At 36.9% G+C, this 144,179-nt stretch overlaps 1 protein-coding gene and 1 long non-coding RNA gene across 6 annotated transcripts; both read right to left on the bottom strand.

Moving 5' to 3' along the window:
• Positions 1 to 28,134: 28,134 nt before the first annotated feature.
• On the bottom strand, positions 28,135 to 118,269 carry LOC120420908 (protein suppressor 2 of zeste). 5 transcript variants are annotated; one of them, XR_005605917.2, is made up of 7 exons: positions 73,399 to 73,968; positions 72,082 to 72,484; positions 42,379 to 42,475; positions 41,817 to 42,008; positions 41,493 to 41,736; positions 32,134 to 36,163; positions 28,135 to 30,917 (listed from the first exon to the last, which is right to left on the bottom strand). XR_005605917.2 is itself a non-coding variant. In XM_039584031.2 (6 exons), exons 2-6 carry the CDS (start codon positions 72,281 to 72,283, stop codon positions 32,444 to 32,446), a joined length of 4,455 nt encoding a protein of 1,484 aa, XP_039439965.1. In that variant the 5' UTR covers positions 72,284 to 72,484; positions 117,967 to 118,269; the 3' UTR covers positions 28,135 to 32,443. The 5 variants fall into 5 exon arrangements, 4 of the variants coding, with proteins under 4 accessions (XP_039439965.1, XP_052566547.1, XP_039439964.1 ...); XM_039584031.2 differs by lacking the exon at positions 73,399 to 73,968 and adding an exon at positions 117,967 to 118,269 and having other exon boundaries at positions 28,135 to 36,163; XM_052710587.1 differs by having other exon boundaries at positions 28,135 to 36,163.
• Positions 118,270 to 138,915: 20,646 nt separating this feature from the next.
• Positions 138,916 to 139,831, bottom strand: LOC120420905 (uncharacterized). Its single transcript, XR_005605915.1, has 3 exons — positions 139,739 to 139,831; positions 139,524 to 139,658; positions 138,916 to 139,423 (listed from the first exon to the last, which is right to left on the bottom strand). It is a non-coding gene; the product is annotated as an uncharacterized LOC120420905 (long non-coding RNA).
• Between the last annotated feature and the right edge of the window lie 4,348 nt (positions 139,832 to 144,179).

Below are 144,179 nucleotides of genomic sequence, written 5' to 3'. Positions count from 1 at the left end.
GGAAATTCAGATTTGGTTGTGGCAAAATAGATGAACAGTTGAATACCTCATAATTGATGATAATTATAAAGCATTATAATTTATATTCGGCAGATATCAGCATTCATCAGCTATTTAGCCATTTTATGCACGATGTTTTGAAAGATTTTGGTTTAAACAGGAACAAAACAAAACATTTCAACAGAACACCGATTTCCAAATTTATTACTTTAAAATCTTCTTACATATTATGACTGTATTCCTGTTTTATTTTAGTTGGTAGTAACTTAAAGATAATTTGTAAAATATGTTTTTTTTGCAAAAGTTTTTTTGTGAAAGTTTGTTTGTTTGTTTGTTTATATTTATTCCGAACTTAAGACATACATCTTATCTGTTCACGTCGTGACGTAGAATGAAATGCGCTGGGAAACAATTGGTAAACAACGAAAGAAAGAACTAGACGATCAAACTGAATTAATCTAAAAACTAACCATTATTAAAAAAAAATCCTATACTCGAATCTAACAAAAAAAAAAAAATTTCATAAAATTATTTTTATTAGGTCCTTTTTGGTACTGGGACCTGGTTAGGACCGAGTCGGCTTTTGTAATTACATTTGAATTAATAATAACAGAGGATCTTGTGTGTAAATGTTAGTGGGAGGGAGCCGATTACCCGCGGCCTACTCGGGGTTAGTAGGGAAGGGATTGATGTTAAAGACAAGGCGTGGGAAGGGAAGGGGGATTGTGTAGGGGTCTTGGTTGGCTCTGCTGGCCTTTGCTTTTGTCCGAATTTAACAATTGTAGATTAGGCGGCAGTTGATTCCATTCTGCAATACCTCTGACAAAAAAGAATTGGCATAGTGAGATGATCTGAATCTTGGCAAGATGAATTTTCTTCCTCTTCGGCTTCTCATAGGAGTTATTTTTGAGGTGATGTATGGAGGGAACTGATTGACAATAAATTTATGTAAGAGTAGAACTGATCTAAGCATACCAAAACGAGAAAACGGACAACCAATTAGGATATTCTGTCTGTGAGTCACGCTTGCAAAACGATTAGTTAATTTTTTCAGAACTAGTATCAATAAGTAAATTTTGTATTTTTTAATTTTTTTATTTGAGCGGTGAATTTTTTTAACACATAATTGTTTGCAAAAATTCTATTCAAATGGCGTTTATTCGGGATTGCAAAAAATGTTGTTAAACTTGTATTTTTTTTCAGCACTTGTCGTATTTCTTGATTTCTTTTTCAAAACAACCAATGCGCCAAGAGTTTCCTATGTACATAGGACATTTTGAAAAAGTAATCGATATCTATACGATTAATGTACGAGTCATGCTCTTTTTGCATAAACTTTTATTATATAAAATATGGAATTCAAAACTAAACTAAAATTATACATTGACTGGTGTCATTTTGTTTGTTGTCGCCTCTTGTTTTTTTAAGATATTTTCAAAGAAATCTGTCATGCTTTTCTGGTCATGTCTTATAAAAAAGATATATTTATATAAGCCTTACTTAATTTGAATCACATTACAGTGTATTTGAAATCCAAAGCACAGCAAAGAACAAAATAAACTTATTTTAATTACATTTAAGCTATTTAAAAACTGTCGTTCTTGTTTAGATTGCATTGTAGATTATCACCAATTAATAAGATCTTATCTTTTTTTTGGGACATGCTAGCAACATACTCTCTTGGAGAAAGTTGAAGAGCACCTTCCAGAGCATTTGAATATGAATCCGGTTTTAGTTCACCGTGAAACGTGAATTTTATAAAAATAAAAATTCAAAAAATGGGGTTTTCCATACAAATTCCCATAGAAAATTAAATCGATTTGCGCAAAGTGAGGACCAAACCAATCGTTCCTAAACTTTGGGGAGTTGTTTAGGACCCCACAAGGAACTGAAAAAATGCTGTTCTGGAAAATTGATTATGATATTACACCCTAATGGGTCAATAGTAATTTAAAAATTACAAATGTGATTTAACGCTTTTAAAACAAAAATAATTAACAAACAGTCTTTTCATATTTGATTCCTTATTATGATACGTGCTTTATGTGTGAGTCGTTTTGTTTTTTTTTGCCTTTTTTGTTTTTCTTTCTTGAATTCAAATTAAATAGTTTGCTTTAATTTACAAAAACTTTTACTGAAAGTTTTATCAAGAGCAAGCTAGACTATACTGCCCATTTTCGCATAAGTGTCCTATGTGTAAAAGCAACAAGCTGATATGGTAACGTATTTTGTGAAAAGCACACTTTTTTTCGAGTTCTAATTTTAAAAGTAGCTCTAACCGGGTTTTTCTACCACCTCCATTTCAGCTGGCCGCGCAAAAATGGTCAATTTTGGGCGTTATTAACTACGCGGGAAAAAATCCTACAAATATGGTGCGTTCGGGATTTTTTTTCCAAATTTAATGAAGGTTCTACATCTGAGAAATGGTAAGCATTGGATAAATATTCCGCCCTTCACAGGTAAAAAAGTAAAACAATAGCTGTTTCCATACATTTTGACGATTTTTCCCATACAAACTTCAAGCGATTTGGAATTTAGCATAATATTAGTTCAATCTTTGATTTCAGGAGCCCGGATTTGGATCAACCTAGTGTGAATAAAAAAACAATTTATTCGCTCTACAAAATAGCCTTGACGTTCTCGATTGCTAGATTCCGACTAGCAGTCCGAAGGCTTAATTGTTGAGGCAATTGCAAACCTCTTTTTACACCTTAGCTTCCATCCACCCCGGGATTCGAACTGACGACCTTTGGATTGTGAGTCCAACTGCCTACCAGCGACTTCACCGAGGCAGGACCCGGGGAGTTGAACTGGAGTAAACAAACATTTACTTCCCCATCCGACGGAAGGCGTGGTCAGACAAATCTCGTCTCGAAAAATGCCACCGGAACCGTCTGGGATCGAACCCACTCCAACTGGCCTCTCACCAACCACGCGTACGCTTAGTGTGCATCCTTTGGATGCTTTCAAGTGATCTTGTATAACTTTCCTTTTCCAGAGGTCAATTCAGATTCTTCGGTAGTTTGGTATAATAAAATCAAGCATAAATAAAAAAATAAAATAAATAAATTATCGCGGCTACGCCAAGATTCAAAACTGTATTAAGGAAAAGCTATTTGCCAATGAATCCAAAATTTAAGATTGAATCAAAACACACATGGTTGCCAAACTGGCAAAATATTTGCCCCATTTGTACGGAAACTAGCGCCAAACAAATGAATAATTTAAATATAATCACCCGATTTATATTTCACCCTCGGAAAACTTTCCATCCCTTTGTTTGGATTTCATCTCAACCCAAGTGGAAAGGCTCTGCCCGAAAAGCTCTCAACTTTTCCGCCTAGCCTCTCTCTCTTCCCCTCTCCATCATCCAAACACCGTCCGTCCAGACTCTTTCTGGGATCTCAAGTTTCCCCCCCCCCGAAAAAGAGAAGCCTATATTCAGGTCGAAAAACAACACACAAAAAAAAGCTGAATGCGAAAAACTTGCGAACCGAAAATCCTTGGGATTTTCCATTTTCCTCCCCCGGACCGGGTGAGGGCAAAACTTTTGCCTAGAATTTCCCACTTCCTCTGAGAGTGGGTGTGCGTTTTATGGCTGTATTTGTGTCGGGCCCTCGTAACTGTCAGCCTGGATGTTGGGGGTCGTTTCGGGGCGAAAACAAACGACCGAACGACGCTCCTGCCTCTGGCCCTGGTCCCTGCCACTCCAGCACGGAAGGGAAGGTAATATCATTAGTCTTGTCATAAACAGAAATTTTTGAGGGAATGGGTTTCCGGTTGGGTGGCGCTTTAGCGGAGGTTTGAGAGCTCAGTGGGATGACCACGCAGGGGTTGCCAGTTTTTAGGAGTTTATTTTGAAAATATATTTTTTAATCATTTTTATTAGAAAACCCTATCTTTTTGATAAATGGTTAAAAATATTGAAATTTACAATTCATCTTTCTACTTATCCTAAGAACTAAATTTTAAATTTATGGAAAAAACCAGGAAAAAATAGCAAATTACTTTAAATTTCTTCTCAAATCGCTCAAGGGCCTTCTTACTTAAAATTTCTTCTCAAATCGCTCAAGGGCCTTCTTAAACCCATATCTCTCAATTAAGACAGTCTTGTTCGCAACTCGTCACAACTGGCGACGCTGCTCCTGGCGTCCGATTTCCTCTCAGAACCCCACCCTGGACCCATTCCCGGGGATTTCCACCCCATCCAACAGATTTCCAGCAACAACAACAACAACAACGACGGTAGCAACACTCCCCGGGGCACATTTGCGTGGGTGGGCAAAGTTGATTGCAAACGGGTTTCCTCCGAGCGTTCTTTCTTTATTCGTTTGGGCCAGCAACAGTCCGGCCAGCTCGGGTGAGCTCATTTGAGGGAGCAAGAATGAGACAGCTGTACATAGTATTGCTGTCTCACTCTGGCACGCTCCCCATGTGCATCCAAGTTGACTGGGAAACTGAAGCCAGTCAGTTATTTTGTCTTTTGTTGTTGCTCATATTGCTTTGATTGCGACGAGAAAGGGGAAGGGAAAACACTGCACTGTTACGGTGTGGACATTCCATGCAGGGCTGATTGCAAAGCCTGCGTGTGTGGACAATCTTGATTAGAACTTTTGCTTTACTCGATTTTCAGAAGTTCGATTACCCGAAGGTTTGTATTGGACTTCAGATAATCGAATCATCAACAAAAATATGCTTTTTCGTTTTTTTTTTTATTTTCTTGCTTTTAACATCGGATTCGAGCTTTTCTTTCATCACACTATTTTGCCCTCCATTTTTCAAGATTTCATAATCCGTTTAAGTTTAAGGGATCATACTTAAACTCGACAAATTTAATATTAGAGAAGAAAAAAAGAATGTTTTTCGTGATTCGATTATCTGAACCCGAAGTGATTTTTTCCTAGACCTTCCGATAATCGAGTTTGGACTGTAGGGTATTATAACCAATAGTGGACACCATAATAGAGCCGATGAGCATTTTACACAAGTTATCACTTTTTAATGCACCATTTCGTAGCTGTCGTGCTAACTTGTCGTACGTGCATTTTGGGCCAAATTGAGTTTAAAACGTCATTTTGTGCAGCTCACAATGCCTCACTTTTTGACCTTCACAGATCCCCAAAATACAATTTAAATCCTGAGATATTCAATTAAAACCAAAAGAGCTCCGTGCATTTTTGTCACTTTCCATATGAAGGAAGTTTCGATCTTGTCGTGCTATCTTGAAACAGCCTGACAATTAATGTAAGTGTGACAATTGGTCAAAAGGATATCAAATCAGAACGCGTTTGACACATGAACGAGCTCAACTACCGTAAACATTTTCAATTATAACTTGTGACTACAGCAACCATATTCAACCAAACTTCGGGACAATGCACAAAAATGATCGACCAAGCAAAACGTGTTTGTAATTGTTTACATTGCGTGCTCTCGTTTTTGATTATTCAAGGTCAAACATTAAAACGCGTTTTTCTCGAAACGGCGTCGATTTCATAGCTCATTTTATAGAGCAATGAAATTTGAACACTTTTGAACAATACTTACATTTTTTACATCAATTAATAACTTTATGCAGGAAAATTTCCAAAAATATAGGGTTATTTTTATATCAAATTTAACTGACATTTGAAGTTTTGATGCATAGTGTGGTAGCGCGGTTCACGGAGATATGAAAATGACAAAGGTATTCAATTTCTTTTGCATCATCCGGGATTTCAAAGTATTTGAGCCCAAAAGCTAGATTGAAATTTTGAGCTTATTAGGTTAAGGTTTAGTTGCTCCAGTTTTGATCTGAAGTTAGTATGTGTAGGGTCCTATGCGACACAAGTCAAACTTGCATGCGTATATCGCGCTTGCATCACACCTTGTATGCAACCCATGCATTATTGTGGATTATGACAGAAGAGCGCGTGGTGGATGATTGTTAGTAAGCCACCGGCCAGAGCGGAGAGAATAATTCTAGATTACTTTTTCAAAACAACCAATGAGCCATGGGTTTACTATGTACATAGGACCTTTTGAAAAAGTAAGCGAGAATTGTGAGTCGTTCGGATAGACGCGATGAATCGATGGCTAGCGGGCGGACGGGTGGAAGGCCATCGCAGAACAATAGTAGTGCTCACGGAGCGAGACACAGAATAATTAGGACTCTACAGTATGGACTATTAATCAATTTACTATATAGAATTGTAAATTTTTACATCTTCTTACAGAAAATTTCCCAAAACCCTGTCAAATTTCCATATTCTTATAGGTTTTGATCCGGGGAACAACTTTGTAGAACATCGCAAAGTGGTATGAAATGATCCTGAAATAATACAGGATGTTTTTTGGAATTTACTTTTTCCGGCAAAATTTCAAAACATGCTCAAAAAGTTAACCTGTACCTGAAACGATGTTCTACAAAGGTTTTCCCCGGATCAAAACGTATAAGAAATCTCTAAGATGAGTAAATTTTATCGTTTTGAGTAAAACTTTCTAGAAGAAGTGTAGACGGCGAGTGCTATAAAATTCTTTGTGTAACTTGTGGTTGGCACTAGCAATAGTGGCCGACAGTCAAATTCGTTGCATGATGCAAATCGTTTCATTAAGTTAAATAATTTGCCAATACAAAACAATAGATTTGTTGCTTATAAAAACATGTAATTTGATATCCAAAAATGTTCAGTTTGTGTTATATTATAAGAAAATATCATTTAAAACATCAGTTATGGTGTTTGAGTTAAGTATAAAAAAAAGCAATAACTAGTTCTTACGATTTCAAAAACTTTGCTACATTTAACACAAAACAGTTATATCCATATGCATGATTTAACAAATATGCATTTTAGTTGATTTAAACAAGCTTTTACTGTATGTTAAACCCTCTACAACCCAACCCCGCCTCTAGACAACTTTTCAACCAATTTTTGATATTTCAAAAGTATTGGAAAGAAGTAATTTAAAAAAAAGGTTGGAAGTTTAATTTGTTTTATGTGACTTTGCCAATTTTTAAAAGCAATAATTTTTTAGAGGTCATATAACAAACATATCCTATATTTCAAGTAAAAATAAGTATGCAGTAAATTTGTAGTGTCCCAGACTATGCCTCTACGCATTTTTTAACAATTTAAATGATAATGGTGCCATTCTAAAGAAAAAAAAGGAGAAAAACAGTCAAAAAATTTAAAAAAGTGACTGTCAAACAAGAAAAAAATAGAAACTCAAAATTTAATGATAGGAGGTATTTGAATAGACCAAATCAAATACAAGATAATGCAATTAAAATACTGAAAATAAATAGAAATAGAAACACATAAAACAAGAGAAGTCTAGTTTTTCGTAGAATAAAAAATCGAAATAAAAATTGCCCAAATGCACAGTTTTTTTCATTTTTGTTAGTTAAATTAACAGGGGTTAACTTTTGGAAAAGATAGTTTTTTCGTTCTCCTATATTGGACCCCTTTAATTTTGCTCGAAATCGCAAAATCGATTTTAAGCAAAATCGAGTGTCCGAAATTCGAAGCAAAAGTGTCCTGATTTTGAATCAGCTTTTATCAGTGTCCGGGATTCAAAGCACAACAAGTCATTTTAATTTTCAAATTCTGATGAAAAATTGTTAGAAGAGACATATTTTGCATGGATTCTCTTAAAACTGACTGTTTATACTACATCCTGATGATATTTCTACACTTCCAACTTATTACATGATTTTTTGCTAGCCACTAAATGTAATAAGCTTGTTCAATGTCGTTTGGCTCTATTCTGTATGAAATTATGGGAATGTTAAACTCCAAAATAACGTGTAAAACTCTTTTTACGTGTAAATCTCGACAACCTGATTTGATAAAAAAAACTATCAACATTTTATGCTAATTTAGATAAATTGGCTTATTTTTTGTTAAAGTAACATGAGTTAAATTCAAAAAAAAAATAAGATTACCCGTTATAAACAAAACAACCAAATTTTGATAAAATTGTACTGAAGTTCTTGTTCATGCTGACCGGGAATAAAAAATTTCTATAACGTTGAATTCAATCCCATTCCTTCTTCCTTTGTTCATTTTGTGCGTGGGAGTGGACCCAAGTTGGGTGGCTTCCCCCCTTCTCAAGTACTCCCATCTGCTGCTGATGTTGTTGTTGTTGGTTGCTGGTTATTGTCGAATGCGGTTTTGTGCAGGGGTTGAGTTTTGTTTTTCCCAGCTTCAACGGGAGCTCCCCTCCCTTTGTGAATGGTTGGGGTTCTCCCACACACAGAGCGAGGAAACCCCAGACAGATGAGCACAACAAAAGTGGGAAACGCAAAAAAAAAACATGATCAGCAACAACAATACCACAGTGGGATGGAATATGACTGGGGAATGGGCCGGGAATTCGAAACCAAAGGGAGACAAAATTGCTCGAACGAGGGTTGGCGTTTATTCATTCACTGCAAACAAAGCAAAGTAAAAAAAAGTCTGAGGAAAAAACAGGAGGATAAGTTAATGTTGCCAATATAAATGCGCATACATTTTTTGTGTGTCTGTAATCCAATTGGGATTTTATGCGCTTACTGGGAAGGAAAGTGGATTTTTTTAAAATCACTGTGTTGTGGTTTTGCTGGCTTGGCCATAGTTTATCTATATTATTGCTGGTCATATTATTGAACTGGGGACTCCTTGTGGAAATTATCTAGCGTTTATCAATTGGAAAGGAGGTGGAACATTGTCGTGGACTTACGAAAAAAAGAATACTTGACATTAATGCATTTGAAGCAGATCTGAAACCAACATTTGTAAAGGATTTTTAATGGTCACACATTTTTTTTGGTTCGATTTGAAAATCACCCAGAAAAGGAACATTGTAAATTTTGTTTATAGGACCATTTAAAAATTAAAGATTTCTGCGAAATAATAAATCTAGCAAAAGTATTTAGTTCTACAGCCAGTTTCCCTAAAATCGAAGATCCGGGAAACATAAATGACTAAAAGTGGGCTATCATCAATAAAATCGTTTGATCGTTATACTCTAATTATAAAACACTTTTAAAAGTGTGTTTACAACCGCAATTTTGCTAATGTTGATCTGGTTTTGTCAAGTTTAAGGCCATATTTTGAGATTTTTCTGAGATCAAAAGGTTCTGTTTTGTATAATTTATCCACTCAACATAAAAACCTGGAAATGTCAAATTAGTCATTTACGTATTTTTTTAGTAAATTATTGATCATGTCTTAAGCACTTCGTGATACTTTTTACTTATGGTAAATCGGAATGACCTCAATCGACTCGAGCGTTTAAGCAATTTTACAAATAAACATCGAAGATTTTTTTTATTTTCTTGCTTTTAACATCAAATTTGAGTTCTGTGTAGGAGCGGCCGTGGCTGACTGGTTACGGTGTTCGCTTTGTAAGCGAATGGTTCTGGGTTCGATGCCCATCTGCTCCCAACGAGAAAGTTAAGAACACACACGGAGAAAAAAGAGTTCCCAAAATCGTGAACAAGCGTTCATGAAAATGGGAACCTCGAACAAAGTATTCAAATCCCATGGGTACGCTTTTGAAAAACTCTTTTTTCTCCGTGCAGAAATTTGAAATAATGAATATGAACGAAAAACCAAAGTCACCTTCAAGTTCGGGGGTTCGATCCCCCGTCCTGTGGATTGGTAAGAAAATATGCTAACCACTAGGCCATGACGACTTGGTAAGCTTGGACTGGAAGTAGAAATACTGTTAACAGAGAGCGAGTTGTGGCGCTATAACCACGGCAAATAGAGTCCAGGGCATTCGTAGAAATACAATGTCCCATCCCCGAGGGTCCCGGAATATCAAACTGTGATATCCTGAAGCTTAAAAGTAAAACACAATGTTGCGGTTTGCAATGCACCACTTTATTCCACCATCTTCGTACACTGACTGCCTCTCTCGAGCGCTCACACGCTTAATCATGTTTACCTAAACTCAACACTAATTCAGCCATCACACGGCTAATCTAGAATACCACATCCTCCCCTTCGATAATTTATGAATGAATGATAACTTAAAAACTATCACTTGTATTTTAACTCTTAAATCTAAGTCTCCGCTGAATTGTATCGTAGAAATGAGAACACAGCGTTCGGTCCCTTCGGTAGTAATCATTAGTCTGTTGAATTCCAAATGGTTGCTCCTTCTGTTCTTCAACGAGAAAAAAAACAGAGAAAAACCACCTACACCAAATACATAATATTAACCGAACCGTGGTCTTAATAAGGTCTTTTAAGCGTGTTTTCACCGTTGTACATAAACATTTACATTGTGCTTTAGGACCCTATTAACAGTACCATTGAAACGTAAGGCAAAATAAATAGCTCACATGATAGGGAGATGGTTACACGTGCTTTCAACATTTTCGGAAAAAGGCGAGACGTGGTACCCGAGTTTGGCTCTATTGTGAATTGGTTGTGGATTAAAAATGGCGAAAGAAGTTTTGCAGCAAAGACCCTATGAATTTTTTTCGATTTTTTTTACAGTCAGCAATTTTATATAACTTATGCCGGATTCGGATGAGAAAAAATATTTCCAACAGTTTGATGCACAACTTTCCAATATTTGTATGATTTTTCTATGAGAAAACTGTAAATTTAGAAAAAAGATAATAATTTGAAGTATTATTACTTCTTAGCATGGTGCTCCCAACGAATACAACCAAATCAAGGAGCGTATGGTGGTGTGTCCCACGCCTCTTCCTCCCCTGTCGATTCAAAATTGTGTTGTTGTTCGAACATTCTGCGCTCAAACTCAACCCTATTCAAACGAATCATGTCTCTGCGATACGACTTAACGCAGTAGGCCTGGCCGCTTTAACGCTTGTAATGTTTCAATGCATTCCGATGCAATGGCGCACTACAGATGTTAATAAATGACAAGAAGAGTGCTAGGCGTAATCTAACCTAAAGGAGCGTTCTTTTATTACGTAAGACAAAAAATCGGATTTTTAGACCCCCTCGTGACAAAATTTCCATAAAAATTTAAAAAAAATGTATGAAGCGTAACACGGCCTCTTTTTTGGTGCCAAAGGTGTCATTTTGCATCATTAGTTTGTCCATATAATTTTCCATGCAAATATGGCAGCTGTCCATACAAAAATGATATACAGCCCCAAGTAGCACCCTTTGTTTACCAAAAGATTTCCGAACTTGTTGTTGAACTCATTTACCGTAAACTGGGGTCAATCGGGACACATGGGGCGAATTGGGACAGCAGTTTTAACCATGTTGGAGCACAATATTTTGATTTTTCTGGTTGGTTTCGGTTAGAACAGACTCAGGCCATCAAAATGTGTACATCCATTTGCAAATTTAAAAGCTTGAAGTGCTCTAGAAACTGCTGTCCCTATTCAGACTGAAGTCCCGATTCACCCCAGATTACGGTACTATGTTTTCCCAACGTCCCTGAGAACTCTTGAACGCTGGAAAAAGCGCACGTTTTTCTGTTGTTGAACATCTTTTAACCTGTTAGAAATGTGCGTGGTTTAATTAAGTTTTACCAGCGCACGTCCTTCTTGCATAGAGAACGTTTGTTGAACATGTCATAAGAACTCTTGACTATAAGATTCTGAACCGGGTTGGATAACGTCGTTAGAACCGTTTAACAACAATCTGCCTTTAAGATTCAGGAGGGAGTTAGGAAAACGTTTTTATAACCATCCAAGAACATTTCGTGGCAGACAAGAATGTTAAACAGGCTTTTCATAAAATATGTTCAAGGTGTTCGCTCAAAGGTTTTTTTTTATTAATTTAATCCTTTATTTGTGTGTAATGTCACTTTACGATACTTTAACTACTAGTTTTTGTAATTTATTATATAATATAATATGAATGATGGATGATAAAAAATATCAACCATAAAAATTATTCAATTTCCTAATTATGCCTTTGAGGATTTTTTTTCTTTTGTGTATGCGTGCTGATTAACATCGCTTGCAAATACTACTCTACTACTGCTGCTGGTTCCCGGTGCTGCCTTTCAGTTTTCCTTTTTGATGAAGAATGCTCAGGGCAAGTATCGAACCCAAGATCACTCCAAGGGTCAAGTCCGGGCGCGCGTCTGCTTCTTTCCACGAGGGGTTATGTTGGATGAGCAGACCTAAACGTAAATAAGAAGTCTGCGGTCATCTAGGTTTTACCAAGTCCACTAACAGTTTGCGAAAACTTCTTTTGAACATAAGCTGTTTCTATTTTTAGAACTATCCTTGCTTGTTTCGTCAAGATGTTCTTGCTCGATTTTTAAAACACGAACGCGAACTACACATAAACAACTTGTTTACGTGAAATCCCATCCAAAGCCAGAGGTCAATTCTACTGTGTTATCATGTTTAGCAAACTGAAATGAAACATCATGTCTGCAAATGTCATTTTGATTTTCGAGTTCTACAAGCATGTTCCATTTGAGTCAAAATAAACTTCGAAATGAACTATTCGTAATCTGTTGCTAGATTTGGCATTTGTGTTACACAACCATGTTGAGCAATGGTTTTCTGATCAAAATGAGAACAATTGACCAAATTTTATGACACTTGTTCAATAATTAACGTATAAAAACGCTTGAGCAGCAATTGTTCAACAAAAAAATAAAAAGCGATTTTTTACTTGCTACTTGGGAGTCCAGACTCGATTATCCGAAGTTTGATTATCCGAAGGTTTGTATGGGACTTCGCATAATCGAATCATGAACATTTTTTTTTTTTCGTTTTTATTTCTTTTTCTTGTTTTAAACATCAAATTCTATTGCTGCGACCCCGTTTAAGTCAAATTTAAATAGTTAATTGCCTATTAGATAATTGAATGCACTTTTCAATATTTCGTCGCAGCCATATTGGCCGCCATAAGGAAACAATAAATTCTAAATCACTTTAACGTAGTTGAGGGGTCATACTTAAGCTCGACAATCAAAAATTAGACAACTAATTTTTTTTTTCATGATTCGATTATCCGAAGTGAAATTTTTCCAAGGCCTTCGGATAATCGAGTCTGGACTGTATGAAAATTCAAAAATCTCTATCTTTTGAAGGATTTTTTTGATCGATTTGGTGTCTTGTGCAAAGTTGTTGGATACGGAGTTCACTGAAAAAAAAATGATACACGGTAAATTTTTATAGTGATTTTTAATTTCACTTTTTGGCACTAAGAAATGATTTGAAAAAATCACTATTTTTAAGTTTTTTTCATTTTCTGATATGTTTTAAAAGACATAAAGTGCCAACAATTCAAAAGGGCGTAATATTGAATGTTCGGCCTTTTTGAAATGTTAGTCTTGTTTAAAAAATTTTGGTGTTGACAGCTGCCAAATTTTTATGGAAAATTATACAGAAAAACTAATGACGCAAAATGGCTTCTTTGGGCATACCGAAGGCACCAAAAAAGTTTCAGCAAGGTTAAAAAATGTAATAAAATCAAATGACCGAAATCTCAGAGAATTGCTCAGGTGCTCATAGAATGCAAACTTATTTAAAAACTAAAAATATTCTAAATCATTGAGTAGTTTGAAATAAAAAAACGAGTAGTTCAGATTTTCAAACCTATACTTTTTGTTTAAAAGCTGGAATCAGTAAAACTTGTTTTAGATAAATTATTTGTTATGAAATGTATAATTTCCACACAGTTTGATACAAAAATAGCTTTTTCTCATCCAAATAATACCTAAGATCATTTTTTAATTTACCACACGTACATATTTATGTTAAACACATTAAAATTAGAAAAATCGTATATTTTCTTGAAGATTTTTACATGCTGCTTTTTATTGATTCTCACACTTTATAAAAACATTGAAGTCGCTTTTTTTGAAAAATATTAACAGAAGAATTTTTCAAAAATCAAAAAAATCCCGGGATTTTCCAAAATAAACATCGAAATTTTCACGTTTCCCGGGATTTTTGTAACCCCGGGAAAATAGACGCTCTAATCTGAAGTCTCCTTCGTATAATCGAGTCTATACTGGATTGATATTTTTTATATTGAGTAATGCTTTAGAGCTAGAATATTATTATGCTACAAAGCTACAACCTATTAGTTGAACCTGTTGAGTTTTTTGTTTAATTGAATTTGTTACTATTATGTTTGATAACATAATATTGTTCTACTTAAAATAACACAAATTTTACTCACAAAAACATAAGTGTCAACAATGTTGCAACAAATCTGTTTGTCAAGCTGCATTGCACACAGTTGTGGAAAGACTTTCACCATCACTTTCTTTTGCCTACAACCACACACCAGCTTGCCGTCGTCCAAGTGTCTCTGGCATGGCATGGCATATGTATAATTGGCGCTAATGAATAATTAATATGACAATTGTACGTTTTACACAACATCCCATAAAGCTGTCTCGCTGGCCTGAATGACGATCGTTATTTATTCGGAAAACCACCGAACCACATCGGGTGTGGAACACACACACACACACAAGCAATATCCAAAAAGAGCCGCAGAGGGATGATTGGTACCGTTTGGCCCTGTTGTTGAGTCCTGCGAAGCCGTCGTCGGGTAGGGAACAGGTTCGTGGCCACAGGGATGACGGTCGGTGGGTATGTGTGTCTATGTTTGCACAGATGGGAATCCCAAGTGATGTTCAAAGGCAGTGGATTTCAAAGCTTCAAATTGAACTTTTTTTTAAAGAAATATTTAAAAGTAATCATGGAAAATCAAATCAAATTTAAACATCATAAATATTATAATATGTTTGTTCGATTCGAAAAAAAGGTGAGTTTAATGTTTAAGTTTCAATCAGGCCTGTGAAATGTACCGTCGAGTGACATTTTTTCTGTGACATTCATGCTGTGCAGCACCTACCGTCACAGTAACCATTTGTGACGAGACCGTCGATGATGCGTTGCGCGAAAGTCGTCGCAAATACAAGCCAAAACCGTCACGCTACCATCGCTACACTACGTTCGTCGCACGACGGTAGTCTTTGACGGTCAACGGTGATATTCATGCCGAATGTTGTCGTTCCTGTGTTCCTATACGGGAGTGTTGTTGTTGACAAAAGCTTCAGTTAATAAAAGTTTGAGTGCACTGAGATAAGGGACCATCCATAAACCACGTGGACACTTTTTTTAAATCTCAGACCCCCCCCCCCTCCCCCCACGTGGACAACTTCCATACAAAACAAATATTTTTTGTATGGAGCTTGGACAATCGCTAAACGCCCCCCCCAATAAACCACGTGGACACCTACCACATGGTAGGTGTATACGTGGTTTATGGATTGTCGAGAAACCAAGTAATAATTTTGAAAAGTGGGTGGATTTAAGGGGGGGTGGTTGTTGGCATCGCGTAAACTTTCCAAGTTTACCAAAAAAAAAAACATTAACAGCAAATGAAGAAATTGCTATTGTTACGTCGACCACGTGGTCTGAGAACAAACCTGGGTGTTGGTGTTGAACATTAGATCAATGTGTTCTTAGATGTTCTGGGTCATCCGAGAACTTCTTGGAGTTAAGACCAGTGAGTCCACCGCCGTAACAAGCAAGAGGTCGGCAATGTTTGACCACGGATCATACCTGCATAGCATCAGTGAGTATGGTAGACTGCTCTGCTGTTATGTTGGGTTGTTCTGGGTCATCCGAAAATTCCCTGGAGTTATGATCAGTGGGTCTACCACCGTAACAAGCAAGAGGTCGGAGATTTTGGACCAAGGATCATACCCGAAGTTGACTTTATAGCTGTCGGCCACTATTGCTAGCATCAACCACTACAAGAACTTCGCCACCCTGAGTTCCTAAGTGTACAAAGGTATGGCATGGAGCGAAGGCGTCGAATACCCCACCGCGGGATTTTAACCGGCGACCTCTTGATTTTTAGTCCAGTGCGCGGTCCGGCATCCACATGGGTGGGACCAATGCGGTATTATCCGTGTAAAAAAATAACCGACCACCTTATTGTTACGACGGTAGACCCACAGATCATAACTCCAGGGATTTCTAGGAAGACAGAACATCCCAGCATAACAGCAGAGTAGTCTACTATACTCACTGATGCTATGCGGGTATGACCCATGGTCCAACATTGCCAACTTCTTGCTTGTTACGGCGGTAGACCTACAGATCATAACTTCAGGGAGTTCTTGGATGACCCAGAACATCCTAACAAAACAGCAGAGTTGTCTACCGTACTCACTGATGCTATGCGGATATGATATTATTTTGGATATGTTATTATGGCAGTAGACCTACAGATCATAACTCCAAAGAGTCCTTGGAATACCCAGAACATCCCAACATAACAGCAAAGTAGTCTACCATACTCACTGATGCTATGCGGGTATGATCCGTGGTCAAGCATTGCCGACCTCTTCCTTGTTACGGCGGTAGACCCTCAGATCATAACTCCAGGGAGTTCTGGAATGACCCAGAACATCCTAACAAAACAGCAGAGTATTCTACCATACTCACTGATGCTATGCGGGTATGATCCATGGTCCAACATTGCCAACTTCTTGCTTGTTACGGCGGTAGACCTACAGATCATAACTTCAGGGAGTTCTTGGATGACCCAGAACATCCTAACAAAACAGCAAAGTAGTCTACCATACTTACTGATGCTATGCGGGTATGATCCATGGTCCAAAATCTCCGACCTCTTACTTATTACGGCAGTAGACCTACAGATCATAACTCCAGGGAGTCCTTGGAATACCCCGAACATCCCAACATAACAGCAGAGTATTCTACCATACTCACTGATGCTATGCGGGTATGATTCGTGGTCAAGCATTGTCGACCTCTTTCTTGTTACGGCGGTATAACCTCAGATCTTAACTCCAGGGAGTTCTTGAATGACCCAGAACATCCTAACAAAACAGCTGAGTAGTCTACCGTACTTACTGATGCTATGCGGGTATGTTTCGTGGTCAAAAATCACCATCTTGTATACCCGTACTGTTCGATGATGGTCGCGCACGATGGTCATTCCTATGAACTTCACAGAGGGTAGCTGTGATCGTCGCGCGACGTTCATGCGAAGCATGTAGTCGAGACCGTAGCGGTGACGTGCGAAGCGAAGATGTTGCATGACGGTTGTCGCGACATTCTCTTTGTCCGTGTTGCGTCGACGGTCTGCTTGCATGTGACGGTAGTTTTTTTGGTCGACATTTTACAAGCCTGAGTTTCAATTACCCTTTTTTCAAAAATTGAAAACCACTGCCAGCCAATTTCACCAGGCAGTATATTTGTGTGCAAACCACAAGATCATATGGCTAGACCCAAAATAGGTGCCATGGCGAGGGTGGGGGCTTGAAGGGCTGTCTGTCTCCGCGCCCAGAGCCCGCTTGTCTGGCTGTGTGTGAATGATTGCAGAGTAAACTTTGCTCACGTTGGTGCAGCCCGAACCCCGGGACACGGACGACGACACTGACTGCTGGCATCGACTTAATTGTCTGTCATAATGTTGTTGCTGCTGTTGCTGTTTGATGATGTTGCGGTTGCGGAGCTCGACGAGTCGATGTTGACTCTATTAATATTTGTACAAAAGCCAATTGTATAATAATCCATCAATTGGGCCTTTACGTGCAATTGTATCGGTTATTTGACGGGGTGTATTGTGGTGAGGACTTCACAATTGAAAAGGGCTTCGCTAGATTTCAACGTACTCGATTGATAACGATTCTACATTGTAATCTTCCATTTTTAATTGCCAGAAAATGATTTAAATACAGTTTTTGTAATTTATAATTTTTAATGAAAAGTGTAAGAAAATATCAAAAAATTAATTTAACTAACATTTTGGATATTTAAAAAAATATCATCTGAACCGAGTTTCAACATTGTACAAATATTTTTGCTCAAAAATATAATGATCATTATATAAATAGCACTACATATTAGAAATTAAGAAATTAAGAGTTTTATTGGTGAATAATCAAGATACAATGAGTTATTTTGAAGTGCATAACAGAGTTTTGGAGTTCCTTTCAGCTGTGTGTTGCATCAAAATCCATTTTGGAACAATTATTTCTTTAACTAAAGCACTACATATCCGAAGAATTATCCGGATTGTTCAAATAGACGATACCGACTAACACCAACATTAACATTAACCAACATGAATGAAAATGTGTTTATCAGAAAGGAACAAAAACAAAGATTCGAAAAGTGCATTTAATTTCCCACAAAATGACATGTGCTAAAAATTTGCAACATTCAAAATGAAAGATGAAGCATTTCATTTAGTTAATATCTAAAAAGAGTTTTTGGTATTTTAGTGAAAAACTAGCGTAATTTTTAAAACTCAAATAAAAAGGATTTTCATCCAGATATCAACTCAATTTGACTTGGAGCTTGAATTTTTTTAGTGTAGATTTTTGCTCGGGAGATGCCTTCCCAAGTAACATTTTTAAACCAACTAGCCATAACCTAGTTTTATTAAGGTTTTATGGTAGCATCTTGATTGCTCAATAATTTTATTTGGGCATTCACCGCAACCAATAAGCAAGAGCTAATTAATAGGTTCTAACAGAGGTTTATGCCTCGTTTTAAAACCTTGAGACAATAACAGCTAAATGGCTTTCAATAAGGTTTTATGAAAGTTTTAATAAAGTCTTGAAAACCCAATGACAATGTCATGCCAATAGGTTTTGTCGCATGCTTCTTTAAAACCAAGGATGTTTTAGCTGTCAAGTGCCATGAGGCATGCAAAAAGCTTAATTAACACCACAAGCTCCTGAGAGAGCTTTTAACACGGCCAATAAGCAGTGCATAAATATGGCGCTAAACGCGTGTTCTGATTGCATGTGATTGACCACCATCTTGGTTGAGAAATTTGATTTAAATTTGACGAAAACACTCATTTCTGCTGAATTTCTGATAATAAATATATAGCGATAGATGTTTATAAATAATTTGATTTATTTTTCAAAAAATTGCATTAAAATATTTTTATCAATAAAAAGAATGATTACAAATAATGAGTTTTTATGAAGCGAGTTGATTATTTTGACTTTATCTCCCCTACATTTATCAATCAAATTTCAACCGCAGCTGAATTTGAGCCACCAATTGCGAGAAATAAGCTTTTAAATTATTTTGATTACCTCCAATATCTATAATTTATCATCGCCATTTTTGCAAACCATCTCCATTTCCATATCATTTGGCAAAACAAAGACTTATTTTTTGCCAAAATAAAACCTATTTTGGCATAAGACGTTTGAAGACGTATGAAATGGCATTTTTCATTAACTCCTGAATAGGTTTTAACAAAGGTTTTATCAAGGCTTTGGATGTTGTTAGGATTCAGTTGTAATGCCTTGATCTCTTATGTAGGTTTTATAAATAGGCCGTGACAACCTTTTGCGGAGGTCCTTTTGGGTTTCAACAGAAGTTTATCGGGGTTCTGGGGAGGCAGTTACGACTTAGTGGTTTTAATGTTGGTTTTGGCTGATAGGTTTTATAGCCGTTGTGGCAGATGCCATTTTACAGTGATGATTTCATCAAATTCGTGTGTGTGAGTCAATTTCACATTAGAAAAAAATGAATATTTTCATCAGTTTATACCCTTTACAAAATGAAAGTTAAAAAATCTTCGATTTTCATTTTTAAGGCCGTTGCAAATATTATTTGAAGTTTATGCCCCTCGACTCTATCCAAAGTCGTGGGGAATGCGGAAATTGGATTATTAGTTGCTGAGGAAAATTTTTCCATCAGAAAACGTGGACATTTTTGGATGAGACTAAACAAACTTCATTTGTCTTGTTTTTTTTTCTTTCATTCGCTTTATTTAGCAACCAGAATTTCTATCTTCAATTACTCATTATCTCATTGGCTCTTTTCCAAAAAAAAATCGGGAATGGATTTTGGAAAATCATAAAACTAGATTTTTCAGTAAAAATTACTCTTTATCAAAAAAATTTGAGTACATTTCTTATGCAAGTTTGATTAAACATTCAAAACAAAAGCCAAAAATTTGATTTTCTAAAAATTCTTTGTATAGAAAAAAAACAAATTTCGCAAAAAAAAATGATTGAAAAATCGGCAAAAAAAATTCGTGAACCTATTTTTTCTCAATAGTTATTATTAATAACAACAACGTTGCCATATACACCAAATCGATCCAAAAGTTTCTTTAAAAAATATAGCTTTTACAATTCTTACGTACCATTAATCAATAATGGTGTATGGAAGGACAGCTGAAAAAAATAAAAAATTATGGAGCCTTGTATGGGTTAGCCAAAATTGCACAGAGTTCTATAGGGATAAACTTATCATGCATAATGACTTCCTTGTGACTTAGGAAAATACTAACAAAGTTTCCGTCAAATCAGAAATGCAAACCTAAACTTTGTCCGAAGAATTGCTAAGACGATAATTTGAATGTCTTTTGCACTATGCTAGTGATTTTTTTTAAATTTAATTCTTTGCTGGGGCTATCAGGAGCAAATAAATCAGTGTACCGAACGTGACTGAAAATGTTTTGACAAAGAGATGTTCTTCCAACTATAGTTTATGAAGCTGCTTTATAAAGTATTCCAAACAATTAAAAATAAATTTTAATGTTCATGAACGCAGTCATCTTAATCGTGAACAATATTGCACGCTTCCATGACAAAAAGTGCCATCACACTGCAAGGGTTAATAGCCCAATTCATACGACTTTATTATTTTGTCACGAATTCACTTGGGCTGTCAGTGTCAGCACCAGTGCTGCAGCTTCAACTTTGTCTCTCAATGCGTGTTCCTTTCAGAGCCGACGCAGGCTGGCATGCTGTCCCAACTCATTAACGGCCGACGAGTATCAATTATAATTTTACCCATCATTAGACTGCCATAATCGTAATTTATGTTTTAATGAACACGAACCCGCACCTCGGTGCGTTACTACACACAGACTGTGGACTTGATTCGAGCGTGGGTTGAAGTGGGGTAAAGTTTTTTTTTCTGAATTTTGTTATGTTTTTACTATAAAAGCTTCAAAAGTCTGTTTATAATTTTAATTGTTTCACTGATTCAAATAAGTAGCTAAAACAGGTTGGATTAACCCTCAAAGTCCTTTTTACCACCTTCAGCGACAAACTTGTCAACTTTTTCCCAAGTTAAACAGCTAAATGTGGATGTGTGTTTTGTACGTGTGCGAAAATCGACGATCAATGCGACGACTAGTGCCACTTGGCAGCCTGCAGTGAGAGAGGAGCACCGTGACGACGCGTGATGCATTCTTCAACGGCGAGTGGCACGAGCCAAAAGTGGTCCTGGGCACGGCCACACCGGCGGCGCCGCCGTCTGGGGACCGGTTGGAAACGGGTGGCACACACTGTCACCCAGCCGTGGGTTATTATCGTTAGCAGTTGCGACTGCGGTCTAGTCAGCTCTTTTTAAGACGACGTCACTTTTCAAGAGTCGCCGCTCGTGCGTGACAATTTGCGTATTTTAGCGCGCAGGTTCGGGCAAATGGTTAATTTAGTTTACGAAAGGCGACCAGTTGCCAGGGTCTTAATAACTTTGTTTGGTTTGTGCCAGTGGCGCCAAGCGGATTTAAAATTTCAATTAGCTGTTTGAATTTAAAGTCTTTTATGAACTTTACTATGCATATTTTAGATTTAGTTAAAACGAAACTATTGGCACTACGCCCCCCGGAGCATGGCCTTCCTCTAACGTGGGATTTCTGCTCCAGCGCCTCTGACGAGACAGGAGAAACAGTTAACAGGAGATTTAGTTAACATTCCTAAATATACTATTCCTTCAAGCCGTGTTAAAATATTTATTTAACCTTAGACACCTTATAAGACCGTTGAATCCATATAATTAAGGTTAGTGAATTTTCACGATTTCGCGGACAGCGTGAAATTCGTGTAATTTGAAGAGATCAGTGAAATTTATTAATTTCTCAAACCAATTCTTTAAAATAATAACATAATCAATATTTCATTCACAAAATACTTTTTAGGTAAATTTTTCGATTGGAAAATGTGAACCATTTGAAAATGTTTAAGCAAAACCTACACTGCCCCTGATCGCAAAGATGTCCCAAATACATTTTCATCAATTTCGAGTTTTTGATGCAGTCTGGTTCAAAATCATGTGCTCTTTCAAAAGAGTCTATAACATCAAGTACTTTGTTCTAGAAATCAAGATGAAATCCAGTTTTTTCGCGAAAACTTAACACGTAGCCTTATGTATGGGACAAATTTCAAATGCATTTTTCTCAGCTTGCTGTTTTTTGCATATGGGACATTTGTGCGAACATGGGCAGTATATTAACATGAAATTGATAGAACATTTACTAAGAAGTGAATGCTGCGAAAACTTAAATGATGTTAACAATAATCAGTAAAATAAAAATACTCTTTAATTTTTTTATAAACTCTGTCTATTTCAACCGAAACTTGTTAAATTTGATTGAACAAGCATATTGTGATTTTTTTATAAGATTAGACAGATTTTTAAAATTTTATTGCTTTTTTTTTTAGAAATTAATTCAAAGCAAATATTCTTGTAAAAGTAAAATTCAGTGAAAAAAGTCGTCGGAACGAAGGGCGCAAAAACAAACCTTGAAAAATTGAAATTCATTGCTATTTACTTGATACTCTAAAAAATATTTTATTAAATTTACATAGGAAACTAACTGAATTTAGCAATATTTTCACTAGCCGTAATAACAATTTAATCATTATTTAATTTGATATTTGAAACATATAATTTTAAAAAAATTAAAAGATTCATGCTTGGTTTATTCAACATTAAATTAATATTTATTGGTCAGTTTTTTTTCTGTTTAGTTTTTCCTATATTTAAAGACACCTTTTAGGCGTCATCCATAAAGTATGTCACGCTAAAATCGGCCAAAATTAACCCCCCCCCCCTCCCCCCTATGTCACACTTTGTCACGCTGGTTCCGATCCCCCCTTGAAAAGTACGTCACGATTTGTTGGACCCCCCCCCCTCCCCATCATGACTTTTTCTACAATCTTTATTAAATTTTCAAAAGGTTCTTTCTGCATAGGAAGCCCATTACTCATAGGTTGTTTTGAAAATTTTATGATTTATATATGTAGAATTATTATTTAATTCGGAGTTTATTCGAGGAAGTTTATTTTTTATTTTTAAAGGTTGTGTTTGGATTTTTTTTAATTTGATTTTTAAATATGATGATTTAAGCAATTTAAATCAAAAACTCTTTTTCTTAACGTGAAGACTTCCATCATTGTCATGATTTTTCCTTCAAAGATATAAATTTTGCGTCGCTTTCAATATTTTGACAAAATTCCTTTAACAAGTTGTTTAGAAGAGTGCCCTACACATGCTGATTCCTTTTGGTAACGATTATCCCATTCCTTGTTAAGTTATGGAAATCGTCATTAATCAATGATTGCCAACTAGGACGTCAATGACTGTGCCACAAAATTATATAATTTTTGAAGTACAATTAATTTAGATCAAAAATTCCTTCAGTGGCTTCAAGAAGGCAACAACCGACACATGCTGATTCCTTTTGGTGCTGAAACTCGTTAAATTGAATTTAATATACAATATTTTATAGTGATGATTAATTTTCTACAAAAATGTTCAACGGTTTCACCTTAAAGTCTTGTATTTTGTTTCATTTATGAGTAAACTTTATCAAACATTAAACTTCTTTTTAAATATAGTTTAAGACTAAATTTTCATTATTAAAAAAAAAGTCTTGCGTGACGTCACAGTCTCACGAGCCCCCCTTCCCCCCCTTGTCACACTTTGTCACGCTTGCGACAACTCCCCCTCCCCCCCCCCCCCTAGAGCGTGACGTACTTTATGGATGACGCCTTAAGAACATTTCACCTGTTTAATTTTCACGATATTTAATTATTTGGGTGAATGGCTCTCGTGGAAATTAAAAAAAAAGTTTGTTTTCTGTTAGGATTTTGAATAAAATTTTGAAGATTTTCTTACAAATTAAATTATTGTTGTCTATTGATTTTAAATTAAGTTTTTATAAAGTGAGATGAAAACTCTAAAAATAAAATGTCGCAAAAAAAGTTATTTTAATTGTTAGATTGTTTTGTTGAATTTGGCTTTGATATGAAATTCAATAAATTGTAAAGTACAAAATGGTAGCAAATCTGCAAAAACTGTTTAGCTTTATAAGTCAAAGATAAGAAGCAGACCAAATATTTGTTTGTGAATAATGAAAAATTAATCGCTTAATGCGTGTAAGTATTTTTGATTTCTCCAAATTCCCTGAATTCAAAAATCGTTCAGAATTTAACAGGCAATCAAACATAAAATTATAAAACATAAAATTATGCGTCTTTGCAATCTTTTTGGACACAACATACAAATAACGTACATTTTATTTCAAATTTTAGTATACTCCCTTCAAAATGTTCACACAAAGTCAGGGGTAAAAAGAAACGCAGAAAAATCAACTTTTTCTAGAAAAAAGATTACAGCTAATTGTAATCATTGTATAACATTTATGATTTTTTTTTAGTTCGTAAAGAGCACTTATCAGCTTCTAACAAATTTTGAATTTTGTGACCATAATCGGGAATATTACTGACGTTGAAAAATAAAAATGACACATTCCGTCGTGACGCTGCAACGCTTTGACTTTTCTTTTTTCAGTATTTCGGCTGTAACTAAAAAAATACATTGATCAGGTACATATGTTATTACAGATTCGGAAAGTACATTAAATTTCCTATAAGAAACAATGTTGAAACATTATTTTAAGCGAATATTCTATTTTTGAGAGGGGAATATGTAGCGTGACGTTGCAACGCGTGACTTTTTCTCAATCCTGACCCAATTCATGTTTCGCCATTAACTCTGCTCTGTTAAACGGCAAATTTGGAGTTCTTCTTCCATTTTTAGTGTAAAATTGACCAACAAATCGAATGCAATCATTAGTTTTTCGAAAAAATCAAACCTCGATTTTTAAAGACCGTTTACATTTCGTGACGTTGCAACGCTCTGTTTTTGAAAACAGGGTTTTTCGTTGCGTTGCAACGTCACGAAATTTTAGTTTCAAAATAAATCATAGTTTTTGTTAGTTTGAGCAACTGTAGGTTATGATTTTATTATAAGACATTAATAGACAGTACAAGGACATGTGAATTGATTGGCCCGCCCATGTTAGACCCCCCCCCCCCCCTCCCCCTATACCGCTTTCACAGTAGCAGTAAGATATAGGAAGTTTTCCAAGCATTTTCAAAGTAAAAAAAAAATTTGTATTATTCCATTATCACGAAGGACAGACCCCCCCCCCCCACTCTCCCCTTGTCTCTCCATGTAATGGGGCATCCATGCATTACGTAACGCCGTAATATCAAGGGGGAGGAGGGCGGGGTTCGAGGATTTATACAAAAAAATGTATCAGAAATGTATTACCAGGGGGTGGAGGGGGTCTAAAAATATAAATGTTTTGTTACGTAATAGAAGAACGCTCCCTTAATATTTTAATCATTTCGGGAAATTTACAAAACAAGTGGAAGTTTTAGAAGGGAGGTATGGAGCTTCGAGTTTTCAGGAGGGCAGAAATTTATAACTAAAGTGCCCATATCGTTTGTTGATGGCCCCTAAGGGGTGATCTGCAAACAACGTAACTTATTTTGTTGACTTTTGTGCTTTTTAAATTAAATTTGAGGAAATAATAAAACTGTTTACCTGCGCAACATAACATTTTTAATTGCAAACAACTAAACGTTGCATACAACTTATTTAGGTAAGGGTTCGTCTAACAACAAAGTGACAAAAGTTTGTAAAAAAAACAATCGAATCACGTGATTATTATTGTTTGATGAATTTCACCGTAATTTTTCTGTAAATAGACTCGGAAACATTATATAAAACATATATAATATTTATTATCCTTTGATCTCCAACAATTAACTACGCATATACCTTTTTTGCCATGTGACCAATATGATTTAAAATTTCGTGACGTTGCAACGCAAACTTAAACCTGTTGTAACTTTGGATCTAGACAACCAATTTAGTCGCTCTAGGTTGCATTTGAAAGCTCTTTCCAAGTACAAAGAGCATCCGAAATATCAAAATGATTGAATGTTTAGTTTTCTGTTGACATAAACAACTGTCCCTTTTTCGTGACGTTGCAACGCAATAAAATGGTAAACTTACACTAGTTTGAAAAAATATTTAACTTAAGATAAACTGTAAATCCATGACATTTCCGTTTAGTACATCTAAAAACCTACAAAATGCAATCAAAAGAATAATTTTTGGATGTTATTTCGCTGAAAACCAGGAGTTTTTAGAAAAATGTTTCAAAACGCTGATTTTATCACGAATTGTTGCGTAACTTAACCAACTTGTACATAATGATATTCAAAAGTTTAATTAATGAAAACCATGATTTTTGAAGCTTCAAGTAGTCTAGAATCGAGGAAAAATATCCAAATAGCTCATACACGCTTTTCAAAATTTCATCCTAAGGTGTACATTGCCGGAGAATGTGTCAAATATATTCATAAATTTATTGATATTTAGTAAATTTCTGACTAGAATAATGCTGCAAAACTGTAAAACACATGTTGTGATACACAGAAAAAATGATGGTGATATTAACCAGCGAATGGTGACAGATTTTGTATACAAAAAATGTGTAATATTACATCAGAAATTAGTGAACTCTCATCAGTTTCTTAAAAGAATTTTCACCAGGTTCAAATTTTTACACATTTTTTAACCATAATTTCAACCAACCAAATTTTCAACCTTCCGAAATTCAACTTTTTTCTGTGTTCATTTCGTTTGATTTTTTTTTTAAATCAAGCTTAAAATTTAATTTGTTTCTAGATAAAAACAACACTTTTCTATCAGAGCTTTCCGATACAATTTATGATTTCGTTCACGTACCGTAAACCGGGGTGACTTTGATAGGATTTCAATTTGTTTTTGGAATATTTTCCAACAGGTAAGGTTTTTCTCAAGTATATTATTTTTAAATCATGTACAAAAGTTGGAATTTTGCCTAAAATTTGTTAGAACTAGTTTTGTTTATAAAATTATCGATTTATATTGCATTTTATACAAAATTCGAAGAACGAATCCAAAGTTTTCACATTTTACCTGAATTTTTTTCGACTGAAATTGCCTATAAATTTTGAGATTTTTTTTAACTGTGCCTAAAAAACACATATTATTTATTATTTACAAGCTTATTTAACCTTCTCCAAGTGGAAAATTGTCCGAAGAATCCGAATATACATTCCGTTTTCCGATTCAAAATCATGTTCATTGAAAAAAGCATGACACTTTATGAAGTTTTAAATAATGACTATCATCAACATTTTCTTAACTATAATTAACTAACTTTTTGAACTTTTCAAAATTTTATGAAAAGTACTTTTTGATATTTCTCACCCAGTCGGCTTGGGTTCGATCCCAGACGGTCCCGGTGGCATTTTTCGAGACGAGATTTGTCTGACCACGCCTTCCGTCGGATGGGGAAGTAAATGTTGGCCCCGGTCAAACCTAGAAGGTTAGGTCGTTAGCTCAATCCAGGTGTAGGAGTCGTCTCCCTGGGTCCTGCCTCGGTGGAGTCGCTGGTTGGCAGTTGGACTAACAATCCAAAGGTCGTCAGTTCGAATCCCGGGGTGGATGGAAGAAGCTTAGGTGTAAAAAGAGGTTTGCAATTGCCTCAACAATCAAGCCTTCGGACACCTAGTTTTGAGTAGGAATCTCGCAATCGAGAACGCCAAGGCAATGCTGTAGAGCGAATAATTTGATTTGATTTTTTGACTTTTTGATGTACTTTGAACACTTCTCTACCACGGTCAGTATGATTCCAAACAATTCCGTACGTATTTTAACTGTACTCTTCATTTTGCGGAAAAATTGCAAACATATCAAAGTCACCCCGTTTTACGGTACCATCCTTTACTTACCTTGATCTCCCGATTAAAACTGCTCATAAGAGGAAAAGGGAGGACCTTCGCAGAGTATGAGCAAAAAAATACAAGAACAAGAGAGAGAGAATGTGGTCCAACGTGCTTTCCTTGAATCAGACGGGGGCCTCACATTTATCCGCTCCATATTTTATGAGCTTCGATCACGCGATATTTTTTGTTGTCTTTCACTTGAACAACGACGAGATTCTGGTGAATCGTGCCGCAATGATTAATGTTTGCTCATATCGAACTGGCTTGATTTGCGTTTGAGGGTGAGTGTGATATTTAGTGGGGAAAAAAAGATACTCAGGATTTTAAATATTGATTATCAGTTTTTATTTGCTCTACTGTTGTCTTCATTGATTTATTGCACTAGATACGGATACATATCATTCGCTAAACAAACACTGCCAGTGTGTTATCAACTTATTGTTCAATTTTTACTTATTTCCAAAAGTGCCTAAACTAATTAAATTAAGTTATTCCTTCCGGGGTTTTCATACAATAAATATCAATTATAATTACTTAAACTGTACGAATGGTGCCGAAAGGGAAACAAACAATCAGTACGATTTCAATTTGGTAGTCAAATCTTACAGTGAGAGGTGTGTGTGTATAATACAGAAACAATCCCACTCATACAATCGAGCCTATAAGGTAATATCAGTTGTTTTTAGGACGAGGTTACTTGCGAATGTGTTAGAAGGAAAAAAAAACAAAAACTCTTTAATTGAAATTTAATTTCCCCCTCCAATCAATTAAGTGTTAGTCTCTATGTTGGCCTGTCTTCGCGTGAGAACAATCTCTTTCTATTCAAGCGCGTTCTGCATTGTACCAGATTTTCTGGTTCCGTTTTTTGTTCTCTCTCTTTCCGATTGATTTCCTTCTTTTCAATTTACGATTTATCTTCATTATATCAACTTCAATCATCATCGTGATCATCGTAATCATTGCCCATCATAATTGTCCATTCATCTTTTCTCGCGCCGAAAGGAGAGAAAAAACCTTGGCGGAGAGAATGACTTCGGGGGGAGGGGAGAGGGAGGGAGAGAGGAGACATCGCGGCAAAGAGTAATCGAAATAAAATATCATCATTTGGAGAACGATCGAATTGTGCTCATTGAGATGAGTCCGAAAGTTCTGTCGCTGAAGGTTGAAGTTCGTCTCTCCCGCTCACTCCTCACTTTATCTCTTTGCTTGTTTCTCTCGCTCTCTCGCTAGTAGTAGTAGTAAGTGTGTATGTTTGTTGGTTATATTGTATGTATGCTTGTGTGTTTGAGTTTCAGGTTACTATTGCACAACATCTATTTTTTTCTTCATTTTCTTGTAAGAGTACGGGGGAAGAGGTGATATACTCAGGTTTTATTGCTGACATTCAGCCACATGTAGGCGCTATTAGAGATAGTGTGTGTGTGTGTTTTACTGGGTACGATTATTATACACAGACACGTGTTAGGTGTAAGTTTTTGCATATGTTCACTTAAATTACATTCACAAAGACTGACTTGGGGCCTGCTAGCACTAATCCTGCCTATACAATTCTCTTTCGGAATATAAATTATTATCTTGTTTTGCTGTCATAATATCGATTTAAAAACATTATTTATAGAAATTTACAATTTCTTTAGTTAACCTAAAGCGACAAATAAATAAACTATCCTCAAGCATAGCCTTTACACTATAGAAACAACATAAATTAAAAACTGCAAACGAGCTCGCACTCTAAATTGAACAAAGGTAAAGTCATGTACGATTCGCGCACACGTGACAGAAAAATGTTGTTCGCATCTTTCACTCGGCGGTGGCGATGATTTGCGTGACTTTTGGCGAAGTGAAGTAATTACTGTGCGCTGGTGGCGTCATTTGGAGATTTTTTTTTTGCTGAGAGTGATTTCACAGGGTGTTACACTGGGAAGGGTCGTTTTGGTCTTCAGAAAGGAATTTTTAGCATAAAATTTTATTGTTTTCCCGTGTTAAGTTTATGATAAAATATGATTAATTTTATTCAATTTCGAATTGTTACAATTATTAGTAACTTTTTCAAATATTCGTCAAAGTTTTGTTCCACCAAATCTTGAAAACAACCTCCAAAGATCTCAAAAACACGTTTTTTCGTGTTTCTATTCCGTAGAAACTCGGCAAAAAATGCTCAGACAATTTTTAATATTGAGAATTTCGGTATCCCGGCAATGAAGATATTTAGTCCCTTTTTTCTAAATTGGAAACATGATCAAAGTTACAATAAATAGCAAATTGTTTCTGATAACTTTAATCAAATAATGTAATTGATTGATTAGATGAAAAAGCATTTTAATGCGTCCATTTAAAAAATTGAAAACAAAAACATAAAATAAATTAAAACTTTATGTTTAATTTAGTTTTGTTAAAGGTGAAGGTTTTCTTCATTTAAGCTGTAATTTTACTTTATTTAATAACGCAATGATTTAATAAGTCATAAAAAAGTTTGTAAATTTAGAAATATTCTGAATAATTATTGAAATTTATAACGCTTTGCATGAAGAAAACAAAATAAGAATTAATTATCTAGAAAAAATGGTACAAAAGTTGACCAAAATTGCAATGATTTTATTTTTTTTTGTTAAATCAACATCTTTTCATGCAACAATGAAAAATTCAAATGATTTCAAGTATGATAAGCGGGATTTGATAACTTCTCTGGAAATTCCTGGAATTTTCAAAATTAGTTTCCACTGTCTTGAAAAAAGTTGAGTATCCTAATAATTGCAATAAATTTTTCATTTTATATCGAAATGGATCACGCGTTGATTCTTTTAAATAATTTAACACCAGATATATTTCATTTTATTCAGAAATAAAAACACTTCTACAGGTATTTTTGCTGGACTGTTAAAGGAGTTTAGACCATTTTCAGATACCTTTGACCTTCTCCGATATCAATTGAACTTTTTAAACGTGTTATCTTAAACTCATTGCTCTCGAGAATGACATTTGAGAAGGTTTTAAGTTATTGAATTATTGTTATATCTCGTTATTTTCATGTTGCCGTACCTCAAAACCGTTGCATCGTGTTAAAAAGAGAGCAAAGCCAAATTTGTAAGAAATTCGACGAGTTTCTGAAAAGAAAAAAAAAACACTTAATGAAGAAAACGCGCTATTTTCATGCGTTTTTTCCATGCTCACAATTATTTTGTTGTAATGAAGGATGGGCAACTCTCCCAAAAAATAAATAAAATTATTTATTTACAAATAATTTTTTTTTGAGGAAGGTATAAACGCCAAAATTGTCAAAAAATAGCTCGGGAGCCGATTTTACAAAAAATACATAAAAAGTATTAATGTATTGTATTATACTATGTTTTGAAATTTTTTAGGTGGGATTTGACCCTTTTAAAATGCTAGACTTGGTTAATGTCAGCCTTATAAAATGTTTGTATCATGAAATTTCCTAAACAGTTAAGTTTTTCGAAGATCAAGGGTCGTCCGAATCATGAAAATAGGCTTTTTTTAATTTGCTCTTTATAACAATACAGGGCTAGAGCATGTAATTTCATCGAGCACCTATCGTTAGCATTACAACTTCTAAAAGACGTTTTCAACTAAATCGAGAACAAAAACAAAACAAAATCGAGTACAAAAACAAAAAGCTTAGTCTTGAGCTCAGTAGAAAGTGAGCAAACAAGTTTCATTCAAGAGTTATGGAGTTTTATTTGTTTAAAAAGTGAGAAATAGTAAATTGTACGGAAATAGGACTTAATCCTTTACCTGTTAAACATATGAAATTTTCCCCAAGGAAAATGAATTTTCTTTTGCTTTCAGTTGATTGAACTCCCAATTATATTAAGGGTTTCATGTCAATTGGAAGCGTTTTTAGTTTAGTTGTATTTTTTAAAAGAATATTTGAAAAAGTCAAATCAGTTTGAAAATATCACAATCACACTAAGTCTCCAATAAACTTCTATCCCAACTCAAAACGAACCCTTCCGTGCTTTGATACCGTTAATTCAACGAATGAATTCCACCCGTTTTTAGAACCGCTTCCATTCCCGTGAAAGTAATCACCGAGCTGCCCTTAATTGCAAGTCCTCGGTGGAAAGAGGTGCTTACCAAACACTCCGACAATGTTTCTAATTGATTCTGTCTTTTTTGCTTGTACCCTGCTGCTCAGCACAATTATTGCACAACCCTACCCCGCAACGAACATCAGAGCGACGCAGGGGTGTTAAGTGGGGCATTTGATTGAAGTCACGTGGCAGCACAAAAAAATTACGAATGAAAAAAGGCAACAAAACAAAATGGAGAATCGTTTCTTCTCGCGTCACATGACAATACCTTTTGACAGCGCTACCAATGTCGCAGTAATCACTAGCATGTGTGTTAACCTAAGAAACCAAAAGAAAACATTTCTGTTCGACGCCACTTTTTCGTGTCAGATGATTCGAGGCCGCCGCGGCGATTCGTGCTGTCACGATTCTCGCCGGGCCGCCACCTTTAATATAGCTGTCAATCAATCAGCGAGTTTGCATGTCTTGCTTGCTTCTTCTTCACTTTTTGTTGAAACATTTACTGTTGGGACATTTCCATTTCAATAGTTTGTTGTGGTTTTGTATCCTTCTTCGACCAACTCAAAGCAATCTTATCGTTAGACAACGTTTACACCGTTTTTGCCACCGCCATTGGCGGTCGTCGTCGCCGCACTATTGCCATTGCTGCTACTCACCCGGTTACCTCCCGCAAACTGATTAGCCGGCGACGTCGTCGCGGTGGCCGCTGCCGCCCGCAGTCCTGCGGCCACTTTCTCAATCGTCTTTTTGCCGCCGGTCGTCGTCGAGCTGACGCCGTCATTTTTATTGTTGTTGAGCAAATTGCTGCTGTTGTTGTTGTTGTTGAAGCTAACGTCACTGGACGGCCTACTGAGGGTGTTGACGTTCAGAACTCGCGTCGGTGACGTCACGGTGGATGGGATTGTTTGATTGCGGAAGGCGAGCGCCGATGGGTTCGGGATGCTCCTGACGGAGGGGTTGGGCTGACGGGCGGCGGCCAGTTTCGGGGTAGGTCGACTGCTGATTTCCGCCAGCTTTGGCATCGGCATCGATTTGGTCGTTGAGGTGGTGATGGTGGAAAGGTTTGGGGTGTTGGGGGAGGAGGAGGTGATGGCGAAGCCAATCATGTCCGCGGGGAGTTTCAGGCCAGGGATGCCGCCCAGTTTGGCCATCATGCTGGGGCCGGCCTTTATCATGGATGCCGCGGATGATTGTATCAGCGAGTTGATAAGCTCCAGCTGGCTGTTGTCGAGTTTGCTGGGTTGCCGGCTGGCGGGTTGTTTTGAATCGTTTCCGTTCAGTTTTGAGGTTAGGCTGTCACTGCTTTCGAGGATAATCAAATCATCGTTGGCGCGAGTGGTCAGGTCTAGTGCACCGCCGCTGGTGTCCTGCGAGGAGGCGGAGCTGGTGGTGAGGTTGGTGGACGCGGAAGTGCTGGAACTGGTCACCTGGAACACGGAGGGTGAGATCGGCGAGGTCGGGTGTTCCGGCAGGGAGGTGGACTTTTTGATTTTGATGAGTGGGATGGTTGGCGGAGGAGGTCGGGTTGTTTTGGGCTGCGGTTTGTCCGCTACCGGTGCCGTGGACGGTATCCGGACAATTTCCAGCGCGGGCCGATTGTCAATGCGGGCAGGTTGGGGCGCCACATCGGTCATCTTGGTCACACTTATCGACGAGGGAGGTAGTAGTAAACTGGGGACAGACTTTTTCGTGGCAATCTCCTTGGTGTACGTGGAACTGATTGGAGATTTGTAAGGTACATCGTTCGCCGAGGTCGGCATACTGTTGGTGGTTCCATTCTTCGCCAGACTGGCACCTTTCACAAAGTTAAACATGGGCGCGTAGCAGGGCTTCTTCTGCAGTCGATTGGCCGCCTCAAAGTGATCCACCCGGGGGGTCTTCGGCGGTAGATTGTAGGTGGAGCCACTGTCTACGCTCGACGAGCGCTTCAAGCCGACAGGAACTGAATTTCTTGGCTGGTAAATGTTTGTACTACTGATTGGCGCCGCGACGGCCACCTTCTTGGGGGTACTCTGCAGCGCAAGTGGCGGATAACTGGGGCTGTGCCGTGGGCTAAACATCTTCTGCTGAGGCTTTGGAATGCTATTCGACGCAACGATTCTACTGTTAACCGACGGAATAACCGTGGGTGGTTTCATGCTTGAAACCGTCACCACCGGCTTTGTCGCAACCAGCGGCGGCATCTTGACAGCCGTCGTAACGATTTGCACATCATTATCCTTATCAATGAACCCGGTCTTGGCCTGCACGCTCTGAATCAGGTTGTTGATAGTCGACGACGTATCCGACAGATTCTTATCAATCGGGTTCGGAATGTAAACCATCGGCTTGTGACGAATTGCTCTCATCTCATTAATCTTCGCCTTGGTCGACCCGTTGTCCGATATGGTAGCTAGCGCGGGAAGTTTTGGCAGCTCGTTAACCCTCGTAGCCGCCGCCTCAACCCCCATCTTTACCGGCTCACTGACCACCGGTGCTAAAATTGCCGGCGGAGCCGGCGTAGGCTGTTCGATTATTTTTACATCATCATCATCGTCACCCTTCGTAATGTCAATCACCTTCGGGTCGTCCGCCTTTGTTGTGACCGGTGCCGCGGACGATGACGGGCCAACTTCCGCACTCTGTTTCGCCGTCGACGACGCGACTTCCTCGCTCGGTTTGCGCTCGTGCTTCGAGGGCTTTTCGGTGAGTTTGACCTTCATTTTCAGGCTGGACAGCTCGTGCTGGGAGGAAATTTCGGCGTGTAATTTCCTCCGTTTGCCGCCGCTGCCCGCCTCTTTCGAGTGTTTGGCCTTTTTGCGCTTGCGGTGCGAGGAGGCGAATGGGTCTGGGGAGGAAGAGGTCGAGCTCTTCTTTTTCTTTTTCCACTCGCCCGGCTCGGAGCCGCTCTTGTAGACCGGTTTGAGGCCAATTGTTTTTGCGTACTCCTCGATGCCGATCGAGTTGACATCCGGCGCCGAGGGTTTGTCGTCCGCCTTCGGCGGCCATATTGGAGACTTGCCAGAGGTGGACGATGTGGAGGCGGTCGGTGAGGTCGCGGCGGAGGAGGAGGTCGAGGACGAGTGCGCCGATTTTGGGGACCGTTCGCTGTTGTCCTGTTTGGGGATGGAGATTTTCGTCTTCAGACTAGGTAGCTCTATTTTCAGTTTAGGAACTTCGAGTTTGCGATTTGCGCTGGACGCTTCCGCTGACAGGGGCGAAACGACCGTTTGTTTCTTCAGGTTCACGTAGCACTTTAACTCGGATGACTTTTCGTTCTTCTCCACTGTGGTGGTGGTGGTGGCACCGGTAGATGCCGTTATCGCCACCGCAGACCCGTTGCTTTCGCTCCGGTGCGGAGAAGATTTGGATTTTTCATGCTTGCTTTTTGCCGACTCGACCAGTGCGGCGTCGTTGGCCCCATTCCTGCTGGCAGCATTGCTGCCGTTCGTTTTGTTCCGACTATTGTCTCCGGGGAACTTTTTCCCGCTGGAATCGCCTGCACTGGTATAATCATTATTTATTTTATTATGTTTCTTCGCACTGTGTGACTCGGATTTTCTCGTCGAATCATCGCCCGGAACGGTTCCACTCTTGCTGCTGCTTGACGCAAACGACGTCGACGCCGTTTCGTAGTCACTGTATCGGATATCACTGCTGCGAAGTCGCTTAAAGTCACCGGGACTGGTCGGCGACGACGACGAGGGAGATTTACTCGATTTGGGTTCACTTTTCGAGTAGATTAACTTCGAACTGTTTTTATCACTTTTCTTCGACACCAACACCAACTTGATCGGCTCTTTTTCCTGCCTCTCACCCACACCTTTATCCACTCGAGTGCTGCTTGTTTTGGTAATTATCAATTTGCTATCGTATTTACTCTCTACTGACTTGTAACTGTTACTTCCACTAGCCTCCACCGGTTTGTTTTCACTGGGCCTCACTGACAGCAGCGGTTGCTCATCTGTCGCACTGTTTACAATACCGTTGACACTCTCCACTTCGCCTACTCTTCCACCAGAAACGTCATCGGTGGTGGCGGCTGCTGCGACTGCTGCAACACCCTTTCCCGGTGACGAAGTCGACGGAGACGTCGACGATGACGATTCTGCACTACCTTGACTTTCGTTGAGGTTAGACGGCGGCTTGCCGTTGCTCGTTGCGCTATTATTAGCGTCGCGTTCGCTGCTGCTGTTGTTGTTGCTTGCGTTGCTATTTTTATCGCTGCTGCCACCGACGCTGTGCGTGGTGGTGGTGGTGGCCGTCGGTTTTGCGGTCGGGTGGATAAATATCCGATAAAACAACCGCATCGGGGAAACCTGTTGGAACGGAGACAGAGAGAGAGTAAAGAGGGGTTGGTTAGAAAAGGGGGTGCGAAAATGTTGGGGAAATGTGTTTGTGCGTAAAACTTGTGGGTAGGAACTGCGATGCATGAGTTGTTTTGTGGTTTAGCTGAATTCCAACCACAATGTACAATGTGTACAATATTCTATATAATAAAACACTTCTTTTAAAAGCCATTCCCCGCTCAAAATCCCTCTTGTGATTATGGGATAACAACAACCCACTGAAATTCCAACTCCTACATTCCAGCACACATCATCCTTGGCAGTGCCGCGAGTAATTACCATGTTTCAGCTAACCAGAGTACAAAACCATCCAGAGTGGCGACGACGGTAAACATCGACTTAATTCCTGAGCCCGTTGTAAGCCTTTCGGTTCCCCCTTCAAGGTTGGCCACTTCTCATCCTGCCAAGGACTTATGCTCCACGGGGCAAAAATTTCGCGGGGTAAAACGTTTATCATGTTTTACCTCGAACGATGCACGCACTCACACTGTGACGGCAAAAACCTTGCCTGCACTGCACTGCTAATAACTCCCGCCCGACTGGTCGTACTTTATCACTGCAATCTTTCAACATAATTACTATTAATTATTTCTGTTCCGCCACTTTTCCGAGAGTTGCCAAGAGTGCGGCAGTGGCAGTCACTCTTCATTATCGTTGGTACTGGTGGAAGGCAGCAAGCAGCGCGATACTTACCCGAAATGACTCTCCCCAGAGAAGGGAAGTTGAGTTTTGCTAGTGCTTGTGATTTTCTAGCTATTAATTTTTATGTTAACTGGAAAATTTCTTTAGAAAAATGCCACAAAATTAGTTTTAAAATATGAATGTCTCATCTTCTGGGTTCAAACACACAAGATGAGGTATCTTTCCCATTCCAAAGGAATCCTTTATGGAACAGAGATCAGGGATGCCTGATGAAATTTTAAAATTACTGCCAAATTTATTTCAGCGTGTCTGCAAAAGTCTGCAAATCCAAATAAGTTGGTCAGATTGATCGCTGTTGCAAATAAATCTGCAAATCTGGCATCTCTGCCAGGGATATCAATTAGGTTTAAGGTGAAACGGGAAGGCACCGCCATATGGACACCACGAATCGAGTTTGAAAAGCAAGTTTAAAGAAAATAAAGTAGCAAGCAAAATATAAACATAGAAATATGTGCCTATCCTGCAAAGGCTTGTGAAATGAAGTCTAAATCTTTGTGGTCTTGGCATCATATATGCGAATTTAAAAAATAAAATAATTATCCCTTGTTTGTTTGAAATTTATAGTTTGAAATGGGCGTAAACCTGGCCCTTTTGAAATGTTAGTCTTGATTCCAAAGTTTTTATTTTATTTTGGAAAGATCATAACATTTCACAAATGTTTCATTTTTCAACATTGAAAATTGAACCATTAGTTGCTTAGTTATTGTTTGCAAATGTAGGAATGTTATTAAAAAAATATATAAAAAATCAATTTCTTGCTTATTTTGCTTTTATTCAATAGATTTCAGGACCAGAGGTTCAATCTGTAGTGTCTCTAAGGCAATTTTATTAGAAAATTTCTGATTTTTTCGAAAAAAAATACATTACCCGGGCAGACGGTAATAACAAAATAAATAATATTTCAATAACAAATCCTGTTAAAATAAAAAAAGGGTTATTATTTTATCCTGAACATCAACTTGAGCATGAGCATGAGCATGGTTGACTGCCAATGAGCTGCTACTCCGTTATTGACAGATCAGCTGAAGTTAAACAATGATTCAAAAATGATCAGTGGGAGCCAACCATCCGTTCACTGTTTAACCCCTGAAGACCCCGACTTTATTAGTCAATACCGGCGCCCTCCCAAGAAGCCTGCAGTTCAACGAAAGGGAGGAATGTTAGTCCGATAGTTGAAGTTGCAGACTCATCAAGCACATAGTTTTTCGCTATATACTTGTTGATACCGCTTGAGACCGTTGAATCCACAGCATCTCCTTCAAGCATCACGTGATTATTTTTTTTTTGGGTTAGTGGGATAAGGTATTGGCTTTTCGATGCCTCCCGAGCTACGACGCTATGGGGAGGACTTTCATAACAGACCCGTCGGCGAGCCTTCCGAGCAACGATGCTATAGGAAGGTCTTTCTGGTTAACACACAAAATCACTCACACACAGTTATTTTGCTCCACTATTAACTCAACGATCCAAATTGTCAGTGCGTCTTTCGTTCATTATATAGAATTGGCTTTTTCACCGCAAAAAAATAATACCTTTTTCGAAAAATTTAAACAAAATCCACCCGACGCCGTGCCTTTCGATCAACGATGATATAGGAAGGGCTTTAAAAATCACAATAGAAATCACTTTTCACTCCGAATATTTTGTACGAGCACGCGCTCCCTTTGCCAATTATGCACTCTGTACTCGAACAGCGACACAAAAGAGACGGAAAATAACACGAAAAAACAGGACTTCGCGTCCCACAAGCACCGCACTACTGATGCCATTATTTAATTATGATGGCCAATCACCCCATGCACTCGAACAGCGACACAAAAGAGACGGAAAATAACACGAAAAAACAGGACTGCACGTCCCCACAAGCACCGCACTACTGATGCCATTATTTAATTATGATGGCCAATCACCCCATGCACTCGAATAGCGACACAAAAGAGACGGAAAATAACACGAAAAAACAGGACTGCGCGTCCCACAAGCACCGCACTACTGATGCCATTGTTTAATTATAATGACTAATCACCCCATGCACTCGAACAGCGACACAAAAGAGACGGAAAATAACACGAAAAAACAGGACTGCGCGTCCCACAAGCACCGCACTACTGATGCCATTGTTTAATTATAATGACTAATCACCCCATGCACTCGAACAGCGACACAAAAGAGACGGAAAATAACACGAAAAAACAGGATTAAACGTCCCCACAAGCACCGCACTACTGATGCCATTATTTATTTATGATTGCCAATCACCCCATGCACTCGAACAGCGACACAAAAGAGACGGAAAATAACACGAAAAAACAGGATTAAACGTCCCCACAAGCACCGCACTACTGATGCCATTATTTATTTATGATTGCCAATCACCCCATGCACTCGAACAGCGACACAAAAGAGACGGAAAATAACACGAAAAAACAGGACTGCGCGTCCCACAAGCACGGCACTACTGATGCCATTGTTTAATTATAATGACTAATCACCCCATGCACTCGAACAGCGACACAAAAGAGACGGAAAATAACACGAAAAAACAGGATTAAACGTCCCCACAAGCACCGCACTACTGATGCCATTATTTATTTATGATTGCCAATCACCCCATGCACTCGAATAGCGACACAAAAGAGACGGAAAATAACACCAAAAAGCAGGACTGCGCGTCCCACAAGCACCGCACTACTGATGCCATTGTTTAATTATGATGGCCAATCACCCCATGCACTCGAATAGCGACACAAAAGAGACGGAAAATAACACGAAAAAACAGGACTGCACGTCCCCACAAGCACCGCACTACTGATGCCATTGTTTAATTATAATGACTAATCACCCCATGCACTCGAACAGCGACACAAAAGAGACGGAAAATAACACGAAAAAACAGGATTAAACGTCCCCACAAGCACCGCACTACTGATGCCATTATTTAATTATGATGGCCAATCACCCCATGCACTCGAATAGCGACACAAAAGAGACGGAAAATAACACGAAAAAACAGGACTGCACGTCCCCACAAGCACCGCACTACTGATGCCATTGTTTAATTATGATGGCCAATCACCCCATGCACTCGAATAGCGACACAAAAGAGACGGAAAATAACACGAAAAAACAGGACTGCACGTCCCCACAAGCACCGCACTACTGATCTTTATCCTGAACATCAACTTCAAGAAGAAAAAATAAAAACAGTTTCTGACAAAATAACAAGATTTGGTATTGAAGTGATATTATACTGAAAATCTATAATAACACGCTAATAAGAGGAAATGTTATACATTTTAAAAACTCTCCTAATAACAAGATTGGTTATTCGTTTGGTATTCTGACTTAGAGATAAAATTACCGTAAATCGCAAAAATGGAAAAGTTTTTAAGTGTCCATAACACAATCTGTTATTATTTTTTCTTTTTTTTTTAATATGTTTAGATCTTTGGTATAATTTTGACCATTTTCGTCGGGGTCATTATTTTGGCCATGAAATGGGGTCCTTAAGCCAAAATTATTCTGAAAAGTTGAAAATTAAAAAGTTGATTTTTTAAAATTATTTGATATACCCCCTAAAGGACTATGCTAGAATTTGCTAGAACTATGGGATAATTTTGACCATTTTCGTTGGGGTCATTATTTTAGCAGTGAAATGGGGTCCTTAAGCTTAAATTAATCTGATAAAATTAACTTTTGAAAGGTGTTTTTTAAAGTTTGTTTTATTCTCTAAGGGAATTGATTTATTTATTGAGAAGACGGCATCGGATTCAGCTAATTTTCAGAAACTTTTACGTGGAGTCGGAATCTGTGAAGTCGGGTATTTTTGGAGAGCTGAAGTCGGCGTTGACGTCATATCCTGCATCCAGAGTCGGAGTTGTCTTCAAAGTATGGATTCAAAGTCGCTTGAAGGAATCTGACTAGTACAGAGGAGTTATGGCAACTGCAGGTTTATTTGCAAATTGCAAATAAACCAAAACAATAACTTTTTTGTTATGGAGACATACAAGTTCAATAACAATTTTTGTAATTATGCTGCTCCACCTTTCCACACAAAATAACAAATCTTGTTATTCCTTCATGATTTCTTCTGTGTTATTGGTATGTTATTGCAACAACAACATAATAACAATTTAAGTTATTCTTCGAACAAATCTTTGTTATTGATTTATGTTATTTTAACAACTAATCCGATCATCCCAATAACATATTTCGATCTTCTCACAATATCAAAAACTGACCTTCCCAAGTTATTTTCGTCTGCTAGGGTCATATTTTAGGAAAAAGAAGCATGTAATTCCATCGTTGGTATATCAGTACGACGACATTCAAAACAGTTTCTGAAATACGTTCCACCAGATATCGAGTCAGCAAACAAGTGTCCATCAAAAGTTTTGCAAAACTAGTGAAAAAAAAACCAAATTGGACGGATGGATGTTAAACCTTCCAAACATATGAGAATTTCTCAAAAGTTAGTTTAATTAAATTAGTTCCTATAAAGAATCGTGTTTCAAGAACGTTATCTTTCAATGGCCTCTGGTAACAATTCCAAAATGTGTCCAAACTTTGCCTGCTAAGCCCCAACTAAATCACTTACCCGGCGGTAATCGAAGCAGTACGCCACGTCCATCAGCGTGAACTCGTGCGGCAGAATCTCGTCCTCGTAGATGATGTCCACCTGGATGCGGTCGCTGTCCACCTGCAGCCCGTTCTTCGTCAGGATAAACTTATACAGGTGGTGGATCGTGACGGCCGCCGGACAGTGCAGGTACGTGACCGGCAGCTGGGTCCGCTTCGGGTCGTAGTCCGCAATCGACTCGTAGTGGTACTCGAGGGAGAGGCTGCACGAGACAGGGAAGGGAAAAGGAATTTTGAGAGGGTTAGGTCGTTTCGGTTCAGAACGAAGGAAATTCTCCCTTACCTGATGAGCTCGTCCGGCGAGAAAAAGTTCTGGTCCTCGAGGAGGCCATGCTCGGGGGACAGCTTCCGGGTGCCGCCGGGCGAGCCCGGCTCCGGAAACTGGTCCGAGTAGAATCTGGTGACTCTTTGGTTTTCCGACTTGTACAGCCCCGGGACCAGCTTGTACACCAGGGACTTTAGGATGCGATCCGGCCTGTTGAGACAGTTGGAAGGAAAGAAAAGAAAAACAGGTTAACCTTAAAACCTCCTCCGGGCAACGAATCGCGAAAGAAACTGTCGAGAGAGATTGAATATTAATTTTGAACCGCTCAAGTATTTATCATTTTGACGTCGTTCTCTCTCGCCAGTTATTACACTAAGAATTGAAAGCACATAGATTTATTCCACATTGTCCACTCAAAGCTACTCTATTCCGAGCAAAGTCGATTAACTTGTAAGCTACCAAAAAATCTGAGTACTTCAAATTTAGAGTGTAGGAAAACCATCACGCAACACCGACACCATTCCACCTCCACAAACAAGCATGACATTTTTTTGTTGCTGAAGTCAAGCGCGAAAATTACCTTAAATTAGCCACCGTGATCGTTTTGTTGTTGTACGATTTGCATTTTGGACAGTATTTATTGCACTCCAAGTACCGCACGATGCATGACCGGCAAACTGCAAAGGAAGAAAAGAGAGAGAAGGACATTAGTACGAAAAGGACAAAAAATGGCATAGAATTAGCATATGGAGGAGGACGAACAGAAAAAAAAAACGTAACGAACCCCCGAACAAGCAGGATAGAGTGAAAAGTGCACACTCATCGGGAACAGAAATGGCGACAGGGAAAAAAAACGGAGCGAAAAGAAAAGGTTTCGCTCCCCCCACTCTTACGCGAAAGGTCCTGGCGAGGAACCAGGGGCGGATCGAAAGAGTGCACTGTTTTGAGTGAGATTTATTGGAAAATGTGGTTTTAGTTATTCGGAATCAACAAAACACATTTGCTGATATTTAGTTACATTAAACACGGATTAAAATATTAAAACATATTACAAAAATAATTGAATACTTAAAACAACAAATCGTAATAAAAAAACAACACTTTATGGATGGTCCCTTTTCAACGAAAAATGTTTAAAAAAATGATTTTTCGTAAAGAGCGATTCTCCATGAAAATCGGAAATGGATTTTAATTGATTTTCTTTAATAGGTTGATAATTTTTGGTGAGCTTCCATACGACCAAACAAAGCATTTTTCATCAGTGTCTTGCGAACCTTCGTGGTGAACGGACACTAGAGCTGCGGTATTTTTTACTACCTAAGCTCAGAGTTATTTCAAAACAAAATTCACAGTCTTTTTAAAGACTACCTGAGTTATTTTCCAAAATTCTAAACAGTCTTTTCAAGGCTAACACCACCTGAAATTTTGTTGTATTTTACAAACGAAGCCATCTTTTTAAGAGAACTTTGCTTGCACAATGCGTCAAAACAAAGGTAAACGCAAATCTTCTGAAGATTTGGTCGTTACGTCGGTGAAGCGTTTGAACGCTAAACCGGCTAAAGGAAACAGAAAAAGAAAACAGCCTCTTCTGAGGTCTGATTCTGATTCTGAATGTGAGGTCAATCCTCCATTTCCATTGACAAACAGTTTCGGTGTTTTATCCGAAACTGATGACAAGGAACCTTCTCCTCGTACTGAGCCTTCTGCCGTCGAGAAACGAGTAAAGGCTCCGCCAATTGTTGTGACTTCCGTCTCCGATTTGGCCAGCTTTCGAACGCAACTGAAGAATTGCAAGGAAACTTGCAATTTGAAGGTTTCGTTCCAGTTTGGTCGAAGAGGAGAATGTCGCTTGTTGACGGAATCTTTACAAGATCACCAAACTTTTGTTGGTTATTTGAAAAACCACAAACACAATTTCTACACGTATGAGACCAAGAATGCTCGGCCATTCAAGGCGGTCTTGAAAGGTCTCTCCAACGACTTGTCGGTGGATGAGATCAAAAACGAACTTAAGGTGTTGCTTGGCTTTGCCCCATCCCAAGTAATACCAATGAAGAAAAAATCAAACGGGAATATTTCTCGCTTTGGTTTGACTTCACAATTTTATCTGATTCATTTCAACAGAAATGAAATCAACAATTTGAAACTTTTGGACAAAGTTCAGTTTTTGTTCCATGTACGGGTAAAGTGGGAGCATTTTAAGAAACATGGCGGTAATGGCCAGAATCTGACCCAGTGCCGACGTTGCCAGGCATTCGGTCACGGTACTGATCATTGCGCCATGGTTCCAAAATGCATGGTTTGCGGGGATTCTTCTCACGACAAGGACAATTGTCCCGTGAAAGAAGTCACCCAATTTAAATGTGCAAATTGTGGTGGAAATCACAAATCAAATTTCTGGGATTGCCCCATCAGAAAAAAGGTTTTGGATTCTCGTGCTAAGCATCAGCCGAAATCCAAACCGAAATTTTCTCAAAGTCAGGTTGTACCTGCATCTTTAAATCAAACGTTCGTGCTGTCTCACTCGAACAATTCTAGAAATACCCCTACCGTGGAAAAGTTAGGTAACAACAATGGCATTTCTTATGCTAACGTCGTTTCGGGTTCATCCACGAATTTTAAATCCTCTACCAATCTTTCTGAAATTGGGCAGGTACCTCAAATCTCATTTGAAAATTTTTCTGCTAGCAACGCTTTGGGATCTTCTGATCTCGGCGATGTTACGTTTGAAAAAATGACTTTTTTGCAAAACTCACTGTTTGGTTTGATTCAAACAATGAGTAATGCTACATCCATGATGGAAGCTATCCAGATTGGATTAAAATTTGCGAATGATGTTGTTCTTACCCTGAAGTTTAATCATGGATCTAAGTAATTCCATCAATATTATGAATTTTAATGCTCGCTCTTTAAAAGCGAAAGAAAATGAATTTTTCAACTTTTTACGAGTTCATAACGTGCATGTTGCTGTTATAACCGAAACATTTTTAAAAACTGGCACTTATTTGAAAAGTGATCCAGATTATAAAGTTATAACTAATAACCGAATGAATCGAAATGGCGGTGGAGTTGCAATAGTTATCCACCGTAGTATGACTTATAGCACGTTACGTGACTTTAAGTTAAAAGTTATTGAAAGTTTGGGCATTGAACTTGAAACTTCTTTTGGGAAAATTATGATTGCAGCTGCATATTTGCCTTTCCAATGCACTGGGGAAAATAAAAAATATTTCAAAGGGGATTTGAATAAACTTACTTGGCATAGATCTCGATTTTTGATCATCGGTGATTTTAATGCCAAACACCAATCTTGGAATAATTCAAAAGTAAATTCCAATGGTAAAATTCTGTTCAGAGATTGCACTTCTGGTCTTTATTCGGTTTTATACCCGAATGGGCCAACTTGCTTTTCTTCTGTTAGAAATCCATCAACAATTGATTTGGTGTTGACAAATCAAAGTCAGTATTGTGGTCCTTTAGTGACTCATGCTGATTTTGATTCTGATCACCTTCCAGTAACTTTTTCACTTTCTCATGAAGCAGTTACCAGACCCAATAGTTCTGTGTTTAATTACCACAAAGCTAATTGGGACAGGTATCAGCATCATATTGAGAATAATTTAAATCATGATTTTGTTTTAGAAACCAAAGCTGATATTGATTCAGCCTTGGAATCTTTAACTAATGCAATTTTGGATGCTAGGAATATTGCTATTCCTAAAGTCCAAGTCAAATTTGATTCTCCCATTATTGATGAAGATCTTCAGCTTCTGATTCGTCTGAAAAATGTTCGCCGAAGACAGTATCAACGTTCTCGTGATCCTGCACTGAAGCGAATTCAAAAAGATTTGCAAAAGGTTATTGACCACAGATTCACTCTCCTGCGAAATGAAAAGTTCGCAAGAGATGTCGAACAAATTAAACCTTATTCCAAACCTTTTTGGAAACTTTCAAAGGTTCTTAAGAAACCTCAAAAACCCATCCCTTCTTTAAAAGATGGTGATAATATTCTATTAACTAATGGGGAAAAAGCTCAAAAACTTGCTCAGCAGTTTGAGAGTGCTCATAATTTCAACTTGAATGTTTTGAGTCCTATTGAAAATCAAATTTCAATAGAATTTCAGAATATTATTGAACAAGAATTTTCATCAGATGAAGTTTTTAATACGGATCTGAATGAAATAAAATCTATTATCAAAAAATTTAAAAATATGAAAGCCCCTGGTGAGGATGGCATTTTTTACATTTTAATTAAAAAATTACCAGAAGTAACTTTAAGTTGCTTGGTCAAAATTTTCAACAAATGTTTTGATTTGGCATATTTTCCCAGTAGTTGGAAAAATGCCAAAGTAATTCCGATTTTGAAACCGGATAAAAATCCTGCTGAAGCCTCAAGCTATCGGCCCATTAGTTTGCTTTCATCTATTAGTAAATTATTCGAAAGAATAATTCTTAATAGAATGATGACGCACATTAATGAAAATTCAATTTTCGCTGATGAGCAGTTTGGATTTCGCCTTGGGCATTCAACTACTCATCAGTTGTTGAGAGTTTCAAATTTAATTCGAAGCAACAAATCTGAGGGCTATTCTACTGGCGCTGCTCTTCTAGACATAGAAAAAGCATTTGACAGTGTTTGGCATAAAGGTTTGATTGCGAAATTGAAAAGGTTTAATTTTCCGATTTATATCGTGAAAATTATTCAAAATTATTTGACGGATCGTACTCTGCAGGTATGTTATCAGAATAGCAAATCTGATCAACTACCTGTACGTGCTGGCGTCCCTCAAGGAAGCATTTTGGGTCCAATTTTATACAATATTTTTACTTCTGACTTGCCTGATTTGCCCCCAGGATGTCAGAAATCACTTTTTGCTGATGACACAAGCATCTCCGCCAAAGGCAGAAGCCTTCGTGTCATCACAAGAAGATTACAAAAAAGCTTGGATATTTTCAATTCTTATTTGAAAGAATGGAAAATTACTCCAAATGCTGCAAAAACTCAACTTATTATTTTCCCTCACAAACCAAGGGCTGATTTTCTTAAACCAAAAAGTCATCACATTATAAAGATGAATGAGGTAAATTTAAAGTGGGAGGATCAAGTGAAGTATCTTGGACTTGGTTTTGACAAAAACCTTACTTACAAGGATCACATTGAAAGTATCCAGGTTAAATGTAACAAATATATTAAATGTTTGTATCCACTTATAAACAGGAATTCTAGACTTTGTCTCAAGAATAAACTGTTAATTTATAAACAAATTTTCAGACCTGCCATGCTTTATGCTGTGCCGATCTGGACAAGCTGTTGCTTAACCAGGAAGAAAAAACTTCAGAGGATTCAGAACAAAATTCTGAAAATGATTCTGAAACTTCCTCCCTGGTTCAGCACCAGTGAACTTCATCAATTAGCCGAAGTTGACACTTTGGATGTTATGTCCAATAAGATAATTGATGCATTTCGACAAAAATCATTGCAGTCTTCAGCTGCATTGATCCGCTCTTTATATAGTTTATAAGTTAGTTTTAAGGTATCCCTTTTCCCTTTTGTACATGTAGGACCTCCTACATTTGAAATCACTGAATAGCGAAAGCTACAATATTTCATGAATAAATGAAAGTTGCTAGTATTTAAAATTGAGGTGAAAAGTCATCGTTTGTGATTGGACACTCAATAATATTTTAACTGAATGAATGTACATGGAAAAGAAATTTGAATAAATATAAATTAAAAAAAAAAGCATTTTTCATATTTTTTGTCCATATCCATGCACTTTGGCAGTTGTCCATACAAAAATGGCATGTAAATATTTAAGAATCATATCTCGGAAATGGATTTTCTGATAGATTTGGTGTCAAAGTTGTAAGTTACGTTAAAGACAATTCAAATAAAAAAGTCACAATCTTAAAAATAATTCCACTCTTTTGATTGTTTTTCCACCAAACATTTAATGTACGAAATCTGTTTTTTTATGTTTCAGTGAACTCAGGAAACTTTTGCTATAGAATTTAAAAAAATATATATTTAAAAAATTCCTTAAAAATCCTTTGAAAAGAATATAAAAATTTGCAATCGAAAAGCGAAAAACATTTTTTCGATTAAACCTTTTAAAATAGCTGAGAAAATTCTCTACGATTTTTCCTTTTAGACTATGGAAGTTGGTTCAATTTTCAATAAAATTTCTGTGGAGTTTTATGAACATTCGAATAAAATAATATGAAATCAAGAATAACATTTCAAAATTTGTGTTAAAATGTATGTTTCAATTTTTGCTAAAATTTATGCAAGAATTCTCTTAACTCTTAACAGATCGAAAACATCGCAAAATTCATTGGTTTTTGAATCCTTTTTTTTCAAAAAAAACCTTGGCATTGAACATTTTTTTAGGAAACAATATTTTGAAAATTACATTTATAGCAAATTCTAATGATAACAGAAATATATGATAATGTGAGTTGCTTTAACATAACATTATTTTTGTTTGAAAAGTTATTCCATGTCTAGTCCTTCTCTACACAGCCAAAAAAGGTAATCCAGCTGCGTGTCAAAAGTCTGGGTGTAAAATAAACTTTTCATTATTTTATACAATTTTATGTAATATTACACCCTGAAATATGTAGCCCATTAGTACTTGAAACCTAATATCAATTTTTCATCGATCTGACGGCCAAGCGGGCAAAGGCGCCAGTCCTAACTGTTGGTGCTGGGTTTGAATCCCGTCGATTGCAACTATTTTTTGTGTATTTTTTTGCGATTCACTTTTTTATTTGGATGAAATTTGGTCCATGCATTTTCCAAAAAAAGCAATTTTGCGTACAAATCTCCATTAAAGTTTGTGGCAATGTTATAGGTTATGGTAAGTTTTTTTTTAAATTGGAACACGGAAAAAATAATTTTTTTATTTAACTTTTTATCATTAAAAGTAAAATTCCCAAAAAAAACATTTTTTTTAATTATGAAATTTTTTGATATGTTTTATGGCCAGGGGTGCCCAACCTTTTGGCCCTGCGGTCCAGATCTGATGTTTCTGAAGCAGTGGCGGGCCGGAACTAATATTTGATTAAAATTTCAAGAAGTAAACACATTTTTGTTCAATTTTTATTATCGGGTTCTTTTAAAGAAAATAAATAAAAGAGCTAGTGTTCCAAATACGATTCCTAAATCTTGATTTTAAGAATGAAAAAAAAAAATTAAAAAACATTCAAATTTCAATGGTCCTTGCAATGTTTTAAGTTTAATTTGAATGAGACATGATAAAATTTATTCAAACGAAATTTGGATTCGAATATTCCTTTAAAAAAACAAACTTTTTGCGTTACTGTGCACCTTTATTCAAATATTTTAAAAAATATTTTAAAATGATTTTAAACACAAACTAAATTTTGAAAATGTAAAAAATATGTATTAAATCATTTTCAATTCGTTATTTTCCAATTTCAAGGTTTATGAAAAAATAAATTTTTGCTCTCTTATTTCATGCCCCATTGAGACATTATTTTTATTTTATTTTTAAATTTTGGCAGCGATCTATTCTCAGTATGAATAATTTGCCTTTTTAAGCTTCATTAAACAAACTTTATCACTGAAAAGTTGTTCTGGAAAAATTCATTAGCTTTTGCTTAATTATTTAATTAAAAATATAGAAAATAGAAAAAAAAACTTCGATTTGAAGTAAACACAGTAAAAACCGAAAGAAATTTAAATTTAGTGTCTTTTTGTACATTTTTGAACAACAATTCAAGATTTTTAATAAATTTCACAATTTTACGAAATGGATCATTTTGTTTACTTGCAAAATTTTTCAGTTTGGTAATATCGATGTAGAAATTATAAGAATTAAATTCAAACATGAAGAATGTTGTTATAATATTATAAAATTTGATCTTAAGATTATTCTTTTAATTCAGACAATCAATTTATTTATTTAATATTTAATGAACAGCCTTAAGTGCCGGTCATAAAATTATTTTGAAAAGCCGTCGCGGGCCGGATAAAATGGCTTCAAGGGCCGGATCCGACCCGCGGGCCGGACGTTGGGCAGGCCTGATTTTATGGGAACAAAAATAAAATTTGAGCCATAGTGCGTGACTGTACTTAATCTGATTTAGGATATATGATTTTGTTTTGAAAAATTGTGATTTTTGGAAAATATTGAAAACTTGGACTTAAATAACTAATTTTGTTTTTTAAGGAAATCTTTAAAATATTATTAGTCAAAAGGCAAAAAAGATTTAGACAAAAATTTACATAAAATCATTGATATTTTGCTTTTTTTATAGAAGCACAACTGTAATGAATTTTAAAATACTCTTCACTTCTTTTTTTTTCATTTAAATATTGTTTTTGATCATTTAAGAAAAAATATCTAAAAGTTAGTGATCTTAGAACATCCAAAAATTTTAAAAAAAAAGTTCAATGTACTCTAAAATACTGGCAACAAAGGATTAAGTATACAAATATAAATTTAAACTCTTAAAAGTCCGCCTCTGCCAAAAACCAAAATCAAAATCGCCAACATTTGGCGCTACCAAACTCCCTAAATGGGAAGTAATTATTTAGCCAAATTTATTACCCTGAGTCGAGCCCGTTTGGAAAGTGCACACTAGTTTTTTTTTTTTGCTATCCGCCAGACGAGTCACTTCTGTTCGTCCAACAAAATTGGAAACGCTCACAGAGTCAATTTTGCTTGCTTATTTTTTCGCAATGTCCCAACCAACTGAGCTTTCAAAATTCCGTACCGAAATCCAAACTTGCGCCAAGGTCGGTCCCATTTGGGGCAGCGGAGGTGGCGGGTGTTTGCTAAATTTATTATTGACTTAATCCTGAATTTATGCAACTTTCGTCCTTCACAGAGACGAGTGTGTGGTAGCCGGACCGGTGTCCAGAAAGACCATTCTTCTTTCGAAAAAAGAAGGCTTGCGACCATTGTGGTCGGCCTTCGGGCAGAACCCACGTCATGGTGTCCTCTCTTGACAAATTTGCAATTTTTGAAAATTTGCAATTTTTCGATTTTCAATGAAATAATAAATGACAAATGTTTTTTTTTTAATTTTAAATGCGGAAAGCTATCACAAAGACACATACGACTGCATGTGAAGAAGTTTGACAACACCGTTCCCGGACCGGCCTCCCGGGCAGGGCTCCCCGAAGGAACGGACAGAGAAAAGGCCTAATGTTTATTTATGGGATAATTCGGAGGCGATTGGTGTTATTTTTCGTCATGAGAAAGATAAATAAAGAAACAAAAGTGGCGGGAATCGAAAGTCTGGAAGAGCTCGGAGAAAAGGTGCGAGTCCAGATGTAGGAGAAGGGGACTGTTTTGGTAGTAGAAATGAAAAGAAAGAGGAGCAAACAAAAAATTAGTCAATAGTGCCAGGTTGTCAGAATCGACCACAGGTGACGCAATATTGCGCCGTCTAAGGTGTATGACGGGAATCGAACTGTCAACCTCTGAATTATCATTCCAGTCCAAATAGCTCACTTCGAATTCCTTCTCCCTGATCAACCTGAGAGAATTCGCAACCCAAAATCAAAGCGAACTGAATAATGACCACGGCCAAGTTTCCAACAAATGAGCGATCGTTAGAATACAAATTGCAAAACGCCGACTTCTTTCTGCCACACCCAACCTCAAACGAGTTTTTTTTCTGTGATGCCAGGGACCAAACTGGACCCCGCGGGTGCGGCCGCGTAATTAATTAATCAAGCTACTGTATTTAGATCTAATTTATACAAATTTATGAGCATCAGGCACAAGTGGCGCGTACGCACAAAGGAGTACGAGAGCGAAGCGAAGAAGATTCCCGAAGAAGGGACCGAACGAACGCCGAGAACAAAAGAAACTGGCCGAAGATCAAGAGGTACGAATCGGGAGGACAAGAGAGAGAGAGAGCGAGAGAGATGCTTCCGAATTGAGCGCGAGCACACCCAAAATAAACAAATGATGATGAGTGGTTAGAATGTTGAGTGCTCTTACATGACTTCCTCAAAGTTTGGAAAGAGATTTTGCAAGCTCGAAGCTGAACAGGAAGTAAAACCAGTGCCAAATTTAACGAGGAAGCATCTTTATCAAGCCAAAATTACTATCCGGATCGTTTTATGATAATTTTTATGCTCGAAAAACTGACGGGGCCCGTCCCTTTTCCGCCTGCTGTTGGTGTGTTGGATTATTCCAGCCCGTCCAAGAGGAAATAAAAGGCCCCGAAACGGCGCTATAAAAACCGTAGTTTGATGCCGTCATAATTACCTCCACTAACTTTGTTTTTACGCCCGCTCGACGACCACACGTCAAAGGAGGCAACAAGTCAAAGTTGGCCGTTTTAATTAAAATTCATGCGGGAATGAATCGGCGCGGGATGGAAGCGTGAGAAATAAGAGTGCGAGCTATTTTTTAAAGGAATTTGACGATGTCTTTATGGACTGTTGCCTAGAAGAATCGAAGTGATGCAGGGCAGTCAGGTCAGTCAGGTCAGTCAGGTCAGTCAGGTCAGTCAGGTCAGTCAGGTCAGTCAGGTCAGTCAGGTCAGTCAGGTCAGTCAGGTCAGTCAGGTCAGTCAGGTCAGTCAGGTCAGTCAGGTCAGTCAGGTCAGTCAGGTCAGTCAGGTCAGTCAGGTCAGTCAGGTCAGTCAGGTCAGTCAGGTCAGTCAGGTCAGTCAGGTCAGTCAGGTCAGTCAGGTCAGTCAGGTCAGTCAGGTCAGTCAGGTCAGTCAGGTCAGTCAGGTCAGTCAGGTCAGTCAGGTCAGTCAGGTCAGTTAGGTCAGTTAGGTCAGTCAGGTCAGTCAGGTCAGTCAGGTCAGTCAGGTCAGTCAGGTCAGTCAGGTCAGTCAGGTCAGTCAGGTCAGTCAGGTCAGTCAGGTCAGTCAGGTCAGTCAGGTCAGTCAGGTCAGTCAGGTCAGTCAGGTCAGTCAGGTCAGTCAGGTCAGTCAGGTCAGTCAGGTCAGTCAGGTCAGTCAGGTCAGTCAGGTCAGTCAGGTCAGTCAGGTCAGTCAGGTCAGTCAGGTCAGTCAGGTCAGTCAGGTCAGTCAGGTCAGTCAGGTCAGTCAGGTCAGTCAGGTCAGTCAGGTCAGTCAGGTCAGTCAGGTCAGTCAGGTCAGTCAGGTCAGTCAGGTCAGTCAGGTCAGTCAGGTCAGTCAGGTCAGTCAGGCCAGTCAGGTCAGTCAGGTCAGTCAGGTCAGTCAGGTCAGAATATTACAATCATAACAGTTGTCAAACTATCAGCGTTTTACTGTATTTTCTAGTTCAACGATCAAAACATTGATCGACCAATTCGATGAATGCTTAAAAACATCCAAAGCCCAAATCACAACAACACAAAAAGGGCCGCTCCAGCGGAGCAGTTAAAGTTTCCACGTTCGTTCAGGTTGGCCGCCTTCTTCTGCTGCCACTGTCCGTACCGAATCGGTTAAGCCCTTTTCATCAGACCTTTCTGAGCGATGTTTGCGGGAGAACGAGTGAAAAGGCAGCTTCCCGTTCCAACTCACTTCCTCGTTGGTATGCTTTCTTGACATAATTATTGTTTTGAACAAGGTTTTTAACCACAGATGATAAGAGAAAAAGCCATATATGACAGTGAGCAAGAGAGCAACTCTCTCCTTGCTTGAGAGCTTCGGAGCGAATCAGAAGAAAAGGTAAACTTGAGAGTTGCTCTTTCGCTCACTGTCTTGATTTATGTGCATTCTTTTTGATTAAATTGACAAACTTTAAAATTATATTTTCTGATCAACATTATTGATTTAAAATGAAGCATTTGTGTAATAACCTTATTTGGAAGAATGCGACAAAATGTCATTTTTTTTCAAAATCTTAAAATTTTCACCTACAACAAGCGAGCACAATATTGACCAAATACCTTCGGCGGACCAGGTTTGGGAGCCAATTTTCCTCCCGGAGAGAAAGATGGAGAAGTGGAAACGGGAGAAGGAGGAGAATCGAGGCAGAGATTAACGCGCTTGATGATTATCACACTTTTCCGTTGATTAGTTTTGACAGAAGTTTCCGCCGCGCGCTTTACGGGATTTTGGTAGAACAGTGTGTTGTTCGTGGCAGAATTGTGTGTTGGTTTTGTGATACAAATGCTGTCGGATTTTGAGGAGACATGATGGAAGAAAAATTGGAAACAGATGCTGCGGCTGTTGTTGCTTTGGTTTTGTTGGGAGTTGAAAGAGTAGGTGTAGACAAAAGCAGAGGATGGATTTGTGAAAATGACTAATTAATGGGACGGAAGATTTCAATCCCAACAAAATGTTTCATGTGGCAATGGTATTTGAATTGCAAAAAAGGAAAAAAAAATCGATCCAGAGATACATGACAGTGAGCAAGTCAGCAACTCTCTCCCTTTTACTCTGAAGCATACTGGGCAAAGCAGAGAAAATGGGAAAATCGAGATTTGCTCTTTTGATCACTGTCTTGTTTTTTGAGATCGTAAGGAGAGCAAAATGTGTAAGGAATTTTTGGTGTGTTCTTCGTCCATGATCGATGGCAATTATTTATAGTTTCTCATAAATCAATAAAATACATCCCACACGTCAATCACATAACCGAAAGCCTCACTTAACTACATTTCATCGGCCATATTTTGCACCGAGCCTTCACCACCAGCTGTCAGCCAGGGATGGTATTTACTCGTTTCCTCGCCGATGGCGAGGGCTTTTAGATATCGTCCCTCGCTCAAATCATCAAATTTTGGCGTTCTCCCAAAACTGCATCAAGAGAGCGAAGCGAAAACGACGCCGATGAAATAGCGAGCAACGAACAAACCAATGCGTAAGACGGAAACAAATCTCTCACACAGCCAGTCCCCTCGCTTAAAAAAGCAAGAGAAAGAGCAATCGTGAAATTCTCTCGCCCGTAAGCCCTGTAGAAATGAGTTCATTTGTGTGCGTGAGCTCCAGTGTATGTATACAGCAATTTCGTGTGCGTGCCTCTCCGGTTGGAACGATAGTTCCATCGGAGCCAGCGAGAGGGTATTTCTCGTCGATGTGATGGGCTTTCGATATTCGCGATAGCAAGCCGACCATGACTCGGCTGCGAAAGAGAAGAGAAATTTTAAGAGACGAGGAACGCACCGAAATATGCATCAATGATAGTGCGATGGTGATGGTTTACCTACCCTGCTGTCAGCACTCCTCGTCGGAGCAATAAAAATGGTGACCCCGGTACGGCTATCGGCTATCGATACACATCCCAGGCCCGTTCTAATCAAATCCCATTCTTTATTATAACATCAACAAATCCAGGCTGTCTGAACCTGGCTGGGCGCGTGGGTTGCCCCGACCAAATCCCCAGCGAGGAATAAAAAATTATTGGCTTTGATTTAATAAAAACCTCGCCATCAACGACGCACACGTACAGTTTTTCTTCCCGAACCAAGAAAATTGGAACATCGTCGTCGGTTTGAGGAAGAGCAAAAACCACCAGCACCAGAAAGAGAGTGAGGGGGGTTCGCAACCCTATACTTTGCGTCATAGATCTATATTTTATACCGAGTATCTTGAGCGTGGCCCTTTTGCTGCTCGTGGCCCAAGTGCCTATTTTGTTCCGAGTCAGGGTTTGAGGGTACGAGCCTGCGAAATCCGGAGAGGAGGAAACGGAGAACGGAAGTGGCGGCACTGGAGAGACAACTAGCAGACAGGGTGGCCACTTTTTGTTATCTACGTGAAAATAGCCTTTTTTAAACCATTAAAAATTAAAGATCTGTCTTCAAAATCATACTTATTTTTAAGTAAAACGAAAATCTGACATTGACGGAATTTGAATTTATTTTTCAAATTAAATTTAACTGGAAAGACTTGTTTCAAGATATTTTTAAAAAATGTAGTGGAATGTTGAAGATTTTTTTTTTTTTCAAAAAATAGTGTCGTTCAAAACTGTTATTTAACTTGGAGAATTATGATTTCCAAAGTGTTTAATGAAAATTTCGAATTACAAGTGTGCACATTGAGTTGACCACGTCATGTGGATTTGAAAAATAACAATGTTGTTTGTCTTAAAAATTACCCAAAAAATCAAGGGGCATAAAAATAATTGCAAATTTATTAATTTTATTTGAAAAAAAAACTTGTTGAATCGATTGTAAATTATTCAGAAAATATTGCGTAAAGTTTGTGTGCATTTCTTATTGAATATTGACTCATCAATCAATTTGGGGCCATCCATAAACCAAGTGGACTTTTCTAAGTTCAGAGCCCACCTCCCCCTTTCCCTTGTGGACAATTGTCTTAACAAAAACAATCTTTTTTATATGGAATTTGGACAATCGCCAGTTTTCTCCCTCCCCTGAAGTGTTCACATAGTTTATGGATAGCCCCTTTACCGATTCAAAGTCCTTTTCAGTGAGATGACAATTTTGAGAGTTTTTAAATAAGTTTAAACGTTTTCGGAATTAAAAATAAATCTATTGTCTATTGACGTCGAAAAACTTCGCTGCACAAGGCAGCTTATCCGTTGTAGATGTACTTCATCATCAGCTCACTGAGAGCTTGGAATTGTTCTGTCTTGTTTCGACAGGCACGAAAGCGCGTGAGCATCTCTCCAGCAAGGGCGAAAAACTCAGGAAGCGTGAAGAGATCATCACCGGTAACATCAGCTTGTCCCGGGGGAGAACCGCCCCCAGAAGCGGCTACTCTAGCGTACGAACCTCCCCAACCGGGAGGGAACGCTGGGTTGGTCGATGGAGCCGCTCCGCCGCCAGCTGCTGCAGCGGTCGAGCTCGAAGTCTTCGGAGGTTGGCGGGACGCTGGCGCTTTCTTCTTCTTGTCCTGCTCCTCGATGTACTTTTTCCGCGCGGCACAGCCACGGAAATTCGCCGTGTGGTTTCCACCACAATTTGCGCACTTGACACGTGCTTTGTGCTGCTGGGCGTTTTCCCCCAGTTGGTCTTTCCGCGGAAGACTGCACCTTTCGGTGAAGTGGGTCTCACCGCACTTTACACACCGGGGTGGGAGATTGCAGTTTCTTGAGCCGTGTCCGAATTTCTGACAGCGGTGGCATTGGGCTGCGTCGGCCGGATTCTTCGTGTAGAATCGCCACGTCACAAAGAAGCCGTCCAGTGCTTTGATCCGCCGTAGGTCCTGGATTTTGACGGACCCGCGATCGAAGTACAGGAGGTACAAGGTGTACGTACCTGTCACCGTAGTCGATTTTGAGAGCACCTTTATCTCTCGAGGCTTAACCTTGACGCCCGTCAGGTGTTCTTCCAGGTCGGAGATCGGGCGGTCCGGATATCCCTGAAGGACGATCTTCACTGGGACCTTCTCTGCAGGATCAAATGTGAAGAATTTGAAGTTTCGCAACTTCAACTTCTTCACCACCAAGTCGAAATGCAGCTTTTTGTGGGTAATCACTTGCACAGAAGTTTTGCTAATTTTGAGACAATATTGGAGTCCCTCAAGCAACTCGTCAACATCGTCAGCCAACGTATCCAAAACAAAAATTGGAGGTGGTCGTCGTTCCTTCGGAGAGTTACCATTTTTCTGCTTTCCTTGCTTGCGCGCAAGTTCATCATCGTCATCGTCGTCGCCAGCACTGCTGCTGTCACTGTCGGTGTTGTTTTCATCTCCACTCAGCATCTCAAATTCGTTGCTGGTGGGAACGTTGGAAGTGGTTTTCGTCGTAGTGCTGGTGGACTGCTGCTGCTGCTGCTGCTGGCCGGAAGTGCTTCCGGATGCCCGGGTCGATTGTCTCGTCCGTACCGGGGACTCACGTGGACGGTATGACACGTGTAAAAATGAAGGATCGGTGACGTCACCGGGCACGCTCCCGTGCGCGATGGCGGTCGATGCGGCATTGTGTTTACCTTTCTGCACTCTGCCGGTAGATGAACTTCGCGGGTTTTTCGAGGCCGCACTCGAACTGCCTCGGCCACGGCTGGCCCTTGGCATGCTGGAGGAGAAAACTCGCGGGTAATCACGGTAAATTACGGCGAAAAAATCGAAAAGTCTGAAGAGCTCCGAACACTTGACTGTTGCTGGCTGGTGTTGCCAGTCCCGATGTGAACATAAGCATTCAAAAAATAACATTTGAACAATTTTGCTGTATAAATATTGTTTTGAATGATTTGTATTCTTGTTTTTTTTTTTCAAAAAAAATCTGATCACATTTTTTTTGGTGTTTTCCATTTTTCCAAGTCAACTGGCCACCCTGAGCCCCAAACACGCTCCTTTTCCTCTTCCCAATCGCTGCCTATATTTCATCTCAACGAGCTCGTGAAGAATGGCCGAGATTATGCCGCAGCAGCCTGTAGGTCGGCCTGGGCGATATCTGACGAGGGTTTAGATTCCCACCGAAATCAGGGGGAAACCAGAGGAGAAGGTCCACAGGTTCCAAGTCCGAGAGGCGATTTCCGAGATGGTTTCATTTCCGATAATTAGCACCTTATGGATGGGTTCCGTTCTACCCCCAGGTGAGGACGGGGACGTAATTCGAAATCAATGACTTTTGGACCTTCCCCGCGGGAATTCGACCCTGCTGGAAATGTATTTTTAGCCGCTCGACGTATTCCCACCTGTTTTGACGAGGGAGAAGATGTGCAGCAGCGGTGGAATAGCTAGTTTTATTAACGATGCGAGGAAGTCGAGCATAAAACCCCTGGAGTTGTTAGGAAATTACCATAAAAATCGGCTTGAGCGGTGTGTTCATAAATGACGTTACAAAAAAAATTAAATCCCAAAGCGAGTCAGAAAATGTTTAATCAAGTTCAGAAAATGACCCCAAAACCAAAAAAAACGTTACGTAATTTATGGATTGACCAATGTCGCTGCCACACGAAACGGAACAAGAAGGGGACGACGACCACTTTGTGCCGTAGAAAGGAAGCAGCGCACACACACACAAACACAAGAAATAGACCTTTTTGCTCTACATTTCCGCGGTCACACAGAAAGTACGGAATTGAAGGGGGCATTAGAGTGGCATTAGAGCGCAGGGACAGGGGCGTTAGTGGGGTGAAGTTGGGTGGGAATCGGGATTGGGATCGGGATTGGGATTGGAATTAGGATTGGGATTGGGATTGGGATTGGGATTGGGATTGGGATTGGGATTGGGATTGGGATTGGGATTGGGATTGGGATTGGGATTGGGATTGGGATTGGGATTGGGATTGGGATTGGGATTGGGATTGGGATTGGGATTGGGATTGGGATTGGGATTGGGATTGGGATTGGGATTGGGATTGGGATTGGGATTGGGATTGGGATTGGGATTGGGATTGGGATTGGGATTGGGATTGGGATTGGGATTGGGATTGGGATTGGGATTGGGATTGGGATTCATTTATGATTTGTGATAAATGAATTTTATGTTATGTTTTCAATATTACATTTGATTTTTAAATATTTTTTGAATTTCAATCAACATTTGAGCCCCTTAAACGCTCCTGCCCCCGAACGCAAACAGAAACGAAGAGGTTCGTTTCAATTGCTTGGCTCAACAATAATTCTCAATACACAGTCGAGCGGAGAGGGGCCCACCAAAGCCAGCAAAAAACCGTGTGGCGAGGGGTGAATATCAATGAGAAGAGAAAAAAAAATTGTCTTATTCAGGGAATTGTAAAGAAACTTTTCGTTTGCGCTCTCTCCCTCACTTTCTCACTCTCACGAGAAATTGAGTTCGGCCATCTCTCTCCAATTTCAAGCTAGCACCGAACGACCCCTCGTGCGCGATTCAACGCGAGGGGGTCCAAGAAGCGAGTTCCTTGGGTTTATGTTTACGCTTCAATTTGAAAAGTTTTCGGTAAGAATCACGTTTCTCGGTGGTTTGCACATCGAAAATAGAGTCATGTCGTGAGACTTGTCAGGGTTTTTTTTTCACGTCTCACATCTATTTGGTGGAATGGTTTAAGTACGTTGCTCTAGTTACAAATGTTTGGAGTGATTAATGATTCACGATCTCAGTTTTCACTACCATCAAAACATTACTTTAGAAAACCTTCCATTTGAAAAATGCGATAGAAAAAAAACAAAGAACTATCAAACCAATAAAATTGTAAGGTTGACGCCATATTGTTTAAACATAATTGAGAAAATTGAAAGAAACAAACCCATTTACTTAAAAAGTGTTAAATAACTAAAACTTTCTAAAATATTTAACCTTTCCAACAATCTCGCCCCTGTGATCGACTACTGTCATTGTTGTGTCACCGAGTGGACGCAACGGGTTATCTTGACAACCCCAACCGCGAGCGTAAGACTCTTTGTTTCCAGGAATGTTCCTCTCTTATCAATTGCGACGAATCGTGCATAATTGAATCGGCTCGTCAAACCGCGACGAAGAGTAGCGAACAACTCCATTGAAATGTCCAAATTTACCGATGAATAGAGGCCCTGGCGGCGGCAAGAATGAACTTTTGACAGTAACTCGTCAAGTTTACAACCGCGTGGTTCGGTGTGTTTGATGCTCTTGGCGAGAGTTGCCTTTTGCAGGGTTGTCGCAGTTGCTCCGGTTGTGCTCGTTTGGCACAAATGAATTTTTACAAAATAAAAAAATGTTTTCACTTTTGAAAGCTTAACTGGGATTTTAAGACTTATTTCATCAATTTCCTTTTTTTCAATAAAATTTAAAGCCTCATCAGAGCAAAAAGATTTTTTTAATTGAAAAATTTGATCAAAAATCAGGGCACCAAATCAATGCAGAATTTCTTTTTTTCAATCAATGAAGTAGGCAAAAAGTTCTAAATAGTAAAACATTAACGGAAAAGTCCACTTTAGTTTGGGTACTAAATAATTTCAGTATTTTAAAATAGCCAAAAGTTATATGAAAAGGTAATTTTGAGTCAAATTGATTATCTCAAGTAAGGGCACAAATTCATTGAAGTCTGTTTTAGTTTGGGCACCAAATAACTTTAATGAGAAAATAATTTAAAACAGGCAAAAACCATTAATGAAACATTTTTAAGTAGAGTTATCCAACTCAGATAAGGGCACAAAAACAATGAAGTAGGAAAATTGTTCAATATGGTAAAAAATTAGTGGAAAAAGTCCGTTTTAGTTCGTGGAAAAAGTCCGTTTTAGTTTGGGCACTAAATAATTTCAATGAAACAATAGTTTTAAAAAGTCAAACAACATAAAAAGTGCCATTTTGAGTAAAGTTGGCCAACTCAGATAACGTCACAAAATCATTAAAGATGGCAAATAGTTCAATATGGTCAAAAATTAATGGAAAAAGTCTGTTTTAGTTTGGGCACTAAATGTACACTAAATGCACTAAAATACACTAAAAGTTTGGGCACTCAAATTTTCAATTATAAAATAGCATAAAATAGTCAAAAATCATAAGAAAACGAAATTTTGAATTTGAGTTGAAAAATTCAGCTAAGGGCACAAAATCATTAGAGTCTGTTTTAGTTTGAGCTCCAAATACCTTTAATGAGAAAATAGTTCAAAATAGACAAAAAAAGGCAAAAATCATAAAAAAAAACATTTGAGTAAAGTTAACAAACTCAAGTAAGGGCACAAAATCAATGAAGTAGACAACAAGTTTAGATGGTAAAAAAATATTGGAAAATGTCCGCTTTAGTTTGTGCACTAAATAATTTCAATGGTTTAAAAATAGTAAAAAATCTCGAGTAAGGGCACAAAATCATTGAAGTCTGTTTTAGTTTGGGCACTAAAATTTTTATTGCGAAAATTCAGCTAAGTTCAAAAAATCATTGAAGTCGATTTTAGTTTGGGCACCAAATAAATTTAATGAGAAAATAGTTCAAAATAGACAAAAACCGGCAAAAATCATTCAAAATACATATTTAGTAAAGTTAGCCAACTCGAGAAAGGGCACAAATCAATGAAGTAGGCAAATAGTATTATATAAAATATATAAATCATTTCAATAGTTTAAAAATAGTATAAAATCATAAGACAATGTCATTTTGAGCAAAGTTAACCAACTCAGCTAAGGGCACAAATTCATTAAAGTCTGTTTAAGTATGGGCACTAAAATTTTCAATGAGAATATAGCATAAAAAGTCAAAAATCATAAGAAAATGTAATTTTTGTAAAGTTGATCAACTCAGGTAAGGGCACAAAATCATTAAAGTCTGTTTAAGTAAGGGCACTAAAATTTTCAATGAGAAAATAGCATAAAAATCGAAAAACCATAAGAAAGTGGGATTTGAGTAAAGTTGGCCAACTTAGGTTAGGGCAATCATTGAAGTCTGTTTTAGTTTGGGCACCAAATAACTTTAACGGGAAAATAATTTAAAATATGAAAAAACTTAATAAAGTTAACCAACTGGGGAAAGAGCACAAAATCAATGAAGTAGGCAAATAGTTTTATATGGTAAAAAAATCGTTAAAAAGTCCGTATTCATTTGGGCACTAAATCATTTCAATTGTTTAAAAATAGACAAAAATCATAAGAAAATTTAATTTTGTGTAAAGTTGACAAACTCAGCAAACGGGAACAAAGTCATTCAAGTCTGTTTAAGTTTGGGCACTAAAATTTTCAATGGAAAAATAGCATAAAAAGCCAAAAATCTTAGGAAAATGTTATTTTGAGTAAAGTTGACCAACTCAGGTAAGGGCACAAAATCGTTAAAGTCTGATTAAGTTTAGGCACCAACAATTTTCAATGAGAAAATAGTATAAAAAATCAAAAATCGTGAGAAAATGTAATTTTGAGAGAAGTTGACCAAATCAGCTAAGGGCACAAAATCATTCAAGAAGGCAAATTTATAAATATGGTAAACAAATATAGAAAAAGATTGTTTAAGTTCAAATTATCAGCCTCAGCCAAGGGCACTAAATAATTGAAAGAAGAAAATAGCCTAAAAGAGTCCAACATTACAAGAAAAAGTTATTTAGAGTCCGTTTGGTCAGCCCATACAAAGGCACTAAATGATTTACGTGAGAAAAAAGCTTTGAAGAGTCGAAATTCATAAGAAAAAGTCATTTTAAGTCCGGGTAAACAACTTAGGCAAGCACACCACGTCAATAGAGTAGGCAAACAATGTAAAATAATAAAAAAAATAAATAGAAAAAGTCGGTTGAGTTTGACAAATATACTCAGTCAAGGGCACTAAATAAATTGAAATAAAAATAGACTAAAAAAATCGAAAATCATCAGAAAAAGTAATTTTGAGTGAAGTTGACTAATTTAGGGCACAACATTGTTGAAGTAAGAAAACTGTTGAATATGGTCAAAAATTAATAGAAAAAGATTGTTTTAGTCTAAATTATTATTAAGACTAAAACAATACTGAGAAAAAAGTGAATTTGAGTTCGGTCGAACAACTCAGACAAGGGCACTAAATAATTTGGTGAGGAAATAGTTTGAAAGCGCCAAAAATTATAAGAAAAGGTAATTTTGAGTCTGTTCAATCAGTTCAGGCGATGGCACTACATAATTCAAGTAGGAAAAAAGTTCTAAAAAGTCGTAAATTTTAGGAAAAAGTCATTTTGAGTGAAGTTGACTAACTCAGGTAAGGGCACAACATTTTTGAAGCAGGGAAACTGTTTAATATGGTTAAAAAATAATAGAAAAATATAGTTTTAACCTAAATAATCAACTCAGCCAAGGGCACTTAAAAATTGAAAAAAGGAAATTGCATAAAAGCGGATAGACTACTAAGAAAAAATCATTCTGACTCCGGTCGAACAACTCAGATAAGGGCAGTAAATAATTTAGTTGGAGAAATAGTTTGAAAGTGTCGAAAATTAAAAAAAAAGGTAATTTTGAGTCCGTTTAATCAGTTAAGGTGAAGGCCTTAAATAATTGTTGTGAGAAAAAAGTTTTAAAAAGTCGGAAACTATAAAAAAAAGTCATTTTCATTGGAGTACAAAATTGTAGAAGTAGAGATTCTGTTAAATATGGTAAAAAATTAAGAGAAAAATAATGTTTTAGTCTAAATAATCAACTCAGCCAAGGGCACTAAATTAAACATAACCAGAAAGAGCCGAATGCCAAATAAGAAAAAGTCATTTTTTAGTCCGGTTGAACAACTCAGAAAAGGGCACTAAATTATTTAGTTGAGGAAATAGTTTGAAAGAGCCGAAAATAAGGACAAAAAGTTTTTTGGGCCCGTTTAATCAGCTCAAGCAAAGGCACTAAATGATTTAAGTTAGTAAAAAGTCGGAAATTATAAGAAAAATATGTTGAGGCTGTTTGAACAACTCTAGGTAGGGCACCAAATCAAAAATGTACAGTTTTTTGAGTGTTTTTGAAACTGCCTTGAGTCAGGGGAATTCATAAACACTTAAAAAGCAAAAAAGTAAATTTTTGTTAATTGGACCAAAAAACGTCAGAAATAAAAAAAAGTCATTATAAGTCCGATTGAACAACTCAAGCAAATGCACAAAATAATTTAAATTAAAAAAACGGTAAAAGAGTTGAAATTTTATAGAGAAAGTCAATCTGAGTCCAATCGTTCAACCCAGAAAAGGACACTTCAAAAATAAACTTTCTCAAGATACCAACCCGAGTAATCTGCCTCAAACGCCAAAACGCGCCAAGCCAGCACAACGACACCCATAAGGAAGCTCCACTCCGAGATCCTGTTTCGCTCGCGGTGTTTGTGTACTATCGTGAAATCACATCATGTTCGATTTTATGGACCGTAAACATCAAAAACAGTCGTAAACCAAAATTCTCGCACTTACTCCCAGGTGGTGGTGATTTCAACGTCGACGACAAAAGATGTGCTAGATTCCACACTCGCACTCTGGGGCGAGAATGATTTGTGGTCCTGGCTCGGAGAGTTCCGATGAGACAATGTTGTTAGACGAGTTAACGGAGGTCGGAGAGCTAACTTTGGATAGTTTGTTGAACCACTAATGGAAGGTGGAACGACCTGTAGTTAAGCGGGTTGTAGGACGGGTTGTTGACTAATAAATGTTTAAAGACCGTTTCTACCCGGTTCTAATTCTAGTGTATTTATGATGCTTTCAAAGATCAGTCAAATTTTAACTCATTAACTCATCCAACGACGTGCCCTCCGATTGGCAATGTTATGTGGATGACCATTTAAACCACAATCAATGTTGCAAAATATCAACCCTTGAAGATTATCACAAAAATTTGATACAACAATGTGGGCTATGCTGAATACAAACACATCAGACGACGTGCCTTCCGATCGGTAATGTTGTTAGCAGGATTGAAGATAGCCGATTTGAATGTTTTGTATTTTAATGACTTACAGCAACCAACACCTAATCTCAATCAGCCAGGCAATTAAAAAATCGCTTTCAAAACTTTCCACAATCACCGGCGATAATCTCGGCGAGTTAAGCCGCCAAGACCACTACTGCACCGCGCACCGTCGCTACTTCTAGAATTCATTACGGGAAGTCCCCACGACGATTTATCGATTTGCCCCCCAGGGAACAACCTAGCTACTACCAGCCGTTCGCCATATCGTCGTCGTTGATGCCATCAGACTGTGGGGTCTCTCCGCACTGATGGGGCCTGACACAGTTCATTCGCCATAGCAGCAGCAGTCAATCCTCGTGGCGACGACCATCCAACTAGACCAGATCGACTCGTTTTGGCTCGACGACCTGCGCAGCAGCGACAGTCTCGTCTAGGCTGACCACGCAAAGCGCGGCGACGATAATAATTGAGATTTCATGCTCCCAGATAGACGCCACCGAGCTCGACGACCAACGACGGCTACTCGTGCTGTCGTGATGTCAAGCAGATGCACGGAAAGAAATTCGTCGTTGCGAATACAGGATTATCAGTTGGTAGAAGTACAAGCCGGGCGTCAAGTGCGCCAATTGCTAGGGGAATCGTACCGCCAACTTGCGCGATTGTAACGTTAAAATTGAAGAACAATTTTCTCCGTGCAACTTGCCCGGAACACGCACTTGGCACAAAAGCACCTCAGCATAAATGAAAACATACCCATAATTATGACCATTTTCAATTTCGCTCAGCTGAGAGTAATGATAATGCGGGGAGGGAAAATATTAAAACAAAATTAAAATAACGAGAGTCCGTACATGGAGATTCGTTCGTCCCAAAGTTGACAGTCCGCAGATCTTCGGGCGACACGACACATATCACTGGACTCAAAGCAGGCGGTGGGGTCGCTCTGCCCTTCTGCCCCGACATGTGACATCCACTCCCTCGGGGCGGCGGCTTGGAAATCTAGATTGTTCTGGATGCACGGCGTGTTATATCGTGCAGCAAGGATGGAGTGTGATTGCGGCAGACAGCAGTGCAGGGATGCAATTTAAATTTATATGCCTCTGTGCGGAGCTTGTTTGGGCGCTGCAGCAGTAGCGTTCTTGTTTCGGAGAGGTGACGAACACAATGCATGATGCAGGAATGGATTGAGGTTGGGTTTTTGGGGGCATACATTTTGGATATATCAGGATAACTAGCAGCTGGCTTGAAACTAAATTCCCTTGAATCTAACCTTATTTTAGTTAAATCGAACGGATTCGAATTCCAAAAAAAAACAAAATTCGAATGACAAAAATAAAAATTTGAAGCAGCTAAAAAAATTTATTAAATTCATATGGAAATAATCTTGAGCTACCATGCCCACCCACGTTTGTCTATTGGGGGTAGCAAAAATAAGGGGATGAAATGGGTGCGCATGGTTGCTGAAGATGATTTATTAGCAATTACCGATATTTATAACTTTATATACTGGCAGGATATTCAATTAGTTTCAATCCTGCTGATTGAAGCGTGTTCAGAGAGCCCAATTCTATCGTACCTAGACCTACCTAGAGTATGTAAATCAGGGGTGACCAAAGTATGGCCCGCGGGCCAAACGTGGCCCGCGAGGTGATTTTTTGTAGCCCGCGGGCCCATTTTGAATGATCATGTAAAATGGCCCGTTGACCACTTATAAAGTGATTTTAAACTTTTTCAAAATTAAGGTTTATTTTAAACCTTTTTATGCTAATCTTTTTTTATTTTTGGTTGATAAAAAAACTTTTGATTTACCAATATTTTGATCCCACTCTAGGATACAAATAATTTCTACAAAATATTTTATGATAAAAACAATTTTACACGTTTCAATGTGGGTGAAACTGTAGCAAATATTTTACAATGCTTTCGTCGATCAAACCACCCCTCCACCATTATTAAAAAAATTGGCGTGAAAAACCATGAGCAAAAATATATTTTCAAAAAAACTTCAAATCTTCAACAAAAATGAAATTTAGGTGCAATCAGTGAAATTAATTAAGTATACATTCTTTTGCATTTAGAATCATTTGAGCATGTTTGGGTTTATTAAAAAAAAATTTGAATTTTAGTGAATTTTCGGTGAAATAAATAAATGTTTTTTCGCTAAAATGTTTTTTTTGTCGAATCTTTTTTTTTTTTGAAAATAATGATTACAGTTGAACTATACTAAAGCTTTAAACATTTTCTAACATTTTTTTTTTCAACGAAATTTTGAAATTCTAGCTCTCAACGATTTTTAATTAGCCACACTTAACTTATAAATAAAATTACGCCTTCAGATGAATGGTTTAACATGTAATATCTCCACCATTTTCGAAATATAAAAACAAAACCTTAAGTTTTTTTTTTTGAAAACACAAGTACATTCAGCTAAAAACTTTTTTTTTCAAATGCCTGAAACAACTAAATCAACAATACTGATAGAAAACCGTTATTTTGTGGTTTCTATTATCTTCAATAGACACCTTTTAAATTAAAATAACGTTTTTTTTTTTTAATTACCTTTTTTTTAAATTTGGCCCGCAAGCTCATTTGAGCTTCAAATTTGGCCCGGCCTCCAAAAACTTTGAGCACCCCTGATGAAAATTTTAAAAAAATCTCTATCTTGAACACTCTATACAAAATTTACACACTTTTATTGATTAATCAAAGCTTTATCAAAAATAATCAATTCTCACGATCAGTATTTGAACATTTTATAAACTTTTTATATGTTTTTGAGAACCAAAAAAATTATCTTTTTAGCCAAAGAAAATTATTGGCAATAAAATTTCCACCGAGTTGTGATTTTTGGAAGACTTGGAAATCCTTTAAAAAACTAATTTTATGCATAAAAGCTTTATGAAAGTTGAATCAAATGTTCGATCGAAAAGAACCCACATTTTTTTTTGAAAATGTGCCCAGTTTTTGAGTAAAAGCAATTTCGATTTTGAGAATGAATACTCATTTTATTATAAATAAAATAGTGCCGGGAATGTTTTTTTTCTTTTTTGGCAAAGTGCAGAGACAATGTCCCATAATTTCGTCTGAAAAACAGTGGATACTGATCTTTCCCAATTAAATAATAAAATTGTAATTTTAAGTTACAAATTTAATCTGTAAAATGCCTTAACATCAGAAAATGGAGTTTTCAGTGTCAAAAAATAAATCATTCGTGAAATTTTGGGATCTCTTCTGAAATATGTTTCAAAATTTGCAAATTAAGCTTAATATTTGGAAAGGGCCAGAACTTCATTGTCAATTTTCCGAGTGAATTTATAGTCTTTCCTCAGTGAGGTGAGGAAGGCAAAGAGATGTTACAAAATGTTTAAACTTGAAAAAACACAATTTCTCTTAAAAATCATAACTCTAAAAAATATAATAATAAAACATATAAAAAATATCAAAAAAAAAAAATTGAATCTGGGAATTCAATTTTAGTGATTAAAAGTTAATTAAAGATTTGGTTAATTTCATTGAAGGTGTATTTTTTTAATTCTGAAAAATCTACAACTTTTCCGAAGACAACAAATCGATCAGAAAATTCCTTCTCAAGATAGATTTTTTTTTTGAATTAGCATACCATTTTGTACGAATTGCTCATCAACTAAAACTTTGCAAAGTTTAAGAATCAATGCAATCTGCCATTTCAGCAATCAAGGTATGAAATTAAATCAATTGTTTTTTTCTTAAATTTCAAAAAGAAATTACTCGTTCTTCTGTAAATTTCAAAAAGGTTCGAAAAGAATGTTTTTTTTTACGTTTGAAGTTCTTTTTAAGCTGTTAGAAAATGCAACACAATAATTGAAATTATTACAAACGATTTTCAAAACATTTTCAAATATAAAGATCAAACGAAATAATTGTGAAAATAAGAATTTTCGTCCCTCAATAAATTTGTTAAATGGTTAGATCAAACATTAAACAAATTAAGTATGCCACTTTGCGATAGTTAGCCGTACAGTCTCATAACATATTGTATTATGTTTTTTAAAAAGAAGAAGACCTAAAAACAACTATCAGTAAAACCGATAGCAAATTAGAATATTCGAACGAACTCAAACGATTTATATAATGAACGAACACTTAGAATCGATATTGATTTTGATTATCCAATCAAATCAATGTTGAATAACATCAATCGCTGATAAAATAGAAAAATCCGATTCTCTTTCTCATACAGTTGCTTTCTTTCAAAAGTATGCAATAACTATTTTGAATTTTTAGCTTTTATTCATTTGGATAGGCATGATCTAACTTAAATTTCACACTTTTGGTCACAAACACTTTTGAAGACCAATTCTATTCACTCAGAGACTATAAATCAATTGTCAGATACTGCCGGCAAGAGTGTCGGCCACCTCGAAAAACCTTTCTCGTTCACACACTAGCAGCTTTCGATCGCCATATGCTTAACTCAACCGCTTTACGGTACGGGACTATAAAGGGGGAAAACACATTATCGAACCTCCTCAGGGCACTAAAACAATCTCTAAATGGATCTTGTTTTGAGAAGAAATCATAACCCAATCACTTTTGGGCAGTCCACTTCTGTCTTCGTTTTCTTTCTTCGCCACTAGTATTTTAAAAGAAACGCTCATTAAAACGAGCAGAGAGGCCATTCACCACTCATTCACCCATATGGCTATTTTCGAGAAGAACAACAAGAAATCTGGCCCGTGAAGAAGACAAAAATATGGGAACACAGCAAAAGGTCACACTCGACCAATTATTATGAATGGTTCTTTCATTTCTTCGCAGATGAACGCGCGTCGTCGTCCGTGTTCATAACTTAGGTTCGTTTTTTTTATTCATTCCTTCCTCATGTGTGCGTGTGTTGTGTGTCACACGTTCTGAACGAGGCGAGGTTATGCTCATTTTTCATTCACCAACGCCCGACTCCTCGTCTCACCAGGAGACCTCATTCGTTTTTTTTTTGTGGTCCAGACCCTTCTCTATAGAGAGTGCCTTTTTTTGATGCTGGCTGGACGACCAAGTCGACTCCATCATGTTCTAAAAATGTGGCTAAATGTCTTTCACTCGTGTTTTTTTTTGGACGGGTACACACAGGCACACGGTCTCTTTTGTCTCCTTTTGGGCCCGGGGTCCTCCATTGAGGCCAATCTTCGTCCATTGAGAGCTAAGCCAGTGGCGAGAGCGAGAGCTCGAGTGTGGGTGGGGTTGAGATGCTGCGTGTTTGGCTCTCGTCTGGCTTGAAGCTCTTTGTTTGGGGATTTCGGGGACGGTTTGCTGTAGCTAATTGTTGTCGGGGATTACATATTTAGTATTAACTAAGACTGGTTTAATGGTTTAAACGTTGGATTAAACTTGTGTGTTGTAAAACAGTAAGAAGTTATATCGATAAGTTATAACATTCCAATCTAAGTATCGAGAATTGAATAATCATTTCTTAATCTTTAAAGTGTAAGAATCTTCAGAAAACGATTTGAATTCTGGCCATTGATCCATTGGCGTTGGTTTCGAATGCTGGCATTGAAGTTGGAGTAGTTAAATCGGATAATTTTTTGATGCATGAAACTTGAAAAGAACAAATTTACCCATGCTTACAAAAATATTTTCGAATACAAAACATAAAAAAAAATAATCGAAACGACAGTTAAAAGAACAGCTGACTCATTCAAATAGAGACGTTCAAAACGTTATCTACCTACTCAAGTGATAATAAGTTATAAATAAAAGTTAGAACGCACGTTTACATCAAAGGTTTTGCAACATAATCTGTTTATTTACCTAGGGATCGTACATAAACAACATGGCTCAATTTTTTCGAAGTTTTATATCTTTCTCGTGTTCAGGAGGTAATTTAAAGCACCTTTTGTTCAACAAAGAAAACTTTACTTCTCTTATTATATATGCTTTTATCTTATTTAGTTTTTGTTTTTATTGGTAGTTTGAGGCCTATCCTTTAACTTCCAATTATCATTATTGTTTGATTATTTGCTATTTTTGATATTAACAAACAGATTTTAAGTTGCAACAAAGTGTGTCAAATTAAACAGATTCGCTAATTCAAATGGAACTGATTTCCAATTAGTGAATCCGAATTCGTTAATTGGAACGAATGAAAGCTGTCAAAAGTACGAAACCACAGGCTTGGCAATCGACTTCCATTTTTATTTTGACATAAAAAGTAGCAAATACTATTCAATAACACGGTTAAAGTTGACCCCACAAAAAAACTTTTTCCAAAACATTGATTTAATAAAAATTTAAAAGTTCCCCTTTCCATTTAGTTCCGCTTTGTAAGCGGTAGATCGGGAATCCCGGCTCGGACCAACACAACTGGTGATCTTTTCCCTTCTGGATTCGATTGCTTAGTAAAGGGAAGGTAGTGTATCGTCACAAACTGCACCTTATCAAGACACCTTAGGAAGACAACCTATGGAATGTTAACATTAACCTTCACGTGTTGACATTAAGTTGATTAATAAACTGTCACTGAATCCGCTTTGAAAAAGCCGGCCCCGAAACTCTTTACGGGTGTTTCCCTCCGGAACAGGGAAAGATTTACTTTACCTACTTTCCAATAATTATTTAAAATTCAAAATTGGTTTTGAAAATTTGTTTATGAAAATTTAAAGATCGAAGCCCGTTTAGCGGGCTTTTTGTTACAAAAAGTTATAAAATATTTAAAAAAAATAGTGTAGAAGAAAATTAAAGTGTTTGATAAATAAATCAGACTCACAAATTATACCAAAGAAACGAATTTCACAAATGACTGATGATTCAACAATAGCCTGAATCACGGCGGTTATCTTATTTTCGTCTACTGACGAAATGCATTCAACGTAAACGGACTTGTTTTTGTTACCAATTGAGTGCTCAAAATTTTCGAGATATCGAAGCAGTTTGCTGAATCACAACTGAATGCATATTGCGCGTTATTTGCTGCTGGGCGGGGTTGTTGGAATCTCAACGCCTATGGTGCAATGCTAAGAATATATCTTTCATTGATATCAGTGCTTTATAAATAAACAAAAGTGATTCTTATGAATACCAAATGAGTACGGAAGCAAATTGGACATTCACATCCTGCCTAGATATGAGTGTTAACGTCAATACACCACATTCCCGGTTCGTTATCGCTCTAGTTTTAATAAGAATTGTGATTCTAGACAAGTTTAAGACATTCGGTGTACTCACAAGTGTGCAGACAGTCGTTGACGGTGGTAGCCTCGATCAGGTAGCCGCTGCACAGCGTGCAGGTGATGCTGTCGTTAAAGTCCTTCACCTTGCGCCGGTTGCTCCGGGTCTGGGTGGCGGCCACCTGTGTCGTGGCCGCCACCGCAGCCGTCGTGGCCACCGCCGTATTGCTGTGCAGCGGTGCAGAAGCCGCGGTCGTCATCGCGTCACGTGTTTCTTTACCGGAACTTCAGGCGGTTGTGTGCTTTGTTTATGTTTTGTTAGACTCTCTTGGTTCACTGTTGTGTGCGCGCCGGCGCACAGATCTTCGAGTTGGGTGTTAATTTCTGTTGACTTGTTGACAGTTTCTTCTGCTCCGATTGCTAGCAGTATCCATTAGTAGTGCTAATTGCATCGTGTTGGACTGCAAAAGGGAAACGTTGAAGATATGGATTAGCGTTGGATCTTTCTTGGATACTGAGCTATAGTCTAACTGTCAAAACAAACAATAGACGGTGATTTTGCAATGCTAAACAAACCAGATGGTTGGTGTCTTTGCTAAAAAGTCTGCCGATAATCTGCTGTTTTGACAGCATGTTGCCCAAAGTTTGCTGTCTTTGAGCCTAATTAAATTAAAATTAATCGCGAAACATAAAACTTAATGAATGCCTAATAAAATCGAGAGAGCGGCACCAAGAAAACCGGGCCCGTACAGACGTGCATCGGCACTCCATAGCACTTGACAGTTTTTCTAAGGCTATGTCTTGGAAAAGGCACCAAATCAATTTGTTCTGTACATAAAGTATGTTTTTTTCATTGCACTATGAGGTGCTGAATGATGGAAACCTTTATCTTCACTTATTTGGTAGTTTTGGCGATGAAGTGCTATTTGAGTGCTAAATAGCACACTTAGCACTTGAAATTTTTGTGTTATTTAAATCACTATTAATTTGTTGGTAATCCAAATTGCATAGTCAAAAACGTTTATTATAACCATCGAACTAAAGCTTGTTTTGTTGCACAGTGAGCAAAGATTCACTCTGCCTGTTTGCGAAGGCCATCATCTCAAAATGTGGTGAAGTGCTATTAAGTGCCGATGCACGTCTGAGTCTAACTGTTAAAACAAACAATAGACGGTGTCTTTGCAATGCTAAACAAACCAGATGGTTGGTGTCTTTGCTAAAAAGTCTACCGATAATCTGCTGTTTTGACAGCATGTTGCCCAAAGTTTGCTGTCTTTGAGCCTAATTAAATTAAAATTAATCGCGAAACATAAAACTTAATGAATGCCTAATAAAATCGAGAGAGCGGCACCAAGAAAACCGGGCCCGTACACACCGTGACACACAAACACCAGGACCAGGAAGAGAGACACGGGCGTTCGCGAAATCAAAACACTCCAAACGACACGAGAGGCCTGAAAGCACACCGAGAAGCAAGAGGGGAAACCCGGAAGGAGGGAGAGAGAGCGGAGGGAGCAGCACCTTTTGAGGAAATCTTCTTTCTTTTCTTCTCTTTTTCACCACGCGCGCACTTGACTGCTTTGATTGTGTTGTTGTTGTTGTTATTATTCCTACTGTTGTGTGTTGTGACAATTATCGGAACGTGCGACCGCTTGCCGCTTGTCATATAATCCGAAAATCGCGAAATAAAACACCACTCGCACACTACGATGAAAGGAAAAGAAGCAAACGCGATAGCCTGCTTCGATGAAAACAAACCCGCGAAATCTCACACCGAGAGCTGCTGCTTGTATGGTGTGCACGGCAAGACTACCAACACACACTGTATACACCAGGTCACTTCGACGGCCGCGCGCGGCTGACCGAACGCGGAGAAAAGCCGAAGTCTCGTGGCAGCACCCAGCAGCAGGCTACGACGAACGGCCGCGACGGTTCCACAAACACTGACGCAATACAACGCGGCATCGGCGAACGAAGCTGGCCATGCGTGGTGTGGTCGTCGTCGGGTGAGAGCGCCTACTATGCGCTCGGGTGTTGCGACGAGCTCTCACGTTTTTGACGGGTTGTTGCCAGATGGATTTTTGTTAAGGAAATTTGAGATATTTGGTTGACATGCGTCAAAAAGGCCAAATTTCTACTACTTTCATTATTTAACACATACATTTCTCAACATTAGCTCTATGAACATCGAACAAATCAATCAAAGTTGATTAATTTATTGCTAAATTCAACCAAAACCAAGAAAACCAATTTCACCAACATAACCTCAAAAGACGCCCACCCAAAAGCCTGGCAACCCTGCCCATTTTGATTCAGGAACACCGGACACTTGATTCGCTTGAGGGAGCAGCAGAAGAAGAGACAAGGCAGGAGACAAGAGAAGAGAGCTGCTGCCGCCGCCGCCGTACGTAGGGGAAATCTACCCTTTCCAATCAAACACCTATCTTCGTCATATGGAGAGTTTGATGCTCGATTAAAGCTCCAAAAATACTATTTGGGCTATAAACTTACCAGCAACAGCACCGCCTCGAGTAAGCACGCAAATGTATGCCACTTACTGGTCAAAAAGATCACATTTAATGCACTTTTGATCATAATTTGTATTTTGCGAGACCACTTCTCATCATTTTGTTGGCACACACAGTGACACACACGAGAATCCCTCAAACGCTTAATGAATATCGCCAAAATTAACTTTTCACTTTCGCTTACTTTTTCACGGCGCTTAAGATATGAAATTGCTTCCAACTACCGGCAACATGTTCTTTTGATCATTAGTAAGGCACTCACTTGAAGAATAATCCCGAAAAATGTAATAAATTAGCAAGTGCCATCAAAAAAACAAACGCGCCAAGTCGTTTGACGTTTCAATTTTCACTTTGCATTCCACTCGAAGGCTGAAGAAAACCGAGCGAGAGATGAAGGCAAAAAAGAACAAAGGCTGGCCGTCAACACCACCAGCAGCACAGCCAGCGATGCCAGGAAACTTTCCCTATAAATGCCACTTTTCGTGAGTGTTCGTTTGAACTGTCAGCGCAAATGGCAACACTCGACAGAGTGTTGGAAGAAAAAAGAACTAAGCCGATATTAGAAAAATGGGCGTGGCCCAATGCATTCGCCTCGATTAGAATACCCTTGGGATTTTTTTTTTGTTAAATGCTTGGTAAAGAAATAGAACAACTTTTAGTGAAAGTGAAAATAAACAGAAATGTTCACAAAAACTTGCTCTACTCGTTGGTGTACTTGGTTTTAGTAAAATTCAAGGGAGACTCTAGATTATCCAGCATCATTCAAACACGACCGCTTATTAGGATTAAAATGGGTAGATTTCCCCTATTTAGAAAATCGATAAAAAAGAGAACGAGAATAATTTGCTGTTTTCGTTCGAGAGTGAAGCAGCGCCAACTTGGATGATTCTACAACAGGGGGAGACGGGTCGGTCGGTGTTTGCTCAGCAGAGCGCGGAAGAGAGGGAGAGAGTGAAGCACTAGAGAAAACGTGTGTGTGTGTGGGTACTTGTGTGTAGAGTGTGCACACATACATGGCGCACATACACAAGCGTCAAGTAGGAAAATTTCTCCACTTGGGTAATCGCTATGCGGAGCTGACGTGTATAATGGAAACGAGTGTGTAAGTGTGGTGACATGACTGTGTTGGATTGAAATTTTACATCGAAACAGGTGTGTGTATGTGTGTGTATTCGTGTATGTGTGTATGCTTTTTCTGAGATAAGTTCAGAAAATTCTGGAGCTTCAGTGGAAAATTTTGAATGATCCCATTTGCAGAATGACCCCTGATTACAACACTAAATAAAAATAAAACCCAAGAACAATAGAAAATAGCAGCCATCTTAGCTCGAAAACACTATTTAGCTGTATTTACACCGTACAACAAAACGGGTGAAACGAGTGAGTTGGAAGCATGGGATTTAAGAATCACCTTAAGATATTTTTGGATGGATCAATTGGAACGCGCAATGTTAGACTTAAACATCTAGCTGTCGCCGGTCTGAATCCCGAGTGAACGTTAAAATTTAAAATGTCAAATAGGTACATATTCTGCATTCGATTCCCTAGCCTTTGAGACAGCAATGGCACATGACTTGGGAGTTTGACAGTTCGTTTCATAGGAAATGCATTGTTCACTACCAACCGCGTCGGGTACTCCATTGGTTCTGACTCCTACTCTGGCTTCAGGACGACTCCGACAACTACTCAACCTCTCCAACAACTTTCGACTTTATCGACTACGACTTCAAAAATAAGTTGTTGAAAATAAGTCGACTCCGACTCAAACTCTACTTTCCGAAGATGCATGAACTCGGACTGTGGCGCTTCTGAATTTGTCCAATTTGAATCCAACTTCGACTCCGTTGTAGTGAATTCAACCATGTATTCAGTTGTGCAATAATTTCGGACTTTCGGACTATTTAAGCAAAAATCTCGCATTTTAGATTACTGGTCAAGTTGAAGCCAGGGTTGGCAGGTTGTCAGATAAATCTGGGAATAGAGCTATCTGAGCCTGCTCTCACGCACACTAGCACACCATTTGTTTTGCTGGCGGGTACAAAATTTAACCTCAATCTTTTTCGTGTACGTACACGCAATACATGCGCACTAGCCTGTCCCATTTTGAGGTCATGTCGAGGAATTTCAGGTGCTCACTTCTTAAATGATAGATTATGATGTTAGGAACAATGTTTTCTTAGACAAGAAAAAATAATAAAATACTTTCTCGCACCCCCTAGTCGATTTACTGAAAAAAGTCACTTTTTTGAACAAATTTTCTAAAATCGCTTGGAATCAATACAAAAACTGTTTCGATAAGGTGTGTATTATCTTCAAACGATAGGTTTTTGTCCATAGATTAAGATGCACTATCAATATTGGACCAAAATTTAAGTTTTTGGACTCTCCCAGGCGGATTTGTGTCGAAAAAATCGCATTTTTTCGAAACTTTTTTCAGAAATGTTCATTTAATTTAGGGTAGCCTATTTTTCCCAGTGAAACTAATAGATGCAGCTTGTAGGAAATTTCATGGCGAACATTTTTCCCTCTGAGAAAATGCAATTTCGACACTCCAGAGCCGAGATATTTGAGTTTTAGTGAGGAAAAAAGTGCCAATTTTCAAAATTTCTCAGAATTCAGAAGCAAGGCCTACTAATTACACGATATAGCAAGCATATGTCTCAAAGGTCAGGGTATGCTTTTTTATAGTAATTTTGGCCGCTGAATCCGAATCTGAAATCAAATTTCGTGTAAACAGTGATGTTTTGGAGCTACACCCTTTTGGAATGTTATTTGCGTGTTTAAGAGGCAGTTTTTGTAAATATTGCTCGGTTTGTTCTAGAGGTCGTATCGAGGTGCTCCGATTTGGATGAAACTTTCAGCGTTTGTTTGTCTATACATGACATGAACTCATGCCAAATATGAGCCCTCTACGACAAAGGGAAGTGGGGTAAAACGGGCATTGAAGTTTGAGGTCCAAAAAATATATAAAATCTAAAAATTGCTCGCATTTTAGTAAGTCTTTTGAAGAACTTCAAAATGAGCCATAGACATCCAGGATTGGCATTGAAGTTTGAATTTTCCGAGGATTTCGAATATGACAAAAGTGAGACTAAAAAGTGCCGCTATGGATGCAGGACAATAACTAACGTTGTAAAATGTTTGTTATAGAAAAATCGAAAAACTATGAGAAAAACTGCATTGGCCAAAAAGTTATTTCCGTAGGCTTATAGTCTATGAAACTACCAATCTTTTGACCTCTGGGAGTATGGGTGTTGGAGGCTGTGGCAAAAAGATATTGAGGTTTAAAAAAAAAAACATTTTTAACAGTAAATTGCAAAAGCTATGAAAAAAAGTTAAACAAATCCTGGATGTCTATGGCTCATTTTGAAGTGCTTCAAAAGACCTTTCGAATGCATTTAAGAGAGTTGGAATTGATGAAGTTTTACGGAAATGCGAGCAATTTTAAGATTTTATATATTTTTTGGACCTCAAACTTCAATGCCCGTTTTACCCCACTTCCCTTTGTCGTAGAGGGCTCATATTTGGCATGAGTTCATCTCATGTATAGACAAACAAACGCTGAAAGTTTCATCCAAATCGGAGCACCTCGATACGACCTCTAGAACAAACCGAGCAATATTTACAAAAACTGCCTCTTAAACACGCAAATAACATTCCAAAAGGGTGTAGCTCCAAAACATCACTGTTTACACGAAATTTGATTTCAGATTCGGATTCAGCGGCCAAAATTACTATAAAAAAGCATACCCTGACCTTTGAGACATATGCTTGCTATATCGTGTAATTAGTAGGCCTTGCTTCTGAATTCTGAGAAATTTTGAAAATTGGCACTTTTTTCCTCACTAAAACTCAAATATCTCGGCTCTGGAGTGTCGAAATTGCATTTTCTCAGAGGGAAAAATGTTCGCCATGAAATTTCCTACAAGCTGCATCTATTAGTTTCACTGGGAAAAATAGGCTACCCTAAATTAAATGAACATTTCTGAAAAAAGTTTCGAAAAAATGCGATTTTTTCGACACAAATCCGCCTGGGAGAGTCCAAAAACTTAAATTTTGGTCCAATATTGATAGTGCATCTTAATCTATGGACAAAAACCTATCGTTTGAAGATAATACACACCTTATCGAAACAGTTTTTGTATTGATTCCAAGCGATTTTAGAAAATTTGTTCAAAAAAGTGACTTTTTTCAGTAAATCGACTAGGGGGTGCGAGAAAGTATTTTATTATTTTTTCTTGTCTAAGAAAACATTATTCCTAACATCATAATCTATCATTTAAGAAGTGAGCACCTGAAATTCCTCGACATGACCTCAAAATGGGACAGGCTAATGCGCACGTAGATAACTCTATACCAGATTTTTGCCCGACTGAGTTAAGCTTAGGGCTGCGGAGTGGGGTCAAGCGACTCCGACTCCGGCTCCGGCATTCAGCTCCAACCGATTCCGACTTCAACTCCGGCCTACCATCTCTTGCCGTCTCCGACTTCGACTCCAGCTTTTAATAAATTGTTGGCCCTGACTCCTGCCGGGTCCGGTCCGGTCCGGTGGCGCAGTGGTTAGCGTGGTAGCCTCTCACCCCAGTATGGCCTGGGTTCAATCCCAGACGGATCCGGTGGCATTTTTCGAGACGAGATTTGCCTGATCACGCTTTCTATCGGATGGGGAAGTAAAACGTCGGTCCATTAGCGTAAAAGAGGTTTTGAGTGACTCACCACACATAACCTTCGGACGCCTAGAAATGAGCAGAAACTTGCAACAGAGACCACAAAAGACCCGGAGGTCGTTAAAATGGATAGCTTTGCTTTTTTTTTTTGCTTTTTGGCTTTGACTCCTACTCCACATATTTTTAAATATTTCAAAAGTTAACTAACTATTATTTTGAAAACATAGAAGAATATAGGATATTATATTATAGGATTATTTAAATGCTCTCTAAGTGTCAAGTTAGTTATTTAAATGCTCTCTTAATCAAGTTTTTCTCAAGGAAAAAAAGAAGTTCGAATCGCAAAGCTCCGACTCCGACTCCGGGTTATCCAAAATTTTTGGCTCCGACTCCAACTCCGACTCCAGCTCATAACATTTAGCCGACTCTGACTCCGACTCCAGCTGTTCGAGTTTTGATGACTCCGACTCCGACTCCAGGTCCCCAAAAAGACCCGACTCCACCGACTCCGGCTCCGGGTACGACTCCGACTCCACAGCCCTGGTTAAGATAAACTATGCTAGTTACAGCGTGGATTCGTAAATTCGAATTTCGCTACTTTGAATGTCCGCCAAACGTATTCGAAATTTAAAAAATCTCAAACGTCAAAACTGAGTTGTGAAATTAATCTTTACATTTCGTCCTCTTTGTTCGTCGATTGTAGAGCACGTGGTTTTGAAAGCTGTCAGTCGTTCCAGTTACCGAATTTGGATTCAGCCGATTTTAAATTAATTTTAGACCAACATGAACAAGCCAATCACAAAATTCTTCAATTTAGGTTATGTTTGAAAATGTTAATATGTTTAAAAGCAAACAAAGCCATTTAAAAATACAAGCATGGATTTAACATTTAACCTGGCAACCCTGGTTAAAACTGCCTAAATTTCGCTCAAATCCCGTTGGTTTGACATCTTTTGGTTTGTACTCCGTTGGTATGACAAAGTCAAGCTAAAAAGTTATTTTTGAACTTTAAAAATCGGACAAATTATTGCCGCTACATAGCATGGCAAAGAATTGAAATTGAGAAATTTGATTTTTAAAGAGTTTTCAATATGTCTGAATTTTTGACTGCAACTATTGGTCCGATTTTCAATGCAGAAAAATTAAATCTCTATGCAATTGTTCAACCCAGGTAGCTACACGTTTCAGGAGTTCTACAAAAACTCACAAAGAACGGGTCATGATATTTTTTTATTTAGCTTCTCTTCTAAACTCTTAAAGAAGGTTTGTAGAGAAAAAATGTAGAAATTAATGTTACTTAATTTAAAAATCAAGCCAAATTTTCCAGAGGGAGCACACTTTTATTTATTTTTAGGACAAATGCTGTCAAATAACCATGATCGTTAGGTGGTCTTTGTTCTGCTGTTTGTAAAGCTGTTTTTTACCCCTTCCTTGGAGCTGCGTAATGACACTTAAACAGTCTGATAGCTTTGTCTTGTACCTAATCTAAAATTGAAAACAGGTGGTTTAGTCTATCAAAATTAAGAGTAAGGTTTTTTTTAATAGTACAGGTCATAAGAATGGAAGAAAAAAGTTTTTTTGAAGTAAATACAATCAACAAGACATTTACTTGCGAAGACCTTCGTATCTAGCGGCTGACTACTGAGAATTCATAGAAGATTGATTCCAATTACACCAGTAACATCGCAAATCAAGTTCCATCAGCCTCGGTTCACCACCCATCCACTTCCGCATTCTTGCACAGTAATCTAAATCTATGCGTCTTTATTAAAGTTCAATTAAAACCAAACCATCCCCCTCCAACTCCCTCTTCTCAAACACCCATCCCAAAGAAGAAGAATTCCAATCAACCGTATTCATGCCGCATGTACTGGATGTACGTCGTACATTGAACACGGGGCCACAAAGATTCGATTTTAATCTTTGCCCCCGGGGGCCGGGTCCGACTTGGACTTGGCTCCACCATACCCGACCGACCTGTAACCACATCGAACCGTCTGCTACGGCCACAGAAACTGAACAGAACCGACGTCGTCGTAGATCTCTCGAAAATAGTTTCCATCTGGACTTGTGCCTCTGTAGTGCATAAATCATATCACACACGAATGTGTGCAAAATAATGGAGCAAAACTAGCAGGAAGGTACACACTCGTACGTACATTCGCACACACACAAGTGCACTCAGTTGCTTACGGAATAAACTCTCAGCGCAAGACAGCAAGCAAGGGAGTAAATCCCAGTACTTTTGACTTTCTAATTTTTCTCTTTGTTGTTTTCATTTGAGCTCTTCTCTGAGATATGCGTTTCTCTTTGAAATGAGCTAAAATAGAGAAAGAGAAAGTCAAGAGGAATGAGAGTTGCTCTCTTGCTCGCTGTCTTGTACCTTTGCTTTGTTTGGAAGGTATCTAAGTTTGAATTTCAGACATGATTGGAACTATTTTTTTTTTTCACTGCAACTGAGTGTAACTCACAGTGAAACGATGTAGAGTTATGCAGCATTCCAGCTTATCTTCTGTGTTTTGCCTCCGGTTCCACAGCACCGTCCAGAGGAAGGCTTGAGTTTGTCGGTCCTTTGGTATATTCTCGAACCCATAGTTGCTGGATAGAGCAAGGAGATGTTAGGGCAAAGTGCACTTGCAAATGCTGCTGCTGCTGCTGCATTGGAGTTGGATGCCGTCGGAACGTGGAAGGGAAAAAGGGGTTTTCATGCAGCAGGAAACTAGAGATATATGTAGCTAGATTGTGAATTCTAGAATTTTCTGGAAGGGTGCAAGAAGGATGCTGCAATATTTGAATGTCGAAATTAGTTGCGAAAGTGGACCGAAGGGATTTTCGCTTGATGGATTGGCATTTTATAAAGTTCATGTCTGTGTTTGTCTCTGTCCAAATATAGGCTTTTACTTGAAGAATAAAATTTAATGGTAGTTTTTCACTTAAATTGATTGATTGATTTCTAATCATTGTACATGCTTTTCAAGAATTTCTTTTTTAATTTTTTCTGAAGATAAAATTTTCTGAAAAATGTAACAATTATTCTGTTCCAAGATATGAATTTGGCAACAAATTTTGTAAAAAAAACAACTGAAAAGACTAAAGACTAAAGACTAAAGACTAAAGACTAAAGACTAAAGACTAAAGAATAAAGACTAAAGACTAAAGACTAAAGACTAAAGACTAAAGACTAAAGACTAAAGACTAAAGACTAAAGACTAAAGACTAAAGACTAAAGACTCAAGACTAAAGACTAAAGACTAAAGACTAAAGACTAAAGACTAAAGACTAAAGACTAAAGACTAAAGACTAAAGACTAAAGACTAAAGACTAAAGACTAAAGACTAAAGACTAAAGACTAAAGACTAAAGACTAAAGACTAAAGACTAAAGACTAAAGACTAAAGACTAAAGACTAAAGACTAAAGACTAAAGACTAAAGACTAAATACTAAAGACTAAAGACTAAAGACTAAAGACTAAAGACTAAAGACTAAAGACTAAAGACTAAAGACTAAAGACTAAAGACTAAAGACTAAAGACTAAAGACTAAAGACTAAAGACTAAAGACTAAAGACTAAAGACTAAAGACTAAAGACTAAAGACTAAATACTAAAGACTAAAGACTAAAGACTAAAGACTAAATACTAAAGACTAAAGACTAAAGACTAAAGACTAAAGACTAAAGACTAAAGACTAAAGACTAAAGACTAAAGACTAAAGACTAAAGACTAAAGACTAAAGACTAAAGACTAAAGACTAAAGACTAAAGACTAAAGACTAAAGACTAAAGACTAAAGACTAAAGACTAAAGACTAAAGACTAAAGACTAAAGACTAAAGACTAAAGACTAAAGACTAAAGACTAAAGACTAAATCTTATCGCCGATGATGAACGATAACTCATTTTTTAAATCTTTCTAAAACCGACTAAATTCATTCAAATTATGATAAAATTTCAATGCTATCACTAAGATTTTATTTGTAATTGCATGTAGTAAGTTCAAAATTGCTCACAAAATACCATATTTTTCAATAGAACTCAAATTTTCATAATTTGCAATATGGGTATCTAACGATGCGAAATTTTGTATACATTTTTACTTCATGACAGTTTTTTTGAAAAATAATAAATTTTCTAAAAAAACGTATTTTTCAAAAAAACTCAAATTTTAAAAATTTTCGAAAGCGATTTTTTTTAATGTTAAAATTTACACAAAATACTGTATTTTTCGAAAATACTAAAATTTTCCTGATTTGCTATATGAGTAACAAACGAAGCGATATTTGATATACATTTTCAGTTTATCAGAGTATTATTTCTTGAAACACTCAAATTTTCACAAAATGCAATATTTTGAGAAAATACACAAATTTTCAAAATTCACATAAGAAGCCAAATTTTGAATGCATTTCTCTTCATCACTTCAATAATTATTCAAACTTAGATTTTAAATCATTAAAAATTTCACAAAATACAGTCGTGCCTCGGTTTAGCACCGCATATGGGGGATGCAAAACCGAGGCGTGCATAACCGAGGTACAGAGCTTATGGGATTTTGGCTATATGGGAGACATTGGCTTTAATCGTACGAAAAATCATGCAAACATCAAAAAATTATAGTGTTTTGGAATCGGGATGATGTCAGCTATCCATTGAAATTATTATTTCATGAAAGTTTTCACAAAAATACGTATTTTTCCTGTATTTCGAAAATGCATATTTTTTCTCTAAAGAAACCAAAAATATATTGTTATTGCAATATGGGTATCGAATCATCAGATTTTTTTCATACATTTTAGATGTAGTAATAACATTTTTAGAAAATACTCAAAATTTTCACAAAACTACGTTTTTTCGAAAAAAAATACTCAAAATTTCAATTTTTACAATATGGGTATCAAACGATCGGGATTTTTTCAAACATTTCGAATGTAATAACAATATTTTTTGAAAATACTCAAAATTTTCACAAAACTACGTATTTTCGAAAAAAATATTCAAAATTTCAATTTTTACAATATGGGTATCAAACGATCGGGATTTTTTCATACATTTCGAATGTAATAGCAATTTTTTTTAAATGCTCCAAATTTTCACAAAATTACGTATTTTGGAAAAAAAACCCAAAATTTCAATTTTTACAATATGGGTATCAAACGATCGGGATTTTTTCATACATTTCGAATGTAATAACAACATTTTTTGAAAATACTCAAAATTTTCAAAAAACTTCGTATTTTCGAAAAAAAAATACTCATAATTTCAATAATTACAATGTGGGTATCAAACGATCGGGATTTTTTCATACATTTCGAATGTTATAAAAACATTTTTTAAAAATACTCAAAATTTTCACAAAACTACGTATTTTCGAAAAATATACTCAAAATTTCAATTTTTACAATATGGGTATCAAACGATCGGGATTTTTTCATACATTTCGAATGTAATAGCAATTTTTTTTAAATGCTCCAAATTTTCACAAAATTACGTATTTTGGAAAAAAAACCCAAAATTTCAATTTTTACAATATGGGTATCAAACGATCGGGATTTTTTCATACATTTCGAATGTAATAACAACATTTTTTGAAAATACTCAAAATTTTCAAAAAACTTCGTATTTTCGAAAAAAAAATACTCATAATTTCAATAATTACAATGTGGGAATCAAACGATCGGGATTTTTTCATACATTTCGAATGTTATAAAAACATTTTTTAAAAATACTCAAAATTTTCACAAAACTACGTATTTTCGAAAAATATACTCAAAATTTCAATTTTTACAATATGGGTATCAAACGATAATAATATAATAATATAACAATAACCGCAACAACTGATTTTTTTTAAATAAGAAGTTTTGTGAAAATTTTGAGAATTTAAAAAAAAATTGATTACATTCGAAATGTATTAAAAAATCCCGATCGTTTGATACCCACATCGTAAAAAAGGAAATTTTGAGTATTTTTTCGAAAATACGTAGTTTTGTGAAAATTTTGAGTATTTTCAAAAAAATGTTGTTATTACATTCGAAATGTATGAAAAAATCCCGATCGTTTGATACCCACATTGTAAAATCGGAATTTTTGAGTATTTTTTTTCGAAAATACGTAGTTTTGTGAAAATTTGGAGTATTTAAAAAAAATTGTTATTACATTCGAAATGTATGAAAAAATCCCGATCGTTTGATACCCATATTGTAAAAATTGAAATTTTGAGTATTTTTTTCAAAAATACGTAGTTTTGTGAAAATTTGGAGTATTTTCAAAAAAAATTGTTATTGTATTCGAAATGTATGAAAAAATCCCGATCGTTTGATACCCACATTGTAAAAACGGAAATTTTGAGTATTTTTTTCGAAAATACGTAGTTTTGTGAAAATTTTGAGTATTTTCTAAAAATGTTGTTATTACATTCGAAATGTATGAAAAAATCCCGATCGTTTGATACCCATATTGTAAAAATTGAAATTTTGAGTATTTTTTTCAAAAAAACGTAGTTTTGTGAATATTTTGAGTATTTTCTAAAAATATTGTTGTTACATCGAAAATGTATGAAAAAAACCTGATCATCTGATACCCATATTGCAATAACAATATATTTTTGGATTTTTTAGAGAAAAAAATGCATTTTCAAAATACAGGAAAAATACGTATTTTTGTGAAAAATTTCATGAAATAATAATTTTAATGGATAACTGACATCATCCCGATTCCAAAACACAATAATTTTTTGATGTTTGCATGATTATTCATAGAATTATAGCCAATGTCTCCCATATAGCCAAAATCCCATAAGCTCTGTGCTTCAGTTAAGCACTGGGCCGTGCTTAACCGAGGCAGCTGAACGGTGCAAAACCGGGGCAGTGCAAAACCGAGGCGTGCAAAACCGAGGCATGACTGTATTGTAATTTTTTTAAAAACATTACGATAACTATGGGTATCAAACGCAACAAAAATCTAAATAAAGCATACAAAATTTGAATGTATGTTTAAAGAATGCAAAATTTTGGTTCGTTCGATACCCATATTGCATAATTTGAACATTTGAGTATTTTCGAAAAATGCGGTATTTTGTGAATATTTTAATATTAACAAAAAAAACAATGTGAAAAAGCATACAAAATTTCGCTTCATTTGATACCCATATTACATATTTTAAAATTTTGAGTGTTTCCAAAAGATGCGGTATTTTGTGAAAATTTAATTTTTTTTTCCGAGAAAACCATAATCAAGTGAAAAAGCAAACAATATTTTGCTTCGTTTGATACCGATATTGCATTTTTTTTAATTTTAGTACTTTCGAAAAAACTACAGTATTTTGTTAATAATAGGGGAGTGTGGGGTAATTTGGACACCCTAAGGAAATATCTCTGCCATGGGCTGTATGGATATTTTAAAGGAATGTGGATGACACCAGAGGATAATAGAGACCATATTTGATGGAAAAATTTCATTCATTTCGATAAATTTTGAAGAAAAACCCATTTTTATCGCAAAAATTAAAAGGTGTCCAAATTACCCCCACATTTTTGTGTGGGGGTAATATGAACACCCCTATGGGGTAATTTGGACATGCCTTGTGGGGTAATTTGGACATGCCTTGTGGGGTAATATGGACATACCTTGTGGGGTAATATGGACACCTTTTGTGGGGTAATTTGGACACATGTTGAAGAATAAGTTTAACATTTGATTTTTTGAGCATGTTTTTTAACCTTCAACCTGGTTTTGCAATTGCTTTATATTTTTAAGTGTTTTTTTGCTCACAATATTTCATCAAAGGTTTAAATAATGATTTTGTGATAGAACTATAATTCAATAGGAAGATAACAAATAGTTCAGTGTAGTATACATAATTTAATCATTCATTCTGTAATGATTTAAACATTGATTCTGGATTAGGCACAAGTTTAGTTTTTAGTGATTATAGGTATCGTTTAGATTTATCTAAATCAATCTTTATTTGGAACTAATTAACCTGAAACCATTCATTTTTTAATTTTACATTCCGTAGTCCTTCAAATTTAAATATTATTGTAAACCAGCATAGAAATTAGAAATGTCAAAGAAATTAATTAAAAACAATCAACATTAGAGTCTAGTTGAACGCCAAATGTGCAGTAGTCAGATTTTCATCCATTCAAATATTGAGGGGTCCATTCAAATAATAGGGGTTTTGTGAAAGTCTCATTGCTCACATTCCTTTTTGAGTGTTTTGACATTTTAAATCCCTCTAAATTGAATTAAATCCCTTTAAAAACTCAACCGACCATGAAAGTTACTTTTTTTTGCCTGACAGGTAGACTTTCAGGTATGTCCAAATTACCCCACAAGCCATGTCCAAATTACCCCCATAGCATGTTCTATAAAAAAATGCAACTTTTGATGATAAAAAATGATAAAATGCACAATATTTATACGTACATATCTCAGGCATCGTCCAAGCAACCCCCTTAAACAAATATTGTCCACTTTTTTGCTATATAATCCCTGCAAAACCTTATTTCCCAACCCTCAAATATTAGAACTTAAGGCAGTGCCAACCAGCCTTTGGAAACTTTTACATATTATAACAAAATTACTCAACCTATTCCAACTTTTTTGGTTTGTCCATACTCCTAGGCCATTACTAGTACTAGCCTTATCACTTAAATTGCCATTTTAACTTTATATCCGAAGAAAAGGTGATTTTTAAAGGGGTGTCCAAATTACCCCCACTGTCCATATTACCCCAAACTCCCCTACTGAGAATTTATACTTTGAAACTTACCACATTTTCAAAAAAAAAGTCGATTTTAGAAAGATTTTAAAATGAGTTATCGTTCATCATCGGCGATAACATTATCGCCAATAGAACTATTGAAATAACGATAACGATAACGATCGTCGTGACGATAACGATAACGATAACCATTATTGTTACCATTACCATTATTGTTATCGTTAGACGATAATATTATCGACGATAATTGTATCGATTAACAACCTTGATGTAGATATTCGCAAATCTGTATTTTAGCTAGACATTTTTCAATCGATGTCATATCTTCGATAAAGTTGTAGGTGTTGTTATGAACAGGTAAGAATTTTCCCAGAAAAAATAGTTTAAAAGTAGCTTTTCACGAGTTAAAATTTAATTACCAAAGTCTGTGTTTAAATGTTTCCGAGTTATTTTTATTTTTTTTTTCAGTGCATCTTTTAAGCCATTGGATAGGATTGGCAACCGTGTCAATAAGGCCATTGCAAATATTTTTCAAAATTTATGTCCCTCGACTCTATCCAAAGTCAAGCAAGAGGGGCAAAAAATAAAATAAATATTTACATTAAAATTACAAGAAATAATTTCAAAATTTAAATAAAAACTGTTTCAAACCAGTCCAGTTTGTTTTGCAATCAGTAGTTTTCAAAATATCGTCAAGTACCAACGAATTGTTACATAATTTCGTATGACATTTTCATTTTCTCTCTCATTCTCACATCCACAGTCATCCCCCCTCAATAGAGCGGAGCCTAAAAAGCCGCTACAAAAAAAAAAAAAAAAAATTCGAAGCAAATTAACGGGATGCAATTCGTGATCGGTTCGCAATCCCCCTCTTGCGTTCTTTCGTCGCGGTTTTCTGAGAAAACAAAAGAATCTTCGGCGAATGTGCGTGCACGAGAAAAAGAAGAAGTGATAGAAAGAGAAAAACTTACAAGATTTAGTGACGGTTGCTAAACTTCCTGATATTTTGGTGCTGGAATCATCAAATGATAGTTTTTTTTGCATCATTCGATTTCAACACTGCTCTTGAATGATACAACCAGTTCATTTTGTTTCTAAAGTTACTATAAAATAAAAATAGGTATGTTACTCAAAACTTTTGTCAAACCATTGACTAATTGATGATGTTGCAAAATATTTCGCTGAAAAAAACGTGCACATTTCGTTGCACAACACATCACGATTGTTATTTCACCATTGCAAGCCAGAAATGGAAACCTCACTCACTATTGCATCGCACGAGAGTTGAAAAACAAGTTCACTAATCACATATCAGAAAAACTCACTAAGTGGAAACGAGGAGGGGAAAAGGGAGGAGTTTGCGATTGAAATTTCAATAAAATTTATGATGATGACACGATAAACGGATATAAACATGTACCCGAGGCGGGCGCTAATCTCGTTTCGAACGAAATAAAATTATAAATTTATGGAATGGGGAGCGATTGTTAATTATCGTTATAAAGACACCCACGCGCGCACGGCCAACCAATCCGATGGGGAGGGGTAAGTTGAGGGCAGGAAAGTGTGTGCCTTTGGCGCGTGATTTTTGCGAAGTTGCACGGTGAGAAATGTGGTTGTAAAATTACATGGAATGTAATGTATAATTTAAACGATTTTTCCAGAATTGTTAGAGAACAAAATGTAAGCATGCTCAAAGTTAAAAAAAAATGTTTTTCTACAGTGTCAATTTGGGAAAATTTTACCGGATGGTTGAGTTAATAATATAAATGGATAAGCATATTTCGCAGTCTGCGAATTTAATGCAATTCGGTTGTTAACTGATGATTAATGGCGGCCGGTGCAGTATACCATTTAAGGGGCAAGGCAACGAGTTCGCTCGATTAGGAGTGCTAGAGGTCTACCTCAACTAGCAAATTAACTGCATAAATTAAAATCGTCACCACTCGACCATTTTTCACACCAACCTGTTTGCTCCACAAGTGCCACCACAAGTGTTCTCGTAACGAGTAGAACAAAGTACCGAGTACGAAACTGCTTAACCTCGTTCAGGCCCCATCAAGCAAGTCCCGTTTTCACGTCAGCACATTTCGTTACAAAGTGTATAAATTAATTACCATATCTACCGTCCCCCATTAGTGCCTTGGCGGTACAAGTGAGTGAGAGAGAAAAAAAGTAGCACGGAGAGCAAAAACCAAACTCCCGGACAAGAAATAAAAACCGCTTTCATGGTGTTGCCAAGTACGGAAGTGATGCCAAGTAACACTCCCACAAACTGCGCGAGTGGATTAAATTTCCCAGGGCCCGAGCGAATCGTGTCCACGCGGTCCGTCACCTTAGGCAGGTTCCCCCCGGTGAAGACGGGAGTTCGCCCGGTCATGCCAAAAAAGGGGAAAATGAAAAACACGGGACCGTGGGCTCATTTGGGGTTTGGGGCGAAATTAGGAGCAGTTGGTGTATTTTTTGGTTGGAACAGATGTTAAATGCTCGGTAAACCGTGTTCAGCAAGTTATTTTGAGCAACTTTTGTTTTACGAAAAATTTAATTTTTCTTGTTCTTGTATAAATGTTATAAAAATGAATTAATAAATACATAATGTTTCAAGGGAGCGCTTTTTCATTACGTAACGCAAAACATGGATATTTGGACCCCCTCCCCCCACAGAACAAATTTCCATGCAAATTTTAAAAACTGTGTATGGAGCGTTACAAGGCTCAAACCACCTTTTCCCCCTCAATTGCGTAACGTAATAAAAGGACGCTCCCTATGTTTTACGTCTTTTCCAGAATGTGGTCCCAAAAGTTTGAATTTGTTAAAAGCCTAATTAGGTTGCATTCAATTAAAAATGCAAAAATTTAAAGTAATACGTACATACCAATTACAGTTCACAATCGCTTGTGAATGTTTTTTCCTTTAAAATATTTTTTTTAGCCCCCTGATTTTTTAGGAAAAACATAGAAGGGGAAGAAACCAAAAAATAAGTTTTTATTGAACTAATTAAACGAAAAAGGAAAAAAAATTACTTATAGAACCACAGACTTTATTCTCGCTAAACAATATTTATTTCTTTCTAATTATGAAAAATGTCTTCCAGGACGCTCTCTTCGGACTGGCTGCGCTTGTGTTTGACTAGAATAGATAGATTTGTTTGAATTAGATTAGAGTAGAGTAGAGTAGAGTAGAGTAGAGTAGAGTAGAGTAGAGTAGAGTAGAGTAGAGTAGAGTAGAGTAGAGTAGAGTAGAGTAGAGTAGAGTAGAGTAGAGTAGAGTAGAGTAGAGTAGAGTAGAGTAGAGTAGAGTAGAGTAGAGTAGAGTAGAGTAGAGTAGAGTAGAGTAGAGTAGAGTAGAGTAGAGTAGAGTAGAGTAGAGTAGAGTAGAATAGAGTAGAGTAGAGTAGAGTAGAGTAGAGTAGAGTAGAGTAGAATTAGATTAGATTAGATTAGATTAGATTAGATTAGATTAGATTAGATTAGATTAGATTAGATTAGATTAGATTAGATTAGATTAGATTAGATTAGATTAGATTAGATTAGATTAGATTAGATTAGATTAGATTAGATTAGATTAGATTAGATTAGATTAGATTAGATTAGATTAGATTAGATTAGATTAGATTAGATTAGATTAGATTAGATTAGATTAGATTAGATTAGATTAGATTAGATTAGATTAGATTAGATTAGATTAGATTAGATTAGATTAGATTAGATTAGATTAGATTAGATTAGATTAGATTAGATTAGATTAGATTAGATTAGATTAGATTAGACTTGATTTGATTTGATTTGATTTGATTAGATTAGATTAGATTAGATTAGATTAGATTAGATTATATTAGATTAGATTAGATTAAATTAGATCAAATTAGATTAGATTTGATTATATTTAAAAAAAAATGAAAAAACCTCACATCACGTTATCAAAATACGATTTCATAAATTTTCTTTTGATTTTTGTGGTCGCAGAACTCGAATTTGACCTCCAAAATTAGTTTTCTCAACAACACACAACAACAAATTACATGGTTATGTTATCCGAAGTCACTTTTGAAGTGCTTTGAATAATCTAACTTCTGATAATTTAAATTTAAATAAACATTTCAAAAGGGCCAAATATTCAATATAACGCCCTTTTAAAATGTAAGTCTTGGTTTACAAATTTTTAAAATATTTATAAAGATCGATATATTATATTTTTAAAGATCGAAAAATTTCACGAATGTTTCATATTTTAACATTGAAAATCGGACCATTAGTTAATGAGATATCGACATTAGAAAATGGTGGGTTGTTTGGGTGAGACTTGGAAAACATCAATTTTCATGTTTTTAAACCTTTGCATGGCAATATCTGAGTGGGCAACCATGTGCACTAATTTAAAAAAAATGAAAACTGCGACTATTTTCAAAAAAAAAGTCACCTAAAAATGGATTTAATTTGAAAATGGTGCACTTTATCAAAATTTCACTAAATTACTTTTTGATTGCAAATTCGATTGTACACCGAAAAATGAAGTTGAAAAGTTTTTGCGACCAATATTACGATTTTTTGAAAAAATCATTATTGATTCAAAAAATCATAACTCGGCAAAGATTTTTTGAATTTCTGAAAAGTTGGCATTTGATGTCCTCTAAAACATATAAAAAAAAAAAATCAAGATAGTGTTTTTTTGCAAATCAATTTTTAGTGACAAAAAGTTAAATAAAAAATCACCGAAACCGTGTATTAGTGTAGTGTACTTTGTCGAAGACACCAAAGCGATCAAAAAATTCCTTCAAAAGATACAGATTTTTGAATTTTCATACATCATTTTTGTATGGACAACTGCCAAATTATCTATGGAAAATTATATGGACAATCTAATGTTGCAAAATAGTTTCTTTGGGCATACCGAAGGCACCAAAAAAGTTTCAGCCGGATTAAAAAAAAAAAATAGAAATTAAAATTGAATCGATCGCTAAATTTTCACTTTTTTAGAGGAATGATTTTGAAAGCTTGATAAATATTTAACTTTAAAAGAAAAAAAATAAATCATAGTTTTTTTTATTGAAAATTGGAGCAATCGATGTCGAAAGATTTGGAATTTTGAATATGACACGTTTTTTAAATGATTTGTAGCTCGATACCTCTTTTTCTATAATCAGCTCACACAGTTGAAAAGGGGTATGCTGAATCTCAGATTGAGAAAAAAGAAATAAAAAATTAAAAACAAATTGTAAAATTCTTACGTTCAATGCAAAATGCAATACATCGACCAACCTCTCCTACAGCGCACCCCAGTCGGGACTAGCTAGTGAGTTATGAGCAGCAAAATGAATCAAAGCATGAATATTAATTAAGTTTAAAATTAGTTTTCTCTTGCTCTCTTTCTATTTTCCCACCACCCCCACCCCCTTCTGTTTCTACCTCTCCGTTAGTATTCGCAAGCCTCCCTCTCCCTCTCTCGCTCACTCGTTGTTTCAGGTACCGTTTTTCAGAACACTCTGAACGAGTGAGAATAGTTCTGGGGAGGTTGTCTTCTTCATCATTATGAGTCTCTTCTTCTTCGCGAACATCTTCAAACTTTTTGGCCCCAACCTCGGGCTGCAATTTGTTTAATGGAAATTATAAAGTTTCCCTGGGACGGTGCCAAAAGTTGGCTGTCGCGGAAAAATCTCCCTCTATTGCCGTTTTGAAGAATTTTCCGAGTTGAGTGGCCTCTTTCACGGTTTTAAGGTTCATTGCAATACCGGTGGTCTGTGCGGTACTGCAAAATGGAGGAAAGTTGTTATTTTAAAAACATGAATAACATCCAATTGGATTTAAATTTTCTTAAACAAACATAGAAAAATACAAAAAATCAATAGTAAAAAAAATCAAAATTCACACCACGGCACGGTTCACGGTTTGTGAGAAAGCAGCGAACCGAGATTCGAGGTTGGCCCGCCGTAATGAGAAGGGAAATTGCATAATAACGAGCGACAGCGCATAAATTGGTGTCCAAATTAGGCGCGCACAAAAATAATGAGCAGCGAAGCAGGTCGACCAACTTGTTGTGAGTGAGTTGTTGGAAGAATTCGTTATGGAATTTGACGGCGGGGGGTTCAGCGGTGAGTGAAATCAATTAGGCGAATTTATTGCAATTTAAATGAAGAAATTAAAAAAAAACTAATACTATTTTGCCATAAAAACCAAGAATTCAAAACATTTCATTCACATCCAAAGCTCCCCAAGGGTCAACGTCACCTTGTCAAAACAACATTTCACAAATTGCACCATCATAATAAAAAAAGTGCTGCTGGCCAAACGGTAATTGGAAACAAAACATCACATCAGGCCACTTATTTTAATTAAAACCCAAACAACAACAACAGCAACAACTTGCAAACATTACAATCGTACAAGTGCTGAACGTAACTCTCTTCCCCACCCACCTTCCCTCTCTCCACTACTACAACTGTTGAACAGAACAAACACATCACCTTCGTCATCTTTCATTATCACACCGCACTTGTCTCTCTCTCTCTTTCTCACTGTGCCTTATCTCCTTCGACATCTCCTCTGACCGTTCTGGACAACACAGTGGACAGGGGTCGTTATACACACGAGAGAGAGAGTGAGTGTTTTGCGGGGTTGTTGGACATGTCTGAGCAAGTTGTAAAAAATGTTGAAATTTTTGACAACAGATTTTTTTATAAGAGCCTTTTGCTTGAAAAAAAAATAAATATTTAAATATTTAAAAACAATCAGAAAATTTCAAAACAGAGTTTTACAACAAAAATAAACACACCTTAACATGAAGCCCACTTGTACGGACTTTAATGAAATGTCAAACTTATTATTTAAGCTTAATATTAGCCACATTTGTTAAGGTTTAGCGTTAAAGTTTGTGAGAAAATTATTTTCATACTAAAATTATCGGCGATCGCATTACACCTTTGAACAAAGTTTTTGATCTAAAGTTTTACATCAAAACTACAGTCCAGACCAGCGATGGAAGAATCATCATCAAGAGAAAATCAATTGACGCTCATAAAGAGAAAAAATCGGAAAAGAACTTGGCTCTCCTCTCTCACGCACGTAAGATCGGTAAAAGGAATCTCAAAAAATTATCATCTTGATTATTCGGTGGATCATCTATTTCACAATGTGTGTAAACAAAACGAAATAAATCATTTTAAGTGGAGCTAACAAGGAAAAATACCCAAAAATTTCAACAGTATGATTTTCTTTTGCGTGGTTCACTTCCTCTCTCTTTCGCGGGCGAAAGAAATTATTTTTTTGCTATTATTCCATCCCTGGTCCACAGTTAAATTCAATTCAATTCAATTAGTTTTTACTAGTAAATTAGCAATTCACAATTTCGTAATTCTTATAACCTAATAGAGTTTTGAAGTTCCTTTCAACTATGATTTGTACTATAGTTTATTTTGATGTTATTGGATATTTTTACAATGGATTTGCAAGAGAAGGAAACAATATTTAAAAAAAACCTTCGAAATTTTCTAAGGAAAGGAATAGAAACAGGAAAGGACATTGACAGCATCACAAAATTTCGTCCTTAACTCAATTTGACTCGATATCGCAAATTTGAGTATTTTTGTAAGACTCAATCTCACCCTCTAAACCCTATGTCACCCATGATGTCAATAGTTGAAGACTAGGATGATTCACGTTTTTGATGTTTCTTAGGGATATTTCTGGGTTTTAAGAAAAAAAAAATGCAAATTTTAGACTTGAATTCACGAACCATTTTAACGCCTTACACACCCTTTTCAAAACTCATGATTTTCTGAGTTCAATATCCCACTTTTCATACGATTTTTTGAGATTAGGTAGTACAACCATAAAAATGGTTATATGGGTTGAACTGGTTAGGGTGCACAGAGAAAAAGGAGTTCCCAAAATCGTCAACAAGCGTTCATGAAATGAACTTATTTTTCTCCATGTAACTATAAAGTCACTTCGCTTTTGAAAGATCTCGTTTAGTACTTTATACACGGATAGAAGTCCTGTAAACAAATCTATTGAAATATTTACAAAACTGTAAAAAAAACGATTTTGCTGTAAATAATTACCAAAATCGCAACTTTATTGTTCAAAATCGAAAAAATACGGTTTAAAAAACTGGAAAAAATACGCATAAAATTTCTCTATAAATAGAAAAAAATATGAACCTTAAAAAGTTTAAAAATCATTTTTAAAAACTGTTAATTAAAATGTTTTTACTTGTCCTTCTATTACTGAAAAGCTATAATGAACTATGACTTTTAACATTCTCAACCTCAAGGCAATTTGAAGTACACTCAACCCCCGGTGGTTGGTCACTTTTTCGTTTGACACTTTTTTAGTTTGTACCCCGTTGGTTGGTCAAAGTCAAACTAAAAAGTGACGAACTGTCACTTTTTACACGGCGCTCACGCACACTATCAAAACAAACGTTTGATAGTGTGTGTGAACTCCGTGTAAAAGGGGTGTCAAACTAAAACGTGACCCCGTTGGTTTGACAACAGTTGGTGTCAAACCATCGGGGTTTGAGTGTAATTGGTTTACTAATTTAAGGCGAAGCTGTAAGGCAGCACCAAATTGAAACCACTAGTTTTTGAAAGCACCTTTCAGGAAAATGCCGTAACTTTCAAAGTTTCTGGCATGTTTTATGCAGATGCAGATGGCCGTAGCAAATATTTTTTGAAGTTCATATCCCTCGACTCTGGGGGACTCTGACATAAACTTTTATTATTTTTTTTTTGCAACGGCCTAAATAGGTCGATAGCAAGACATCTGTAGAGTTCAGAAATTGTTTTAAGTTGAACAGAGGTTGTCTAAGAATTGGCATCCCGTTTTGCCTTAATAGATATCTAGATTTTTTTTTTTTTGAAAAAGTCCTTTAAGCTTTTGTCTTTCATATGTTTATAGGATCAATTAAAAAAAACTCTATATATTTTCATTATCACCACCATATTGGCCGCCATCTTGGATAGCATTGTTCCAGATCACTTAGGAGTATTTTTGGGGTCATATTCGAGCTTTTAAAAGGATTATTAACTATTTGAATACTTTGAAATCTGACTCAGACTCGATTATCCGAAGGCCTCGGAAAAAAATCACTTCGGATAATCAAAACTTCGGATAATCGAATCATGAAAAACAAATTTTTTTTCGCTGTCTTATTTTTGATTGTCGAGCTTAAGTATGACCCCTAAACTACGCTAAAGTGATTTACATTTTTTAAATCCAAGATGGCGGCCAATATGGCGGTGACGAAATATTGAAAAAATGCATTTTATTATTTAATAAGCAATCAACTATTCAAATTTGACTAAAATGGGGTCGCAGAACTCGAATTCGAAGTTTACAAGAAAGAGAAAAAAACGAAAAAAAAATTGTTCGTGATTCGATTATCCGAAGTCCCATACAAACCTTCGGATAATCGAACTTCGGATAATCGAAACTTCGGATAATCGAGGCTTCGGATAATCGAGTCTGGACTGTGTATGAAAAATTTCGCTGGTTTTGTTCGAACGCGAATCAGTTCAATACGGAACAAAGGATCGGTGCGCTTTTTACTGCATTGGGTTCGTATAAGCCCAAGGAAGGTACGCTAACTAATTGACACTTTGGCCACTCTGGCAAATTGATCACAGGAGGCTAAATAAGCAAGAAGGCTAAAACGTCAACAAACGAAGAAAGGCAGAACAAAGTTTGTCGGGTTAGGCTTGTAAATGCACAAATGAACAAATAAAAAAAAATAAAGTTTAAAAAGTTTATGGCAGTTCAATCGCAAAAAAGGGATGAAAGATTATACTCAAAAACATAAACAATTGGGAATATGTAATCTAGATTAGTATGAAATTCATTTGCTTCAATTTATAGAAGAATTAAGGGTCCAACATGTGCATATTTTAGCTTGTTCAACAGTAGGAAAAGCATATTGCATCAGAGAAAGAAATTCGTATAAACAAAAACAAGATGCCACAGCAAAGGGCATCCCAGACATCACCACAGACAGGGTGCAGTGCTACTGTCTAGTTTTACGGATATTTATTGATTCAGCTTGGCACAAATGGCACAAAAACAACGAGCAAAACACTAGACTCTGAAGAAACATTGTTCTCTGTTGTTTTGTTTTTGCGGAATAGCAACATCGAGACAATGCCGTTTTGATTGGAAAAGATCGTATCGCAGTGGTCATTTTTTTTAATGCTGCTGGAAATGTGTTTAATTAAATATCTTTATTCAATGGAAAATAAATACTGTTCGGCTTTAGTAAAAAAAATCATTGTAGAGATTTGTACAAGCTAGAATTTCTCAAATTCCCACTAGATTTTCCATGTATCTGACATGGTTTTCTTCGTAATCGCCGCAAGGCACTTCCAAATTCCCTCTTTCTATTGCGAGGGAATTATTATTATTACAATTTTCATTAAACCTCCCCCTTCTTTCTTATTGCCGAGCGAACGTTTTGCAGAGGTGTGCGAATGCTGCAGGATCCGTTTTATTAGAGGAATTATTTCAATTCAATATCGTTTGGGCGAGAATATTTCAGGGTTTGCATGCGAGCTTCCTCTGTATTGGTAGCGTACTCATACATGTGTGGAATGTGATGATTATTATGAGGATGATGGTGCTGATATTAAGGGTTTGATCGTTTCACTGCTAAGGTTAGCTATTCTGTTATTGATCTGCAAATTTAAAATTTGTGAAACTGAAAAAGTTTACCTTAAAAAAAAAACAAACATTTAAAATGCTTGAACAAAAATTGCTCATTTCACCCTATTATCATACATTTACGGCCAGGAACGATGTTGCCGAGATCGGAAGTGCGATTTCGGGAAAAGCGTAAAAATTAAATTTATATTCATAAATGCTTTAGGCAAACAAGCAGCAGTGATCTCATGGATTATGGTGTTGTGCTCTCGGTGGAGAGAACTTTTGCTGGGGAAAATAAGTGGAATGGCTGCGCAAATCCCGGTCTGTTGCCGGAAAGGAGAATTTCGTGTTGTTGAGCTGTTGTAGGAACATTTGTGGAGAGGAGATGGAACCGGATGGGGTTGATTTGATCTACTCTGGGTGTTGAAAATGTATTCCAAAACTTTTTGGCAGATGAACGAGTTTGAATTTTGAGTTTTGCAGTGAGGTGATAAATAATCAGGTTAAGGGAATCTCTCCAGACTAGCAAAAATATGATGAAGAAATGAGATATTGAATAGAGTTGTTAGGTATTAATCATATCATCTGTTGAAAAATATGTTAAAAAAATTATTATTTGCATACAAAAAAAGATTTTGAGAAAATAATCTTTTATCATCAAAAGCTCGAAAAAAGAACATACAATAAATATGAAATAATTCACACAATCACCTCTAAGTATCCAATAGAATCAATTGCTCCGAAGGGGATCGATTCTCCCCCTTTCCAACTCAGACCGAACCATATTGCAGCAATTAAAGCGTCCCTCCCCGATTCCTCCCCCTGCTGGCAATGTGGCACGAAAAGGCCATCGAATGCATATGAAAACCCTGGAAGCAGAAAAAAAATCTGCAAACCCGCACCTTTCAGGGGGGCACTCCATCAAAAGAGGGCGTGGAGGAACGCCGCCGACGACGTGCAATTAACTAATTTATCTCCGGTGGAATTAAAGTTAATTGTACCACTTCCCCCCCAGCTTGCTTGCTTGCATCGATTCCGACGGCCACCACGTGGGGGGAAATCATCGTTGTCGGGGCGAGTTACCGTCAGTCAGTCACTGGCGGTTGGGTGGGAAGAAAGGGCGAGTGAAGGGTGGGGGTAAATTAAGGGGAAGACGACATGGAGCGTTAAATCGTGTCTCACGGCAAGGTTTTCTGGTCCCCCTCTGGCGTGTGTTTATCGCTAAATTCAATCTCCCGCATTAAAATAGGCACATCGGGCGTATTGCTTGCTAGGGTGACCATTGATAAAATTTGCTAAAGAATGATGTCAACAGTTCACAAATTGTGAAATTTCATTATTGTTTCTGCAAAATTACGTAAAATAGATTCTATATTGAAAATGCAGTATTTTTTAAATCTTCAGCGTCAAACCGTGGCTGACTCGCCACGCAACTCGCAAGAATTGAGTTAACAAAAAAAAATCCAGATTTTTCAATGCCTTCTAACTCGGATCTTCTTGCACCTTTCGAAAAACTTTTCGGCTGATTTCTGAAGCGATGTTCTTTCTTATACATTTTTGTGATTTTTCCTATACATATCACCTTAACTTTAACCGAATGGACTAAAATTTTGTATTAATAATTAATAAAGGAGTGTTGCCTAAAGTTTTTTTTCCCGAAAATCCCCAATTTTCTTGTGACTTAATAATCAAATCCAATCACTTCTCACTAGAGGGTGACGATTCTCGAGATTTTCAATTTCTCGGGAATCGAGAGTTGAATTTGGCCATTTCCCGGGAGTTCCCGGGACCCGGGAGTTTTTTTTTAACTATGCCAATAGTGGCAAAATTTAAAAAGAAAAGTATTAAATTCATTATTTATTCGTTAAATTAAGTATCCTCATAATTTTGAGGAACTATATAGTTTACTAAAATTGTTTAAAATGTTTACCAATCATAATTCGCAATGAGTGACTTTTCAAATGTGGCACAAGCTTGTTCCATGAACTTCTTATTATTAATTTTTTGTGAAGTAAAAACATAGCTAATATACAATTTCCCAGTATCGAGATTTTTGCAGTATGATAAATAACGACTCAAAATAACAATTTAAACTTTTTTTCATCCTTTTTAAGGTCAACTGTAAATTTAAATTGAAGATATATTTACAGTTATCAGAAAAACGGAGTATTCACAATTGGCGAACCTTAACTTTACAAAGATTACCGCTCCAGAGTTTTTTTTTTACAAAATATAATGTAATATTGAGGTTGACGTGAAACATAAATTGACATCGCTTTGACATAAAAAACAGAAATTGCCTTGAAAATTAACTTAGGTACTTAGAATTTAAAAAAAATATGAGAATTGCTATGCTCGAGAGAAGATATGGAATTTGAACTTATCTTGAAAAAGCTTTTACCTCTTAGAAATAATAAATAAAAATAATATTTCTAGAGTTTTTTTCAAAACGTCCTATAAACATTCTGGATTTATTAAAAAAAAAACATTAAATTTCATTTCTGGGGTGTAACTGCAGAGTATGTTTTAAGGTAAATTTTGGGGTCCACATTTTTTTGGCTTCTCTAGATTATACTTATTGGAATTTTTGACAAGTTAAAAAAAAAAATATATGAATAGGGAAATTAGAGAAGCATTGGTTTTTTGAATTTGAACATCGAACATTAAACACCCAATGTTACAAAACAATTTTGAATTTTTCAAATAATTCTTGATTAGTTAATATAATTTTGCTTCAAAATTTATAAGTTTAAAATTTTCCGGGAGTCTCGACCAAATTTCCCGGGAATCGAGAAGTCCAAAAATGGTCGATTTCCCGGGAAATTTTTCCCGGGAATTCCCGCTCGTCACCCTCTACTACTCACAGTTCACAACTCAGATCAGTTTTTTATTGCAAGATTTTTAACTTTTTAAGTTTAATAAGGCCGTTGCACATATTTTTTGAAGTTTATGTCCCTCGACTCTGACCAAAGTCGAGGGAAGTGCGGGGGGGGGGGGGGGGGTCAAAAAAATAAAAAGGTATAAAAATTGAAATTACGAGCAATGGTTTCAACATTTTAATGAAAAAAGCGTTTTAAAATGCGTTATACACCTGTCCAGTTGTTTTGCCATCATTAGTTTCAAAAATATCAAAGTATTGACGAAAATTTTATTTTTTGCAAAAAATATTTTTTTTGCGATGACACATTGGAATTTCTTAAAAATTCAAAACTTTTTTAAACAAGGCCAAATATACTAAATAAGACTAAATATGATTATAAATGCAAAATAGTGCATTTTAGATTGTTTTCAGTTGATTAGACTTCTATTTTCATGAAAATTTTGAAGTTTTCCGGATTTTTTTTTTGCCCTCTTATTTTTCAGACCAGGGGGGGGGGGGGGGGCATAAACTTTGAAAAATATTTCCAACGGCCTAATTTAGTTCTAGCAACTCAATTATTTTTAGTGCTGGAAATTCAACACTAACAAAAATGCTCTACCATATAAACTAGCTGAAAACTGCAATGATTTTTGTGCTTTGATTGGAGTTCCTGTTTATAAGTTGATACAAACATTTATATGTGTTACATTCACCATTTATATTCTTAATTTTATCCTTGTGTGTTAAATGTGAGTCCAATATATTTCACATGACCATTTTAAAATAACCTCATGCATCTTCATAATGTGAGGACATATTAATTGAAAAAATAAGCCCATAGCATTTCGAGGTCAAATCAGCCCTTGAGGATAACGGCAAGTACAGGAAATTGATCAACATTTGCCGATCTGATAACATGCATGCAGAGTGCAATCCGTCAAACAATTTTGATTTATTTTCAAGATTTAAATCAAATAATTAAAACCTTTCAGTAAAGAAATCAAGACTCGATTAGGCCGATGCCTCTTAATTCAAGAACTTCGTATAAAAGAATCATGAATTACAATCAATGTTATTTATTATATTTTAACATCTAACTCGAACTTTGCGACCCCAAATCAGTGTGATTGATTGACAGCATGTTTTTTTTAGCAAAATAATTTTCCCAATAATTCTTCAATGTCATATAAACTGTTATCATGGATTCCATATCCAAAGATCATTTAAGAGTATTTTCGGTGTTATCAACAACCCAAAATAAGACAACGAAAAAAATCGTGATTCGATAATCTGAAAATCTGATTATTCGAACTGCGAGGATTTCAGATAATCGGATCTGAACTGTAGATGAAATTCTGGTTAGTTGAAAAATTTATCTAAAAATCAATAATTATGTTCATGATTATTATTGTTCATCGTAATCCGATTTCCCGTTGAATTTTCATTTTGACAGTTGGTTTACCAGTTTTTTAAATCACAAAAATAGATGTCAATTTATCTTTTGAAGGTTGAGTTTTATCGCTTTGAACATAAGTACTAGTTACTTCAATTTTAGAAATTAATGATTGGTTGTAAAATGAGTAACATTGCCAATATATGGAATTAAATTTTGAAAAAGCTTTAAATTTTTGGTTCATATAATTTATAAAACAAGCTTTCATAATACTTTGGTTTGAAAATTGAGTGCTTTAAATTTGATGGATTTTACTTTAAAATAGTCAAAAATAACCCTTACAAAATAGTTATGACCACAATTACCGGTCAAAATTAGTGAACCATAAAACATTTAAGCCTCGGACACAATGGCAACACAAAAAAATATGTAAAAAATGTGGGTTTGAAGAGTAGTTTTCGAATGTTGGGCGTCATTGATTATTTAAAAAGTCAATAAATATATGATTTTAAATAAATTTAAATTCATTGTGATTTGAAATTTTCCGCAAAATCACAATATTCAAACAATTTATATTCAAGTTATAAAAAAAACCCTCGTCACCGTAAAGAAGAATGCTTCAGCTTTCAAATGAAACAAAAAGGATATTTTCATGTTTCCCCCAAAAAATGATACAAACGCGCTTTTTATCAATGAAGTTTATATGGGGAAAATCGTAAAAAAGTTTGCAGAAAAATATCGTATCAGTATTGTTCTGGATCAACTCGAATCTTTTTGCACCCTTCGGCAAAGTTACAGGAAATTAAATTTCCTAGAAGAATCTCACACTTGGGCAATTTTGGGCGAGACCTGCGCCACCTGCTGCCAAAATCCTGAAGAAATGTTTTTCTCCATATATTTTCGCGATTTTCACCATAGAAACTTCAACGATAAAAAGCGACCCTTAAACCTTAACCGATTTTGTTCAAAATTGGCACAATAACTTATTATTGCCTAAAGAATGGAGCCAGTGGGTATCTCTTGAGATTTTCCAAAATTTTCAATTTTTCTTGTCGCCCAAATACGTACTCAAATCATAAAATATTTTGACAAAACTTTGAAAAGTGATAAAAACAAAAAAAAATAGTAAATTTTGTTCTTTTCATTAATGTGATTTTTTTAGCTGCTTATATTTATGTTTCTAAGTCTGCTTAAAACACTTTAAGTTCTTAAATGATTCAAACCATCAAATTTTACTGTAGGTCACCCTAACAGCACTCCTCGCCGATGATCCTTGGGCCGTTGGCTCATCGAGGGGGGAACAATTTTGCATGAAATCGTTAGCACGAAGAAACCGACACACACACACAAGTTGCCGCGCTAACGACTGCTGACCAATCGGCCGGCCGTTCGTTTGAGGCTCGTGTCCAAAAGCAAAATCAGCTAACAAGAGAGAAGAAGGTCCGATATTGATTTCGAATCTGGCTCCCGCTGGCTGCAGCTTCTGCAATCTCAGCTCGGAAGAAGTTTCGCGTCGTGTCGTGGGAAAACATGCACAATGCGAAAAACGGAGGATTGCGGTTTTTATGGCTCAATTGGTGTGCATCAGAAGGAGAGAGGGGCGCTGTTGTGGTCAGATTTCTGCGAGGCTCCCTGCTGGGATCAGAATGCTATTTGTCCTCGAGGAAAACGTTGCTGGAGGTGGTTTTTAGAAAGCATTAACACGACCACGGCGACTTTTGTGTTAATTAAGCACGAGTGTCGATTTCAAACCTGAAATGTATGAACAGAGATTGTAATTCTCAGTTCAGTAGTATTGAGCAAGTATTGAGTTACAGAAACCTTGTCTTAAAGAATTCTAATCTGTATCACAAAGAATGCTTCAATTAAGCTTTCCATATCAGAGTAACTTAATTGCTAGTACTAAGTAAGACTGACTGGTACAAAACGGAAACACCAGCTCCTCGCTAACGACAGTAATCAATCGACAAAACGGCAAACATCCTTTCCCGAGGACCATCAATATGTTACAAAACACAAAACCAATTACAATCGCCGTTCCTTCCTGCTCTCTAGTGTTGACAGCAAACGATTTCACTCACACCCCCCAATAAAGCCACCACCACCCTCATCAGCCCACGTGGACGAGTGTTTGCCTGCTGCAGCACAAGTGATAGCGAAGAAAAGCTGTTCTGAAAAATTCATGAGATCGAAACAGCACACTAAAGTGGTTTTTACACTGTCTAGGAAGGGGGGATTTGAGGACCAGGAGGACACAGCCCGGTTAAAAGGATATTGATAAATCGGTTCGACTTCCGCCACACATTTATCTTCAAGGACCAATGCATACAACAGGGCCCAGAACAAATACTCACAAAGCTTCCACGTCCACGTGCGATCCCACTCACACCTAGTCCCTTTCTAAGGCTTTTTTTTCCTTTCCTTCAATTCTTGCTATGTGTGCTGTTTTATGTTCTGTGAAGCTACAGCAGAGAGCTCTCTTCCTGTGCACGGATGAGTGCCAACGTGGCATGTGCCATTTCCTGTATTTGTCCGGAAGATTCCGTGGAGGTGGATCGCCTCGTAGGAACAATATTCAATGGAATTTTATGTTGAGGAAAAAAAAAATCCTAAAATTTTTTTTAATTTTTGTATGTTTTTGTTTGGTTTGGTCCGAATAGGTCATTTTGCATAATTGGTTTCTGGGTTTCTCATAGAAAATTGCTTTGAAAATATTCAAAAATACGTACATTCAAAAAGGATTTTCTTTATAGATTTGGTGTCTTCGGCAAAATTGTAAGTTATGATTAAAACTTTTCGGAAAAAATAAGTGCAAGGAAAACAAAATTTAATCAATATAACTTTTGCCTTCTATGTCCTTTTCCTGAAAATTTAAGTGGGATACATCCACGTTTACAAAAACCTCAAAACATGAGGCAATCAGGCAATTTTAATAATATTAGTTCCTGATTTTAATAATAAACGCATATTAGAAAACATTACTGATTTTTTTGCCTTCCTCACCTTACTGAGGAAAGGCTATAAAATCACTCGAAAAATGAACTTCTTTATTTTACATCCTAGACGGGTGCGGGACATTTCGCCGAATTAAAAAAACGGTTTGAGAATACTTCTGTGAGTTTTTGCATTCTTTCAAACATGAATCGTTCTTTGTTTTAGCATTTAGTAATTTTGGTATTTTTATATTTTTGTTTACCTTTAATTTTAATCTTTTTTTTCAATTCGGCGAAATTTCCATTCGGCGAAACGTACCAGATCCCGAAAATTATGCACTCGATTATCTCCGGACTGGCTGAACCGATTTGGAACGTTCTGGTCTCATTCGATCCGTTTTGGAGTCCTACATGAACCTAGTTAATATTATGAAGTTTTGTAAAGTAATTCAAAAGTTATGTTAAAAAAGCGATTTTAACAAAAGAAGATTGTAAAAAGGGTAGTTTTTGTTAGAAAACCCGTCATGTTATACATTTTTAGAAAGGTATTTAAAAAACTTTCTAACAAGTCCAACACATTGAAGATCTGAATACTCTACTAAAAGTTATAAGCACTTAAGTGTCATTTTTACACTATTTTTAAAGCTGGATCTCAAATATTTTGATAAAAACTTTGTCCGGATCTGTCATGCGACTCATTGTATTCAAAGACCTTTCCAACGCGTCTAAAAGATTGAAGATCTGACAACCCTATCAAAAGTTATGAGCACTTATGTGTTGATTTAACACTAATCAGATACCGGATCTCAGACATGTTGATGGAAATGTTTTCTGGATCCATCGTGCGATCCATTGTTGTATTGGTAATCAAAAGACCTTTCCAACGCATTCAAAACATTGAAGATCTGATAACCCTATCAAATGAAAAATTTAACTATATCGATGTGAGGAAGGCTTCAACCACCTTAGGGTGGATTAAGTAACGTTTTTTCTATATTTTCAAAACCTTTTGAAATTTTTGCCCAAGCCACGTAGCCTAGTGGTAACGTTTCCGCCTCGTAAGCGGTAGATCGGGGTTTATATCCCAGCTCGGACCAACACAACTGGTGATCGTTTCTCTTCTGGATTCGATTGCTTAGTAAAGGGAAGGTATTGTCACAAACTGGACCTTATTAAGACAACCTATGGAATGTTAACTTTTTTTTTTTCTCTCTTCAAGGGAGTTCCCCCTCAGGCACTGGGAAAGATTTACTTACTTTACTTTTGAATTTTTTTGTTGCACGACTCATTATGCACCAACTTTCTTACAACACGCTTCGATTTATCCTGAATGTTAGCAAATAATACAATTTTCACAGATTGAGCATGTTAAATGCTTTAATCTTTAGAAAATAAATGCTTAATGTAAAAAAAGTGTTGAGTGTTGAGTAGATCGTCCAATTTCCCGGAGTTTCAAAATTCCCGGGAAACGGGAAATCTTCAGCAAATCGAAATCGAAATTTATCGAACAGAGCTTCATTGGTCAAAATGAGTGTGAGAATTATGTAAAAAATCATACTACTTTAAGAAAATATCAAGGAAAATATACATTTTTTCTAATGTTGTATGGTGTCTTTCAAATCGTACCAAATCAATAAAAATTATCATTCGTATTTTTGGTTGAGAAGTATCATTTTTTAAATCATTTTGTTTGGTCAGTGAGTAAAATCCATGCTCCATAACCATAAAATTGCTTTAAATTTGTCTCTGTGAACAATTAGAAAGAAATTGTTTACAGTTTACAATTTGTTTGTTGAATAACATTGACAGATATATGTAGTTCAAATGAAAAGAAAAATCCTGCGGAAATTATGTTTTCCATGACAAACAAAAATAGATAAGTATTGTATCGAAATCATGATTTTTCACTTGAAACACAATTTCATGAAATCATAACTCAAAGTTTCAAATATTTGAAGCGAGTTTTTTGAAATATGATTTTATGGTTTCTTTCATGGTATGGCTTTTGTTCAGCCTGATAAATGACTTAGCTTAATAGAATTTTTATAGTGCAAAAAGTGGTTTAAAATAAATGATAATTAAATTAAATTCAGTCAATCAATTAAATTTTCACACAATTTGGTCACAGTCAACAAAACGTTAAGAGCGAGTCCACGAGCAAAGCATACCCATCTCGCATCGACCTCACCAATCTGCCTGAAATTTTCAGGGGTTGTTTGTGCATATAAAACTAGCATCTGGCCAAAATATGAGAACTCTAGGTCAACAGTTAGTGGGGCAAATCGGGACACAAAGTTTGAAAGTTCAAAAACGTCAAAAATCTTAAAAAAGGCTATAACTTAGGCAAAATTCAATTTATTTTCAAAATTCAAAATGCATCTGAAAGGGCTTAAAAAATGCAACAAAATGCAGGATAGAGCATCCCAATTGGTTATATCTGAAGGGAGTTATTGGCATTTTAGTGAAAAAATAGCATAATTTTCAAACTCAAATAAAAAAGTGTTCCATCCAGATATCAACTCGGTTCGACCTGCAACTTGTAGGGGACATCTGGGACTACCATCTGAGACTGAGAACGCTTTGAGTAAGGCAGTTTAACATATTGAATAGACACTTTTACTATTAGTGATTTTTTTGGTTGTAAATTTTTGCTCGGGGGACCCCTTAGATCCCATTTTCTGGTGATAATTTTATCATATTCGTGTTCCTGAGACAATTTCACAATAGAAACATGCATAAAAATGTTTATTTTGATACATTTTAACCCTTTAAAAAAAAAAGTAAAAAAAAATTAAAAAGCTGCTTTTTCTGGTGTCATCTAGTATCCTTGGAAACGAGCTTGATTTTCAATAAATGTGAATCGATGATTTTTTTTTGACTTTTATTTTTTAAAGAGTTAAAATGGATCAAAATAAACATTTTTATGCATGTTTCTATTGTGAAATTGTCTCAGGAACACGAATATGATAAAATTATCACCAGAAAATGGGATCTAAGGGGTCCCCCGAGCAAAAATTTACAACCATAAAATTCACTAAAAGTAAAAGTGTCTTTATAATATGTAAAACTGCCTTACCCAAAGTGTTCTCAGTCTCAGATGGTAGTCCCAGATGTCCCCTACAAGTTGCAGGTCGAACCGAGTTGATATCTGGATGGAACACTTTTTTATTTGAGTTTGAAAATTATGCTATTTTTTCACTAAAATGCCAATAGCTTCCTTTAGATTTAACCAATTGGGATGCTCTATCCTGCATTTTGTTGCATTTTTTAAGCCCTTTCAGATGCATTTTGAATTTTGAAAATAAATTGAATTTTGCTTAAGTAATAGCCTTTTTAAGATTTTTGACGTTTTTGAACCTTCAAATTTTGTGTCCCGATTTGCCCCACTTCCCGTTGACCTAGAGTGCTCATATTTTGGCCAGATGCTAGTTTTATATGTACAAACAACCCCTGAAAATTTCAGGCAGATTGGTGAGGTCCAAACGACGTCCCATACAAAGGGGTATGCCCTGTTCGTGGACTCGCTCTTAAAAAAAATCTCAACTTCGATATTTGCAGGAAGAAGTAATGTATTATTTTCAAATAAAATAGATTATTTTCCTTTCATGTTACCCAACAAATAAGCAAGATCTATTCCCAGTTGTGAATGCTTCAGAAATAAATAAATATTAAATATAATTATGTTCAATATGAACTGTAGATTGAAATGTAATTAGTTCTGTCATTATTTTTTTCTATAAATTTTCAAAACATTGGTGCCAAAAAGTTAGGAAAATATGAATTTCGGGAATCCCCGGAAAATTTACAAATTTCCCGAGCAACGGGAAATATTTTTTTTCGGGAAATCCCGGGATATTTTTCCCAGGACGGGAAATTCGACCGCTAGTGCAGAGCTTGCGCAATCATGTGTTTGTGACCAATTTTTTTTATGAAATCCTAGAGTGAAAAAAAAAAAAAAATTAAAGATAAATATAATCTTGAAAAGGCCACGTTCTCCAACAATGGCGGATTTTTGAATGATAAATTTCTAGTGTTACCGCTTCTCCGAATTGCAAGATTTCAAATGTATTTTTTATGGCCTGAAATGGTTATCAAATGGTAAGAGTTTAAAAGATTTTCGAATGAAATTACAAATTTCTTTTAAATTTGTATTAACTTTTGTTTGTGAGCCAAAGGTTACAAAAATTCCTTGTTGTGGTCTTAATTATGAAATGAATGGAAATATTTTTGCTCTTTTTCAGAAAATTATTTTGAGCAAGCATCTTCTTTCATTTTAAGGACGTTTGTAGGCATTAATCTTATTTAGTTTTCAGTTTTTTTCTGATACAACTAACATTTAATATTTCAAGCCTTAAGTTTTGGATTTTTCTCATTTTCTGGTCTCTTTTTAATTTTGACCTGCTTTTATAGTTTTTCTATACTGTAAATTATTCATTTGTATTTCAGTTGTAACAAATTGTAGTAAAACAAAGGCTTGTATGTTATAAAATGCATAATTTATTTCAAACAATCGAAATAACGGCCAAAGTTTACCCTTAAAGAAGAATATTTTGAATTAAATAATGGTAAAGTGAAAATGAAAATAATTCCATACAACAAGCGATGATTTTAAGCTAAAGATTGAGTGTTCTTTATAAAGCTTTTTGAACTGTAAAACATGTTTTTTTTTTAAATTTCTTTTAACCTTTCCGATTAGGTTAAAAATACCTCACGTAAACTCTAGTTTACGCACTCTTAGTAATGTGTAAGTAACGGTATAGTTTTTATGACTTGGTACCGAAAAAAATGTAGATTGATCAAGCTTTTTACAGCAAAAAATAAATTATAAATTACCGTAAATTACAACTTTTGTGAACCATTCAGATTTTGTGGTTGTTAGATGATTATTTAATTTTTGTGAAGATTATTTTATTCCGATATCAATTGTTCAATCTAGCAACATTCATTGGGTTCATTCATATTTGATTATTCTTTGGTAAACTTTGAGTTATTCTTGGAAGGATTTTATTTACCTTGCAAAAAACTTACGTCAAAATCAAATCATTTTGAATTTTCCAAAAATAATTTTGAAAAAAAAAAATCAGGGAGATAAGTCAATCAATCAATATTTAACCAAGATTTTATCAAACTTATTTTTATTTTTGCAGTATTTTGTCGTCACGTTGTATTTTAGTGCAGCAATTTCCCACGAAAATAGCTCGATTAGGCCCAAAATTGGACGGGATGGCTCATGGCCAAACAAAAAAAAAATCAGGTTTAAAATCAGGGAACAATTTTATGTCCGATCGGACACCTTTTGTTCGAATCGTGCAGTTTTCGTTAAAATCGCTGAGTGAGCAAAGAGCTCGGGCTCGCAACTCAAATTCAATCTTCTAAACTGACTCGTGTTCCGCCAAAGCGATTCAAGCCGGGAAAAAGGGTGTGAAAACTCTTCCTTTTCCCGGGCTTGAAAATCTGTCGTTGGAATCCGGAGGAGGCAGGCAGCGTGGTGACGGTGGTGGTGGAAGGCAACAAAATTGAAAAATCACTTCAAGCGAAATCGTCTGATCTGGCAGTTTCGCCTCCATCCGTGGGGAAAATTCCACGCCGGCTTTTCCCCCATCTCCAGCCGTTTTTCCGAAAGCGATTGAAAAGACTGCCTTTGCGCTCTCGGGGCTGGTCGACAATGTCGCTCGGTGTGTGTTTGTGTGTGTGTGTGTGTGTGTGTGTGTGTGTGTGTGTGTGTGTGTGTGTGTGTGTGTGTGTGTGTGTGTGTGTGTGTGTGTGTGAGTCAAGTTGGTGTACTTGATGGGAAGAACAAATAAACACACAAACAGAACCAGCAGCATTAGCAGCTCACTTCACACAACAAGAACGAGCAAACAAAAAACGAAGAGCCGAAAAGTCGAAAAGCAAAAGTCGATGGAAAGCTGATTGATCGGAACAGGTGGCAAAATTTACACACACACAACGCTTCGTTCAAGTTGGCATTAGAGAGGGGGAAAACTTTGACGAATGCGAAATTGCGTGGGATTTTCCTGGAAGGAAGGAAAAATAAATGACCCCGAGCCGTGGAATTGGTTCCGATTTATGATGGTGGTGCGGTTTTGAGATCTTGATTGCCAACGAAGAGCACGATGATTAATGATTGAACGGGGTGAAATGTAAACAACTGGCTTGGTAGCACGCCCACGCTCTTTAAAACGACTTTCGACCGTGGATTGGATGGATGAAGGAGAACGAATATTCATATTGGCATGAAATATTGCTTTTATGATCAAAGACCTATTTTTTAAAGTTTTAATCGTTATGAAATTACTATTGAGATATTTTCATAGAACATCCAAAATTAATCAAAAGATTCAAATAATCATTTAAATTATGATTAAAAATGATTCAAATGATTCAAATGATTCAAATGATTCAAATGATTCAAATGATTCAAATGATACAAATAATTCAAATGATTCAAATGATTCAAATGATTCAAATGATTCAAATGATTCAAATGATTCAAATGATTCAGATGATTCAAATGATTCAAATGATTCAAATAATTCAAATGATTCAAATGATTCAAATGATTCAAATGATTCAAATGATACAAATGATTCAAATGATTCAAATGATTCAAATGATTCAAATGATTCAAATGATTCAAATGATTCAAATGATTCAAATGATTCAAATGATTCAAATGATTCAAATGATACAAATGATTCAAATGATTCAAATGATTCAAATGATTCAAATGATTCAAATGATTCAAATGATTCAAATGATTCAAATGATTCAAATGATTCAAATGATTCAAATGATTCAAATGATTCAAATGATTCAAATGATTCAAATGATTCAAATGATTCAAATGATTCAAATGATTCAAATGATTCAAATGATACAAATGATTCAAATGATTCAAATGATTCAAATGATTCAAATGATTCAGATGATTCAAATGATTCAAATGATTCAAATGATTCAAATGATTCAAATGATTCAAATGATTCAAATGATTCAAATGATTCAAATGGTTCAAATGATTCAAATGATTCAAATGATACAAATGATTCAAATGATTCAAATGATTCAAATGATTCAGATGATTCAAATGATTCAAATGATTCAAATGATTCAAATGATTCAAATGATTCAAATGATTCAAATGATTCAAATGATTCAAATGATACAAATGATTCAAATGATTCAAATGATTCAAATGATTCAAATGATTCAAATGATTCAAATGATTCAAATGATTCAAATGATTCAAATGATTCAAATGATTCAAATGATTCAAATGATACAAATGATTCAAATGATTCAAATGATTCAAAGGATTCAAATGATTCAAATGATTCAAAAGATTAAAAAATTCAAACAATACAATTAATATTTTTTCAAAATAACTTTAAAAATCAAAACATTCATCAGACGAGCTTTTCAATCATTCCCATTCATCATCCAATTTTCATACGTCCAGTTAATCAGCTTATTCGTTTTGCGTTTATGTAATCGCTTTAATTAGTACTTCGACCCGAATCGATGACTAAACCATTCAGCGAGTGTGGCAACTACAGGCAGCTAATCCAACGCACGTTATGCTCTCGCTCTGTCTCACTCTTACTCTTTTACAGGGTTGTGTATTTGTGTGGCAGTGCGAATCACTGCTAATTAGAATCACATGAGCAGCCAGCTCGGACGCTGACTGACAGAAATGGTTATTTTTGCGCCTCTAACGAACGCTCTCATTTCGCTTGAACCCGAACCGCGAACCCTGGCTGACGTTGAATTGTGTTTCAAGTTGGTCTAAAAGCATTTGGCATAATGACTAAATGAATCATATGTCAAACGATCGTTGCAGTGAAATAGTTATTTAGATGAGCTAGATGAGTAAAGTTTCAAATGACTATTATGTCAAACGACTATGAGGTCAAACGACCATTATATGAAACGACAATTATGTGAAACGACTATTATTTGAAACGCAATAGTGTCAAATGAATATTATGTCAAACGAATATTATGTGAAACGACCATTATTTTAAACGACAATTATGTCAAACGACTACTATGTCAAACTACCATTATGTGAAACGACCGTTATTTCAAACGACAATTATGTCAAACGACTATTATGTCAAACGACCATTACGTCAAACGACAACCATGTCAAACGAGAATTATGTCAAACAACTATTATGTCAAACGATCATTATGTCAAACGACCATTATGTCAAACGACCATTATGTCATACGACTTTTATGTCAAATGACCATTTTTTCACACCACCCTGAGACGTTGTAAGAGGCGCGAAGGGCACTTTGACCAGACAGTTTTAGCAGTACTAGAAAACAAAACGAGATCAACGCGGCACTAAACTCATTTTACACGCTTGTTTTTCGCTAATGACTGAAACTATTTGTTCGATTCTGTGAAGTGAGACTCAAATTTAAAATTATGAAAAATTAAACAAATCTTCTAAATAAATTAAACAAAAAAAAATTCTTCAAATTTTAACTGACGAATACTAAAGAACCAAGTGATTTAAAAGCTAAACATAAGTCGAAATAAAATAATCACCCCTTATTGTTCATCACCGCTAAGTCTTGAGCGACCGCGCTGGCGCGCGAAAACAAACGCTAATAATTGATTTACGACGCTTTTAAAAGCGCGCGCGAATATTAATTGAAAATTCCTTTTAATACACACCTTAAGAGCGCGCTTCGACCCGCCGCCACCATTTACGATGTGGTCGTGAACGTCGTCGTACTTCATCATAAAGGCGCGAGTATTGGCGATATTTACACACCCGTTTTGTTTGCCTTACGATGTGTGAAATTGAGCTTTGAATTTCGAGGTTTTCGGTAAATTAGAGTGAGCGTGCGGATTATGGAATCTGTGAAGTGGTGAGTTTTTTGATGGATTCTTTTTAAAGTTGACAAATGATTTTGAAGGGTTTACATACATTTTAATTGGCAAAAATGTCAATGGTTGGTATGAGCACACAATAATACTCTTTAACAATGATATTAAGTATTTCATGTAATTGTTATTGATATATAAAATTTATTTTAAATAATTGGCAACATATCAATGATTTTGCTTAAAACCTAAAATAACTCGGTAATTCCCATGAAGAAGCCAAATTCTAAAATTTTATTTCAAATGAAAAAAAAAAAAAGAAAGGAAACAGGAAACCCCATACCTTATAGGAACTTTTCAACAAAAACACGAGAATTCAATTAAGATTTTCGAAAAGTTGAAAATCTCGCCTATATCAAAATGCTTATTTTCAAATTTACGACTTTTTCCCGACATTTTATCGACATTTCCCGATATTTGCAAGCCCTCAGATATACAATCAAATCATTAAAAATTGATAAAAAATATCCACTGTCAAACAACAATTTACACATGCAATTGGAAAAATATTGACATAAATACATATATACATTAATAATAAAATCTTAAAAATGGAAGCCCTCATAATTTGTGTGTACACTATGGTGCCCAGAAAAAAATGACCCCCAGCTCCACAAGCGGAAAACGGGTTTTTAATTTTTAATTTAATTTTAAGCGAAATTGGTTAAGATTATCCAATTGATACTCGTGCACTCGTGACAAAACAATGTTTTTTCATACAAAAATGACATTTTTATATCGCTAATAACTTTTCAGGTACGAGTTATACAGCATTGGCATGTTCTACAAAGTTTAGAACATTAAATTCACAATAAGAATCTCATTTTTCAGAATATTTGGATGAAAATAGCGTGCCCTGCAGACAACACCGTAAGAAAATTTGGTTTTTATACATTTTTCCATTTTTTTCCATACAAACTTCACCCTCGAGTATCAATGGGTAGCAGATGCCCAAAAAAGTGTCTACGTGGTTGATGGATGGTCCCTACGTAACGTTGTTTTCTTCTTACACAATTGTTGTGTTTACGGACCCATTTCTGATTCAATAGGGTACAACAAATTGATTGTCTTTGTTTTAAACAGTGTTGTGGTGCTCATCCACTCATGAGCGAAGATTTTTTGCTCATTCGTGAGGAGGAGCGTTACGCGTGCTGGCTCACGTTTGTTTGCTTGTATATTTTATGAGCGCAAATGCTCATCGCTCACGCTCATTTTTTTGCTCATTGAGCACAATGAGCGGTATTTTTTACCTGTAACGGGAATAAGATAATTCCTGGAATAGGCTTATGTTAAATTTTGTTTTGAAGCTCGTTTTGAAGTCAGAGTTTAGGTGTAAAATTAAGATTTTTTTTCGCTATCTAAAGAAATAATCCGATTTATAGAATTAAAGTTGTTCAAAGAGTAACACGTAAAAGTGAACTGGAGTCGAATTCCAAATAAATATATAAATTAGAAATGAGCGTTACAAGTTAAACAATGAAAGTTAAATTTATTTATAAGCTTACAAGCCTTACCCGACAAACTTCGTTCTGCCTTTTTTCGTTTGTTGACGTTTTTAACTTTTTTGCTTATTCAGCCTCCTGTGATCAAAATTTGGTTTTACGTAACTTTTCCCATACAATCTGCAGATTTTCCGGAATCGGTTCCAGAGTGGCCAAAGTTGTAACTTTTTGGCGTTAGAACCTTCCTTGGGCTTATACGAACCCAACGCAACAAAGAGAACCTCGATCCGACGCTCTGTATTGAACTGATTCGCGTTCGAACAAAACCGTCGAAATTTTTTATATATATAGATAAGCTAAAAAGAGTTTCCAGAGTTCTAAGCAAATGTGTTTTGTTGCGAATCATCCTTTTTCATCGATCGGGAAATTAATCAAAACTAGCCTAGTTAATTATCAATCATTGAAAAAATTACTAAGCTGACAACATTAGATGTGTAAATGCACCTTTTTCGTCATGAAATTATCTCAGTAAGAAAAATGAGCTTCTGGTTCGCTTGCTCATTCGCAACCCTGGTTTTAAATCAGTTTGCAGGCGATTTTACCTAGACCCTAACCAAAAATCATGATTTTCTGAGTTCAATATGCCACTTTTCATACGAATTTTTCTGTTCATGGTTGTAGTACCTGAACTCACCAATCGTATGAAAAGTGGGGTATTGAACTCAGAAAATCATGATTTTTGGTAAGGGTGTAGGATTTTTGCTGTGCAGTGCGGATTCGTTAATTTGGATTTTGCTTCTTGGAATATCCGGAATAAGCACTCAAACGTCAAAACTGATTCGTCAAACAAATGTTTACATTTCGATCCCTTTGTTCGTCGATTTTCGAGCACGTGGTTTAGTAGATTTGACAGCTGTCAAATGTTCCAATTAGCGAATTCAGATTCGCTGTTTCGAATGCAGTTTCATTCGAATTAATGAATTGAGCATGAGCATGAGCATGAGCATGAGAGACCACCCTTGGTTGCCCCTCCGTTGCTGAACAAAACCGTAATATCCTTTCAGCACTACTGATCATAGGCTTCGACGATCTAGTGGTGTTTCCCTTATCAACAGCATGTATGAATGCGCCGAAAAGATAAAACACCATGATTGCTAAAACTAGATCAGTTGCGAATAGGTAACAGTCATTGGTCACCAACGGCGCCCGCCATGTCAGTTTGTAGATCTCGATTTTAAGGGACGGGAATGTTAGTTAGCGCGGCAGTTCCATTCGAATTTATGAATTCGCTCTCAAGCAAAAGCAATAGCGTATAATAAATATACAACCAAAAGTAATATTCAATCTGCCTCAATTCCATATCCAATAACATGCTAATCTCGTTACAGAACGCTTCCCAATTCCCCAATCCGCCCGGTAATTGATTGAAATTATTCAATTCCATTATCATTGCCGACGACGACCCATTCCTCTCCGCATCAGCTCTATTCGGGTGAAATCCAAAAATTTAAAGTTCAACCCGAATGCCGCGGCGCGAGACAAAGAGAAGAGCGGAGCTGTGGTGCGCGCACGAAGCAGCAGCAGCAAAAAAAGAGATTACGCGTACGGAATAACAACTCTGCACGACGACGGCGAGGCAATATTAAAGCGAAAGTATGCCGCCACCGCGGCACTCTCTTTTCAATCCCGCATCGACAACGCAGACAGACATCGGGCCGGGCGCATCACGTGTCGGCCGTACGTGCGCACCAGCACAAACACAGCGAAAATCGGGCGAACAGCGAGACAACCAGTGACAGTCGGCAGTGTTGGAAGATTGCAAAATCTGTGAAGGGAGGAAATCTTGGGAGTTTTACAATTGACTTACCGAGAAACTTCCTCGAGATCAGTTGTGTAATCCAAAAGGTAATCCAACTAGGGTCTGGCAACACTGAATTGCCAAAATAGGGAACACGCACAAACACTCGCGCCCGCGATCTTATTTATGCCGTAATTAATAGCGTACCGTACGCACGACAGTAACCGAACTCTCACCCTATAAAAATCACTAGAGAACCTCTCGCCCGAGAGATCGCGCTCACCGCTCACTCGCTCTCTCTCACGCGATGATTTTCGGCGAAAATCCCCGGCACAAAAACATGACCACTCTCGCTGAAAACCAGTACTCGACTAAAGCGCCGCACACGATCCGCCAAGGCCTTATCATCCGCCGTACAATCCGATTCCGCCGAAGAAACTGCCAACCCCGCCTCGGGGCCTCGGCACGGGCTGACCGCGCCTCCTTTTTCGCTCGGGACCAATCTATAGCGATAGCGGACGACGAGGCGAACGAAGCCACACGAACGCTGGCCCGAAATCCATTTTGTACCGTGCCCTCTTCGGGTTTCCCTCTGCCCGTTCGGCTCGGGTCCGCCTTTCGTTCGGGGCCCGAAGCGGCCACGAAGTGTGTGCGAACGAACGGCCGAGCGTGGTGAAAGAGGTGGGGAGAAGCAAAATGTCGAAGGTTTTTGGAAATTTGCGTGTTGTTTGAGCTTGGGTTGGATCTAGTAGTCGTTGCCAAAAATCTAAATTAAATGTCATCTATAGAAAACGAGAGACGGAAAACAAAACAAGCTGGTGTTTGACATTTGCAACAGTAGGCGAAGTAAGGTGAGTTTAAAAGCCGCAGAGAATCAACAACGTCGGCAAGCCAAACAAGTGCATACCAGAGTCTGCTCGAGTGAGTTCGGACGAGTTCATGTTCCACAGATCTTGTGACAAATTTATAACAAGTGGTATTCAAACGTGCTAAAAGAAAAGTTTTATCGATTCCAAATCAAATGAAAACGAAGGGTTGCGAAATAGAATAAAATATACAATGATGTCGACCAAGTCATGTAAGGAACCAGTTGTCGTTATTCGGCCGCCGGAAGCTACTGTCCGCAAGTGTCGAGGAGCGCCGTGTTATGAAGAGAACCTCGGGACCATCCATAAACCACGTGGACACTTTAGGGGGGGGAAGGGGGGGGGTGTGGTATGGCGATTGTCCACGATCCATACAAAAAAGTTTATTTTATTTATTTTAAGTTTAATTGTCCACGAGGGGGGGGGGGGGGGGTAACAGAATCCCAAAAAAGTGTCCACGTGGTTTATGGATGGTCCCCTCCTGATTACTGTCACTGTATTTAGGTCTGAATCTTATCTAAACTTTTAAGTGCATCGTTATAAGTTACTACGAATCAAGTTTTGTTTGAAGTCCGCACTAAAAGCTAGTGTAATCACATTATTCTTTTTAGAGCTATCATCATATTTTATTGCATTCATCCAACTCGGGTGAATCTGGACTACAGTCCGAGTAGGAACAGCACGTTTTAGAACAGTTGAAAGCTTCTTGTTAAAGAGTTTTAGAACATTTAGAACCAGGGATGTGGAGTTGGAGTGGGAGCTAAACTCGGTAAATTCGGGTACTTTTGAGGAATCAGAGTCGGAGTCTGCAAATTCTGAGGAGCCGGAGTCGCATAAGAAGTCGGAGTCGCTAAATTTTCGGAAGCTCGTGTCGGTCTAGATCCATTTTCAACAACTTTGTATTAAAGAACCTAGAAATATTAGAAAACGGCCATTTCAATTAAAAGTACCAATCCTAGCACGAGAACTGTCATACGAACGTAACAATCGAGCAAAATCTGTTGTCTTTTGCTCAATTTGTACGTCCATTTGACAGTTCTCGTGCTTTATTGGTACTTTAAAATTGAGTTGGCCGTTCTCTTATAAATCCAGGTTCTCTACTTTGTATGGGAATTGTTGTTGGAGTCAGGTCATTTACAGAGCTATCGTCGAAGTCGCTATATTTCAATAGTAGTCGGGTGATTTTGAGGAGTTGGAGTAGACAAATTTTCAACAGCTTTGTATTGGAGTTGTTGTTGAAGTCTAGTCTTTTTAGAATGCTAGATTCAGAATGGAAATTTTGCAGAAGCCAGAGACGGAGTTAAAAAATTTGCAGAAGCCGGAGTCGGAGTCGCTTTAGAAGTTAGTTAACTCCGCAGCCCTGTTTAGAGCACTTTAAAAGTTATCGAATATCTAAGATTAACCGATTCCAGGATTGGTTTTTAAACGCTCAGTCAAAAAGTCGTAAAAACGAGGGAAAAAATTATCCCGCGTTATGTTTTGATAACATCTGGGACTTGATTCCAGAAGATTCCAGGAAAAACAGGGCAAAATCTTGTTCTTTGTAGAAGTTCGATGTGCTGTGCAAGGACAATTTATTAGTCAATACCGGCGCCTGGGTCTCGTGGCGCAGGGGTAGCGGCTTCGGCTGCCGATCCCGATGATGCTATGAGACGCGGGTTCGATTCCCGCCTTATCCACTGAGCTTCTATCGGATGGTGAAGTAAAACGTCGGTCCCGGTTTCTCCTGTCTCGTCAGAGGCGCTGGAGCAGAAATCCCACGTTAGAGGAAGGCCATGCCCCGGGGGGCGTAGTGCCAATAGTTTCGTTTTTTTTTCGGCGCCTGCTAGGTGTGGAAAGAGGTTTGGATTGCCTCACCTTCGGCCACCTAGTTTCGAGTAGGAATCTTGCAAACAATCTACTGTAGAGCAAACAATTTGATGGTAGTATTTCAAAACAACGGAACCTTGCTTGAAAACGTCGAAAACTATGTCTTTTTTAAATGTTACCTCAGATTTATTCATCGTTTTACCGTGGTCTTTTACGCTGAACGAACTTGGTCTCTAATGTTTCACTTCGTTCGCCAACGTGCGTTCCTCGCCCATAAAAAAAGTTATTTCAATTTGTAAACAAAATTTGCCCGCGTCCGTCACACAAATCTTCGGTCGACGCAAATCCCCCACGGTCCTGTTATCAGGCTCGTAAAAAGAAACTCGGACAATAAACTGACTATTTCAACTACGCTTCTTTACTGCTGCTGACCAAAGATCCAACAACAACAACCTACACGAATGAGAAAAAAAAACCTCTGTGAAAACATTCCATCGCTTCGCTCAAACCACCACACACACACACGACCACACCAGAGATTGCGAAATACACACGCAAAAACTAGATGTGCGCACAGGGTGAGGCACAAATACAGCGAAATCCCGCCAAAAAGCAAATCGTCGTTGTCGAACAGACGCTTCGGGCAGAATCACCCTGTACGCATTCACATTCAAACTTTACGCACACATTCAAACCATTTTTTTTTCAAAGTATGCATGCTAGAACAGTGTCTGTTTTTCTCGCCGGCTTCCAAAGTGCCTGGTTTTTGGTTAGATTTGGCTATTAAATTGTCCCCATAAAATTCGTTTGGATTGTGTTTTTCGCTCTCCCTGGCCAGCGTTCGCTCTCTTCTTGCTCTCTCGCCGTTTTTCTCTCTTGCTTATTTCGTGCTGTCGATCAGCGTTGTATCGTGGCTTGCTTGGTCGCTGCTGCTGTAGAGTAAAATAAATAAATGAAAAAAAAAACAGCAGCAAAAACATGAAGCATGTTGAAAACGACGACGACGCTTTTGCGTTGCTGAATCTGGCGCTGCTGCTTCTGATGGTTAGACAGGGGTGCCAGATTGTAGATCCTTCAAAATTCATTTTTAATTAATCTTTTTTCCGCTACACCCAACCAGGCCTAACATTCTATAGAGTTGTATACGACAATCATGTTCCTCTTTTAACAATTCCAGAGTTTTTTTTTTGAAAAGGTCCTCACTTTTTGTAGGAAGACTAGGATGACAATTTCGGCAGCATTTATTTCCTGTGCTTGTAAAAACTAAATTTCTAGCAAAACAATTGGGCCAAAGATGACGTGTAAACAAACAGTCTATCTAGATCGCTCCTATCGTGAACATCAACTGACGTGAACAGGACAGACTGTTTGTGCACACTTTGTCTTTTGTCAATATACATTGTTTTGCTTGCCGGTCTGGTTTGACAGGTTTAAATTTAACAATTTTTAGTTTATAGCCCTTGGTTCGAAAGAGTCAAAATTAATAGTAAATAGCTTTAATTTTTTACATGGGGAACGCCACTTTAAAAAAATCTAATTTTTCTTCACTTTAAAGGGTTACGTACACACAGAAAAAAAAAGTTGAATTTTGGAATGTTGAAAATTTGGTAGGTTGAATATTACCTCTTTTTTTGAACCTGATGAATATTCATCAAAAACTGATGAAAATTCATCATTTTTTGGGGTAATATTAATCATTTTTTTGCCACAAAATCTGTCACCATTTCCTGATGAATATTACCATCAAGGGGTTGGAAACTCTTAGAGCTATACTTATTATGTTAACCAGTATATCAACATATATGTTAGTATACTAATTATTTCCTTTACATACCGCCAGTATACTTACCAATATACTGAGAGTATCTTAATATACTAACAGTTTATTGCTTTTCGGTTAGTATACTAACAAGTATACTGGAATATCATTAGTATACTCAGTATTCCTAAGTAATATTAGAGTTTCCAGCCCCTTGATTACCATCATTTTTTTTTTCAGTGCACACAAAACAAATTTGAAGGACACATTCCGCCGTGACGTTGCAACGCTTTGACTTTTCTTTTTCCAGTATTTCGGCTGTAACTAAAAAAATACATTGAAATGGTACATATGTTATTACAGATTCGGAAAGTACATTAAATTTCCTATAAGAAACAATGTTGAAACATTATTTTAAGCGAATATTCTATTTTTGAGAGGGGAATATGTAGCGTGACATTGCAACGCGTGACTTTTTCTCAATCCTGACCCAATTCATGTTTCGCCATTAACTCTGCTCTGTTAATCGGCAAATTTGGAGTTCTTCTTCCATTTTTAAGTGTAAAATTGGCCAACAAATCGAATGCAATCATTAGTTTTTCGAAAAAAATCAAACCTCGATTTTTAAAGACCACTTACATTTCGTGACGTTGCAACGCTCTGTTTTTGAAAACATGGTTTTTCGTTGCGTTGCAACGTCACGAAATTTTAGTTTGAAAATAAATCAAAGTTTTTGTTAGTTTGAACAACTGTAGGTTAAGATTTTATTATAAGACATTAATAGACAGTACAAGGACATGTGAATTGATTGGCCCGCCCATGTTAGACTCCCCCCCCCCTCCCCCTATACCGCTTTCACAGTATCAGTACAATTTACGAAGTTTTCCAAAGCGTTTTCAATTTTTTTTGTATAATTCCATTATCACGAAGGACACCCCCCACTCTCCCCTCCTCTATCTATGTAATGGGACGTCCATGCATTACGTAACGGCGTAATATCATGGTAGAGGGGGGGTTCGAGGATTTATACAAAAAAAATGTATCGGAAATGTATTAAATATATTAGGGGGTGGAGGGGGTCTAAAAATATAAATGTTTTGTTACGTAATGCAAGAACGCTCCCTTAATATTTTAATGGTTTTGGACAATTTACAAAACACGTGAAAGTTTTAGAAGGGAGGTAAGGAGCTTCAAGTTTTCAGGAGGGCTGAAATTTATAAATGAAGTGCCCATATCGTTTGTTGATGGCTAAGGGGTGATCTGTAAACAACGTAACTTATTTTGTTGACTTTTGTGCTTTTTGAATTAAATTTGAGGAAATGATAAAACTGATTACCTGAGCAACATAACATTTTCAATTGCGAACAACTAAACGTTGCATACAACTTATTTAGGAAAGGGTTCGTTCAACAACAAAATGACAACAGTTTGTAAAAAAAAACAATCGAATCACGTGATTTTTATTGTTTAGTGAATTTCACTGTAATTTGGCCTACATAATGGTGTGGGATAAAAAAAATCGTTGCGTTGTATTAGAATGAACCCTCACGTAAATCAGTTTATCATAAAGGGGCCATCCAGTAATCACGTGATTACTTTTTTGAAAGTTTTAGAATTTATCCCCCTTGTTAACATCGGTCTATTTTGATTTGTTCAACAAGTTTCATAAAATACCTACTTTTTGAGTTGCATACAAACTTAAGTGACGGAATTTGTGAATGACCCATGTACAATTCTTCTGTAAATATGCTCGGAAACATTATATAAAAAATATATAATATTTAGTATCTTTTTATCTTCACCAACCAACTACGCATACACCTTTTTTGCCATGTGACCAACATGATTTAAAATTTCGTGACGTTGCAACGCAAACTTAAACCTGTTGTAACTTTGGATCTAGACAACCAATTTAGTCGCTCTAGGTTGCATTTGAAAGCTCTTTCCAAGTACAAAGAGCATCCAAAATATCAAAATGATTGAATGTTTAGTTTTCTGTAGGCATAAACAACTGTCCCTTTTTCGTGACGTTGCAACGCAATAAAATGGTAAACTTACACTAGTTTGAAAAAAATACTTGACTTAAGATAAACTGCAAATCCATGACATTTCCGTTTAGTACATTTAAAAACCTACAAAATGCAATCAAAAGAATAATTTTTGGATTTTATTTCACTGAAAACCAGGAGATTTTAGAAAAAATTTTTAAAACGATAACTTTATCACGAATTGATGCATAACTTAACCAACTTGTACATAATGATAGTCAAATGATCAATTAATGAAAACCATGGTTTTTGAAGCTTCAAGTAGTCTAGAATCGAGGAAAAATATCAAAATAGCTCATACACGCTTTTCAAAATTTCATCCTAAGGTGTACATTGCCGGAGAATGTGTCGAAGACATTTGGTTGTATCATTGCCGAGATATAGGTATTTGAAGTTAGCCTCTCAAAATTTTGGTGAAGACTCGTTAAGCCGGTTCTGTGTGCATGATGAAGCCCGATTTTCAAAAAGTTTATTTTTTAAAAAGATAAAAATATTTTTGTGTTTTTCATATAAAAAATCGTTAACTTTTGATTTTTGTATTTAAAACAAAAAGCAAAATTTAAATATCGGGCTTCGTCATGCACACTGGATGTTTGGGACTAAGGCAATGGATATTTGGGTCCAATTTAGGTCACATTACCCTACCCTAGGAATTGGTGCGTATTGGTCATTGCAGTACTGTTGGCCACTGTGCTGGTGATCTTTAACCCTTTAAACCAACACAATCTACACAGCCTAGAAGGAATGTAATTGAAGAGATGACACGATTAGGGAGAGTGAGTACTCTCGGGAGATGGATTTGGGATGAACCTTCTTAAGGGTCATCTCCAAATGAAGGCATAGTTTTACTATTTGACCCACTCTAAGTTTAGTTAGGTCCAGGGGACCGGCCTGGAAGGCCACGGGCTCTGCCCGTACTATTGTATATTTGTACAGCAATAAATGTTAAGTGTTAAATACAGTTCGTTTCAACCTTAACCGCGAGTTTTACTGTACACCGGACATTCTACTGAGGAATCCAATACCGGCCGGGTCGGCCGTCGGGCGATGCATGGCGTAATCTGGACCTGAGGCAGGTTCCATCTGGGTCTCTACCCTGGCGTGTTGGAGGTGGCTTCCGTCTTACAGTCCACGGCATCGAAGACGACCCAGGTTCGAAGCCATCCCCCAACACTGGATATGTCTTCAGAGCCTTCACCCCAAATTTCAGCCAATTTGGTCCATCCCATCTCGAGATATCGTGGCACCCGTAAATCATGGCACGAGATATCGTGGCACCCGTAAAATTTGGTCCATCCCATCTCGAGATATCGTGGCACCCGTAAATCAACTCGGTGTTTAGAGAAAAACGAACAAAAAGTTTGACAGTTCGCTTTGTGCAAGGCAAAATTTTGAGCTTTAATCGTCTCTTACTTAGTTCAATCATAAAATATCATCATGAAACTTTCAGACGTGATTGAAAATTATCTTTTAAGTGGATGAAATAAGTTTTTTTTAATCACTTAATTTTTTTAATGGAATTTTTCTTTAATTTAAATTTTCAATTGAAATAGAAGTGAAATTTGGTGAATTGATTTAAAATTGTACCTCTATGTGTTCCGTACATTGTAAACTGTATTTACTGCATATACGGTACATAGAGGTACATCGGCTTTGATGATCAAGTTTTCACAACGGTTAGTTGAACGTGCGGGTTGGGGCGCGGACTTAGTAAGCCAGATATAACTATCACCGGTTTGATATTTTTTAGGATAACAGATATTTTTTTCTAGCGTCTGCCAGATGTAAATTTACACATTATTAAAGGTAAAATTAAAGCTTTTTTCTGACATAAAAGATGTACCCCTTTTTAGATGTAATTTTACCATGTTTTTTTACTGTGTATAAGTCATGTCATTTTGACAGGGGGATGCTTAAGGCCGCCATCTTGGGTGATTGAGATTAATAACGCGCGCAAACTGCGCACAGTGAAAACAAAAATATATTTTTTATTAATAATTAATTTTTTGTTATAAGAATTACTGTACTGCCCACCAATGAAAACACGGCTATTATCCACTTTTGGCAAAATCGAGATTTTTGCTCCAGGCGATAGAGGATGTTCCAACGCATCTTCCAAAACATGAATTTCACGAAAATATTGTTTAGTTTTGGCTGCCGATGCGAAAAACCAAACGGCTAATATCCCATTTCCCTTTGAAATTGCCGTGGCGAAGATTTGGGGACGAACACAAAAATGCGTTTTTCTCGGAATACTTGATTTGGCATAATAGCCGAATCTTCAATTATGGGCTGTGTAGTAAAAGTCAAATTACACAGTATTTAAGTTAAATGTTTTATGTGAGAAAAGTACAACTTTAAATGCGGTCTTCGGCCCGATGTGTTCTTAATAATCCCAACTTTAGTAGTTTATTTTGCAAAAATTGATAAAAATCACCTCAAAATCATACACTTACTTTTAAACTTACATTACGGTAAAATTTTACTTAAAAACAATAATTACTTTATTTCCATTTTATGCCTGCAATTTTTGTACTTTTTTTTTACAGTGCGCAGTTGCTTTGTTTTGGTTCCGTAACGAACAGCTGTTCTTTTGTGCTGGCGCCGTAATTGACAGCTTCCTTTTGTTCTGGTGCCGAAGTTGACAGCTTGTGTTGGCTGCGGGCGAGCAGCCTGTAGTGAGATATAGATGTCGCCCCCCTGCATTTTGACGCTTATATACTGTTTTGAAGGCAATTGATATTGGTTCCTCTACTACTCTATCTACTCTATCATGCCATTAATGCTAAAATAGAATTCAATTGTTTTGCATAAAATTTCATTAAAACTGAATCATCAAAAATTGTTTATATTCATGTGCATATTTTTTTTTTAATTGTTTGTTTTACTGGCAACACTTCTCCAACTGAGTGCAAATTCAGGAGTTGAAAACAGCAAAGCGAAAAAAGAGATACCCTAACATTAACTGAACCTCTAACTGCTAGCGAATGCTTTGGAATAGAGCCAAGCTATCAAAAACAAAACAAGTTTTACCGAACTCTTCAACCTGATCTGTGCTCTTGAAAACCTCCTGCAAGCCCGAACAACACTCGAAGTGAGCAGAGCCAAAACGCTCGGAAGGGAGGAAAGGAAGAGAGAAATCCCTTCCTCACCCCATTCCTCAAACCCGGTCACATCACCACTCACTTTCTGCAACTGTGATACACGGCTGGTGTTCAAATTGCAAAACCCCGTGGCCGTTGGCAGGGTGGGTTGAGGTGAGTTGGTGAGAGAGAAAGAGAGCAAAACAAAAAAAAGTTGCAACTGTTTGCTGAAAAGTGTGATGAGCTCGATGTAGTTACTAGAGGTGTGTGTGTGTGTGTGTGTGTGTGTGTGTGTGTGTGTGTGTGTGTGTGTGTGTGTGTGTGTATGTTTTCAGTATAACGACGCCAATGATGTTGGCTGATGATGATGCCAAGGAATTGCGAATGTTGAAAACGTGTTCTGCCAATACAGAGCGTCGTCGTCGTCGTTTGGATTTGGCCAAGGAATTGCTGCTCAAAACGCGGCGCGGCATAACGAGTAAACAACTTTTTTACCATTCTGGTCTTTTCAGCTTCAGCGTATTTGGCGCAACTTTGGGTATTGAATTTCCTTGGTGGTGAAAAATTTCGGCGACGTGCACCAAAATTTTAAACCAGTTGAAACATTTTGATGTCAATATAATTTTGGGTTTAAAAGTTTCATTGCAATGCTTTGAAAGAAGTAGGTCCTGTTTTGCTTGAGCTTGAGTTTTTTCAAAACTATTATTTTAGACCAGCGTTTCTCATCTGCTTAATTTACATATATCTATAGATTTACATTTACATGGTATTAGAAGTAGATTGAGAATCGATGTTTGTCGAGTCAAATAAAAGACCCACGGAATTTCAAAACGAGAATTTTGTCAGCACTAGTCGTAAATTTATTCGGAGATGCTCTACTGAGTTGAATAAATAAGAAGAGTGCAGAAAACCTAGTTTTACAGCGAGTTGGATACACTTTTTTGCAATGCCTACTTTTGAATAGGATTCTTTAGTGAAACGTTTGTTTTCTCCCTTTATTTTGACGTTCGTGTTTTTGGTCTTGGACTCGCAATCCAAAGGTAATCAGTTCGAATCCAAGCAAATGGACGTCTAGGTTCGAGTAGAAATCGCCAAAACCTGTGGATCTATAGCAAACACATTGTTTTTTTTTGTATTTGGTCTACCGTAAAATAGGGTGAAATTGATAGCCGGGATGACTTTGATCGGCTTAAGATTTTTTTTTGCAGAATGAAAAATACGAATTATATTCAAACGGAACCATATCTTGGTTGAGGAGTGTTCAAAAACATTGAAACACCGATGGTTTGACACCAATTGTTGCCAAACGAACGGGGTCACTTTTTAGTTTGATACACACTTACTACAAATTGTTTGGTTTGGTAGTGAGTGTGAGTCCCGTGTAAAGTGTGACAGTTCGTCACTTTTTAGTTTGACTTTGTCAAACCAACGGGGTTTAAACTAAAACGTATTAAACGAATAAGTAACCAATAGCCTGTCCCATTTTGAGGTCATGTCGAGGAATTTCAGGTGCTCACTTCTTGAATGATAGATTATGATGTGAAGAACAATGTTTTCTTAGACAAGAAAAAATATAAAATACTTTCTCGCGCCCCCTATTCGATGTACTGAAAAAGTCACTTTTTTGAACAAATGTCCTAAAATCGCTTGGAATCAATAGAAAAAACTGTTTTAATCTGGTGTGTATTATACAAAAAAAAAATAGGTTTTTGTTTAAAGATTAGGATGCATTATGACTAATAGACTAAAATTTAAGTTTTTGGCTTCTCCCAGGCTGATTTATTTAAACAAAAAAAACCGCATTTTTCGAAACTTTTTTCAGAAATGAGCAATTCTCTACCAAAACCGGGAATGGATTTTATTTGTATTTTTTGATTTGGCTCAAACTTTGTGGGGGCCTTCCCTATGACCAAAGAAGCTATTTTGTGTCATTGGTTCACCCATACAAGTCGCCATACAATTTTGGCTGCTGTCCATACAAAAATGGTATGTCAATATTCAAACAGCTGAACTTTTGAGTGAATTTTCTGATCAATTTGGTGTCTTGGGCAAAGTTGTAGGTATTGTTGAGGACTATTGAGAAAAAAATAGGTACACAGAAAATTTTTTGCAGATTTTATAATCAACTTTTTTTTCACAAAGACTCAATTTCCCAAAATATGTATTTTTTGATTTTCGAGATTTTTTGATATGTTTTAGGGGACAAAAATCCGCAACTTTTGAGCCATAGAAAACATGGTCAAAAAATCTGCCGCCGAGTTATGAATTTTAGAAAAAAAATGTGATTTTTGGAAAAAATCGAAATTTCATGCAAAAACAAATTTGAAGTTATATTTTAATGCAAAATTGAATTTGCAATCGAAATCTACTCAATAGATTTTTTGATAAAGGGCTCCGTTTTCAAGATATAACCACCGAAAATTCGATTTTAGCGAAATATTTGCAGTTTTTCGATTTTTAAAAATAGTGACCTTGAGTGACCATTTCTAAACATAGGGGAAATATGCCCATTTTAATCACTCTAAGCCGTTCGACCAATTCTCATCACTTTTGCCTTTTTCCGCTATGAAATCAACATTTTCAGATGTATCAACAATTGAGAGTTGCTTGCTCACTTTTGTTTGAGCTATTTATACCTTTGAAACAGTCAAAAATATTTTATGAAAGCTGTAATTCATGATCAAAGTGCTGATAGGCCGATAATAGAAATAGGCTGAGAAAGGGTATAGTTCCCCTATATATTTTTTAAAAGTTCAGAAAATGTGCTATAAAATTGTCTAAGAGACATTGAAGATTGGACCTCGGGTTGCTGAGATACAGCCGTTTTATGAAAAAGAAACACGAAAATTTAAGTTTTCTAAGTCTCGCAATTTAGGGCGTAGTATTCAATGTTTGGCCCTTTTAAAATGTTAGTCTTGATTTAACTTTTTTCAAAATATTTTTTTCGAAAAGATCGAAAAATTTCACGGATGTTTCATGTTTTAACATTGAAAATCGGACCATTAGTTGCTGAGATATCGACATTAGAAAATGGTGGGTTGTTTTGGTGAGACTTAGAAAACATCAATTTTCGTGTTTATTTTTCTTAAAGCGGCTGTATCTCAGCAACCCGAGGTCCAATCTTCAATGTCTCTTAGACAATTTTATAGCAAATTTTCTGAACTTTTCAAAAAAAATTAGAAATGGTCACTCATGGTAACTATTTTTAAAAATCGAAAAACTGCAAATATTTCGCTAAAATCAAACATTCGGTGGCTATATCTTGAAAACGGAGCCCGTTATCAAAAAATCTGTTGAGTAGTGTTCGATTGCAAATTCAATTTTGCATTTAAAAAAACTTCAAATTTGTTTTTGCATGAAATTTCAATTCATGAAATTTCAATTTTTTTCTAAAATTCATAACTTGGCGGCAGATTTTTGACCATGTTTCTCTATGGCTCAAAAGTTGCGGAGTTTTGTCCTCTAAAACATTTAAAAAAATATCGAAAATAAAAAAAATGCGTATTTTGGGAAATTGAGTTTTTGTCAAAAAAAATCCGTGTACCTATTTTTCTCAATAGTCCTCAACAATACCTACAACTTTGCCGAAGACACCAAATTGATCAGAAAATTCACTCAAAAGTTATAACTGTTTGAATATTTACATACCATTTTTGTATGGACAGCAGCCAAAATTGTATGGCGACTTGTATGGGTGAACCAATGACGCAAAATAGCTTATTTGGTCATAGGGAAGGCCCCCACAAAGTTTGAGCCAAATCAAAAAATACAACAAAAAAAAAAAAAATGGTCGAAATCGTCCGATTTCGTAGAGAGTTGCTCAAATGCTCATTTAATTTAGGGAAGCAAATTTTTTTCAGCAAAACCAATGCACAGTGGGAAAAAGGGCCCAAAAAATTACCGCAACATGATTTTGCGCAAACCATCGATTGCTATACACCAAAAGCTTCGTTTTTGCACCAGGAACAATAATCCGATGAAAAATCGCACAGCACGGACCGGTGGCCAGAAGATCCGGATTGTTGGAAAAAGTATCAGATTTATCCAATTGTGAACTGATACGCTTTCTTCTACCATGAATAGTCATTCAAAATAATCCTAGAATAATATTAAATACCATAGGACACATCGGAACCAGTTCCACCGGTCTCCGGTGGCCACATCCTTAAAAGTCAGGGCATGCTTTTTTGTAGTAATTTTGGCCGCTGAATCCGAATCTGTAATATAATTTCGTGTAAACAGTGATGTTTTTGAGCAACGCCCTTTTGGAATGTTGTTTGTGTGTATTAGCTACAATTTAAATCGCTTGTAAGTTCAGTCAAATCTCGGTTTTTGTTCCCTTTTGATTGATATTTTACACACGGAACTATTTTATTTTAGTGTTTTCGCATGTTCTTATTATCTTAAGAATATGGTATAATCGCATTTTGTAATTCGATTTCAATCCTGAGATATTCAACACAAACCGAAAATCTCCGTGCATTGTTGTCACTCTTCATATAAAAGAAGTTTCAATCATGTCGTGATATCTTGTCACTCCTTGAAAATTGATGTCAGTGTGACAACTGGCCAAAAGGATTTCAGGTCATAACGCGTTTGACATAAAGTACGAGCTCGACTACCGTAAACATTTGTAATTATAACAACCAAATTCAACCAAACTTCCGGACATTGCACAGAATAGTCAACCAAACGAAATGTGTTTGTTATTGTTTAAATTGCGTGCTCTCGTTTTTGTTTATTCAAGGTCAAACATTAAAACGCGATTTTCTCGGAACGTCAAAGAGCTACTATGACAAGATAGCACGACGACGTCGAAGAGCTGGAAAAATCAAGTTGAATACAGTCACCCCTCATATTCGGAACAGTTTACAGATCGGCCAATGTTCAAAAAATCATATCAAATCGATAATTGAACTTAATGATTCGCTTTTACCTTCATTTGAAAGCTTTTCTTGCGATCTTTCGATTGCTGTATCAAACAACTGCAAATTTTAACTTTTATATCAAGTTTTTGAAGAAAAACTTTGACCCTTGAAATTCACAAATTCGGAACACTTTTTTCTTACGGATGTAAACAAACTTTGGTTCTCTCCATGAGTGCATAATTTTTACAAAATAATGACTTCACGCACTGAAACCAACGAAATTCAAGCTTAGTTATGTTTTATGAATGGTCTAATAACTTTTTTTGTGAAAATATCAATTAAATTCTGGTGTTCCACAATTGTGGGAGGCACAATAAAATCCCATTCAATTTGAAGGCAGTGTTTTGCTGCTCTGAGTGAAATAGTCTTGAGATCGTTTTTTTTTTGTTTTAAAAGTACTACACCCAAAATTCAGAGTCGAGACAATCGTTCTCTCAAAATTTATTGAGGGCTCAGTGCCAAAATCGATAGAATAATGGTACCAACTCACACCATCATAACAAATGAGTTCATTCGTTAGTTGAATCAATAAACCTCCAACAAGTGTCATACATCGACTTCTGACTTCTCCTTGGTCACCAAGCTGTGGTGGCCGAGGCAGCTAAGTCATTGGATTGGTTTGTCAAAGGTATCTGGTTCGATTCCCGTTGTCGACACTTTTGGTTTTTTGTTTGACGGATGAACTTTTTTTGCAAATGAACCTCGAGAGAATAGTTCTATCGCCCATCTCGAGCTGTGTTCTCTGCGTCCGTGAATGGTACCACTATTCTCTCGACTCGAGACCATCATTCTCTCGGACTAGCGCTGCCAGTTTTGGGTGTACTTTTACTAGTGAAGTAGCAAGAGAATGTCCAAATAAAGGTCAAAAAAATAGTATGGTAGACAGAAAAGATGCATTTGGCATGCTATTAACAAATTATCACAAAAGTGTTCCGAATTTGTTGGATGACTGTACAACATTTTTGCAATTCCGGAAATACCCTTTGTTCTATTTTCTGTGAAGCTCTTGTTTCACAGCTTGTATGTTATTTTTGTCAGGATGAATGTCAAACTCCGAAACAGTTTCGAAAAAATGTCGTTATTTTTGCATTCATTCATGACTAACTGTCAGTCTTAACATTCATTTTTCTTTTGACACTCGCCGAGTGTGGTCGTTTCCCCAGAACCCAAATCGGACTTCCAATTAACTACCTCTAATTGACACAGCTAATCCGTCACGGTTGTCTTGGAAAATCCTCCGATAAAAGCATCTTTAAAAACTTAATTCCCCACATTTCAACTTCTCCCAATATTTGTCTCTCACTCTTTCCTTCGTTCGCATCCAAACTTATGGAATTTCTTAAAAAGTTTTGTTTGCATAACGGCCCCAAACGCCTTCGTTCATTCGGCTTCTTTCCTTTATTATTTTTGTTGTTGTTGTTGTTCGGGGCCAATTCTTCAAAACGCCCACTTCGTCTGGGCGATAAATAAAAGATTATGACGAACCCTGAACGGATCGCTTCGTCTGCTGAAAAAGGGCCCCCAAACGAGCCGAAGGCCAGCAACACCAGCGAAAACTTCGTCATCTTTTCGAGACGCTCCGGCTTGTTGAAAGCAACAACAACAAGTGTGAAGTGAAGTGGAGAACCAGCAGCAGCGCAACGGCAGCACCCAATATCTGTCCAACATGAACAGAAATGAACAGAAAAAGTTGTCGCAGGGAAAAGTATTTGTACCGAGAAAAGATAAATAAATTGCACTGTAAATTATTCGTGCCCCGGGTTCTTGCAGTGGCTGGTGATGACATCGCACAGTGGGACATAAATTACTAAATTTATGTTCTTTTTGTTAATTAAATTTAGTCAAAACAAAAAAAAAATCAAAATAATTCGATTGATTTACAGGTGAATTTCAATCAAATAAAAGTAAGTTTGATTAAGATATTAAAATACACTTATTATACCCAGAATGTAGCAATTTTTTTCAAAAATGGGTGAATTCACAATATTTTTTCTCTCGTATGATCAGTTGTGACGAAAAACGAGCGAAAATTATTCTGACATGATTTTTTTTTATTAATTAAATGAAAATAATAATGATGTAAATGTTTTATGTCTAAAAAAGTCATTTGCATCATTAATTATTCGATCATACAAGTTTCCATAAAACTGTCTTCCGTACAATTGTAGGTTGAAAAAAGTATTGATACAAATTTTTTTTGACCCAACTCATAATTGATTTTTGTCTTCATGAAATCTGCGTCTTTGTCAAAATTTCAACCGGCAAATTCAAAATACACAAGTAGTGAACGAAAAAGTTATGACACGTTTTTCAGCTCAGGCGAGTTCACCAGTCCACAGAGAGACTGGGAGAAGGTGGGAGAATCCAGTGAAAAATGCCTTTTTCGCTCAGGGCTAGTGAGTGGCGGCTGCGACTGCGGGTTGTTTATGCTGTGTGAGGTGAAGTTTGGAAATTATTGCGCGATTGCGATCTCGCCAATCTCGTTTTGGATTGTCCAGACCCGTCAGCAACGAGCGCGGCTGCAGTGTGATGTTAGTCGGTGAAAATTATTGAACTGAAGACATTGCAAAAAAAAAAAAAAACTCGTTTGAAAATGCACCAACGAGTATTCGCTTTTAATAATTAACAAATTTGTACCATTTTCGCGTTCATCAAAACTATCAATGTGGGGTTTAAAAAAATCAAAAAGCAAGTTACAAGTTACGACCCCTTCAATTTTTAAATATGCGAAAAAGACGTGCTTTTCAATAATTTGCAGCATGAAATGGTGATGATATGAAAATTGTGTTTTCAAAGGGACTTTTATGTAAAATTTTACGCCATAAATTCAATGTGGGTCATTCCATCTGAAGCGGAACAGCACTTGAAAATTACCATCTCCGATTCTGCCCAAATTTGGCTGAGCTGTTGAGACTATCAAAACATGCAAAAATCCGAATTTCATCCAAATCGGACCACCCCTCCCATTTTTGTACCCTCCCAAAAAATCGACTTTTTGGCGATTTTTGAGCGAAACCCCTATCTTCAAACGGCGATAACTCAGGAACCACAAATCTTAGAGGGTCGGTCTTAGACTCAATTTTGAAGGAAATTGGACGTAGAATCAATTTCTGTGATCAAAATTTAGATTAAAATATGTTTTCTACCTGTATTGCGCAATTGAAAACTTTAAATGGCCGTATCTCAAAACAGCCCTATTTATTTTTTGAATTTGACCTCACCATCGTATTCCTCGACCGATTTTACATAAGAATCACTTATCGACAGAAAGGAATATGTTTCGTTCCAGAGATATCGAATTTTAAAGTTTTGAGTATTTGAGATTACCTAAATTAGCTACACTCGCCGCCTCTGCTAGAAGCACTAAGTCGTGCTGATCAATAACTGCTACCTGCTTTTATTGAAATAAGATTTCATCCCAAATAATCATTAGCAAAATAGGCAAATATTGAATGTACACCACTGTAGGAAACTGCTGTATAATCTTAAATTAAAATATAGTATACAGTGAATTTGCCCAATGGATAGCCCAAGAATGGAATTCCCGCAGAGCTAGCAGGAAATTGCAATTGATCTTGTAAGTAACACTTAAGAAAAAGTGTACGATACATTATCGTGTTAAAAATTATGAATTAACATGAATAAAACTCTCGTGAAGCATGATTAAGGAGGAGGATTTCTGGAAAGTATAAAACTGAAAAATGTAAGTAAATCACAAAGATTAATCTGATTTATTATCTGATTAAGATCAAATTCAGTTGTGTTGATGGATTCTACGTCCAATTTCCTTCAAAATTGAGTCTAAGACCGAACCTCTAAGATTTGTGGTTCCTGAGTTATCGCCGTTTGAAGATAGGGGTTTCGCTCAAAAATCGCCAAAAAGTCGTTTTTTTTGGGAGGGTACAAAAATGGGAGGGGTGGTCCGATTTGGATGAAATTCGGGATTTTTGCATGTTTTGATAGTCTCAACAGCTCAGCCAAATTTGAGCAGAATCGGAGATGGTAATTTTCAAATTTGCATTTTTTCTTGCACGCTTTTGGTGGAATGACCCATGTACCGTAAAACGAGGTGTACTTTGATAGGTTTGAGATTTTTCCGCAAAATGAAGAGTACAAATTAAATACGTACGGAATGGTCGGGAAACATACCGACCGTGGTAGAGAAGTGTTCAAAGTACCATAAGAAGAACTTTTCATAAAATTTTGAAAAGTTTAAAAAGTTAGATAACTATAATTAAGAAAATGATAATGAAAATCATTATTTAAATCTTCTCAAAGCGTCATAATTTTCTAAACGAACATGATTTTGAATCGGAAAACGGATTGCATTTTCGGATTCTTTGGACAATTTTCCACTATGAGAAGGTGAAGTAAGTTTGTAAATAATAAATATCATGTGTTTTTGAAACATGATTAAAAAAAATCTTCACATTTAGGCATTTTCTCTTGAACAAATTTCGTATACATTCTTGAAACTTTCGATTTTTGCTTCAAATTCAGTTTTGAATACAATATTAATCGATAATATTATAAACAATACAAGCTTCAACAAATTTATGGCAAAATTCTGACTTTTATTTATATGTTTTTTTTTTTGTCAAAAAGCTTATAAATTTAGTTAACTAAATATTGTTTTTTCCTTGAAAACTATATTACCAGCCATAGTAATGGTATATTTTACGTAAAAATAAAGTTTGAACACCTTAAATCTGTTTTAAACAAGAAAAACTTTGACTATCAAAATCACTTCGGAATTCAAACTAAGAATTTTTAACGTAACTATTTTTTAATCACTTTTGAATAAACTTTTTTTCAAAAATGGTGAATGGACCTTGTGTGGGCTACCCCAGTACATGTTCTAAAAATAATAATCTTATGACAAACCTTACCAGTTGGAAAATATACCAAAAATAAATTGAAATCCTATCAAAGTCACCCCGGTTTACGGTATTTTTCAAATCTTCAAGAACCCAGAAGGGTCATTATCTCATTTGAACAAATTTTGTCGTGTTCCGTGTTTCGTGTTTTTAGTAACTTTTTCGTTTATTTAGAGTTGTGTTCTACAAAGTTGTAGAGCAAACAATTACAAAAATGCTTATAGCTTAAATAGTGTCTTTTTATGTCAAAAAATTATATGTTTGAGAAAATATATCAAGAATGAATATTTGCATTTCGAAAACTTCTATCCCGAGAAATGGGATATCGATAATTGTCATGGAACTATTGTAATGATTCCTAAGAATCTAATTTTACAAGAGTTATTAATAATTTTTTAATTGATTTATAATTGATTAACACTCTACACCCCAACCACGCCTCTAGACGGGCTTCGATCTAAAAAATCGCCAAAAAATCTATTTTTCAACCAATTTCACCAAACCACTGCACTGGAAAGAAGAACTCTTAAAATTTTAGAAAATTCTAGGGTTGGAAGTTTGACTTGTTTTATTAATTTTGCCGATGTTTTAAAAATTGTAATTGTTAAGGGTCAAATTTGGCTATGTTTTTTGCTATTTTAAGTAAAAAGAAGTATGCAGTGAATTTTGTAGTGTTCCAGACTATGCCTCTCCGCATTTTTTTATAATTTAATTGGTTATGTTGCCATTCTAGAATAGAAAATGTGAAAAACAAGAAAAAAATGGAAAGAGTGACTGTAAAAACATGAAAAAATTTGAAAGACAAAGTGTAATGATAAGAGGTGGTAGAATAGACCAAATACTATCAAAACAAAGATGAACTAAACAAGTTATATGCATATTAAAATATTAAAAATAAAGCAAAATCGACATAAAACCAGAGAAGTAAAGTTTTTCGAAGAACAAAAGTTGCTCAAAACAACTTTCTCAACACGGGAAAAAAATGAAATCTCTCAAAAAAAAAAAAAAAAAATTGGGCGATTAAATGTTGTATTTTAACTTTTTGACCCCATTGGATTTTTGAAATTGGATTGTTCTGTTAATTGTATTGATATTCTTTTTCTTAAACATATTTTATGTTTTCATACTTGTTGGCCGGGGCCCACTGTAAAGGGGTAAGCGTGGTTGCCTCTCACCCAGTCGGCCTTGGTTCGATCCCAGAAGGTCCCGGTGGCATTTTTCGAGATGAGATTAGTCTGATCACACCTTCCGTCGGATGGGGAAGTAGATGTTGGCCCCAGTCTAACCTAGAGGTGTTAGGTCGCTAGCTCAGTCCAGGTGTAGGAGTCGTCTCCCTGGGTCCTGTCTCGGTGGAGTCGCCTGTAGGCAGTTGGACTCACAATCCAAAGGTCGTCATTTCGAATCCCGGGGTGAATGGAATCTAAGGTGTAAAAAGAGGTTTGCAATTGCCTCAACAATCAAGCCTTCGGGACACCTAGTTTCGAGTAGGAATCTCGCAATCGAGAACGCTAAGGCAATGCTGTAGAGCGAATAATTTGATTTTGATTTTTGACTTGTTGAACTGTAAAGATGATGGACAGAAAGACTACAGTTTATAAACAATTTTCATTTCAGTGAAAGTTTCTGAATCTAATCTCCTCCGTCACTTCGTTACAATTCATAATCACCAGTTCCATCCAAGTTCAATCAAACGGCTTTTGCGACGACTACTACCGACGCCCGCCGCCGGCGCTCGTTCAGCCCATAATTGAATAATAAGCATAATTCCTTTTTATTAAGATTAAATACCCGCAGATTAGGCCTACCGAAAAATCATTTCACCACGCGCGCGTCGAAACTCTTTCACTTTGACTCTCACCTCTCACCATCATCACCGGCTTAGGAATTCATCTGCAAACAAAGTGTTGGTGTATGCTGGTGGTGTTGGTGCCTTTCTCCTCTATCCACACACAATCAGTCATAGCACGATGTGGGCGCTTTGATTTTGGGTGGAATTTTCCGCTGTGGGAAAGCTTTGAAGTCATCGGGTGAACTTTTCTGCGCCACCCTAGGAATTTCCACACTTTGACAGCTTTCAGCTCCCGCACGTTACAGCCCATCTCCTTCACTCTTCCACCCCTTGTCGGTCGGTCGGTGAGTCTACAGCATTTTCTGATCTTTAACCACGATAAAGGAGGCAAAAGCATAATTACATGTTCCCATTTAAATATAATGTGAATTTTTAGCTGAAAAAAAAAACAACAACAAAACACAAACCTTCACGTTTCGCCCATTCGCACACTCGAGAGCCGTTTCCAACCTTTTATTTTATGGCTCTTTTGTTGCGAGAGTCTTGCGCGAAGTTCCTTTTGTCTTTATCGGATGCGAAGTCTTTGGTCGTTGCTTTATGGCCTATAATAAGAGAGTAAGACTCTTGGTGCGTGTGTGAGGAGTGCTGCTGCTGCTGCGGTGGTAAAATTTTGATTGTATACCTTGAGCGATTTATTATTATTTTTTTATCTACATTGTTCAGCCTTACCGAGCTAAGCCGCTGCGTTTTTATTACTACAACCTTTTCATTTTTGTTGTTGTTGACTTTGAAGTAGTTGGTGGAGTGTACTAGGAGTGTGCTCTTTGTTAGTAGACTCTAGTAGTAACTAGCGACTGTAGTTCGTATCTTACTGCATACATTAAGTAGCAAAAACAGGCGCGAGAAGGTGTGGTGTTTGTGTGTTAGGTACTTTTTGGCTGCAAATTGCATTGAATGGAAATGAGTTTTCCATCTGACTAAACCCCTTTCAAAATACAGCCCAGACTCGATTATCCGAAGTCCTTGGAAAAATTTCACTTCGGATAAGCGAATATTAGGATAATCGAGGCTTCGGATAGCCGAGTCTGGACTGTACTCATATCCCTATATCCATACCCTTATCCTATATAAACCGCCACTGACTCCAAATTTGCATTTGTCGACTCCGACGCCACATTATTAAAAAGGTGAAACGATAAGTGTACAGTCCAGACTCGATTATCCGAAGCCTCGATTAAATAAAGTTAAGTTCGATTATCCGAAGGTTTGTGATTTCGTTTACTTATTTTCAACATCAAATTCAAGTTCCACGACCTCATTTTAGTCAAACTTGAAAGGTTGATTGCCAATCAAATTAAAAAATGATGTTTTTAAATATTTCGACACCGCCGTTTAGGTCGCCATCTTGGTATCAAAAGTTCTAAATCACTTTAGAGCAGTTTAGGTGTTACACTTAAGCTTGTCAATCAAAAATAAGACAAAGAAACAAAATATTTTTGTGCCTCGATTATCCGAAGTGAATTTTTCCAAGGCCTTCGGATAATCGAGTCTGGACTGTATTGAACTCCTTTTCCTCCTTTGAGATCTATATTCAGAATTAGCGGGCGCCGTTACTGACAAAGATTGTGTTTTCCAACTAACTATCAAAAAACCAGAAAACTAATACACAGCGATTAAATCATGAATAAAGTTTAAATACTAGCCAGGGATGGAATAATCGCAAAAAAATCCATCTCGTTTGCGAACTTTCTTCACGCGCGAAAGAGAGAAAAAATCAATTATTTGAAGATTTTTTGGGATTCTCATTGTAACACCACTTAAATCAATTTATTTCGTTTTGTTTACAAACATTGTTCATCTACGAACAGGGACAGGTCATTTGTGGACGTGTGACATTACACCTGCAAGTGTAGTAGTGATATCGATATTCAGCTGAATATTCAAGATGATGATTTTTTGAGATTCATTTTACCAACCTTTCGTGCGCGAGAGACGAGAGCCATGTTCCCTCCCGATTACTTTTCTTGATGAGCGTTAAAAGATTTTCTTTTGAAGATGATTTTTCTATCACTGCTAGCAACCATACAAACTCACCGATACTAAAAGAAAGGAGATTTGGCCCTCAAAAAATATCAAAAATCGCTCACCAAGATTCGTTGCACCTCTCCTACACAGTGGTCAAAATCGCAAAATTCAGTGGGAAAATGATTTTCCGAAAAATTGAGTATTGGTGTCTTCTTGCAAATGAAAAGGGGTAACTTTTGGCTTGTTTGAAAATAAGGGTGGTTCACGATTAGAGTGTTTAAAAAATCTAACTTTTCAATAATATTTTTTCGATTTTTTTTTTGCTGTCTTCTAGAAAACTAATACCGTTTTGGGACTTACTCCTTTTAAAGACAACTTGCCAAGGATAGCTTTTGGACAACCTGGACTAAATATAACCACAGGGTTGGCGGCGTTAACAGGATGAACAAGGACGAAACAATTCTTTGTGCTATGGGTTGTGGGAAAAATAATCAATGTAATTACAGGTAGACAAAGGAAAATATACTTAAAGTGTGTGTTTATAGTAAAGTGTAGCGTGGGGGTGCGGGGGGAAGTTTCTTCTGCTGTACGTACCGCTGGACTACTGGCCCACAATGCTACTGGAACCCCGGAACTTCCGGGTGCTGGGGGTGGTCTTGTGATGGAGCTTGGCTAAAGGGATCAACAGGCCTTTCCTCGTTGACATGATCGGCTGGCCGGGGCCCTGCCCACATTGGCATGCACCGAAAGGGGTATCAACGCTCCTTGGCGTTTAGAGCCAATCAGGCTCGAGCGAGCTCCTTTGCAATTAGGACCCGCAGGTCCGAGCGAATTTGGGTCTCTTTGACGGTGAGACGTGGGCTCCTGCGCACTTATAAAACGTCGTGCTTGTATCGCAAAATGGCCGTAAAACGGCACACAAAAAGTGCTGAGGGTCAAAAAAGTGCGTGTGAGGTCATATTTAGTTATTATGAATAAAATTACCAGCCGTCCTTTAGAGCCGTCCTACATAGCCGTACTATAGGGGTATTAGCGTATCTGAACGGGGCAAGAGATTCTCCAGCAAAATCTGCCACCACTCTTTCTCTCACTGCACTTGCACTTTTATAGCTCCACAAAAACGATTTGGATCGGGCACTAGCCTGTGTTGCAATGGCCATTGCCAGTCTAAGTCAGCTCCCTTGACGCCTTTGGGACCTGTGGCACAGCGTGACGTCACACAGGATATCTGTCAATTCTCATCTTACGATGTTTCACTTTCCACCCAGAAATCGACGAACACCGCTCCGCTCCGACAACCCCGTCATTGTCTGTCCAAAAGTCCGAAAGTCTTCCGAAACAATAATGGCCTCGAGTCGAGAGAATAGTGGTGCCATTTACGGACACAGAGAACACTGCTCGAGATGGGCGAGAGAGTTATTCCCTCGAGGTTCATCTGCAATAAAAAAGTTCATACGTCAAAAAAAAAAAAGCCAAAAGTGTCGACTGTGGGAATCTAACCAGATACCTTTGACAGACTAACCCAATGACTTAGCTGACTTAACCACAGCTTGGTGACCAAGGGTTTTTTTTTCAGATGTCGATGTATGACACTTGTTGGAGATGAACGCATTTGTTATGATGGTGTGAGTTGGTAGCATTATTCTTTCGATTTTGGCACTAAGCCCTCAATAAATTTTTACGGAATGATTCTTGGTGTTAAAATCGCTGGAAAAAAGAATCTAAAAATCGTCCCGATTCGTTAAGTTATGTCCGAGAACTAGCGAGTTGAAGTAACCGATCAAACTAATTTGTACTGTTGGGTTTCCAGTGTTAACAACAATTCATCCCTCAAGACCTCAAAATGTCAAACGATTCCAAACTGCTCAAGACCCTAGTCAAGATCCCAAATAAAAATGTTCAAATCGTAACCCCGCATTTCGCACAAGCACCCTCTCAACGGTGACAGCAAACACATTATCTCCAGCAGCAGCAGCAACATAGGACCCGGCTAATCTATGCCTAATGTACGCATTGTTTGGCCCTATCTCTGAGCACAGAAAAAAATAACAACAAAAAAGCAACCCTGCCGTTGATGCCATTTGCCCTGGCAGCAGTGGAGGGACAAAGAACAGACGAACGAACGAACACAATTCTGTTTTATCTCGCTTTCTCTGAATCTCAATGGAATTATCTACGGTATGCCATGGTCGATGATGACGACGGCGACGAGAAGTGCCATGTCGGGCCGAGATACGCAGGAAATTAATATCACATAAACGCCAGTGCCGCACAGGGTGGTATTAATTTGAGAAATTAAATGTCACAATTTTGTGAAACTTAGGAATTTTGTACCAATCAAAAATTGAAAAAATCTGATACAATTATGTACTTCACTATTTTTGAAACACCCTATGCACAGACTTCCCACTTCCCCCTGTGACCACACGCTGCTGCAATCATCCTTGAACGCAAATATCGTATGCACGCACACACAGTGTACGGTCCTTTGGTTGCTTCGAGCGTACTGACGTAGAATAAGTAGTATGTACTGTAGGGAAAATTGTGACGAGAGGGATACCAAAACCGTTATGTAGCTCAATCTAATGTTATGTTTGAAATTCATAATTTTTTTAAAAAAAATTTCAAGCTTTATGCTTTAACATTTTTATTTTTAAAACCGCTGTATTTTTACAAGCATTGGACATAGGACCATGGTCAATAGGGAGACTTTTATGTAAAATTGTCTGGAGAATCGATTCCCGTATTCGGATTTTGAAAATTTTGACGTTTAGAGCGCTTTAAAAATTAAACCACAGTCGACTCTCTGGCTGTCGATCTTCTCGATATCAATATTGCTCCATGTACCGATGAATTCTTCAGTCCCTTCAAACTGCATACTTCGATTGTCTTTATTCCTCAATATTTTCTCTTGCTTGAAGGATCTCGTCCTCGACGGTCCCTTGGATTCTATTTGCTTTAAACATCTCTTGACTTTTTTTTGATAAGGTCCTATAAACAAATGTAAACATTGAGTGTATCCCTTTCACACCTTATGTCAAAGTCCATCGGAGTAAGCGGGATACACTCAATGTTTACATTTGTTTATAGGACCTTAT

The sequence above is a fragment of the Culex pipiens genome, chromosome 3, assembly GCF_016801865.2.
Source record: "Culex pipiens pallens isolate TS chromosome 3, TS_CPP_V2, whole genome shotgun sequence".
Classification (NCBI taxonomy): Eukaryota; Metazoa; Arthropoda; class Insecta; order Diptera; family Culicidae; genus Culex; species Culex pipiens.
Note: the sequence above shows the minus strand (reverse complement) of the source record. Positions and strands in the feature narration are given on the sequence as shown.

What these genes read in the sequence shown, in the direction of transcription:
- LOC120420908 (XM_039584031.2), bottom strand. Translation starts at nt 72,283, where the DNA reads ATGACGACCGCGGCTTCTGCACCGCTGCACAGCAATACGGCGGTGGCC. An exon ending in TCGCCGGACGAGCTCATCAG is followed by an intron (nt 41,737 to 41,816) that starts GTAAGGGAGAAT and finishes TGTCTCGTGCAG; the next exon opens with CCTCTCCCTCGAGTACCACT. An exon ending in ACTGCTTCGATTACCGCCGG is followed by an intron (nt 36,164 to 41,492) that starts GTAAGTGATTTA and finishes CCGTTCCAACAG; the next exon opens with GTTTCCCCGATGCGGTTGTT.